The sequence below is a fragment of the Diplotaxodon limnothrissa genome, linkage group LG4 (assembly GCF_057381915.1).
Source record: "Diplotaxodon limnothrissa isolate DT_005_m linkage group LG4, D_limnothrissa_male_GT1.1, whole genome shotgun sequence".
Classification (NCBI taxonomy): Eukaryota; Metazoa; Chordata; class Actinopteri; order Cichliformes; family Cichlidae; genus Diplotaxodon; species Diplotaxodon limnothrissa.
In genome coordinates, this window is record NC_140599.1 from 21,716,189 (window position 1) to 21,833,911 (window position 117,723).

General features: G+C 39.2%; 5 protein-coding genes across 5 annotated transcripts; 1 reads left to right on the forward strand and 4 right to left on the reverse strand.

The window, feature by feature from the left end:
- Positions 1-43,747: 43,747 nt before the first annotated feature.
- LOC146633747 (E3 ubiquitin-protein ligase rnf213-alpha-like) lies at positions 43,748-75,511 on the reverse strand. The gene is made up of 67 exons (XM_085351640.1): positions 75,412-75,511; positions 73,472-73,590; positions 71,575-71,732; positions 69,978-70,664; positions 69,690-69,856; positions 69,431-69,598; positions 67,964-68,163; positions 67,550-67,839; positions 67,198-67,454; positions 66,857-67,069; positions 66,551-66,743; positions 66,326-66,381; positions 65,854-66,028; positions 65,609-65,770; positions 65,405-65,503; positions 65,197-65,319; positions 64,818-65,001; positions 64,408-64,581; positions 64,134-64,286; positions 63,440-64,056; positions 63,034-63,193; positions 62,195-62,412; positions 61,894-62,031; positions 61,618-61,782; positions 59,334-60,606; positions 59,064-59,245; positions 58,803-58,958; positions 55,099-58,707; positions 54,901-55,025; positions 54,472-54,576; positions 54,270-54,394; positions 54,063-54,185; positions 53,899-53,960; positions 53,628-53,781; positions 53,398-53,539; positions 53,106-53,297; positions 52,848-52,978; positions 52,590-52,747; positions 52,291-52,497; positions 51,957-52,144; positions 51,722-51,842; positions 51,492-51,592; positions 50,924-51,106; positions 50,549-50,715; positions 50,340-50,442; positions 50,118-50,232; positions 49,830-50,037; positions 49,523-49,719; positions 49,309-49,431; positions 49,106-49,216; positions 48,741-48,983; positions 48,582-48,657; positions 48,452-48,486; positions 48,253-48,353; positions 48,007-48,163; positions 47,677-47,851; positions 47,311-47,405; positions 46,956-47,207; positions 46,423-46,555; positions 45,994-46,077; positions 45,734-45,914; positions 45,281-45,482; positions 45,106-45,183; positions 44,792-44,989; positions 44,498-44,587; positions 44,203-44,381; positions 43,748-44,112 (listed from the first exon to the last, which is right to left on the reverse strand). Exons 2-67 carry the CDS (start codon positions 73,569-73,571, stop codon positions 43,956-43,958), a joined length of 15,654 nt encoding a protein of 5,217 aa, XP_085207766.1. The 5' UTR covers positions 73,572-73,590; positions 75,412-75,511; the 3' UTR covers positions 43,748-43,955.
- A 6,849-nt stretch (positions 75,512-82,360) lies between these two features.
- Positions 82,361-84,699, reverse strand: LOC146633748 (cell adhesion molecule CEACAM1-like). The gene is given in 7 exon segments (XM_085351885.1): positions 82,361-82,495; positions 82,614-82,668; positions 82,739-82,826; positions 82,942-83,107; positions 83,109-83,197; positions 84,031-84,288; positions 84,375-84,699. Coding segments are annotated over 7 exon segments (1,116 nt in total).
- A 2,962-nt stretch (positions 84,700-87,661) lies between these two features.
- Positions 87,662-88,565, forward strand: LOC146633749 (neuropeptide B-like). Its single transcript, XM_085352463.1, has 2 exons — positions 87,662-87,919; positions 88,437-88,565. Exons 1-2 carry the CDS (start codon positions 87,662-87,664, stop codon positions 88,563-88,565), a joined length of 387 nt encoding a protein of 128 aa, XP_085208589.1.
- Positions 88,566-89,192: 627 nt separating this feature from the next.
- On the reverse strand, positions 89,193-99,763 carry LOC146633750 (guanine nucleotide-binding protein G(o) subunit alpha-like). Its single transcript, XM_085351886.1, has 9 exons — positions 99,725-99,763; positions 98,401-98,536; positions 98,220-98,311; positions 98,037-98,129; positions 97,382-97,542; positions 92,546-92,699; positions 92,388-92,459; positions 91,596-91,683; positions 89,193-89,383 (listed from the first exon to the last, which is right to left on the reverse strand). Exons 1-9 carry the CDS (start codon positions 99,761-99,763, stop codon positions 89,193-89,195), a joined length of 1,026 nt encoding a protein of 341 aa, XP_085208012.1.
- A 1,924-nt stretch (positions 99,764-101,687) lies between these two features.
- LOC146633751 (ethanolamine-phosphate cytidylyltransferase-like) lies at positions 101,688-112,813 on the reverse strand. Its single transcript, XM_085352464.1, has 13 exons — positions 112,677-112,813; positions 106,885-106,973; positions 104,437-104,598; positions 104,262-104,328; positions 104,093-104,177; positions 103,975-104,016; positions 102,879-103,011; positions 102,669-102,751; positions 102,513-102,590; positions 102,342-102,407; positions 102,188-102,253; positions 102,005-102,093; positions 101,688-101,802 (listed from the first exon to the last, which is right to left on the reverse strand). The coding sequence occupies exons 1-13, from the start codon at positions 112,811-112,813 to the stop codon at positions 101,688-101,690; spliced, it is 1,212 nt and encodes a 403-aa protein (XP_085208590.1).
- Positions 112,814-117,723: the final 4,910 nt, after the last annotated feature.

Below are 117,723 nucleotides of genomic sequence, written 5' to 3' on the forward strand. Positions count from 1 at the left end.
TGAAATAGTTCATATGTGATGATGATGCACATAATCGCTGCTAATTATTGTTTCCCTTTTTGTGAGTACTTGAAAAGTACTTCACCTCCTCATCTTTGAACAACATACTCAATAGTTATTAACCGATGTGACCCCACAGGAGAGGTCTAAAGCAATGGTTTGCCTCACCTTTGTCTATAAGATTTGGTATATGACGCCCAGCATGATAGTGCTGCTCAATATACAGGCCTGCCACCCTCACCCTGCCTTTCAGCACCTTCTGGTCCACAGAAAGGAGCTCTTTGTTCAACCATGTGCTTGTGACGTCCACTCAACTCCATGCTTCCATTAGCTACAGCCTGCCAAATAACCAGGGATTGTGATGGAGCCTAATTCCCACTGCATATGTAGTATTTACTTAAGGTGGAATTAAAAAAAAATCCCTCTCACAGGACACAGAGACAAGACTCCTCTTATAACTTACCTTAGTCACACTTGTAGGCTTTACCTGACTGATTCAGCTGTTGTAGAGCTGTATTATTTTAATATGTGTCAACTATAATTGCCACGATTCTCCATTCATCTCTATTAATGTGATATGGCAATGCTTCTTTTCTTAAAAAGACAAACTTGTTGGAGATATTTAAAGACATTTTATTATATGACAGCATCACTTTGTCCCACAAATGATGAGCATTAGCAGGTTTTTTGTCCAATTTTACCATCTTTACATTTTCACATATGTTTTATTGCACATGAAAAGTTTAAAAATAATAAAAAGTACTTAACTGAAATTTTCCAAAGCCTGGAAAAGTACTGAATTAGTGTTTCTTTTTACCTGTGGTATTTTTCCACTTTGCAGGCCTCATATTCTATGCTCATGTTCACAAATAAAGTATGCCAGCCTTTCGCTTATTTTACTTGGATACTGTGACACAGATTCTCTTATCGTGGTTCTCTTTTTAATCACATTTCCCTGGTATAGATTCCTACAGTACACGAATTGAATCCAGGCTCCTGGATTTAAACATGTCTATGAGACAGGCTGACCTGCTGAGCTAAGTCTACAAGTATATGGAAATAAAGCAATATTCAAACATCACTTTTAAAATAAACATTTGCGCTTAGCCAAATGCTCTCTTACACTGTCTCTTTTTAAGAAAATCCATATGTCGCTTCATATTTTCATGGCTTATAGAGCTGGCTATGTGACATCCCATTATCATATGATAAGAAATGATGAACCATGAACTTACTGGTTTCTACTGAGAGTCAAAAACAATTTACCAAACTGGGGTTTTTTTTCTTTTTTTAACCAATATCTTCTTCTTTCTGGAGTCGTGTAGGTGCACATCTATTCAGCAAGCCGAGCATGCTTCTAATAAAGGTTGCAGACAACGTTTGGCTATTGAAGTTTTTTCTGGAAGCAATTGTGATTATTTTGAAAACAATTCTTGAAGGATAAAAAAGAGGGTTTAGCACAGACAAGAGGTTAAAAGTTAACATTCTGCCTCATGCTGAAAAGGAAAAGGCCAAGTATGAGCAGCATTTTCTATACATTTTAGCTGAAACCAGCTGAAAACATTTCATAGTTTGGAAAAAGTGTAAAACTGACAAAAGACTGCTCATCACCATGAATCAGGAGTGTGCTCAAGTTTTGTATCTTTCTATTTATGAAATTTTTCCTACCAGCAAAGCTGAGAAAATGTTTGCAAATATAATCTGATACTTACTTATTTTATCTACAGCGATACTAAACTGGTAACAGAGGAATCCACTTACTTGGACTTATCATATGAATATATTCCTTCTAATGAAAGAAGCACACATCTGGAGATATCACTGCCTCATTTATAACAGAGAGTATTTTTGTGCATTTTGAAGAACTTCACATAGTTAAAGTAAAGGAGCGTGTTTGTTCATTGGTGGTAACTGGTGGTTAACTAACCAACTGCCAGAAATTTAGACTTGCTTTACATGACTTTCAAAACTGTAACCACTGCGGTGTCTCCAACATACTTGGTTATAAATCTTGAAGGTAGAGCAATGCCATGCATGCATTAATTCTTCAGGCAAACCGCACACCTTTCCACAGGCCCTCACCAAAAAAAAAACATGCAGTGTGGTCAGTTTTTCCAGGTTGTCCCAATTAAAGGGGATGAATATGAAACCTTTCTCCTGCGCTGACGAAGGCCTAAACCAAATGCATCATCAAAATCAGCATGGATTTCAACAAGCAAAAACGATATAAAGAAAGGTTAATTTTGTGCACACAACAGACCTTTAGATGTTATTAACCAGAAATATTATTGAAAAATTACTTCTCATTAACGGAAATATTTAATCAGCAGTCAGCAGCTCAATTTAAATGTGCAGATATAGACAAGTTGATGGTCATGGTCTAAGTATTTCAGAAACTGCTGATCTCCTGAGATTTTCCCACATAAGCATGTGTAGAGTTTACAGACAATGGTCTAAAAATACAAGGCATTTAGTGAGTGTCAGTTCTCTGAGAAAATGCTTTTGTTTTATCACAACTGGATTACTGCAATGTACCATATACACGTCTCAGCAAAGAAGAAAAAAACCCTAAAACGGTTGCAAGTTCAAAATGCAGCTGCCAGGCTTCTGACAAAATGATTTTCACATGTGACTCCAATCTTGATGCAGCTACACTGGCTTATTTCAGTGCAATTTAAGAATATTTTACTGACTTAGAGAGCTCTTCATAGACAGGCACCAGGTTATATCAGAGGGCTTCTGCACCTACATGTCCCTGGTAGGTCCCTGAGGTTCTGTGACCAGGTCTTGCTGATGGTGGAACCTTTTGTCCAGTGGCCCCCAGGCTCTGGAACTCTCTTCTTTTGGACTTTAGATCAATGGACTCTGCGATCCCTTTTAAAAGCCGGTTCTAAACATATCTTTTTAAATCTGCTTTTTTTTTACTTCCTCTCGTTTTGTTATATTTTAAATCATTGTTAGCTCTTGTGAAGCACTTTGTGATTTTATATATTGAAAGGTTATATATAAATAAAGTTTAATAAAAAATAAGTTTAATCTCAAACTTGTTTCTTAGACATGAATTCACTGTACTCGAATGACCTCCACCTTCACCAGATCTCCGTCTAATAGAGGATGCGGTGTTACATCATGGATGTGCAACCAACAAATCTGCAGCAACTGTTTGATGCTATCACGTCAACGTGAACCTGAATTAAGGCAATTTTGAAGGCAGCAGGGGTTCAACACAGCACTATTATAAAAGCCCTTTAACAATATCTTTAATATGTTTTTGCACTTTGTCATTGATTTGTTTTTGAAATATTTTAACAGTTGTGAATGAGCTGTATGTGTATGGATACATACTAAACTGATAATATATAGTAACCATGTTATTTGAGGTATGGTGAAAACTGTTCTTTGTGGAAATGCCTTCCCTGGTCAGAATTTACCACACTAATCAGATGGAAGGAGAAAGGTTTTGCCTCGACACGAGCTGTTAGGAACAGAGGTGTTCAGTAGGAGTTTTGGTCCAGTCTGCCAGCAAACCCATCAGTACCTGGAAACTGGATGTCTTTCTCCCTCTAAAAAAGCTTCGGGGAATAAAATGTGGGATGGCAAGTTGGACCTTGGCAGCACTTTGCTCACCTCAGCTTAACTTTGTTAGCCTGTGTTACACTCCCTGCAGACAAGTCTCCACTTGTCTGTGTGTACATTTTTTAATGAGATTATATGTATTATATATGTATTATATATTTCATTCTTTTTTTTTTAAGAAGTAGATGTTCCTGAATCCTTGTTATGCAAAAGAAAAAACAGAAAACATGAATGCTCCTCTGATGAATGCATCATGTTGTGCTATTTTTGTGTTTCCTTTATAGAGCTTTGGAAAGAGGTCGATTTATACTTGAGCCATGCGGTGAAGTGAGCAGTATCCTATTTTCATGATGAATGAGGCTCCTAGCAGGATGGTGGCAGGGAGGACAGCTTCAATGTTATCTCACAGCACCCTGACACACTGCACTTCTGAAGGCCTCCTCAGCTGGGAGGGCCCACCACACTGGGGTCTTCATCAATCACATCTAGGCCAGTTTCCACAAGCTATATAGTTTGGGCAGGCCTGCCACAGCCTTAGACAGAGAATCGCTCTCAAAGTATAACAACCTTAAATCAAACGTATTCAGGCATGGATAATCCAAATGTAAAAGTAGTAAATTGCTATTGCATATAAAGTACACTACTAAAGAGAAAAGCAAGCATTTAACTGTATAATATTTGGCACTTTCTTTGTTAAGTGAAAATTACAAATAAGTAAAGTTCTTCATTTGCTGCAAAATCAATGGAACTTTACTTATTTCTTTGTACAATGAAGGAAAGTTACTGTTAACACAAAATAAAGACCTTCTCATTATCATGATATGGAGGTTAACAGCAATCGTTACTCAAACAGGATTTCTCATAACTCAAATTGGAGAAATGTGCTTTCTATACAAAGCACATTAAACCTTTACAAACCTACTTGTCTGTGCCATAATTAGTCTTTGGGGACTTGCAATGCTTTTTAATAGAGTCATATTATCCCTAGCATTGCTGCACGCTTTCAAAGCCTAAGCAATCAATGCAGAGTTAATGAACCCAGTCTTGGGGCTCCTGTAGCCCATTGGAGTGACACATTGAGAGGCCCCAATACCTGAGAGCTCTATTTAAGGGTGAGATATTCCAAGTGGAAAAGGCTATTGGTAGCCAGGCCACACTTTACTGGGGTCAGAACAATTGGGAGAAAGGCACACCTAATGTTTCAGGAGTTCTCGTGCGCAGTAACACTGTCAGCACACAAGGGAACGCGGGACCCTTGAGGGTCAATCATGGGCCAGAGCTGCTGCCAGAGCCTCTCACCTTCGCTCATAAATCCTTACAATCTGAACTCTCACTGAATGCTGTGAGAAGGTCAGGTGTATGGTGACCTCATCGTATAGGTCAGCAGTGGCCTGTGCACCTCCATTAATTGGGAAATACCAGTTCCCACTTTGACTGCATGCTACTGGTTACACGTGACACTTGATGTAGTTTCCTGAACATGCCCAGATAATGTGGCAATGGAAGATAAAATGCAATGAATGCATCATTTCTTTTCTCCAGTTTTTCTGCAGGTATAGGCTTTTGGATGTGAGGTACTGTTGGAGAACAGCACTACATGCTCTGTAGCATATTTTCACCCTTCTGTTACGACACCACTGAAATTTGAAGAACAAAGAGAAAAATGTGGCTTTGGTATATAAAATAATCAGTATTACAAGGACACACTCATACAGAGAGAGGTTCAGTTTTCATCTGGACTGCCCCTGGTGAAAAAAATGTACTGCAAAAAAAATAACATCTGTTATTCTTGCTTTTTGAATAAAACCTTCCACCAAATGGCTAAAGCCCTCTGATAAAGCGTCCAGAACACTGTGGTAAACTGTGGCACAAAGGCATACACTGTGAGCAAGGTGTACTGTGGTGCCTTGCCTCTGTTTTTGGAGCGTGCCTGTCTGCTGTCTACTGCTACCATGGTAAGAGGCAAGAGGCTATTTGGCTCAGCTTAGACGAGACTTGCACTGTACTACAGCTTGCTGAATATGTGGGTTTAGGTATTGGAAGCTGGCATGCTACATACATATTCATTATGGTGAGCACGCACACATCCACGGAGGCAAAACCACACACAGGCAGACACACACATACACACACACCACCTCTGGTGGATCCATTCCCAAAATGTTTTGGAGCAACCCCAGCTGCATGTACTGAGTGGACTCTTTGCAGGTTGGCCGTTTGGTTTGGCATTGCCATCAGACTGGAAACATGTCATGTGACTTCTGGGAAAAATGGTTCCCACCAGCTTTGTGTCGACATGCCAAACATGAGCGATAGCATGTGGTGCAGTCTGTGTCTATTACAAGCTCTTCCTACAAAACATCGGTAATTTTAGACCTTTGCAGAGAATAGACAGTAGACGGGTATGCTGTAATGTAGAAGAGTCAAAAATCTGACACTAAAACTTCTCTGCACTGACGTTAAACACAAACTCTTTAATCCAAAAAAAGTCAGCTTAAAAAGTAGTGAAAAGTTACCTTTGGCTTCACTGGCAGCATGTCAGCATCAAGCTGCTATGAACTCCATAAATTTATGCAAAACCTAATAATTCATTCTCGTTACTTTCAGTTAAACATTGTGTAACTATATAAATAGTTATCCTGCTGCACAGAACCATGAACTTCCTTCTTAACAACTATAGTCCAGCCATGATTTGACACCTCTGCTGATCCAGTTTAAGGTTGTGGAGGGGCTGGAGCATATCCACCATATTTGGTAATTGTTAGAAACAGTAGATTGTGAGACTACAAAGAAATACAGCACAAGCATAATTCTTTTATGACCCCGCAATGTGGAAGTTAGCCTGATCTGATACTGTAAGCTGACAGTTTTATTCAACCACGACATGAGCAGAACTGAAACCATAAAAATGCAAAAACTACACACAAAAAAGGAAATTAATGATCAGAACAAGTATGGCTAGTTTGTTTGTATGTGTTAGGATATATATATGTCACTGTGTTAGAGTTTGCACGGAGATGCACAAGTCCATATAAATGTAGCTGCTTAGATTAGAGAAAGCAGATTCTTTGCTTCTACGACTTGAAGTACATGCGGACATCTCTAATAATATGCATCCACACCTTTCTGATGGGAGCTGACTTTGAGCCAATGTGACTCCCATGCTACACTGTGCACAGAGGTAGAACCAGCTGCTACAAGAAGCCCAAGAATAAGCTACACAACCTAAAAAGCATGGAAATAAACACATTGTCAGAAAAAAAACTCTCTTATATCAGAGTTACCAGTACACTTGGACCAACACCTCCTGGGTGACATAGTGCTGTTTGTAGGCCAGGACTGCACCGTTAGCAAGCTACGGTACCACAGTCACAGAGGACAAAGACAGCCTTCATGTGGTGTTCACTCAGCCCTGGAGAGTACTTCTGGTTTTGTGTGTCTGGAAATGAGAATGGGAGGTGGCAGTGAGACGCCGTAGGTCAAAAGCTGAGCGCACGAGTTCTTTACACACTTGACATTTACTGGAGTCTTTCTTTCCCACCCCAGTATACAATACATGTGTACATTTCCTGTCTTTTTAGTTGGAGAGTGGATAATTGTAAAGAAACAAAAGCAGTGTGTGAGTTCTCCAATAAGCAAATAATGCCCCCCCCACCCGGGTGGGAAACGGTTTTAGTTTTCACTAAATCCTATCGTGCCAAAGACAAGGCCATCACCGAGGTAACTCTGAAATTCAAGAAGCAAGACTTTTAATTTGTGAGATACAAAACCTTTTTTCGTCTTGAACACCACTAAAGAGGAAATATTAGCTCCTTAATAAAACATAATTTTGTCTGCAGCCTGAACCTGGAGGCCCTGCGAAAACAGATGTTGTCTTGTCATGTAAGCAATACCAAGCACAAGGTTAGGATCCATTTCATTTTGTTTACTTAATGAGGGTGTTTCTCCCTCTCCGTCCATGGTGTCTCACTTAAGTTTACGTTGAAACTGAGCCGTATTTCACATACACTGTCTTCTTAATTTGCCAGTTTGATTTGAGGCCTGGTCTTGAAATGACAATATTCATTAAGGCCCAATTAAAGTTATGCAAACAAAAGCTCATATTCATATTTGCTCTGCAAAACTAACCCGATTAAACCAGATGAATGTGAAGGCAGGCATGAGCTGTAAGCTGTAAGTAATTAAATAATGTCACACCTCCAGTTTGTTAGGAAACCCTGGACAATATGAGACACATTCCACCACAGACGTTTGTGTGTCTTGAAATCAGCCCTCACTCTTTGTTAGAGCATGACGAAGCATCCGCAGTAGGAAAGGTATAATGCAAACATCAGAATACAAGTGACAAGATCGAATCTCTCAAAAGCTATACTTTTTGTCACGAATACAACACTGAGAGGACTCAAGAGCAAGATTCTGGGAGGTCACGTTAAGTGTGTTTATTTACAGTGAAAACACAAATGTGATATATACAGTAGCGGCAGGGGGGGAAACGGGACTCCAGGGATGCAGGGAAAAGGGGGTCCAAATATCCCAAAACACTCCACACTCGCTCGGCTTAGGCAGGCTCATCAAACACTCCAAGGTCTGGAATCCAGGGAAGGTATGTACAAAGGAAGAAACAGAATGAGACTTGCTGCAGGGAAAAGAAACAAGGTTAGCACTTGAGCCTTTACTAACTTCATAGTTCAACGTTGTAGTCAAGAGTGCCAGCCGCTACCTCAAGTAATGGCCACAGATGAGATCAATGCAGGCAGGTGTATTGATCACCACAGGTGTATAGCTTCAGAGGCAGACACCTTGAATGGTTCCCACCCATGGACACCAACAGCAACAAACAGGAAACAAACCCTGGTGAGGTCAACCAGGGAGACCTGGGGGGGCGTGGCAATTTTGACAGAGGACATTGGCAAGATCTTTTTCTCAGTTTTTATTGTTTAGCAGATTTCTAGTTCATTGATATGGATGAAATTATATCAATAATAACTGTGCCATTCATTGATTTACAAACATTGGTTGGATTATATAAGAAATATTCATTGAGGAAGAGAAAGAGGTAAAGAAATAGTGGGATAGTCAGGGAGATGAGTACTGGGAGGCTAGTTGTAATACAAAGATTGAGGTGGCAAAGGTCAATGAAAAGGTTTTCAGAGAGTTGCACATAGGCTGGACATTGAGGAAGGGGAAAACAATGGAATTAATTAAAAGACAGTAAATGTACACGTGTGTTGTATCGATTGCCATCATTATGATAATAGAAGATCAAGCTGGAAAGTATGTGCAGCAGCTCAGGGCGATTAAGGGTAGAGAACTGAACTAACAAGTTAATAGTGGAGCACTTTGAGGAGCTGATACGTAAGAAAATGAAAGCCAGGGAAGGACAAGTGGAGGAAAGTTAGTGAATAAGAAACTGTAGAGGTTTAGTAAGGAGGGCGTGAGGGCCTGCATGAAGAGAGAGAAGACATACCTGTGGAGGTATAAAGATTTCTAGAAGAGAGGGCTGTGGGCTCACATTGTTTAGCACAAACTTGGAGAGTGAGCTGACGCCAGAGGAACGGAGAAGAAATGTAGTGATAGACCAAGTGTGACTCGCAGAGCTATAGTAACTACAGAGGTAAGCATTTGTCAATAAAAAGGTGAAATGTCTGAAGATACTCTGTCATAAAAACACTTTCAAGAACACTCTGAAGTAGAAAACTGCCGATGCCTTTTGCAGTTATCTTTGTTGGTGCTCCTTTGAAGTGACTCCACTGGAGTAATTCAGTGACTACTTCTGACGAAGCTCTTCCGCTTCTTTTTTCCCCTTATTTTGATCTCTATCCAGCTGAGACATCTCTCTTTCTTTTTCTGGAAGTCACTGAGGAAGAAGTGGGTGGAGGTTGCCGGCCTGGAGCAGAGACAGAGTCACTGGCGTTGAAATGCAGTCTGAGGTAGTGCAGGGCTCAATTCTGGATAACACCAAATGTACTAAATAAAGATAAGTTGCAGGTTTCTGGTTGTCCACCCACACATGGTGGTACAGGCTGCACCAATGACAGTAATAAGCGATAAGACGCCTCTTGTCCCCCTGCCTTCCTCGGTAAGACTGTTAACGTATCTGAATAAACAGTTCCCGGGAGCACTTCAGATTGCTGCAGTCATTCATTTACAGTGACTTGAGGTCAGATGTTATTCAAATGTGCAGAATTCAGTGTATAAAGTAAAAAACATGAAAAGTAGAAGTACAGCAGCAAATCTCTGAACTCGCTAGTATTTATGGAGAATGTATAAAAGTGTGTTTCCTGCATATATAAAAAAAACAATAAAAAGAAAAATCCCCCAAAAATGCATGGACGCACCCCTTGCCCTCATCTGAGCATCATCCTCAGCATTTCAGGGCCAACACTTCCTGTTATGCTTAATTAGTACATGACTACAAAATCATAACACACACTATGTCAGGTTGTGGCTGCCCAAAATGTGTGTTTTGAAAACAAACCGTTGGTGGGAAAGTGAGGTTTCTGAACAGTAGTGAATGTCATGTGTGTGATAGTGGTGGTGGGTATGGTAGGTGGTGTTTGGCAGTGGTGCGGCCCTGTGGGCTTGGAGGTCCCCGATGTTTATGCTTTAGACAGACACTGTGTTGGCCTCCGGGGTAGGCCCCTGGAGGACACCCCCTGGCTGCTGCTGCTCTCACTTCTGTCTGCTTGCTGTGGCTGCTCCATAATAAATAAGCAACTGTAGGCCTGGACCTGTGCTCTGCATATTCTCACACAACTTACTGTAATCGAGAGGGGAAGCTGCTCCAACCTCAGCACGTCGCATACAAACAGCCGGACACACTTACTGTGTTACACAAAGCCAGGTAAAGTCTCTCTGTATATGTAAATCATATGCTACTAAGGGCTTTCTTCAAGGGGTTTCACATCCTTGTATGCATTTCTTCAGTTATTAAATATTACAAATTAATAGTCAGAAAGGCAAAAAGCAAAAGCTAAATGCTTAATACAGTCAGTTTTTCCTTTATTATTATTAGGTTGGTATTGCATTAGTATCAAAGCGCTGCAGTTTTGCAGAATTTTAAGCATAATTTCACCAAAATGTGTCAAAAACACTGCTCATATGAAAAAAAAATGAGTGTTAGACAACTTTAACTAAACTGTAAATAAAAACATATTAAAATAAACCAAAAATCAATTACATCATTTCTTATGTAGTTTACCTAAAGCCATAGTTCCAACAAACCAGGAACCAAAGCGTTATTGTAATGTAGTGATTATTAAGCTATATAAACCTTGAGATCAATAGACCCCTGATATTTAACAGGGGAAGCTGCTGGCAAGTTTCAGGGAAGTATCTAAATTTTAACATCAGCAAGGGAGCCTCGGTTACACTGCTGAGACTAACCATTTTTTGACAGACATAAACACACAGATATAACTCAGCTCCTTGCAGTCAGGAGTTCATTTTCAGGCAAGGCCCGTAGTTGGCCGAAACCACAAATCGGTCATATAATGCACAAAGAGCATAAAAGTCAGACAAATCAGTCCTAGAAGGCACCCTGGGTATGATTCCCTTTCAGCTGAAGCTTAAAAAACTCTTTCACTCTCTGGTAATCAGACTGGCTGCGGGTTTTATAAGAGGTCCTGATGACAGACCTTTAGCTACTCACGGTGAGTTTGTGTGACCGCACTCTTAAAAGCTGTGTAATCAACACTTCAACTCGATTGCTCTGTGATAAATGCCCGCAGTGCAACTGAAATTTCAGTTATATGTCCAAAGGCTCAGACTGAGCAAATGGCCACAAAGTTCACTAGGACTTACCCCAACACAGCAAGCCAAAATCACAGTAATGTCTTATACCTGAGAGGTATGTTACTGATTAAAAAATACTGCAACTGTTTCTCTTACACACAGAGAACAACTGTACCAGACTACTGCAGTGCTCTCCCATCTGGTATACTTTAAAAACAACTCAAGAATAAGATATATGAAATTTAGTTCAACATTCTAACAGTGATTGCCCATCAGTCTCATTATCACATCATTTTACTTAACGTCTTTTATCAGTCCAAATGTCAAGCATGTTTCCAGTATTTAAAACCTATGTCTGAGGATTGGTTTAATGTGGTTTTTGAAATATTTAAAATGGAAAAATTGACATTCTTCATAAAAATTTGAAAAGATAAATTCTACAAAATATGGAACAAATGGATTAGCTTTGTGTCCCCCCCTCCGCCCTGAATTTAGGTAACATCAGCCCTGAATTGGTGTATTTTCCATGTATTGTATAATGTCAGGTCGACCCTCTACTTCATATGTATTGAATGTACTTTATGTAAATAAGTTAAACACGCTGCATTATGTATACACTGCCAAGCCACCGAGTTCACTTTTTGTTATCTGAATGTAAAACAAAAGGACTTTTTTGACTAAATAATATCAATGCACTTTATTGTAACAAGTCCTTTTTCAATAAAAATATAATAAAAATAAATAAAACATGTGTAATTTTTATGCCTTTTTTAATGTATCTATTTTAACTAAATATCTGCCAGCAGCTAAAAGTTTTGATTTCAAATTCAAAACTAAACTTTATAGTCTGGGATGACTGGGATGTTGTTCTTCACTGTTTGACAATTTTATAATGATTAAATCTTTTTTTTTTTTTGTTATTCTCTTTTTATTAAACAACCTATATAAACACAAATAATCCAAAATAAACATATAATCAAGAACAGATGTAAATAATAAAAAAAATAAAAAATAAAAATAAGAAAAACAGACGGGTGTACCCTCTAGTGTGTATGTACTCACACACACATATTCACTCACACACCCATATTCTTAAGCATACATACACATACCTACTTACATATGTGTTCACTTGTAGTCTCATACATACTAACATATACATATAAACACATAACGATTCAGAAATGTGGCATATATAGTTACAGAGATTCAAACAAGATCGGGTCTCCTTAACCGGATGTAGTGTTTCCATTTACCCCAAATTTCACTAAATATATCAAACTGGAGTCTTTTAATGAAGGTAATTCTTTCCATTTTAAACATCCCATGTACAGTCTCATGCCAATCACCCAGTGATGGAATTTTCACACTAAGCCATTTCTTGGTAATAATTTTACGGGCAGCCAAACTCAGGATACCATACAACTGCTTAGACATTTTATCTACATTTACTGAGTATAAATATCCAAACAAAAGTTCGTCCCAATTAAAGGGAAGCTGCATACCAAAAATAATCTGCAACTCAGAGTGGATCAATACCCAAAAAATGTTGATCCTTGGGCAAGACCAGAACAGATGAAAATGTTTTACTCCTTGGGCCCCACAATTTCTCCAGCAATTAGAGTGATTAAAATAATGTTTACTTTGTGCAGGGGTAATAAAAAACCTACAGATACTCTTCCAACCGTAACATCTCCATGTATTAGAACTAGAAATTCTCCACTGAAAAGCGCACTGCTCATACCAAATGTTATCTGATATTGCTATATTTGTTTCATTTTCCCATTTTTTTTTGATGTAGGTAGTATTCCACTTCTTAACCTCTTGTATACCCTTGTACAATCTTGAAATCACCTTAAGGCCTGTGTCAGCCTGATAAGCCTTGACAAATATACTCAGAACAGGTAAAGAAAAAAGATCTGTTCTCTTAGGTATAAAATTATATAGATGATGCCTAATTTGTAAGAACCTAAAAAAGTCCGTTTTACTTAACTGGTATTGATCTTTTATTGATTGGAAGTCCCTAAGAATTCCCTTATCGTAAAACATACAATATGCCGTTAAACCTTGTCCAGACCATTTTTTATATCTTACGTCTAATTCATTAGGTAAAAAATCACTGTCAAAAGCGCACCATCTTAAAATCCTAACCTCTTCAATCCAATCATTCTTATTAAGAAATTGTAACCAGAGTTTTAAAGGTAGGTTAATCCATTGGTTTCCTTGATGAATTTGTTTTTTAGTAAGTGTCACATCCCCTAGAATTGCCTGAATTGGAGAATCTTTTAAGGTCACTGTTTCTAGTTCTTTCCATCTCGCTTGATAATCTACATTACACCAACACACTAATGTCCTCAATTGAGCAGAAATATAATAGTCTTTCAAACATGGGAACCCCAACCCTCCTTTGTCTTTAGCCAACTGAATAGTTTGGTACTTAATCCGTGGTTTTTTCCCCTGCCATATAAACCTAGAGATTATTTTGTCCCATTCCCGAAATTGTTTGTCAGTTATTTCTACAGGGAGTGTTTGGAATAGGTAGAGCATCCTGGGCAAGATATTCATTTTAACTGTATCTATACGTGATTCAAAATTTAAAAATGGTAATAAATTCCATCTTTTAATATCCTCATTTATTTTATAACTTAAAGGATTAAAGTTTGCATTGTATATCTTAGACAGATCTTTAGTAATATTTACTCCAAGATACTTCATCTGCTCCGTTTCCCATTTCAAATTGGCTTTAGCCTTAATTTCATAATTGGGCTCAATAATGATTAAATCTTAATGTGCTGGAATTAAACTCTGAATTCTTTTCTCGCTTCTACAGACAAAGACCTCCACAGACATTCAAATATTAGCTGTTATGTTGTGTAATTATGAAAACCCAAGCACTACTTATCACTAATCCATACAGTACATAATCTGTAGATTCTATCTGCTTGTTGGATTTGTTTTTAAATGGAATCTCATACTTTAAATGAACAGTGAATTTTATTGGAAACGTTTGTTTTTCACTGAGCTTATATATGTGTATTTGTCTCATTTACAAGCTAACCTGGCAGTCAAGATATTCTCTATCATGCCAGATGTCTTGGAGTTAGCCCACGCAGCCTCCACTGGGGCTCTGGGGAGAACCCAGACATGCCTGTGTAACAGCTGCTCCTCTTCCTTTCATCTATAGAATAGGAGGAAAAAGACAATATATATACTTCATATCAGCTGGTATATTTCAGAGCAACTAACTAATTGTTAGTAAATAACTAGTTGCACTAGTTGTTCTACTTGTTCTATTGTAAATCCGAGATTGTGTGTCCTACCATTTAAAACAATGCTTTTTTTTTCTTTTTTGGTTTGAAGGTTTTACCAATGTGTGTGTATTGGCGTGCACCTATTTGATATTTGCAGTCTGTGAATATTTACATGCATACACAGGAGGAAGCGAGGCCTCCAGGAAAGCGATACACATCCCACTCAGGAAGAGAGTCGAGTCACACACCAGATAACACCCCAGTAGAGTCAGGCCGTGGATGTTTGGTTAAGGCTGCATGCATTATGCATGCCCTCTCACTGTAAAAGTACACATGTGTCAAGAGGCTCCCATCATCATCACTCAACTCGACAGATCCGCTACCATGGTACCGAGATCTCTCAAGGAGACCCAAGCTCAGTATTGGAGGGGAAATCAGTCATGACACTAATGAGGCCGAAGAAAAATGCTGTGAGATCCAGTCAAGTTCTCCTAATTCATAATACTCAAAGGGGCTTTTATTTCAGATTGATTTCATCTGTCAAGTAATCTATTGAGAGAACAAGTTCTATTCAAAGCACAGTACTGTATATTATTAATTCAAAATAATCTGCCATATCTTTCCTGTCACATGCTGCGAAATCTCATAATGCTCAATGAATCAGTTCTCACGATCTCATCATTTGCCATCTTTCATCTGCACACTTCCTTATGGAGTCACCTGACAACCATTATTTTTTTGCCCAACTTATTTTAACAAGCTCACAAGATTGTATCCGTGTGGTTTTCTGATGCACAAAGTCTCTTCTTCCCTAACGCAGGTTTCAGTGAGAATCCAGAATAGCAGCAGTGGGAAACACCTCGGTAACAGGCTGTCACCTTTGACCTGCAAAAATGCAGGAAGAAGCTAAAGTTTGACCCTTAGGGGGCCATTCCCAGGCAGTGAATCTAGAGAGCTGGAGGAACATGTGTGGTTTTGATATCCGCTGTGCAGCTAAACAGGAAGCAGAGGTGAGTGGCACAGGGAGTCATCTGCTGATCATCTGGGATATCGTGCCAGAAAGGGCAACACCTGCACCCCACAGAAAATCGTTTTTTAGAAGTGTGGAAAAAAAACAAAACATTTTTGTGTGTGTTTTTTTTTTTTTTTTTTGTTGTTGTTGTTGTTGTTTACCACAGAAGATTTAAATATTCTCATCATCAGTGAAAATCATTGCAGTAATTTTTCAACTGTGAAAGCAGGTAAGCAGCTAAATGGTTCATTCTTGCAGCTGCAGAGAAGTCTCACCATCAAGGTCACAGACCTTTTAAATATAAATTATGTATAACATTAATGAGTTTGACTACCCAGGAAAGTCGATTCATCACACAACTCAAGAAGTCAGTTCAGGTATATTTCATTATGAAAAAAGATGGATTTGTTTTGAGTGCTTTGAACATTTAGATTTTTCTAAGCTAACTGTGAAGCCATGTCTTGGTGTGAGGTTGCCTCTATTTTAGTAACAGGCGGGGAGGCTCAGGGGCTGCAGCAGACACTGTGGCGCTGCAAGTCCAGAGCAATGTTAGCCTTGGTGTGCTGGCTGAGGGGTTTTACACCTGAATGTGAGAGGACCTGGGGATATAAGCCTTGCAAACCAGAAGACCCCCTACAGTGACTGTCCCAGTGCCTGCTTCTGCATCGCCTGTCAAAACAGGGATTTCTTTTGGTGAAGGGGCTTCAAGTCAGTTGCGACTCTGACAGTGATAAATGGCCTCGTCTATCGAATATGAATTTACACCCACAAAAATTACAATCCAAGACAGCTTTATTTGTACAACATAACTGATGACGAATAAAAATTCAAATGTGATAACTTATGAACTGACACTTAGGTGATCTGTGTAAAAAAAGGTATTCCTTTAGGGAAATAAAGAGCAACAGTGTACTTTCAGGTACTGCTTTTAGTTACTTTGCATGTGATTCGCCTTCACCGTGACAACAAAAGACTGCCTGTCACTCTCAGCAGAATCGTGCTACAGCTATGTCACACGATCTGTTGCACTCAGCGGCTGTGAACAGCAGCTTTATTGATTTTTGAAAAGTTGTTGATATTGTCACATTTAGAATACCGCACCATATCTGTTTTCAAGTCCAGCCATGCACGCCAGAGTAAACAAAATGACTCAGGGGAGCATGCTGGGTTTTTGCAGGGGGTGGGATCACGTTGGAGACTGTGACACATGCAGATCTTGTCAGAATCAGGAGAAACATTTGGGTTGATGACAAGGCAGAGGTGGTCAGGAAAACGGATCATATCCCTCTGGGTGGACCAGTGCACTCTGGCTTCCAGGTTGGGGACAAAGCCGGAGTGTACCTTAAGATGCTGTATCACCTCTTGCCATCCCACGAAGCCACATCACCTCCTACTCTACCCTGTCCATCCCCACCTCCACTCATGCTTTGATTCCTTGCCAAAGCCAACAGCAAACTACTGGCAGCCACGGTCCTCGTTCCCATGGCGACAGGCGCATGGCTCTGGCCTTGATGATTTGGATCCGCGGGGGAAGACAAAGAAGCCAATTCAAAGTCGGCCACAAGGTTTGGATGCAGGCAGAGCTTTCTGCAGGACACTAGGCTGGAATACCTCAGGGAAAAAAATCAGCAGCGCGCAAGATTTATCGCATCCAATCAACCAAGTGATATTAACACATCCTGTCACTCGAAGGAGACCTACTGAACAAAGAGGCTACTTGTCAGAGGTCCAAAGGTGTAATAGGGGTGTAATGTAGAAGGATACAACTTCAGCAAGTGTAATTAACTCCATGTACTGTTGAGAGAGTCATGCTGTGTTGGGCGTCATAGTTAAAAGGGTAAAAAATCAGTTTTGAGCCTATCAAATATTTTTTCACTTTAGCTTTTGTGTTGTTTTGTTTGTTTTTTATGACAGTGTTTTACAGTACTTTAGTGTATAGCAGTCATAAAAGCTGAGGAAAATGTTGTGATTGTGCATTCTGAGCTTGTCAAAATTCTTGAAATAATTTATTGGTGATTTTAGAAAAAGAGAGCAGTCAGCGAGGAAGTTTATAACAGCTAAACTGTCCACGTGACGTCAGACTTCTTTTGCAATTAAGCACAACTCAGAGCGCTTTCTATTAATGCCGGAGGGGAAAGGGCTGAGCTATGCGATCTGTACCTTGGACAATTTGTGCCAAATAAAACCTGAATAAATCAAAGCCATATTTCAGCATTGCCTCACAGAGATGTAAATCTGCTGCCTCGCCCTGGGACTGGATGTAGAGTGTTATTGTTGATTAAAATGGATTATGGCCGAGATTACAGTCTGTCTCCTCCCAAAGTCCGCTCTAAACTAGCCCAGCGCCAGCAGTTCAGGTCACTCTGAAGAGAAATAGAGTCACTGAGAGAGGCTCTTTCAAACGAGCTCCCCAGCCTGTCTGAGTGTGGTTTGAGCAACACAGTGGCTTTTTTCTTTTTTATTGTACCGCAGTACGGAGTTTGGTTGATTGAGAGAGGAGAAGAGGGAAAGGGAGGAGACACAGGGTAAATGCATATGAGGCAGAAAAGTAGAAAAAGGAAATGTGACATAAAAAAACAGCTATCAGAATGTGTACAAGCAAAACCAGCACCAGATCTCAATGAATATTTGACAGATCTGTCACTGGCAGATTTGAGTTAAATGCTGTTACCATATACCATATATCTATGCAGTCTGTTAGCACCACCATTAGCATTTTAATTACCATGCTGACTGTAGTGCTAACAGCCTGGCATTACATCGCCCCAACCATGGCCTCTCTCTCCTGCCAGTTTGAATTGATTTTAAGATTTTATAGATCACTTATAAAGCACGATTGGGTCTGACCAGTAATCAGTAACCTCATTTAAACACCTTACGATACATTTTTATTCCTTTTATTGCTAATAATTGCTTTTATTTCATGACATTAAATGTGATGTTGCCTTTTATGGTTTGGTTATTGTCTTTCATTTGTCTTGTTATCTTTCTTTTAATCTTTCATTCTGCTTGCATATTTTAGAAATGTTATTAGTTTAGTAGGAATTTGGAAACACCGGTTTCACAAAAGAATGCAAAGTTTTGACCTGATGGTGCTGTTGCACACCAGTAAAGGCAAAGGATGGCTACATCATACAGAGGTAGGAATGTAACCTACAGTACAATGGTGAGCTGTGAGGTGGTGCATGGCCCTGCCCTGGTTAACACGCCTGACTTTACTTGCCTTTAGCACAGCCCTTGCAACGTGATCGACTGGTACATCTTTGGGGTGTCTTTCATTTATCACGGCTCATTGGCTTTTGTCAAGTGTGGATTTGCTCAGCTATGCAGGTGAAAGGTAGTTTCCACTACTAATCCCACTCAAAGCTTGATGCAGCTTTTAGACACGGTCAGATCATTGTTTTGATGTGCAGGAATGTGCACAGAAAGCTCCACCCAAAGAGTCGGATTAAAGATCCTTTCTTTTTTTTCTTTTTGTTTTTACTTTTGCAACTCTGCACTCTGATTTCATAGTTTAAATATGAATTAACTGCAACCTTTTCGTTTACGTATTTTTGCTACAACTATAACTTTACAATAAATATGTCATTTAATATTGCTGTCAGATGTTAAACTGTATTTGTTTTCACTGTTACTGTGCACAGTGACAACTTAATTTAATACAAAGTCATGGATTTTATAGTTTCTGTTAACATAGCTATGCTAAGAGACTACATTAACAAATGGGACTGTACATATCATTTTAGACAAGACTTGAAAATATTACTGTAAATAATTTATTGACATCTGTTATCGCACATTGACACTTTTTATTAATCAAATATAGACTACAGTACACATTTATACCAAAATGCACAGTTACGATGTTTTCATTTATCTGCTTTTTCAGTTTTGAGGTGGAATTCAGATAACCCAATTTCTATATGTATATATAGAAAACAGACACTTTGCAATTGACTTGATTGCTTCTGGCTAAGCCAGAAAATTCTTGACTATATGGCTAAAGTGTGTGTAAAAACCCGAGTGGTTTTGTTGTGATAGGGCAGTATTTATTTCTGCTTTTAATTAAGGAAAATGACTCCCATCTGTTAAAAGGTTATTGTTTTGCTTCTTATAAAAGGTTTCAGCAGAACAGTTGATTAATTGAGCATGTCTTAGCGCCCCACTCGGGCCGAAGCTAACCAACCAATTATCATAATCCAGAACTGTTTATTTTTTCTCCACTGCCAGTCATGACATTATCGCCTGAGCCGGTGGTTTAACACCCGCAACACCCGGTGACAGTAGATGCTCAGTAGCCAGCGAGATGGACAAGGTCCGCTCAGTCTGTCAGTCATCTAAAATGCTGTAATGACTGGAAGTTAATCTGTCTGGGTTGGCTGAGCTTGCTGTAGAGGGATGAAGAAAACACTGACACATTCAGATCACATTAGTTCTGATTTACTGTATCAGCTATTATTAGTGTTTCTAAATTACAGCTTCATTTTGTGGCCCTTCACTATTTTGAGACCACACAGTTGGATAAATCGTCGCGGGTGCCACAAAGTATCGCCATTAAATACTTTTTGATTCACTGCATGAGTAGTGAAATGTTTTTATTGTGTTTCCAAATGAAAAGGAAAGCAGAGGTGCCGTTCTTGAAGAAATTGACTTTCAATCAGCCAAAAATGGATGAAATCTAACAGCAATACAACTTATTTTTCAAATGGGAATTTCCAGCTTGTCGACATATGCCTAAATCACAAGACCGGCCTTACACAATACTTTTTTTACCCAATTTTTTTCCATTTTTAACGTGTGTCTTCTGTTTAAATGTTTGTTTGGTAAGAGTAAATGTCGCTGTTAATAACAGGTTATCTGAAAGGAAAAAGTAATTAAACTCCCTCCCCTGAAAGTGAGTCCTTTTACCGAATACGCTGGCAGATATTTCTCCCTTTTCCTCTGTCTAGACATGTAGGGCTGGACCACAGCTCACATAGTGGACAAAAGAGTCATACAAGTCTCTGGAGAACTGCAAGGACAAATCCAACATTTTAAACTTCTCTGCTGTTCTCTGGTTTCGCCGCTGATGACCGAGTAAAGTGGTCGAAGGGTGTTTAAGTAAAGCAGCAGTTTACTTCAAAAAAAAAAAAACTTCAAAAAATATCACAATATGTGTTAGTGGAGGTCTGTCACACTAATATACTGTGGTAGCCTGGTAATAGTGTTCAGCTACCGTGTAAGTAGCTATCTGAGTTTAACAGCGGCTGAGGGGGAAATTAAACTTCCTTTCCAGCTTTACATTTTTTGATAATAGCCTTTTCCAGAAACCTGCTCCCTCCTGACCTTTGCTTCCACCTGTTATAGTCATGGTCTGCCTCGTGTCACTCACCTTATAACATTGACAACACCATTCCAGTGGGTGTTAATTGCTACATTTACTACACAGTGGCCTGGCTAATAATCCTCCAGGAACGTGAGTGACCCTGGTTTAAACTAGGAGTATAACACTTTGTGGAAGTTAACAACAAGAGATGTGTTTTTGTTTTTCCAGTGCAGCAACACCTATACTCTTAAAAAAGGAAAATGCAGCTATTTTAGCTAAACAGAATCAATTAGTAATGCTGTTTGTTTGTTTTTTTACCTCCCGAGGGAAAATACAATGGCTTGTTTGTTTTTAATGCATGAGAGCAAAAAAGCTAAACGCTAAATGCCGTAATTTGGAAATTATACCAGTACATGCCCATGCTACAGAATTGTTTGGTGACACTGGGAAAAGTAAAAAATATAGAGATTGTAAATAAGATTCTCTTTTGTTTTTTGATTTACTTTTCCTATTTTGCTTATCCAATATGAATGCTGTTGCATAAACTTCCCTTTTTCTAACCATTGTAGTATGACCCTCCTAGCATATGTAAGGCAAAATTTAAAGTTTTGCCTATTTTTTATGGTTCCTGCATTGCTCAGATCCTGTCCTACCACATAAATGTAATTTTAGTCAGATGTAAGATGGTTGGGAGGCAACATGATCGCATCATAATGTATTATATGCAGTGCTGAACAAATCTATTGTACTATTGTTATAGTAGCTAAATTTGCTACTATAGCTACTATAACAAAATAAGCAATTATGTTGTTGTTGTTGTTTCAAACTAAAACTTACACTGTGGACTATATATAAAGAAGGTAAATAACAGAGTTCAAGTTTTTCTACCAAAGATCACCGGACTTCCCTGAGGAGTCAGAAATTATTCAAGCATAATATTTAACCACTGAAAATATACAGTTTCTGTTCAGGAAGTAATTTAGCATCAAAAAATCAAAAGAAATGTTTTTTTTTTTGTTTGCTTTATTGTAAAACAATGCATTTGAAAATTCAGGATTAACAATAATAATTGAATTTTAGGAATAAAAATATTTTTTTAAACTGACCGTGCGAGTTAAAAACAAAGTTCATAAGTGTTTTCTTAGTACTTTGGGGGAGAATCACAGAAAAAAATACTACACTGGGAGTTTAATTTTTACAGTACATGATAAAAATCAGCAATTTCTGGGATATGATGTTACAAACTTAAATATCTGTTAAAGTGTCACTTTCAGCAGCTTATAAATTTCATAAACCAACCCCTCTCTGCCAAGAGACTCTCACTATTTTCCTTATCTTGAGTATAACTTGCTCTACTGGCCACATGCTGTCTATGGAGGAAATTAAAATGAAATATACCTCCCTCTCTGGCTCTTTCTCTTCACATGCTCATAAAACAATTTTAAGTGATTGTCATCTTTACGACCCACATGTATTGCTGTAAACAAAATATGTGACTGAATAAATCAGTGCTTAAATATTTAAAGTCCAAGCCTGAAAAGTTTTTTCCTTAAGTTTCTGAAAGTCTGTGCTGTTAGTCAGATATGACTTTTTTTATTAAAGCTTTAGTTTCTTAAGTGCGTGTGTGTGATGTTCATGTTGGTCAGGACTACCGTACACTAAATGGGCCTATTCATCCACAACCTCTTCATCCAGATGCTTAATTTGGAGAAAGCTACTGACAGCAAATTTGTTAGAAAAATATTTGGATGTTTATACATCCCTTCAAACACATCATGTTTTAAAAATTCAGCCAGTTCTGCACACGCATGTCAGAAAAAGGAGTAAGGCTTCTTTGCCCAGCCCTCAAATTTCACCCCATCATCCTTATAAGCTCTGTAAATATTCTATGATCCTCATGTTACAGAGATGCAACTCAGAGTCTGTAAACTATAGCCCTACTTTCACCCTAGTATAACTAATACAACAGATGCCTCCTCAGTCATTCAGACAAGCAAACCACTAAACACAAACCTTTAAAACAGAACAATCGCTTCTGAGGTATATTCCCACATTTTTTCCCCATGTGCTGAAAGGAGGACAATAAAAAGACTGAAGCCAGAGATACAAACATTTACATTTGCACAAGTCTTTTTTTACTGATGCAGTGGGACTCTATGCAGTAAGGCTGCCATGGTCCATAAATGTAAATCAACATGGTTTTTCTGAGAAAGAAATATATGGTCCGGTTGTAGCACGGGCCTCTGAGGATTAGCTTTACTGTAGAAGCACCCTGCAAGATGATGCAAGAGCGAAGTAGTCATGTGTTGCAGGCAGTCCACTAATCCACGAGAGACGAGGCCCTGATATAATTCGAGCGAAATCTGGTTTTAAATCATTTCAACTGGAACTTTTCAGCTTTTTCAGTCCCTACGGTAAACGACTTTTAAAGTGCTTTCTTACAGAAGCTCATTGGTTCCTAACTCTCATGTGAGACACCCATGAAGCACTGTACCGCAATCATCTTTAATGCTCAAAATACTCAGAGGAGAAACAAAACTGTTCACAGTGGACCTGTGACCGAATGAAATGAACCAGAAATCTTACACGTACTTGCATGTGTGTGTGCACATACGCTTCTGTGGACGTGTCTGTGCACTCAGGTATCCATTCATACACCGAGTAAATTAATATTCTTTCTTTATTGCCTCTTTTTAGTCTATAGAAATGCTATTATTCGTGCAGAACAATATTGTACATATGTTTGCATACATTGACTTGATTCCATTGTGGATTTAAAGTCCTAATGGCCTGAGTTGAAATCACTGAAGTATTTGGAATCTAAGATTTGATAGAAACAGTTCATGACACAATTGCTGGCGAGCTTTGAGCTCCAGTTACACAGAACAAAGTTTAACAGCTCCGAATCTCCAACCACTGTAACTCTGTGCAAATGGACTGCAAACATTCAAGATACACATCACAGAGGTACTGAACAAATTTGCAGATCAGTGGATGAAATAGCCAGTTCAGCTATTAACAAAACAGGCTACGTTTATGTGCTATTAAGGCCATTTATGTTCAGAGAGATGGAAACAACATGCTGATTAGGTTGACATCACACCGCCCCATTTCAATCTACAGTAAGAGGCAGTGTGTTGAGCCAAGCTGAGAGGAAAATATTCTTACTTTAGATTGGATAATAACATTGCAAATCTGATAAATTCAGTCTCACTCACTGCTTATTAGATCTGGTGAATTTAACACTGAATAATGGTCATTTATTTTGACCAGCTGTTTAGGGTGCATTCAAAGGCTGTACATAGTGTTTTAAAAGGAAAAAATCAAAGCATTTTTGCATTGCATACTCTGAGTATTTCACAGATTTTCCATTGTTTTAAAAAATATGCTGTCTGAATATATATGCCACAACAAATTCCTATGCACCTATATGCTATTTTAGAACCACTGATAGTACAGTCCCCATCAAAAGTTTAAGACCAATTGAAAAATGGCTAAAAAATCACATTTTGCATGCTTGGATCTTAACAAGGTTCCAAGTAGAGCTTCAACATGCAACAAGGAGGAAGGAATGGAGGTGAGACAAAAACATTTTTTGAGCATTCAGTTTATTGAAAACAATGCTTAAACTGAAACAGGCTGTTTTATAGCTGATCAAAAGTTTAAGATCACACCTCCCAAAAAACCTGTAACCCCTCCCAGAAATTAAAGTTCCAAACATGAACTCAGTACTGAGTAGCTTCACCATTACTGTTGATCACTTCAACAATTCGCTGCGGCGTGCTTGATGCAAGCTTTTCCGTGAGGTGAGGAGGAACATTTCTCCAAGCGGTGAAGACGTCTGCACGAAGGGCATCTCCTGTTTGGAACTGTTGTCCGTTTTTGTGAACTTCACTTGCCATCCACCCCCAAAGGTCCAAAAGAGGGATGTTACTCTCCTGGAAGAAGTCCCTTGTCCTGCAGGTATTGTGTCCTGTTGAAAGACCCAGTCGTTACCACACAGACGAGGGCCCTCGGTCATGAAGGATGCTCTCTGCAACATCTGGACATCTGGACGGCCAGCGGCCATTTGAGGCCTCTGCGCCTTCATTGTTCCACTGAAGGAGAAAGCACCCCAGACCATTATGGTGCCCCCTCCACTGTGGTGCATAGAAAACACCTCAGGTGGGATCTGCTTGTCATGCCAGGAACATTGGAAACCATCAGGGTTACATTTGTTCTCATCAGAGAATAAAACTTTCTTCCATCTTTCAGTGTCCCATGTTTGGTGCTCTCTTGCAAAGTCCGTCAGATGCCGTCTGATGGTTATTGGGGTGCAATCGGCATCACTACCGGCCTTAATTTGGGTCGAGGATCGTCCAGTGTCTTTACAGGCAGCCAATTTGATCCTCCGGCTCAGTGCTGGTGAAATTTTGGGGGGTTTCCACTTGACCTCTTTATTCTAAAACCCTCAGGATCATTTAAAAAGTTCCAAATGACTGTCTTACTGCATCCCGTCTCAGCAGCAATGGCGTGCTGCAAGACACCCCGCTTATGCAGTTCAACAACCCGACCACATTCAAAAAGGGAACGTTTTTTTGGCCTTTGCCATCAGAACATCATGACAGTGTGACGACCTGACAGAAAATGACAATGAATCCACATTTTTGCACAGATTTGGCCTTTTAAAAGCATGTGGCCCTAAACTTTTGATCAGCTGTAAAACAGCCTGTTTCTGTTTAAGCGTCGTTTTCAGTAAACTGCAGGCTCAAAAAAATGTGTTTGTCTCACCTCTATTCCTTCTTGTTGCATGTTGACGCTCTACTTGGAACCTTGTTAAGATCCAACCATGCAAAATATGATATTCTGCCATTTTTCAAGTGGTCTTAAACTTTAGTATATTACTGTTGCTTTATTGAAATCCTGTACAGGACTGACAAAACTGTGTATCCATACTGCATTTGCCTGTTCTTTGGTGACTGCGTGTGTATTCCCACGTGTTTGAGCATTCAAAGGAATTCCTGAGGGATGATCCCATAATTAGAGCAGATAGCACAGGAAGTTTATTCAGGTGGCCTTTTTAAACATGACTGTCTACCGTCTCTACTGTATGACAGACAGCCAAGCACAAAAGCCGCAAAGTGAGAGATGGTTTAGGTGTTTTCCACTGATACAAGACTACAAGATTATGCACAAGAATCCTTTTAGGAAATATTGGCTCTCCCAGAACTCTGAATAAACTCTACTAGCAAAAAAAAAAAGATTGCTTTGCAAGCTTTCATTAATTTTATGTGAGTATTACACATAAACATAGCACTCAAATAAAAAAAATTAAAAAGAAGAACAACAAACATCTGGTTTGAACTTAAACTGCAACAAAATCAAGGCAGCGCACTGGACACCCAAAACAAACTCTCTGGGTCAGAGACGGGAAGCAGATGGCCTTCCTTCACCCTCCATGTGGGATCATATATTCTCTATAAGCCCATTAACACCTACGGTACAGTAGCCATGGTTGCACAGTGTGCGTCAAACCACCGGTGAACATCTTTGATGCAGTCACCATTGTTGCCTTTCTTATTAAATACAAACAAAGTCACACTGAGGCTGGGCGAAGCCATTAGTTGTAAACTCAAGAACAGTGTTAAAACCCAGTTGAAACCATGCGGTTTTAAACTGCCTCCCCTCACCATGTTTTTGGAATCACTTCCAGCTGCTCCACAGCCACTAATGGCACCTTGGGCCCACATTGCTGTTTTAACACTGGCCAAGTCGCAGCCCCCTCCTGCCTGCTAGAAACTAAGGAGGTTTTCAACTACTTGAACAAATGATTTTAGTCCATATTATGAGCAATAAAAAGACACCCTGCTGAGTGTCCTGAACATTGTGTTCACGCACGTGAATAGATCTTATAATATGTTTACAGTAGCTGTTTTTGTTCCCTCTCTAGATTTAAGTAAGTCCACAAAGATGTTGAGTAATCCAAAGGAGGTCATTAATAAAAATTTGCGAATTGGTGTTAATGTGTTCCTTTGACAGGACAAATAACTTGTATTGAATTATATTAAATGATATCAGGCTACTTTGTTACTCATAAAATACCTGCCAGTCACACAGTCAATTCAACACATGACTGCAATGGCTGTAGGATTTTCTGGTGGTGTTTCACATTCAAAACTGTTAGGCAGTAATGCATTTGAAGTCTAGTTTTATTTACTACAGACAGCTGTATACAGCTGCACAAACAGTCTGTGTTGACTTAATAATGTGGAGAAATCCACTGACGGTCTGTGTGTTTCCAATTTTCTGGCACATTTATGACAGAATTACATGTCCTGAAATAGAGAGTTTAGGGATTGCACCCAAACTGAGATGGTATAGGTTATCTGAGAACAGACATTCAGTGGGCATCGTGCACAGTGAACATAACCCGAGAAGCTGCGGAGAACCAGCATGAGAAAAAATGAAATGTGTGAAATAGCAGAGATATTTGCATTCAGCTTGTGTTTATTTTTGAAGGGATTTCACTCTATTTCTTAGTCTATCAGTGACATCATCTTCGAGAGAGGGCACCTGCAGATAACCTTTACTCTCACACTGCTGTCAGCCACAAACTATGTCAGGGCTTAAAGTTGAAGTTGAAGTTGTGTGTGGTTGGGGGTGGCTGTGGGGCCAGAGGTGAGGAGACAGATGATAGTGATCTGAGAAAAACAAAATTATGAACATTTATTTCAGTATCTAGCAATGGAAATAAGAAACTTAGTTACTGTATTTTTTTTAAGGCTACAGTATACAGTTTCTTTATGTTGAATTGCATGTTACTGACATTTATTTTGGTTACATTTTATTAAAAATGTTTAATTTTTGTCTGTATTGTAATTATAATGGTATTCCCTGAGCAGGAATGAGGTATTGTGTGTTTATCTATGTTTAGCTATGTTTGCTCATTATTAAATGTTCCCAGCATTCCCTAGGAAAACCATTAAACTTAAAGTAAACTAGACTTGTTACTCATCACAATGTGCAAGAATTCAGTACCAAAAATTATCATAAATCATATATTTGCAATTGTCTCCATGTCATTTCGGTGGCTCAGTTAAGTATGCACGAGTAAAACCAGCAAGCTTGACATAAAAATATATGCTCACACGTGCGTATTAATGCATTCACACGTTTATTATTATTTGCCCTGTCTGTAGAATAGAGGCAGAGCTCATCAGTGCATCTCAGTAACTTTTTGTAACAATCATTTTCATGGTCTGAACATACTGGGGCAGAAGCTCATTTAAAAAAAACGTGTCAAGTAACTCGAGTCCATCTATCTGAATGGAGCCAGATTGCCACCACTAGATCAGCAATGGTACTGCAACTTTTTTTCCCCTTTACCTCTTGTACCATCAGTAAAGCACTTTTTGTGTTACAAAGAAACTTTGAAATTAAGAAAGAGACGAGTGTTTGACTTCTTCTGTTTTCCTTTCTCCGTTTCATATATTCCTCTAACAAGAACAATACAAAATAATATCAACTACCAGATGGGGAAAAAAAGTTGTGCTAGAGTGGTACTTTCACAATACATATTTTTTCTAGCTGTGCGCTGTTTGCTTGTCAAGATCATTATGTCAACCTTAGTAAAGTGGAATAACAATGGCTAAATTTGCAGCCAATACTTTTACAAGGTAAATCTTAACAGATGTGTGAGCAAAGGAATGGAAGACTTTCTGAAAGTCTGGAATTTCAAGGACCATAGCAAATTAAGATCAAAACATGAGATAGGGCTTTCCTGTGTGACTACCTGCGTCTTGTTCAATAGACAGAAAACAACGGGTAATGCTGTGGGGAAAGGATTGGATCTTGTCTTTAGGGAGCTTAGAGCGTAAATCTATCCACCATGCAATTTAGTGATCAAGCTTTTGGCAAGTCAATATGTTATGAAACAAGACAAATGTCTTCTTCTGTCAAACATACTTATTTTGAGCAAATAAAAGTATATAGCTTTTGTTGCTTAAACTTGGCTGTGAATGTGTGTAATGCTTCAATTTGAACAAACCTGGCAAAAAACAAATGAGCAATCTCCATAAAGAGAAAACCGAAATTTGTCGACAAAGCGGTAGAGCTTGGCTTACACTATTGGTTACAGAACTTTTTTTAAAAAGGCACAAGGTCATTCTGTGACACTGCCTACAACTAGTTCTTGCCAAACCATAAAGGACAGAGCGCAGGGAGGCTCCCAAAGTACAGATTAGCTCATGTTGTCACATACAGGGTCAGTAGGCATGCCATCATCTCATAGTCGGTTTTTTTTAAATATAAAGGTTATATAAAGGTTGACGTCTCCAGGATCAGACAGGCATCCAAAATCACACCGGAGACCAATGGGTGAATTTAAAAAAAGTGGAAACTTCCATCCCAAAAAGGGCCGAACTGCTATAACAGGAAAGTAAGTTTTACTGTGTTGTCCACACTAGATCCAGTGATACAATAATGTGCAATGTGGAAAATCCTGTATGGCTGCTCAAACTAGGCTTAATTTTGAGGTAACACCTTTATTTCTTGTGTATATTAGTCTTTGTTAATTCTGAACTACAGTAAGACATCGTATAAATAACGTTTACTTATTGGTTGACCTTTAAATTCAGAGTTTTAGTCACTGAACATGGTCATGCATACCGCTTTCCTTTGATACAACAGTGGACACAATGTGCTACCTAGTAAGGCTCAAGTTAATGTCTATGAGTTTTGCCAGGACATATTAAAGCTGCCCACTCCAAAACCACAAGCTTCAGCCATAATACAACAGTCTGCTGTAAACCAAGATGTTATGGCAGGCGTGTAGGAAGTGGAGTTGGCTTGCCTAACAGCAGCAACACAAATCGACTTTTAGAGGTAGATTTTTCACATACAGAGTTGTATTTTTTTATTTTTTTTATATCTTTGTTTTGTTTTTGGCTTGGTTTTTGTTTTTTGCATATTTTTCACACTTACATGTTTAAATCATCAAAAAAATTGGATGTTAGAATTTGAGTATTAGACAAAGATAATCCCAGTAAATTAAAAAAATTATTTAATGTATTAACTGAAAAAAAAAAACCCTACCTGACCCTGGGAAAAAAACCAGCTGCTTTTCATAAAGGAGGATCTATCAGTCTGAAGCTCAAGCAAACCACTTTGTGCCTGCATAAATAAGCATTTCACAAACAGAACTGCTTTGCTGCTCAAGAATATCAAGTGCACTTGGGTTTTGTAGCAGGACAGTGTGACAGTTACTTTATTAACTTAATTAAATCATGGTTTAAAAATGGCATTTTGTGTTTTCTTGTTTTATCTTACACAAATAATAAAATTTAAGTATAAAAAAATATGCAAAACGTAGGGTACAAATACTTTCTCAACATATTGTGATGTGCAAACACAAACCATTTCCTCTCCTAAATCTCTGATTGCATATTTTCACCTTCAGGGGTAAAATTTATCAGACCTGGTTCAATCTATGGGTGCACTGAAACCCTCAAGGGTCACAGCTTTGAAAGCGAGGGAGTATTGAATACAAGGCTTCCTCCCTTTGCGATTAATCCCCTATCCAAGCATCGGTATAAACACAAACACACATCGTCTCCATGCAGCTGTTTAAGTTGTGCATTTCCACGATGCAGTAAAAGACGTGGAATCACACCTGTTGGCACCGGCAGCAACGGCCAACTCTGACTGACAACTTCCTTTTGGCCATCATCGCCTCTCAATCGCAGGAGCGCTGTTCAAGCAAACAGTCTATCAGCAGCAGCTTGGAGGGCCCTGCCGTACACCATTAGTATCAACAACCTTTCCACATCTCCGGTGATTACTCGGCAAAAAGCTCTGATTGTTACTAGAAGCTTGTTTATTAGACTGTGAGCCATCAGTTTGGGATAACACTGTGTTTACAATGCTGGGCACAAAGCAGTGCTGTACATGATGCTTGAGCGCAAGTTACACTGTAGAGGAGCCAGCGTATTATTATTGCTCGATATGCGGGCTTGAACATTTAAATGAGGCATACCTTTGGCTCTACTACATCAGCTCAGTCATTTACTGTAGGTGTAAATAATATTAGAAAATATTGTTCCTATTTAGAACATGTGTCCTAATTGTTTAAGGCTAGAAATGAGCCTTGAAAGAAGATATTAATTACACAGCCACATCATTTTTTTCTTGATCGCATCAGGATCCCACAACCATCCATCTATTTGAGAGCCAGGGTGCACTCTGGCCAGATCGCTACTCCATCAAACAGATATATAAGAACCACTTGTTTGTTTTCATATTAGTTGGTTTATGTAATCTGCTGGGAGGAATGGGTCATGTCAGCGATGAGAAATCTAGAGATAAATTGTTATCATAGATTAAGGGGGTATAAGTAAGAAGAAGCATAAATCTCTAAGAGCTCCTCTGAACCAAGAAGACAAATGACATATTTATTTGAAATAGGTCAACAGAATATCAGCAAAGAATGTTATGGCTGACATACGAACACATGAAGACGCTGCCTCCATCTCTGCCCTTCTCTCGCTATTATAGATTAATATACAGTACTGCCTTGCTCTTCAGCAAAGCAGCCAGTATGCTAAACACCACTCTGGCGTGAACTCTGATACCTCATTGCCTGCTTATCTGCACTAAAAACTTAGAGATGGATGATTCTAAAGGGGGATCAAGGCTGTGTGGTAAAGTCATCACACAGTGATGTAAAGCAGGGCCACGCTGAGGCTTCTCCACAAGTTCAAAAGGAAATGAAATACTTATTTGAGTTTTGTTTCACTTTTAACCCCCCCCAAGCCTCCTCCTTCCCTTCCATCCTGCCCATTACCAGATTTATTAATGTTATTCTAGACATCATCTGCATAATGTATGTCAGAGATTTATATGGTTGGCCAGACTTTGCTCTGGTGTCAAGGTCTGACAAAGTAAGCCTGACGTAGAGACCTACTAAGCCCTCAGTTTGACCCGAAATATTTGAAAAAAACTTTACCGATGTGTCTAAATGTTCTTAAAATGAGAAACTGTTCAGCTTTTGACTGTGAATCCCACTTGTTTTAACAAAATGGCTAAACAGGGGCAGCTATAGATCAGGAGGAAGAGCAGGTAACGCCTGGTTAAGGCTAAATGACTACTTGAGATTCGCTGGAAAAGCAAGCCAGCTTTCTTTGACCTGAAGGTTAGGGTGTGACTTTAAAGTGGAAACAAATATGTTTACAGTGAGTGCTTTTACGACGCATCGGTTTAAATTGTTTTAGGTTCTGAAGCTAATTTATGACAAAGGGAGTTGTAACCATGCTGAGTGAAGATACTGAACTGTAGGGGAGAGCGGGGTAAGTTGTCACACTCTTCACACTGACTAACTTTTACTGAGCACCATACATCACAACGTAATAAATGTTTCACCAAACGAAAGACGGAAGTCTCGGGCACATATGATGTATTCATTACATTTTCATATCTTATCTCATTACGGAGTTGTAGACTGTTGAAAGGAGAATGTGCACTTGTGACAATTTGCCCCATCGGCAGGTAAGTTGTCACACTAGATTATCTTAAAATATGAACACAAATACTTAATTATGATTATTGATTTTAATTGTTAAATTCAAACCAAAACTGGAAATTTGAACAATTATGCCAAGAGAATTTGGAAAAAAACAATTATTTCAATCCAATACACATTTTAATCAAAACATTAAGTAGAAAGAAAACTTTAGTTTGAACTTTAAACTCAAATGTTCTCTGGCTTGCACATAAATCCATCATCCATGAATGGAATGCTGCAAATAACTTGCTTTACTTAACATGTTTATCCTCTGAACAAAACAGATGCCTTATTTCTGATTAATCAGACTCAACTTCATAGTCACAATTCTGGCACACATAAATTGCCTGGCCTGAGGTGCAAGCATCATGGGCCCATTTGTTGCATTTTACGCATTTTACCCAGGTCTCTTTTGGACGACTGTTTGAAAATGGCTCCACACAGACAAGGCAGAAGCACTCTTCATCATCTGATGATGACTCTTGAATTATTTTTCTTCTTTTAGCTGCGTTGTTCTTCATAGGTCCAGATGTTTTCCCCCCTCGCGTCCCTCTCTTTTGAAACAGCTTTTTGCTAGATTCAGCCTTATTCTTTTCTTTTTCTAGTTGCTGCTTCACTGGCGTGTTGGTTAGAATTGCTGATTTGCGTCGTTTTCTTCCTTTGCTGGATGGTTTTCGGCGGCCAGCTTTTGGATATGGCTGGATGTCCTCTGGAGTTGGTAGTCCGCTGTCAGTAATTGCAGTGCGGTAATTTATGTCAAAATCCTTTGCTGTACTTGTGATTGATTTGTTCTGCATCTTTACCTGCCTGACTGCCTTTAACATAATGCCAGGTGGTGTTCTGCCACGCTCTGTCTTTCGTTGATAATTTCGAACCATCTTACTTTCTTCCTTCCTTCCTTAATTCCTGCCTCTCCTTCCTTTCTTCAAAAACCTTATTACAAATACAAATGAATTACAATATCACAATTTTTTGGAGCATTTATTTGTACTGGGGCAAGTTGTCACATGTGACGACTTGCCCCAAAGTTAATGAGACAACTTGCCCCAAACTGACATTTATGCTAATTTTGGCTAAATGTCAGGGTTAGCTCAACATAGCACATCAGCTGAAGTATCAAAAGACACGTTAATGTCTCCTCTATTTTGTGTAAAATAATAATCTGTAACATCTATACCTAACAAAGTTGTACTGAAGAAAATTTAAAGTGATTTATTTTTCCTTTTAGGTCAAAAAAATAAAAAAGATGTGCTCACCTCAGATTAGAGCAGTCTTGACCACATGTGAACAGGAGGTTGACTATAGAAGAAGAAGTCACACAAAGTGGCTATTTCATTTTTGAGATAGAGCCTCTAGTGTTGGAGTTATGAACAGTGTGACAACTTACCCGTGTGACAACTTACCCCGCTCTCCGAATATGTTTGTTATGGCCGTTCCTTTGGAGACATTTTAACCGTATGATCTCCAAATATATTAAGTTTGGGTCTTTAAAGAGTTCAAAATCAAAGCATGACATTGCATTCATCTTCTATATACAAGCTATAGTTTTTAAAATGTTTGTCCCCATTTAATGCTTATTTGAAGTTACTCATTTTGCTTCAACAAACACTTGAACAATTTGTCTGGACTGACCTTGGTTATCTTGCAGTTAGGAAACTGCTATGTGATATCTGCGGGGGCTGGAGGGCATCCCAGGTTATCACCTGCTTCTCCTCCTGCGCTCATCCTCTGCCTACAGACATTTAACTGTTTACACTTAAACTTCCAACTGATAAAGTGATTTTTGGTTTGTCTGAACTGGAACACCACTGTACGAGACTGAATGTGTCCAAAGTTAGTGTATGATATCTGCTGTTTTTATGAGCCCACTCTTGTTATCCCCATGCAGAACAGCTGCCAGACTTAGCTAAGAAGGAGTCTCCACAAAAAAGATGCTAAGGTCAATAGGCTAGCATGAGCCTTCCTCCCCTCTCTAAGTGAATCCTGACACCTCGGTGCTGTTCTGCTGTTGCACAGTCCTTCCGTTTGCTCTGCAACACATATAGTCATACACGGTCCAAACACATATACTCTTATGTAATCCTGTCTGTTTGATGGGCCCAGCTGCTTGTGGCCATTAATTCAGCCATTAGTCCTCGGTTGGCGCACGGCCCACAGCAGCTGTGTTATCAACAAATCCAACAGTCGGATGGATGCAGAATACTGATGCTCAGCTGTGAGGACGAACCTCTCGACTCCTAAAAACGTCAAGGCTCTCATTTTGTGACAGTTCATTTCATTTTCCGTATACAGTACGTGTGTTGTTTAGCTTACAAACCTGCCCTCAGGTTCCGTGTTTGATCTGCATTTTATTACTTTGTTGTGTTCTGGACAATTAAAAGTTTAATAAATGACTCTGGTATAAAAAAGCTGAAAGCCAGAGACATTAAAATGTATAAATTGCCACTGAGTGCTCTAAAAATGTTTATTTTCTCAAGAAAATAAAACTATTTAAAGTGAAATATCAAATTAACCAAACTGTTGCTGTGTGTCACACACCCAGAAGCGAGCATCAGATGGCTGGATGTAATCCAAGCAGACAGTGGCCTCATCAGGCCAATGAATCACATCCAGAAAAGAAGACGGAGCTGATTTGCTTTAGATACTAAAAGTTCAAGCTACATTCATTTTAGTCAGTATGCTCATTAATAACATTTAATTACATGTGACCTTCCTGTTATCACCAGCTAAATATCGTGTAATTCAAGATACCATGTAATTACTCAAGACTGGCTGTACAAGCTCTATGTATACAGTTTGGAAATCCATCCCACAGGGCATAAAAAGGTAGAGTAAACAGGCTATTTTTCAAAGCCAAGAGCACTTCGGTGGAATATTTATAAACGGTCTGATTCAAGCATTTTATACATTTCATTATAAACTGAAACTTTTCTAAGACCCCAAAACGTCTTGAACCGCAGCCTTGATTCGCCTGGAAATATAACTGCCGTCGACAAAAGAAAAATATACACGTTTCAATTTGGAAATCAGAAACTGAACACAAACTGGCTGCCAGTGAGCAGCAGTAATGAACGAAATGACTGCTCCTGGCAGGAAATGACATGCATGTCGTTCCTGGGCATCACAGGGTGGTGCTGACTTGCCTAAAATGGGTTCTGCCAATAACAACAACATTACACACAGATTTCTCTATGTGTGAGCGAGTTAAAAAAAGCAGTGGCTGGCAGTTGTTCCTTCCCCTCATTATTTCCATTTACTTCCCCTGCTACAAAATCTTCAATACTCTGTTGCCATCTCTAATAGCCAAAACAACCAATAAATCACAGGCCGATCCTCAATAAGGGCTCCAGCTTATGCTGGATGCTAGCTGACCAGAAATGAGATGAATGATCTGCAGACGTAACAGGTTCCCACAGCTCGAGGCAATGAGGTCTATACAGAAGTTGTGGGATGTGTTTACTGCCTGGCTAGCCAACCTAAACATTGCTCTCCATGTACAGATATTAGCCTTTCACTTAAATTAAACACCAACTTATGAGTATCCTGTATAATCATCTGACATTATGTAGTAAAGAGCTTGTGATCAGCTAAGAAAATTAAGCGGATTCAGCAGAATTTTTTTTTCACAATATGTTGTTTTTCTTGTTAGCAATGTAACATTAGTGCTAGCAAGTGACTCTGAAAGTAGCTTTCTAGCAACTTTCAGTTCACCATTTGTATTTATTTTCTTACTATTTGGGGGGAAATTGATGATAAAGCGGTGCTGTTTTCTGGGGCCCAACAGCTTCTTCAAGCATTAGTTGATACCACAGAGAGAAAGCAGATATTGGACATACTCATGTCTATAAACAACCCTTTTGCCTACATGTTTTTTCTGAGTATGTAAATGTCATTCGGTGGATGTGTTTGATCCGCTTATGATGCATGCATCTTTCACATCGCCTATTCTGGGGGTTCCTACAGACAAGGCCGTAGCTAACAAGAAGCCCGACTGATTTATTTAAACTATGACCACTCCTCACATGCGACACCAGTGTGTGTTCCAGGTGGTTTCACGTTTCACTAGAGCAATGCATGCACTCATCGCAAGGACAAATATACAGCTGAGTGATTCTTCATTGCGCTGGAGCTCTTAATGGCTACATTGCTTATTTTGCCCCACTACCAGAGAGAGCATGGATTGTCTGGAGTACATGGAGCCCACATTAGCAAAACCTAGCTGTGGGGCTCAAGGCCACTCTGCTTTGTCTGCTGCCACTGTACTCCACTCGAGAATCCATATCTGTGGAATTATAATTGAGGATAAATATTATCAAGTGCAATCGGAGAGGGTGTTGTGTATTTGTGCTGGGGCCAGGAAGAGAGGTGCTGTGAAACTGAACACCGGCTTGGGCCGTGACCACAGGAGAGCTTAATGGAGGCAGAGGAGCCACCCTGCTCTTTGGGCCACCAGAGGTATCAGGGGCTACCGAGGTGAAAGGTCAAGGTAGAAATTCATTTCCACATCTGAGACGGCCTATTACGGCCTACAGCTAATACAGCTCATAAGAATGAATAAGCCAGGGGCAGCTGGGGAGCTGGGGATTACTTTACTCAGGACAGCTCTTTTCCTCGGGGTTTGTAACCTTCACTCTTTTCTTTTAGTCTCTCATCGCCAGGTGTAGAAAAACAAGCCATAATCCAACTTCTCTAATCTTGTACAGAATAACTGTCAGCACCTCTTTACACCGTGAAATGCTTCCTGGGCTTGTTACAACACTGGCACCAGTACTAATCACTCTAATCCTGTTGTACCCATGCTAAACAAAAACCTCTTGCACAGTCATTATCTATACACAGCCAAAGGCAGTCAGATGACAAAGCACATCAACATCAGGGAATAGAGAATGAATGAAAGAAGATGGAAGAAACCTAAAAAAACCCAAAAAAACAAGAAAGAGTGTGAAAGACAGCGAACGGGAAAAATGCAAGGGAACAAAGAAGAGAAAGAGAGACTGGGAATCATATTTAATTGTGTTATATAACACTCTGTTATGTAGCAGCAGCAGCAACTGCTTTCTCTCTTTCAAGGGAGAACTTTCTGGTGTAAAATGCTGTGGTGTGCTGGGGGAGCAGCACAGCAAAGAGGGACTCATCCAGGCTGGAGAAACTGATCAGGAGGGCTAGCTCTGTGGTCGGCATGAAGCTGGATACTCTGGTGACAGTGGCAGAGAAAAGGACATTAAAGAAACTGATGGACATTATGGACAATGCTGGGCATCCTCTGCACACGGCCATAAACAACCAGAAGAGTCTGTTCAGTGACAGGTTGCTTCTCCCCAAGACAAGAACTAACAGACTTAAAAACTCCTTTGTCCCACACGCCATCAGACTGTTTAACTCCTCTCTGGAGGGGAGAGGGAGGGGAAACAGGAGGACAAAGGAGGGGGGAACAACTAAGCTGTAGTGCCTCTGCACCTCACTGTACAATACCTTGTGCAATACTTTTTGTAAATAGTCAACAGTGCAATAGACTCAATACTTGAAATGTGCAATTCACTTGTATTTTTATTTTTTATTCCTATTTATTCTATTTATCCCCTTTGTATATTTTATTTATATTTGTCTCTGTATTTATATATATATATATATATATATATATATATATATAAAACAGTTCTGTAACTGTAACTTCGGTCGTTGCTGTGCTTTTTTTGGAAGTCGAATTTCCCAGAGGAACCCACCCGAGGGATTAATAAAGTTCTATCTTATCTTATCTTATCTTATCTTAAAAGCTTGTTTGATTTATGACCCCTGCAAGAATGAAAAGTCTACACTGTTAAATTTCTGGAAATCTTACATAATAACAGCCCCGTGACATTTTACACTTTATTCTTTTTAAAGAATAGTTATCCATTACTGAGAAGCAAACACAGTCAAAGCTTTCAGAGACAATCGCATACACAATCTGAATGGAAAGCCAAAAAGAGAACCTAGGTGGGAATCTAAAAGTTCTGCTAAATCCTTCACTCAGATTTGCACAGAAAAGATTGCCAAAGGCCAGAAAGGTAGGTGGCTCTAAACACCGCCTATAATCTATTTTATTACCGGTACTCAGCGTGTCAAGGAGAAGTGAAGTGATCATTCTTCAAACGAGCTCGAGTATGCCGGGAATGACTGGAGATCTTCTGGAGAGATTCAGAATGAGCAGCGGCCGCCTGTGTGGCAGCGTCACAGATCAGAATAGCTACAGATGAACTTTTGTGTACATTTATTAAGAGCGATCCATTTCCTTTGATTAATTCATCTTTCATGTCGGAGACTTTTTCCAGTAAATGCCTTAAAATATCATCATGTCGATGAGTATTAATCGAATTACTATCCTGTCTCAACTTGTAATTCAAATTCAGTTCTGAACCCACTGCAAGCTGCTGTGTTTTGAGGATAGCTGGGTGGAAGGTTGGAATCCCCTTAGCCAACCTCTCCAGGGGCATATTTTACTTCCTTGTGTGATATGGAATTAAGCCCGGGTGAGTGAGTTCGTATTTCTGGAAACATTACTCTTAGGAAGAATAATCATTAAGGAGCAGCTGCAATGCTGGATAATGTCATCTTCTTATGGAGCACATAGCAAGATGATCTCTATGTCTTCCAAGAAGTCAAAGTAGAAAGAAAAGATTCCATATTCCCATATTTCCAATTTGTCTCCCACAGATGAGTAATTCTAGCGTCTTTGCCTGTACACAGGATCTTTCCTAAAACAAAAGTTAATGAAAACTGCTCACACTGTAAATGTACCTCGATACCCAACTCATGACCATGCATTTGTTTATTATTTGGGAAAAGGTGCATATATCTCTGAGCTTCCCAAAATTCTTCTCCTCTTACCACAACAATCTGATTCAATATGTATTATTGTTATGGAATGTAAAGCCTTCCCTGTGTGCCCGTAGCGGCTAGCTAAGTATTGAAATTCAAGCTTTAACAGTGAAGCACGTAAAAGTTAAGATTTGTCAGCTTAGGGAGACTGTTGCACAGAATTTAATTATACAACAAAACAAAGAAAAACCCACACACATTTTCAATTTAGGGAAAATCCTTAATTTTGTATTTGACAGCCATATTCATGCTTTAAACTCATGACACACTGTGTCTGGGAAAGTTGTCCATGCATGCAAAAAATAAAACTCTAAAAAGGTAAAAATTCAGTGCCTCACATAATCCCAAGTGGTATGTTCCCACTTAACTAGTAATTGTATTTTCTCTTCACGTATTTAATAGAACAACATGGCAGCCGCGCTCCTAATTTCTTCCGTGTGCTTGGAGGACAACCCAAGTGTTGAGTGCAAAGAGAAGTGCACACAATTAGCTAATATAATTCACAGATGTGCTCAGCGAGTTGTATTTTTTCCCGCTTTCTCTGTTCTTCATCTTGCCTTTGCACAGTACAACCTGAGAATTTGGACACTGCCCCTGCACTCACCCCATTGTGACCTTCTGGCGCATACATTTCGTATGACGTAGTAATTAAAATACACTAATTTGATAATAATGCAATAACAGCAGCACCCTGAAGGGTAAATTTAAAGAAAACATTTCCCCAGACCGCCAGTAAAGCATAATGCCCCATAGAAAATACAGTAGCCTGTTGGTGTGCTGTCTGAGGTCTCAGGGGTATTTCAGGGTACTGATTTCATACCACAGCCATTAAAATCTTAGCTCTCTCTCCAAGCGCCTGCCTGGCGTCAGAGCTTATGAATGATATTGGATCCCCAAGGTGAAAACTTGATGAATATCTGAGGCTGTTTTGCAAAGGGTTAAGTGGCTCCTCCGCGGATTGAGACGCAGGCATATTCCACAATATTTAAACTAGATGATGAAGTTTAGAAGGCATCTCTAAAGGTGTGATGACTGCCCGAGATTAATTCATAACAAATAACACAGAATAAATTGACAATGATGATCTAGTTTTACGTTTTTCAGCTTTTATTTTGGGAATCTATTTGTGCAAAATAGCCAATTTTATTGTTCTAACTATACTCACTTATAGTCTATTTTTTAACGGTATTCTGCTTTAAAATTGGACAACTATGACATAAGCAACAAACTCATTAATGATCCAGCATAACTACTCACTGATTTACAAAAGGTCTCCATCGGCCTGGCAGTTTAGGGAGAGGATATGCTGCAATTTATGTTTGGCTCGGACGAAGCCATTCTTCTTAGAAAGCTTGCCGTACACTTCTGTATTATATTAACACTAAAAGGTCTGTAAATGCGCTGCCCTACAAAACTGCTCTCGAGCTCTCCAACATTCTGCATTTGCAAATCAAAACAGGTAATTTCTGCACATAATTATGCAGCTTTGTTGATCACAATATCCTCCACATATAAAAATGCTCATGTCCCGATCCCAAATGTCCATCAACCATGAATGTCATTAGATGTGAACCATTATGCGCAGTAATTTTGCCCCTAATTCCTCCTCATCAAGAAACAAGGACAAAAAAAAAACCCAAACAGAGAACAGGGGAAATAATTTGGCCGCTTTGTGTCCCTCCCTTTGTATCACTGGCATGGTGGACTTGAAGCCTACAGAAGTGGAAGTGGAACAGATTGAACTTGTTCAGTGAAGCTTGTTCTACAGTGCGTTTGCACAAATCCTGCCTGTGACCCATTTGTGAGTGCATTTATTGACCCCGTGTACACTGCTTCCACATTATGAGTTTGCTAATGAGCAGCACTGAATGTGCCTAGATAGCGCTGAAAAGCTCTGGCTGTCAACATGAAATGAAATGCATGGCTGCGATTATAGCCTCATCTGTTTTATTAAGTCTATTTGTTGATTAGATTTTGTAGCTCAATAGATGCATCATTGTGGAACTAAGTGGGAAAAAATATGCTTTTAGAGCTAAAGTGGTAAAAACTCTGGTAACGAGTACGGCAGATATCATTTACTGACTGACGACTTCCAGAGGGTGGTCGCTGACATGGTTTACTTTAACAGGCAAATGCTTCCATTTGTCATTGTTATGCTAAACACTACTTTGACATAGGGGAAATTGAATCAAGGAGCTTGTCAGCGGCATTCTTACGGCTGTCTTGTCCTTATCATTTCCATCAGGCTGATCAGAAACACATTGAGCTCCCCACCAACAGAGGGTCAAAAAGTCATAAAACCCTTGGTAGGCAGACATTTCCTGAACACTACATCATGTACTCCCTACGTTGGGTTTAAGCAGTGACGTAAAGTGTAAATAGGGAGTAATTAACATGTGAACTTCACTGGCAGTACTGTTGAAAATCTATTATTTACACTCAGTAATAATGGGAATTACAAGGTATAAGGAACCACAATACAAACTGGCATAGTTAATCAGAACTGCCTACAAGCAGAGGACACTACGTCCACACTATGTACGCTCCACACATTGTTTTCTCTCTGTTTTGGCCTCCCGTCCACACTAAGGGAAAACGCTCTCGAAAGCGCATACATTTCAAAACGGAGCTGCCCCGTCGCAGTGTGGACGCTCGAAAACGCAGACTTTCTAAAACCATGATGCATTTTAGTCATGTGACCAATTAAACAAAGATAGCGGAGGGCAATATACAGCAGTTGTTTTGATTGCTCTCAATTTCGACAGCCCTAAAAAAAGATTATTATCAGTTTGTACATGCTCCAGATAGCTTTTCTTCAAATTCTTTAATTCTCACTCGCTTTTGCGCATGCGCAGGAGTAAGCGTTTTCGGCCGTTTCAATGTGGACGCACAACTCTGTGAAAACGACTGAAAACTAGCGTGGACGCGGAGCGTTTTGAGACGAAAACGTCGTTTTTAAATCTGTCCAGGCGACAACAAAAGTTTTTCTTTGGAGATCAGTTGCCCCCCCCCCCTTCACTTTTAGCTCAGTTCTTGTATCTGAACATTTTTAGAGGGACTTTGTGTTTATTTATTTTTTTAAGTCATTTATCGCTGACTTGTTAATTATTCAAGCATAAAAAGGGCCCATAACTCAAGGGATGAAGCAGTGTTTATCCCCAAATAGCCACAGTGAAAAGGTGGCTTGTCAAGAAGCCATTCCTAAGATGGGGAAAAAGCTGAGGTTTGCTAAATTACACAAGAACTGGACTGAAATTCAGTGGCAACAAGTTTTATGGAAGGTCTGGAGAGAGGTGCAGCAGTAAGTGCCTACAGTTATCTATAAAAAACGGTGGATCTTGTCAAAGAACCATCAGATTTTGAGCCAACATGTAATACCATTTAGAAAGCATCTGATTGGCTGATTGATTGGCTTTGTTTTTCAGCATGACAAAGATCCCAAACTGCAGTAAAAGCATTGAAAAGCACACAGTGGAACACAATCAGTCATGGATTGGCCTCTCCAGAACCAGATCCTCGACATTATTGAAGCAGCAAGTGATAGAGAACAAAAGGCGAACAACATCCAAAAATGAGCTTTAAATATACTTCAAAAAGCCTGAAAAACTATTCCTGAAGACTAATTAAAGAAATTACAAGAAAGCTTACCTACGAGAGTTCAGGCTGTGCTGAAGAATAAAACTGGTCATACCAAATATTGACATTCAAGCTTGTACAAAATCTGATTTTTTTCCCCTTATATGCTGTATTTCCATGTATTTTTGCACATATTTCATTAAATTGTAGCCATTTCTCATTTCCAAGCAAAACAGAAAGAGTTGAAGGGTGGCTCAAAACTTCTGCACAGTACTGTGTAACAAATAACAAAACGAGTTAGGAAGCTAGAGTCAGTAAGAACTGAGACAGTGTGTTGAAAAGGAGGTTGTATTTGACACGTGTATGTTTTTGGCCTACAACCTCTGTGTAAACAAAAGAAACAAAAATCAAATGTAGGCATCATTAAAGGTTTGCTGGAAGCTGTTTATATTACAGATCCCACATACAAAAATTACTAAGAGGAGAATGGAAACAATAGAAAAAGTGAATTGAACTCAGTAAATGTACTAATTAGTAATAACAACTCAAAGAAAATGAATGGAAAAAGTGGACAGCACGATGACAAGCTTAAAGTGAAAGAAGGGCAAGTAGATGTTTTGTATATGAAGCAAAGGTTACAAAAGAAACCCAGAAAATTAAATGACAAAATGTGACTGATGACTTCAGTAAAAAAGTCAGCTTGTTCCTGAAAAAGTGATTTAGATAAGTCTGATTTTACCTTTCTCAATTTAATCCACCTTTTTTCACCTGAGTAAATTAACTTATTTTTTTTAAATTCACATTAAATGTAAAGTGCAAGTAAGCAGACTTAAACTGCAGCTGCAGAGATAACATCAAAGAAAATAGAAAGTGATACAATCCAAGAAGAGATCATTAAGGGAAAAAAAGCTCACATTATCATATAGACAAGCTGTAAAATGTGTCTTATTCTATGAAGCTAGTGCTCTGTCAAAGGCACGTCTTCTCTGTATACGTGTAATTACATGACAAATGAATACTGTCATTTCAAGATGTAAACATAATCTGAGGGATTTTCGTGACATCGCATACAGAATGAAAAAAAGGAATAAAGCTTAAATCTTGTTCTCATTGTCTCTGTCCGCGCTCCTGCTTGAAGGCTACGATAAACTTCCATGCTTCGACGTAATGGGCCAGGAGGATCTCTTCTGGGAAGAGCTCTTCCACATCGGCGGGAATGTCCATGTCTTTGCGCTCCATGTAAGACACCAGCGTGTCTTTCAAGCTTTAAAAGATGAAACAAGCAATTTGAATCAAATCTGCCACTGCTAGAGTAATGCATATGACAACACAATGAATAAACATGAATCTTTACCCCCAGTCAGGCCTGAAGGTATCAGTTGCATTTGGCTTTTTGAGGGACAGCACCAGGAACTCGTGCATCTCCAGGAGGAAAGTGTCAGCGCTGTTTTTAGAGAAGAAACCAATGAGCAGCCTGTGCTCGTCCTCACCCAGGGCCTGTTTGTACTTCTCTGAAACTCCTACAAACGGATCCTGATGAACACAAAAAAACACATGTATAGGAATATTGATAATAATAACTATTGACACCTTTGTACTAGATCACATCTATGCATAGAATAATACACCTCTGTGTCGGTGATGCTTACCCTCTTGAGGCGCAGCATGTTTTCTGATTTAAGTGAGGCCAGCAGCTGCCACAGTGCCACACAGTGTTTAAGGCAACACATGCCAAAGGCCTGTGGGCAAAACAATGTGAATGTGAGGCATAGAGAACATAAAGTAATTAAGATCTTGCCAGATCTTAAACTCAATGCTCCTAACTAGCAACAAAATTAAGTTTCTTTAAGCACGCTTGGCACATTTCTGTTCTGTATAAACAGTATCCACATAGCCGTCAGAAAGAAAAAGCAACAGTATAAAATAGTCTCAGATAGGCCAACCTTGAGGATGTGCTGAGCCATCTGGTTTCCCATCTGCAGCACCTCCTCCAGGTAGGAGGACAGCTGCATATGAGGCTCTCCCCCAGTCATTGCAAGGAAACCAAGGGCCACTTCCAGCATTGACAAAGCGTCACACACCTCACTGTAGGAGTGGAGCTCTCCAGCCACAGCAAAGAGAGTGAGAGTCTGAAGAGGCTCCTGTTGGCATACATCATAATGGCTGTTATCATCAGAAGCATGTACAGTATACACAATTTGTAATCTCTGATAAATAAATGCTAAGTCCCAGCATGTTACTACCTGTCACAACTTACTTGTTTGACTTTTTCTTTTATGACCTTGAGGATAATCTCGTAGTTGCGATCGTGTCTATTCACTAGTGTAGGAAGGCCCTGTGGATGAAGAACAAAGAGGGGTAAACTGTGCCTTAACAAACTGTGCGTTGAATTGTCAGCAAAGCTGCTTTGCTCCTGATTCTCATTGGCTCACATTGAGAGTGATGAGAGGCTTGCCCAGCAGGAAGCGTGAGATGATCTGCTGCTCGATCTTAGGCAAGTCATACTCGTGAAGGGTCTCCTGGCCCCGCTCGATGCTGTACTGGGTGTTGGACAGAACCAGCGGCATCACATCCCTCTCCAGCTCGTAACGAATCACATGCAGGTCAGTCAGATCTGCAGGGCTTACTTTGTAGCTGAGAGAGGAATAAATAGAAAGTTTACCCAGGAGACAGTGTCTCTATATTTTAGGATTCTACTACTCTGACACCCTTTTTAGTCTTCAGCTCTTTCCAGATATAATTGAGATATCATAATGTTATTTTAATCCATATATATATATAATTTTTTGCAAACATGCCGTATGAAGTGTAGAACAACTTCAGACACAGTCTTCTGAAAGCCAAAGCATACGCAAGTGAGAAAAATGTGGCATGAGCGCCCCCACCTGGTCTCCTCTCCAGTGTGCTTGTCCACACAGTATATAATGTCATTGTGCAGCGCAATTAGGTAGCTGACGAGAGCTGTAGAGCACAGGCCTGGGCCGTGTCGCCGTGGCAACAGCACCCTGAAGTCACTGTTGAGGTCCAGGTCATTCTGGCAGAACTCAGCCGGGATCTTAATCTCACCTGAAAACATTTTAAAATGACGTTAGAACGAGACGTTGGACAGGTCAGCGCTGGTGTAACAGTACTGCTGGCTGCTTACCATTGGTTGCCAGCGATACTCTGAGCTGATTCCAGGTTGCCAAGAAGATTCTGATGTGTTTTTCGTACCAGGTTTTGAGTGAAACTGCATACAAGAAGAAATCAAATAATTAATCCCTAGTGTAAAGATGTCAGCCGCACAGGAGACCCGCAGTTCACACGGTACAGAAAATTAGAACATCAACATCAGCGGCGTTCACGTGTGGAAGAGATTTTCCTCTTTATGAATAATCAATCATTGTCTCCGTCCAGGTTAAAACAACTCACTCCTTGGCAGGCAGGTTCTTAAATTGCATTCTGCCAGCTATTTAACCATGACATTTCCGAGAACAGAGGTAATTAGGAGTTGCATGGAACTTTGTATCTCTTGTGCATGAGTCACGTAGTTGAAAAGGCTGAGAAGCACTGATGTAGACAGTTAAGTCAATACCTGCTTTCTGATTGCCGAGAAATTCAGCGATGCTGCCTTCCGTTAGCTCAGCGATGTTCAGAAACTTCTTCACTAGATCCCTCTGGAGCGCCAGGATTTCAGGAAGGTGCTTCACCAGTCGGATTTCTGCTTCCTAAAAATAAATAATCAGTAATATTAATAATAATAATAATGATAGTAGTAGTGTTTTCAGATAAATTCCTGTTACGTACTCTTTGGGAAACTGTGGTTGAACTTTGTCTTGTAAGAGCTGCTTATTTGTATATGTTATATATGTTTTTTTCAATATAGCCTGTTTTTGGCAAAAAAAAAGAAAAAAAAAGGAAAAGAAAAGAAATACAGGATCCATGGAAACAAAAAAAAAATAACGCACTTACAAAAAGTACAGAAACTATACTGATGGATATGGATTAAAAGCTCTGAAACAGATTAAACCCAATGCAGTCGATGACACAATGTAGGAGGATCACCGACAGATTTTTTTTTTCCTTTCTTCAACATTACAAATGCATTTTATGTTATCATTTTCTCACCCTATGGAGGAATCTCCAGAGGACCGGCAAGGTGTCTTTGCCATCATTTTGCTCCACGATGTGAGTGAGGCTCAACAGAGACACTTTCTCCCGGCAGCTCCACACGGCAGAAACATGGATCAGAGATTTTGGAGGAAGTGAAGCCAAGAAGAGCTGAGGATCTCCAAAAATGAGCTTCATGATTGGACTGGCAGAGATACGAGAGTCAGCCCGGATAAATGTGTTCACTTCCTTTAGCTGTCTATCCAAGTGCTGTGGAAGAGCAGGTGACATGTTATGTTATGCATAGATCTTGTATAAACATATGAGGCAAGTTGTACTGTTCTGGGGAAAAAAGGAGTAAAACTTTGAGTACCTTCAGATGTGGTGTGATAATGGCAGCGCTCATTTCAATTTCCCAGCCATTTCGTGCTTCTTTGGTTGAGAGAAGATTGTCATACTGAACAGGCCCTGAAAGGAGAGTCAAGACTATTAAAAAATCTTTTACTATGACTATTCTCAGTCTTTACAAATCTATAGATATTGATTTAAAAGCTCAAATTTGTGGCCTCTAGAGGGCACACTTTCTCTCTTCTATGCTGGACTATACTGGACAGCTATTCAAAGTCCAATCGGATTTTTTGAGCTTTGTTATCAAAATACTTCCGTAATTATTGACACAGGACTTCACTGGTATCTTATATTTGTAGAGAGCTGCAGTATTAGTGTAGCTTTTACTTACATCTTTGCTGCTGGTGTGTCTCCAGGAGGCTGTTGATGACCAGGTGAACAGTGCTGATTGTGTCATCTGTCCCCTTACCCAGACTTCTGATGAGGTGTTTCATGTCCTTTCTCAGATGAGTGAGTAGAAACTCTCCTGCATCTTGGACTTGAGGTTTGATAATGGCAGAAATAGACTAGAAGGAAAACAAAAGCAGATGACTCTCCACCTTTCTTACTACAAACAGTGGATTATAAACAGGCTTTTAACATTACCTTGATGGAGATTACTTGGATAATTTGTGGTTGCTGAAAAACAGCACTTTCAAAAACTCCGTTCTGTTTGTGTTACCTGTGGTTGGCTGCAGGAACCAAGCAGCATGGCCATGTGAGTGAGCATGCGAATGATGGTGAAGGGAACGGGAGAAATGCTCTTGGTGTCCAGCATGTCTGGATTGTCTCTACGTCCGGGGTCGCCGAGGACGTGGCCTGTTTGAGTGCGGTCACCCCTGTCAGAAGACAATAAACAAATAAATACTGATGAATATGTTTATTTTGCTACTTTCCTCTTTCCACTTGAATTCTGTAGGACACTTACTGGACTTGCACAATACGAAATCCTGGCACAGGTGCGTGGTTAGTCCCTCCAATCTCTACACCACAATCTACACAATGACTTCTTTGCATGGGCTGGCCACACTAGAGGAATAGAAAGAGTGTCAAATAAATATGAAAGGGATACCAGCAAAAATAGACTTTTTAAAAATGGATTATGAATCTAACTGAAGCTAACATACCTCACCAATGGTGCAGGGGTGACCATTTGGACAGTCTGTGTTAAAAGTATAAAACAATACGACAAAGGTGTTTAGCACATCACCTCATATCATCACATTAGAGGTTTTTTGTCTTTTTAATAATACTTACGATACCACTGCAAGTGACCCATAGCTTGTTGAGCCACTGCTAACATGTCCTCCGGCATGGTGGGCAAGAAAGCCGCCTGTACCAACAGATGCATTCCATATATTTATTTTTTAAAAACATACCCAGGTTTTGATCACTTACAACAGCGATTATACATACCTGCATGTTTGCAGGTGTCATAGCTAGCTGCTTCAGTGGAGCCAAGATTCCTTGGTTTCCACAGAGCAAGACAGCAGCTAAGTGAACAGCCAAGTCCACCGACACACACTGGGCACCAGAGACCCCGCAGCGAAGAGCCAAGGGCCCGATCTGGTTGGTTACCAGAGACAGGGCAAAGGCCTTCACCTGCGGGCTGGGAAGGAATTTTGATTTCTGGATGTAGCTCATCAGGGCCTCGACTTGCTATTGGTAAAAAATATACACACAAATACTTAAATACTGAATGAAGACAAACTGAAAACTATAACCTAAAATAAGATAAGATGATGTTATTTTATTTAGTGTAACTAAATTAGAAAACCTACTTCAGGCTTAGGATGGAAGCTCGCATTGGTTTCTCTGTAGAGAGTGGTGACTTCTCGATACAGTGCCAAGAGAAGATAAACTGTTTTCCACTGTGGTGGGCATTTGCACCGCTATAAAGACAAAGCAAAAGACCCACACCATTATGCACACAAATTTAGATTCCTGATTCTGAATTTCCACCAAGAAAACGATGAAACATTACCTCGCAAGCCTCATCCAGTCCATCCAGTTTGGCTTCCATAACTACTTTTGCAACAGCATTTCTGATGGTCTTGTAATCTTCCCCACACACGAGATACTGATCTATTGGTGTGACTTCTTCATCCTGGGTAGAGTGAAATGAAAATGAATTTTTTGAATAAAACTTTGAGTTTATCTTCTTTATAAGCTGAAAATCAAACGGTTGCTAAGCGAACCTTTTGCTGAATTTCCTTAGGAAAGATCCAACTCATTTGATCCGATTTGAGGAGCTTCTTGACAAACTCTACTCCAAACTGACTGCACATCTTACGGATCAAATAGACCCGATACCAGTCATTTCCACTCCGCCTACACAAGTCTATGACGCTGGTCAGGAAAGCTGTGCTTCCATTCTGGCCAACTTCTCGGGATCCTGGTATCAAATAAAATCAAAGTAATGTGTTTGTAAAAAGGAGAACATTCCTGACACATTGTAGGAGTATGACACACAATAAGAGTGTGTAACTCATTAAAAATACGCACCTGGAGCTCTCAGTTTTTCCACAAACATGCTCACTGCCATATCCAGGTCCATACGCACTCTGGCCACCTGCTGCAGGTACTCTACAGTGGCCGTTTCAGAAAGCTGATCACGAGACTGCAAGAAATCAGTCAAGAAGGCACTTTCATCCTGCAGACATGCCTGCTGGTCTGCAGTGGACCTGAACTGCATCCTTTCAAACATGGAATCCTAGAAAAATAAACATTTAAAAAGGCATTTTAATCAAATCCACAATCAAATCCACATGCAGCTTGTGTGTTAGCGCATACCTCCAAGCAGTTAATGTACAAGGTGTAGAGCTCAGTTTTATCCATCTCCTCCAAGATGTTGCTCCGCTCAACTGCTGTCAGATGCTGCTGCAGGTACTTTTTTACATCATCAAAGCTTCAAAAACAGTCAAGGTTAAACACAAATTAGAAACTGCACTGCACAGACATAATAAGACCTCATGCAATAACCAAAAAAAAGGGAGGAAAGAAAAGGGACCTCACCTGTACTTCAGAAGAAGTTTGAGCACTACTGACCGCACCACCGGATTTTTATCCACAGAGTCGTCAAACGGAGAAAGCGCCTTTGTCAAAATCTGCTTATTGCCTAAAAATACATAAATCTATTTAGAACTAACAAAACATATACTGTAGTTGTGCAGTCGCACATGGATGTGTTTCACATACATGGTGGAAAGAAAGTAATAGAGTACCTCTCAGAATTGGGACAGCGCCGGGCTCCACCATGAGAAATGACAGCAAATGAAGAATGACAGCTGAGCAGGGTGGAGAATTATCCTTGAAACACACAGTCGACACCAGGTCTATGAAGAAAGCATTGCACTTGTTCCTGAACTGGGTGTGTTGTTTGATGGGAATCCTACATGAAAGAAGATTTACAAAAGTCACACAGATGTCTTAAAGCACATCACAAAACACATCTAATCAAAAACAAGGTACTTAAACACAACATAACTAAACAGCAGCAAAAGGCAGATCAAAATTTTTTGTATTGTGTGGGAAGAATTGAATGATATCTTTGTTCATTACACGTGGGAGGTTGGCCTTATTCACATATAGTTACCAACCTTATATCATCTGAGGGAACCAAGGGGAAGTCATCGTTAACTGGCTGCATGCAGAGAGGACAGTACATCTGTCCAGGCACCAACCACATTTTGATACAGGCTACACAGTAGATGTGTTCACATGGCAGGCAGAGCGGGTCCTGGGGGTCTCCCATACACACTGGGCACAGTGTAAGACCAAACCTGGGGGAAAAAAACCCCAAAAAACAATTATAACATTTACAAACAATTATAAATTCTGATGTTCGGTAGTGAAATATTACTATTTAAAGCTATGATATGAAACTGAAATTAGACAGCCCTCCTCCTGCAGTGCTTCCTTCTATATTCTAAGCCCCTAGATGTTAAAATAGGTCAATATAACAATAAATTGTTAAAAATAGTACCTTAGCTTCCAGCAAGAAAGAAAATGCTCATTTTTGGCCATTAAAACTTTGATTTCAGTTCATTCGTACCTTCTACAACCTTCTTAAAGCAACCAAATACAATGCTAAATGTGCCCAGAAGCGCTAAAGTACAGGATGAGAGATTCTGTTAACACACAACATGTATAAAAGTCGATGTTTACCTGAAGATGCGTTCGATGGCTCCATCTTTGCAGATTTTGAGCAAACGAATTACTGCCTCGAACGTCTCCTGAGTTTTGAGGTCTGAGTTTTTTTCCAGTATCTTGAAGGGAGAGCAGAGGCAATACATGTTTATTATGGGTGAAGAAAAGACTGTGGTTATCGTGAAGAATGCTTTATGGTAATTATCTGTACTGTTAAAAAAAATTTAATACAAAGAACCCAGACGCACCTGGCCAAGCCGCCCAGTGTTCTCCAAAACTAAAGGAGACAGTTTCTTCTCCAGCTCCTCTATTCCCAGTAACATGTGCTCCACAAACAGAGACAGAGAAAATATCCGATTCCATCCAGCTCTAAAAGACATAAAACAAATAACCTTTCAATGCAGCTCAAGTGGTTACCTAAAGACAAACTAAAAACCTCAGACTTGTGATGATTTGGACATTTTTTCCTTAAGCTTTACTTACTGGACTCTCTTGGCGATTATCTTGCTTCTCTCTCCATAACGTCTCACGCTGTCCTCTGAGCAGATTAACTCAATAGCAACCTGGATTTTTTTCACCTGCCTGAGCCAGGCTTGTCTTCGGGCATCTGTGTTCAAGTCTATGGGCTCCAGGTACTCCACACACGCAAACCCAGCATACACATCGAGTACCTTGGAGACAGGAGAACAAAACCAAAAAGAAATAATTACAAAACCCAAAACAAAAAAAAAAAAAAAAAAAATAGAAGATTGTTGATGAGAAATTAAAAATCCTTCAAAGAAACAGAAAATAAAAACACTATGTAAATAAGGATTACCAGTTCAAACTCGTCTCTGGCATTAGGATTCATCAGGAGGTTTTGGGTCAACTGAGGTACAATGCACATCACTCTGCAGAGGTTCTGGAGCCGGTTTTTGAATTCATGATATGCAGCATGGACCCACGGAAGAGACGTCACCGCTTCAGTGTCACTGAGCTGCAACCGCAGTTCGTTAACACAAGAATTCAAAGCACCACACAGGAGCTAGAAAAATAAATAACATGCATTAGTATATACTGTCACACACAATCTCGCCAACATCAAATGAAAAACAAAATAAAAACAAAACAAAAAACCTGAAGATCTTCCGGAGAAGTGACATTCATTGTCATGGAGATGAAATCCTGAAGGTAGCGCTGGAAAAACTCAACCTGCATCTCTGGGTCTGCTTTCGCTATGTAGCGGCCGAGCGGTGTCTTCCAAAAGAACTTAACAAACTCTTCCTGAGTTTGCCCTGGAAGAAATATGCATTTAATGTAAAAACAAAACAAACTAACAAACCAAAAACACAACATCACTATATAAATTATATAGTGGCTTAAACAAACCACTACCTTCATGTTGAAGTGCATGAACCCAGAGCTCTTCCAGGTAGTCCTTAATCCTCCAGCTGAATGGCATGCTGCAGCTCATGTTCTTATCTTGGGCAATGTAGTGCTGTACAAGGATGGTTCTCGTCTCAGAACTGTAAGCAGTTTAAAAAAAGCAAAGTGAACATCAGACATCTTTAGGTACAAGAATGTACTTTTTTAAACAAAACAATTATTACACATTATTACATGCACAATAATTACATTATTAACAACACTTACGTGTGGTCTAGTGTTAGATGTGAGATTTCCAGCAGCTTTTCATTGCCAAAGATATCTAACCACAGCTTCTTAACAGATTCACCACAGCGGGTATCAAGCAGGAGGTCCATGTTTTGGTCACGGTCTATGAGCGAAACTAGATGTGCCAAGAGGGGGACGACCACAGCCTGAACACGCTTCCATAAGGTGTGTCTGTCATGAATGGAGAAAAAAAAGTTTACAGTGGTTTTCAAATAAATATAGGATAATACTGTATATTAAACTGCATATTACACAAGACCGAACCACTCACCTAAAGGTGCCTCCTTCTTGCAAGGCATCGATGTTTGAGGCCTCCTTGAAGACCCAGTTGCTCTTGATGGATGAGAAAGTGTTGCCGTCGTGAGTCACCAACAATGAGTGAAGATGCCGCTTCACCACTTGTAGGAATTCACCTGACAAATTCAGATAGAATAATTAGCATTAACAAAAGCAAATAACAAAAAAAGCAACAACAAGTACTGAAAAAAGTTTTGTTAGTACCTGTTATTTCGTCATTGTCACTCAGAAGTGCCAGAAGGATCTCTACTCTCCGAGTACTGCGGAGGCCACTTTCCACCTGGTCCCTCAGCATGGCTACTGCACTCTGCACACAGCTCCTCAGCAATGCTGTAGTGTCCACAACACTTTCCCAGGTCTGCAGAAGAAGAACACACTAGTTAAAATCTAGTGTTAAGATTAATCCCCAATAAAAAAAACATGTCATTCATGTAAGAAAACAATGTGATGACCATGCCGGGATTTATAGACTTACATTTTCCTCCTGCACAGTTTCCTCCTGTTCACTCTCAGAGTACATGTCATCAGTCTCCATGGCTTTAACAAAAATGTTGTAATTTAATACACAATGCTGTAAAGTGAACAATATATATGGAGACAACAACATAATTTTATATAAATGATTTATCATTAACTAACCTTCAGCCTGAGGTGCCTTTGTTTCAAACATTTGACTGATTGTCATGTTTTGCAAAGTTTTGATGTCGGAAACAATGTCTTTAGAGCGTCTGAGGTCATCAATATGAACTGATCTCCAGGGGCCTGTGAATATTAACATGGCTCAGCTTATTGTCCACTCTTTACACTACATAATAAAAAATATAGTCCATGTTGCATAAGCCTTACCGCCATGAAAGCCAATGTAAGAAGTCCCTCCTTCCATTCTTGGCAGTCTGGTGATGAAGTACACAAATACCTTTCTACTTGTGTTCTCCTGGGTTATCTTATTGATCTCATTAATCGATGAATACCTGGAAATGAACGGCAAAAGTTAATATGGCCAAACCACATGGTAGCTAAAAGCCCACAAAAAAAGTGTTGGACCTACTTTGCAGATGCAATGAGGTTGGCGCTGAGACTGGCTTCATCAAAATCACTCTGGACGATGAGGACCCTGTTGCTGCTGCTTTTATTCTCAGCTGTGAGGAAGTTCCTACAAGACGAGAAGGACTTGGTTTGTACACTGTAACACATCTCAAGATCATAGTCAGTTATTCTCATGCAATATTTGCTTCTAAACATATTCTAAAAATGTAAATGTCAAAATGTGCCAATAGGTTAAAACAATCACAATAATCTTTAAATTCAGTAACAAAGGGATATGTCTCATTAGTTAGTAATATGTTTACATTACTAGATATTACAACTAGTCTATCACTGTTCTTACTAGGACATGTGTTTCACAGCTTCTATTGTACTTTATTGTGTGAATGTAAAAAAAAAAAAAAAGAGTAAAATTATGGATCGATAAACAAACCTTATCTTCTTCAAGAAGGAGTGCTCTGTGTCAAACTGCTGGAGTGAGAGAAGCTCAACACTGTGCAACATCCTCTCCAATGGTTCGAGGTCAAAAGCAGTCAAAAGTCTGGAGAATGTTGTCACCTGAAGTGTAAAATTACAATTAGACCGTATGTTTTTGTGTTTTTGTGTATATAAAATTGTCAAATTTAGTTACCTCTGTGAAGAAGGAGCAAGAATGGGCCTCCTGTCTTATGTGAGCAAGTATGTAGTCAGCCAAACAGCTGTTACTCTGCTCTTCAAAGTACATCCTGGCCAGATATTCACTTTCCACTTTTGGAAGGGCTGTACTGTCCAACCTTACCACAGAGTCTGGTGTAGCACATTTCAGCAGTATGAGTTTAGCCTCGTCGAGCATTCTCCTCTCAGAATCTGAGATTTCTAAACTGTCCTTCTGGTTCTCTATTACTTGGAGAACTACAGAAGCACATGTGTCTGAGTGGTACCCAATGAATACGTCTGGGGGTTTGTATTTGTATGTCTGAGCTGCCGCTGCATGTTGGCTGCTGAGAGTTACAAAAAGCTGGACCCACTTCTCCAGTTCCTCCACCATCCTCTTCTGCTCGGTTTTCAGAACAGTCTGGATGTCCAGGTAGTGCTTCTCCAGCCTGTTAATGAGAGGTATTGGGAACTGTTTGTAGACCACTTCTCTTTCCTCAATGACGATTAGCCGGAAGTCTTTGTGAACCCTGCATTTTACACGATGGGTTCCCAGTCCAAGGTCCACATATTTCTGCCCTCCCAAGCAAACATAGTATTGGTTGAGGGCATCGTAGAGACTTTCATAGAGGTTCTGCAAGTTTAAGAGCACAACCGTTTGTCCTGTTTCCATGCATATCTTTACTCTGTTGATGTTGCGACAGATCTGGGTATACTCTTGGTCTTTTGGAAAGCTGGAACCAAAGATAATTTCTGGTTGACCACTTTCTGAAAAGAAGGACTGCTGCAGGATCTGCAGGGCTGCATAGTTTTTAGTTAGCACCAGGAGGTATCGACATTCTTCTTCCTGTCCAACTGCTTCAATGTTTTCTCTCACAAACTCAATGGTACTGATGTTCTCTAGGTTTGGTGCAATCCCCAGTCTCATAGTGAAGACAGTAACTGGATCTACATTATCCTTGCCACTGAAATTTCTCAGCACTGCTTTGACGGTTTCCTCTGGTGTGGGCTTTTGCTTAGAAGCCTTGGCGACCGCAAAGATCATCTTTATCAAGCTGTAGTAGTCACGTAAGCCAAAAAATCCTTTGCCTTGTTTGCGGCAGATGTTCAAGTAGGCTCTTGCAAAAGGTTGGAAGAAATCCCTGACCTTCTCCAGAACCACTACATCAGAGGAGCAGATTCCTTTAGCACTTTCAATAAGTTCCCTCTCGTCAGGGTCCCCACGGGATACAAAAATGCCTCGGTTCATCTTTGCAGGGTCCAGCGCCCAGTTGGAGATTCCAATAAATCCAACCTTTTTGTGTGGTAGTGGCTCATCATCAATGCATCCCTCCTCCAGCAATGGATGAAGAGTTTTCAGCGGCATCTTTGGAGAGTCCTCTGCAAGCCCGATCTCATCGAGAACCACAACTGAGATATACTCATCCAGGTTTTTACCTTCCTGAAAACGTCCACATTGCTTAAATGTATTAATGATGCCTTCTGGTGTTGAGTGAGGGCTACACTGGAAGGACACCAAGTGGATCTGTTTGAGCTTTTTGTACAGGTCAGAATGAGCAGCTTGACCCTGCATTGCATCTGCCACCAAAGTTTTAGACAGAGATTTTGAACTTCCAGGTTTGCCCACGAGGAAGAGAGGGATTCTCAGTTCAATGCAGAGAACCATCATGAAGACGTTCTCTTTCAGGGCACTATTTCTTGCAATTGTATCCCCCATTGGCACACCACTCAAAAGTAAATCCTGCATGAGTAAGATTTCCTGCATCACCTTTGATGGACTGTATAATGCTGGAAGACTTTTGCTGATTTTCTGCCTGTATTTATCCTTATTTTCTAAACAGGCATGGTAACACACTCCAATGGCCATGACTAGAGACCAGAGAACAGGGTCTCGGCTCTCGGGCCATTTTGGACGCATTTCATCCTTCTCAACATTTCTATCATTCTCAAACTTTTTAAGTTCCGCAAAAAACATTTCATGGTTGTCATAGAACCAAACAAAAGCTTGCATGCAACGTTCAACATCTCTCAGGCTGACGAAGCTGCATTCATCATTTCTCGCACGCATGTACTTCTGTGAAGATGAAAGTACATCAGTGATCCACTTGATATGACATTCATCAATGGCTTTTTTTTCAGCAACTCTTTGTACAATCTGCTGGATGTATATTTTCTCTGTGTGATCATTTAACTGCCCGAAGTCCCATACCAGGGGAATCATGCTTGGTGGCAGTGCTTGAACTCTATACACCAACTGGCGGAGAGGAATAGATCCAAGTTTTTCGTCCGTCTCTTCTGCTCGAACTCGGTACCCAAGGCCTGCAGATTCCAACCTTTGAATCATCTCATCTGTGTGTTTTCGGTAAGGATTGCATGCAGCAATAATCTGTAACCCAGTGTTGGCTGTCAAACTTTCCCCCTTTACAGTCTTATCACAGAGGACCTCCTTAATACTGCTGATGGCCTCTGTAGTGTTGGCCTCATCAAAAAACAGAACGGAGTCGAACCCATAGTCGAGTTTGTTGATCGAAGCAATGTCTTCTGCTTCTCTCACTTTGGTGTAGATCATCTCTGAAGTTGTCCCTCCATGCACCTTGACAAGTTTCATGTTCTCAGTGGCCACTCCACTCCTCCGGAGTTCACAAAGGAATTTGATGAGCCTTGTTTTACCACACCCTGTTTCTCCCATGATAATGACAGGGATGCCGCATCTGAACCGCATGTGGATTGCGAGCATCTTCAATATGTTGTCAGTTGTAAGCTCATAAGTTTCATCTGGATCAAGAGGCCACTGGATACCAAGAACACTACAGATTCGCTCTATTTTCTCTGCTCTTGGAAGGCGATCAAAGTCAATGTTGAAGGGGACTCTTTGCAGCTTTAGACCTTCATACAATGCCCTTGTCATGACATTTCTTTTAATCACCCTGTTAGAGGTTGGGTCAATGGCATCAACAAAGTTCTGCTCATTGAGCTGAAGATGGAAACCAATAAAGGTCATGGACACATGGTCATCATTAAAGAATATGTATGGATGTGGTTCTGTTTCCCATCTTTTCCTGATAAGAAAAGGAGCCAGGTCTTCATCTCTGACACCAGCCAGATCGATTTTCTGCCTGCCAGGACTCTGGTCAGAAATGCTGAGTGATGGAGAGGCAAAATCCTTTGCCATCAGAATCATGAAATCTACCACAAAGGTTTTGAATCCAGTTAGTGTGTCCCCAGTGAAAGTGACATCACAAAAAACAGACGTCTCACAGTCTTTCAGCTGAAGGTTGAGAAACCATGCAAAATTTCTTAGTTCAGCCCAGGATGGATCCATTATGCCGCAAAACATGAGAAGCATCTGAAGACATTCCACATGTGTCCCCTCAACATTGTTATAAGTGAATACATCTAGATTAATGTGGTTATGAAACCGCGTGAGATACTGGTATGGTCTCTGAAAAGCCTCGGTCCTGAATTCTTCATCATCCATCAGTGGGTCATCATTGCTCACAATGGTGGGATCTTCTTGCTTCCTCATCTCTAGCATTAATACCTCTTTGGGTGGCCGGCAGAAAATATTTGGGAACACATCAATGAATGAGCTTTTGATTTTTTGAGTCTATACGAGAAGAAAAGAAAAACACAACTCAAGGTAAAGAACAGTTCTAAATCAGATAACAAATCATGAATGTTTGTGTTCATAAAAACTATAACCTGAAGTGAAACATTTCTGCCCGACTTCACAGTGGACTCCAAAATCTCTACAAGATACAGTTGCTTGTTATTGCACTTCCACATCTTTCCCTCTGAGTCCAGCAAGTATCGCAAAATCAACAGTTTGAAGAGGAACTCATGCAGGCCTTTCTGGACCTTTTCCAAAACAAACACAGTCATTTCACATTTTATGTAAGCTGCAAAGAGAAGTCATATTGAAAAGGTTACACTACGTTAAACAATCCAGTGATTGACGATTACCGATGATGTGACGTCAAAATGGAACACAGTGAGTTCTTTCCTTCTAGGGGCGTCCAACAGTGATTGAAGGATGACATTCTCATCAACATTTGGCTCAATCAGGCGAATGCATTTCATCACTGATGATTTTTTGGTTGATCTCTTCAGTTTTTCATACAGCCTTCTGATGTAAAGCGATTTTCCTGCAATTTCAAAAGATCATATGGCACGTTTGAATTTTCATAAACAACTTTTTAACCATTAGTAACAGTAAATAACACCTATACATACCAACACCAGCTCTTGTGGCTGAAATGACACCAACGCAGAGTCTGTCCTTAAACGCAGCTGCGGCGCTGCACTCATCTGCTGGGACGGCATAGTGTTTTTGCAGGTAACTCTGGATTCTTGCCAAAGGTTCCTGTGGAACCATGTGCAATCTGTACTGGCTGAAGGCTGATGGAAGGTAGGTATGTTCTCTTTCTGAGCTGCAAATGATAACAAGTCTATAATCCTTTCTACTCTGCATTTTCATTCGCTGAAAAAAGTTCTCAGCTTTAGAGCTCACATCATAAGGGAGGAGATCGCCATACAGTAAACAGTATATCTTCTGTCCTCTGTAGCCTGTGCTGAGACAGCGTCTGAGAAATAGCTCCACCTGTTCGTATGGTGTCGTGGAGTTGCATAAAAGGACTTCATCATACGTGGGAAGTGTCTCATTTTCACTGCTCATGTAAATGGAAATGCAAGATGACAACACCTCATCATGTGGGCAAACAATGAGGTTTGGGTTTCCAACAGCCAGACCTCTGGGAACATGTCTATTTATGAAATTCCCTATGTCATCGTCAGAAATGTCTTCTTCGTGACTCTCGTTGTGTTTGTTGGCCAGGATATCCAAAAGTCTTCCAAGATTTTTTATATCAAGAATGTGGGGGAGAAAATTTCTCATGTCTTTCATATAAGTATTCCATATGTGATCAAATTTTGGTAAACCCTCTGCCTGTTCTATGAGACTTGCCAGAGGACCCATTTGGCTGGTGAAGTCTGGGTCTTCCCCCTCACTGCTTTGCACCACAACAAAGGTCTGAAACTCAATGTCCTCATTTTGCTCTTCTGGTTTTTTGAGGATTTCATACTGAAGTTCATGCCAAACTTCCCTCAAATCTGAGTATGTGCAGTTTGGCTTGATGAAAGAGAGCATCATGAGAACCTGGTCTTCTACATTGGTAACATTTTGCAAAGTCAGCTTGTTGCATAGGTAGACAATCTGTTCAGCTGTGTAGTAGTTAAGATAGTAATACTGGGATCTCTGTTTGTCTACAAAATCCATCCAGAAGTCAAGACATTTCTCCATTTTCTTGCAAAGTTCAGGAAGCTTCTCTTCTATGCTGCCCTCCACAATGACACTGATAACACTGTCCAAGTTGAAATCCATCATAATGCTGGGTGCCTGACTTTTGGAACAACAGTTGATTTGCACTTCCCAGTGCCTAAACAGTGGATTCCCAGCAGTGTAAAGAGCAATGAATGCCTCAGTTAGTCTTTGAACGCTGGCAAAAACCTGAAAAACAGAAACAAGTCAGCTGTAAATAAATAAGTTCAAAAAGCATACAAAGTTACACCAATTTCATTGTGGAATCAGTTTCTCTGTCAAGCATGAGTCTATGATCATATAGCTGCACATTTATGTAGTAAATAGCTCTTCTCATTCTTTTTATAAATTTTGAATGCAATGCACTAAAGGTTTGAAATGGTAGTATATCCCAAAATTGACCTATACATCACCACATTTTTATCAAGTAAATCTGAAGAGAGTTATCTGGATTTTTTGGACATGTCTTCACATGTACTGTAAATTGTAGGACCTAATTTTAATAGGTCTAGATCATCTAGATATTAGCTTTTGACATTATGGATTATTGAGCATTATTGATTATATAGATAATTTTATCAATTTAAAATAATATTTACAAAATATATTATTTGAATTATCCGAGTTCTTGTGTTACATCCTGTGAGGCTGTGGGAGTGTGTGGGCGTGGTGTTGTCCTCTCCCTCTCCTCCTCCTTCTTTATTGCCCCTCCCCTGTTTTCTTTCTGCCCCTGCCTTCTCCTTTAGGACATGATTTCCGCTGTGCTGGTCAGTGTGTGAGTCTGGTCTAGGTGTGGAAAAGGCCTGCTGTGTGTGTGACCAGCCCCACCGTGCGTGGTTTTGCTTAAGTGACGGCGGCCTCCATTTCTTGGTTTGGCCTGCCTGGTTATTGCTAATAGCAGCATTGCTGTCTTTTTCTGTTGAGTCCTTGTTGTTATCTTAGTTTAAGTGACCACCATCTCTTTGCGTTGGCCTGTCTAAGTCATCATTAAAGCAGCGTTGCTGTCTCTTTCTGTTGTTACTGATTATTGGGTTAATTAATTATAATAAAGATTTATTTTGTGTTAAACCCCTATCCCTGGTGTCCTTTTCATTTCAACCCGGATCCAACTGTTACTGTCCCCCACCCTCTTCGCCTAGCTTTCATGTGGGTAACATCTTGGAACCTCAAGATACCAAAAAGGAAAATATTGCAACGTACCTCTGCAAAATAATCAACTTCACATTGCCCTTGATCCCCTTTCCCAGACATGAGCATGAGTTTATTCTGCAGCTCCCTCAAGTCCTCAAGGGAATAGCAGCGCATCTGCTGACCGTCATCATGCTCCTCTGGAATCTGCAGCTTCAGGGCAGTGTCAAGACTCAACTAGATCAGGGGGGAAAAAAGAAATTCTCATGCATATTTTTGGAGACTCTTTGTCTAACATGTGTGTTGTACTGATCTAGGGATGCAATCAACTTTCATTGCATTATTTACCTTTTTTACATTTTGTGCATTGATCAAGTAGATACCCTTGTTATTGATGGTTGATGCTAAAGAGAGGGATGACAGTTCCACTGATCCATGACTGTCCTTCACAGTCTTCAACCAGTCCAAATGACGTGCACTGTCCCGCTGTAAGAAAAGATACTCTTCATAATTGTGCTGTGTTTCAGTTTCCCTTTAATAAGGTTAGCCTTTACCTCAATAACCCTGCTGTAAGACACTAACATTCATATGAAAGCCTTCATGGCCATCCTGATCATATTTTTGCTTTAAGTGTTTGGAGGGATCTTACCAATTTTTTGGGTAGGTTGCTGTCATTCTCCAAAGCCCTCCAGAGCTTCTTGAGCACTTCTCTGAAGGCTTTAAAACCAGAGTCTGGTTTGAGCTCATAAAGCAATGAAGAGTAGCCAAGAACTGCATCATGGAAGCACGCAACACGATCCACGTCCATATCATTCTCTCCCGCAGAGATAGAAGCCAGGTCAACAAACACTTTTAACTCATTGATATCTGCAAAATACATTTAAATAAGCAGAAATAGGGTGGTGGTTAGTGGTTGGTGACATTGATTTATATCAGGACTGTTCTGAATTTGAAGCTGCTGGTAGGCTGGGGCCTTTCTATGTTGAGTTTGCATGTTCTCCCAGCGATTGTGTGAATATTCTCTGGGTCTTCCAGCCTCCTGCCACACGCCATGAACATGCATGGTAGGTTAACTGGTGATCTTAAACTGGTATGGATGTAAATGTGAGCATATAGGGTTGTCTAACCTGCATACCTGCTTCCTGCAACACAATCCTGGTAACCCTGGTGTTGTGCAGCCAATTTTTTCTTTGGTGACTTTAGAGAACCAGTCTAATTTCGAGAGGTTTCTAACTGTACGTAGCATTATACCATATTACAAAGTGTAAGATGGAGTCATTGCCATAAGAAAATGAAGCATATGTGCAGTCCATCAATTTATTTCTTGCAGTAGACACTCCCGTAGTTGCTGATGTCAGTAGTTACAAAGGAAATTTAAAAAAAAATGTTCAGCACACTACTACAGCCATGCTGCAATATCCATTGGAGCATGGCTGTAGTAGTGTGCAATGGATAGACATTAACAAGAAAATGCATAACTACACTTACCTTCAAGGGCATCCTTCACCCATTTCACAAAGTGTCCCCTTAGTTCCAGTTCGTGCAGACACAGCCTGCGGGGCTCGGTTATGTCCACTAGAACAGTCTTTGCCTGCATCAACTCATTGTCAATCCGGCTGAGTGGCTCTTTCTGAAAGTCTATATTGTTCTGAGCGGTGGGGAGACAGGAAAACTAGAGTTACATTCTAACCATGGAAATATGATCAGAGACACTCTTCACAGGGAGCCTTAAATTAAAACGTGCTAAACTGTTTAAAATGAAGTAAAGCAAAGAACTGTGCTGTTATGTTCCATCTATTATGTATATCCATCATTAAATACAATAACTCAAAGCTTGCGTGGAGTGCAAAATAGCTTTTTAGATTGATAATTTTTTATACACAAAGCTACTTACAACTTCTGTGAGTGTCTCCAGAACTCTGAAGTCACCTTGAAGACCAAGTGTCTCTTTGACTTTCATGATTACTTGAGCTGAAGTCACAGCGAGATGAAGTTCGTGGTACTGCTCGATCTGTTGAACCCTGATGTTGATCCATTGTTTGTCCCTTGATTTATTCATTCTGCACATGATGTCTAAGTCTTTTGCAAGATCTTCATACTTGCCCTTGAAAGCTTTAAAAAACTGGTTAACCTCTTCAAGCCTTATAGTGCCATCCTTCAGGCGAGTGTAGATATCTTTATAATGGTTGTAGCAATCTATGTAAATGCCATCATGTATCATTTGTAGTGTTGCCCTAATGTCCGCTACCTGATGCTCATCAGGATTGTCTTCCATTTCTTCATTGGCCAGGAACTTGGCTTGTTTGTCCCAACACATTTTGAAGACAATACTGTCCCTGAATGTGTATAAATTTTTTGCCATGTTTCTGATTTCTTCGTCCAGATTGAAGATGGTGACAATGCCAGTTATTTCGGAGGGCATCTGGCCAAATTGATGAACCTCCATGAAATGGTCCAAAGGTGTGGTCATAATGTTGACTTGTTGGTTTCCTTCCAGTTCATCAACATCAACTATTATGGAAATTAATATGGATGTTAATAATTAAGACTGATAGTTAAGACTGATGGCACAAACTCAGTCAACATACCTGTCATGTGTTCCTCAAGTTGATGGCTCTTAGTTAAGAGAACATCTACAAGCTCCTTTTCATAATATACAGCTTTTACTTCATCTTCTCTGCACTTCAACAGCCTCTTCATTTTGTCATGATCCTTGTATTGCCCATTCTCAGCGAGGCAGTCTGTTAGTATCAAGTCAAAAACACAAACAACTCAATTTTATAATTACTATTAGGTCAGAGTACACTATTAAAATCTAAATACAAATCAAGACATCTTTGCTGAAAAATGTACAATTCTTACCGATCTTCAGCAGTTCTAAGAAGGCATCTCGCCTTTCCAAAATGATCTTCAGCAGGCTGATCTTAATGTTTCCCTCAACTAGTTGATTTTTCATGGCTGTAAATGAGGATATCCCTACTGCAATTCTGTCCTTTGCATCGTGAGAGAGCTCCTCAATCAGCTTTTCATCTGCTCCTGCAGTGACAAAACATTCACCTGATAATTCTATCTTAAACCACAGCAGCGATTTTAACTTTTGGCACCAACTCGTAAACAGATGCCTGGTTACCTACTGTGGGGTGCTTTCTGTTTTTTAATATCATTCTGATTATAATTATTATTATTATTATTATTATTACAAAAGTGGCATTTATCTGTTTCTGTTTGGTCTGTGCAATGTTTAACGCTTCAGTGTTATTCTTAGACAATACCGTGGAGCTGAAAAATGTCTTTGGCAGCAGTCCAGGAGAGTAGGTGCCGAAGGACAACTTCTTCATCTTGGTGGTATCTTCCTTGACTATCCCTTGGCCAGGATTTTTGGATAATGGCAGAGATGAGTTTCCCAAATTTTGAGTTGAACTTAAACCTCCCAAACAGTTTGCCCTCATTCTTGGTCTGCATATAACACAGAATCAAAAATTGAATTCTGTCTTGATTCAGATTTGAATCAATTTTTATTGTGACATAAAGAAATTGTGTTTTTTGTCATCTCATATTTAACTCATGGGATTGATATTGTGTTTAAATATAGTCAATAGTGAAAATCACCAATACATCTAAGTTTTAAAAGAATATTAGAAGACTTCATACCTGGCACAAATATGTAACAGCCTCAAGAGCACACCTTTCAATACTAGCTGCAGCATGTGGATGGGAATCACTTAGGTTCTCTATGTTGATGCAGTAGTATTCAACTTGATCCAGGGCAGATTCCTAAAAGCACATTTTCACCTAAATCTGTTGAATCTTAAAGAAACAAATGCCTAACTGCCCAATCTCCAAAATGTATCTCACCTACCTGTTTATATTTGCCCTCAAAATCCATGGTGAGTGTTTGCCTCCACTCTTTTGTGCATTCTTCATCTTTGAAGTGGATGCAGATTACATTATTCCACATCTGTAAAACACAACCATATTTTATGCATTCTCTACAATGATGAGGTTAGAGTATGTTTCTTTATATTTTGGGGGTTCTTTTTAGACATTAAACGAAACTGCTCACTTCAATCTCCTCTGTTGCCTTAACTTGGCGTAAGGATAACACGCCCCTGGTGAGCAAAGCCTGTTTAAAGGACCGACTGATCCATCCTCTCATTATGGTCATCGCCTGTGTGGTTGCCATGCCTTTCACATACTGTTGCTTTTCATCTCCTTCTTGGGTCTCCTGAATGTGAATCATTAGATTATGAAGGTTTACTGTCTGCCAAACTAAAACCATGATTTATAAGATGTGTGCACGTTGAATACCTGTTGCTTGTTACATTGAACAAAGTTTGTCACTGACGCAACCAGATTCATGCATGCCACAGGAATATCAGGATAGTTCTGGGTAACTAAAGCTGGTTTGACTCCTCTGCAGATCTTCTCTAACAGTTTCACTGCTGTTGCCAGGCACTCTCTCCTGTAAGACTCTGTAAAGTAACTATGATAAACAAAAACACGAAGATCAGAACACCAGTACTTCCATAGATTTCCCTCTACATGGACACACTTAGTTACAGAACACACAACACCTGATATAAACAGCATTCAGAGGAACATTCACATTGTCAATGTCATAACTTCAAAACCAGACACCCCTCTTAAGCCTACACTAAATTACAAGCTTTTCAATACAGAAAAACATGTAAATTCATTTAAGAGGCAGACATTTTTTACACTTCCAGCAAGTGTCTACAGACATCATGTCCATGCTTTTTAATTATAAACTGTAAATTACCTGTATTTTTCCTCAACGAGAAGCCCCAGGATATGTGAGATTGTGTCCGATACTCCCTAAAAACAGAAAACCATCCATGCTAATCATTTTATTAACCTGGGTGCTAAAAAATGCTCAATTGTCATGGACAGTTGTCACCTGGGCACATTCCACTGAAAGAAAAAGCTGTGAGGTCCAAAATCTACAGTGATTATCCTACATCCCTGTTTCTTTAACTCCACTTACCTGCATGGTGCTGAAGGTGATTTCCTGAGGAGCCTTATTGAAGAAGACATGAAGTACGTCCAGAAGCTCAGCCTTAAGTTCAGTACTACACTCTATCAGTTCATCAAGTGACATCAGGTACAAGCAGGATCGAATTAAGAGCGCGTCCACCTCCATTAAGTGGCTGTAATTTTTCATCAGTTTTACTAGCGCCCTGAAACATAAGCAAACAAAGATTACCCAGTAAGAGAACCATTAGTTCCAGATAAATGTAAATCTTCTGGAAGATGTGCAACAGTATGTCGGCAAAGGAACAGGGAATCACACCTCTTTTCTTGACTGTTCATGTATGCCGAGGTGTTTAAATCAAGGCCTCCCAAACCTGCCCAAGCTGGGCCATACTTCAAGTTTCCAGATGTTGGTGCTTCAAAAGGCTTTGAAGTGCCTTTAAGGAGGTGGAGAAGTGGCAGTACCATAATCCATCGAGTCATCCCAAATCTTTTTATAGTGTTTATCAGAAGAACCAATGTTTCTGGCAAACTATGAGAAGATTATTTGAACACATGAACAGAAAATTAAAGTAAATGGGGGCAGTAAAGTTAATACTTTTAAATTAGCAGATTATGAAGGTATGATACCAAGATTATTAAAAAAGATTAGGTAAGTACCTGAGAATAGACACATCTTGAGAAAATTCTGCCCAGTACTGAAGGAAGTTATCCTTCTCTAGTTTGGGTAAACACAGTGCAGTACAAAGCTGATTGAGCTCAGAATTCTCGAGTCTGATTCGATACTGTCTCCATACATAAACCATGACCGCCGCAGCTCTTAAGGGATCCTGAATGTAACGGCTCTTACGATCTCCATCCTTCAGCAGTTGAGGAATTACATCTGCCAGCATAAATTCTTTAAGCAACCTCTTCACCTAAGAATGTATAACAGCCAAAAGAAGGGTAAGTTTCAGTGACCATACCATACATGTGTATTTTTAGACCTTGTACACAGAGATTTTGAACTTACATCATCTTCCCCATATTGTAGAGAGTACCACTTCTTTTCTTTTTCTTCATACACAAAAGGTTCCCCATAAACCTGCATGAACTGATTGAGCTGGATCATAAAACTTCGTAAATTGGTCTCAGTCCAGCTCCTCAGGAGGTCAAATATGGTTTCCAACATTATGTTTCCTGCAATTTCTCTGCCTTGAATCAGGTTCTTTCTTTGATCAGGCCATAATACTTCCTTAATACGTTTGAGCATGCTTTTCGAAGGCTCGGCGCAAATGATGTCATCATATTGATGCCAGTCCCCTTAAGAAAAAACAAAACAAAAAAAAGATAAAAACACACATTTAACTGTAAGGCAAATACAACAAAATACAGTGAAGCCATTAGCCAATAAAAACAAAGCTGGCTACATGAAAGTTATATTTACCATCATCATTGATAAGGTTGGGTTTCACAAACAAACATCTGTTGGTAGTGTGTGTAGAATCCATTTTGTATATGTATTCATACTCATATGTCTCTTTTTTATTCCTGTAGACAACATATTTGTATGGTATTGACACAGACACAGCTTTTTTGCTAGCTGGCAGGCTGCCTTCGACCAGAAACCCATGCTCTCCAAGATCACTACATGAAAAAGAAATGTGTGGTACATTTTGTCAAGTCAGTCATAAAGGATATAATAAGCGTTTAGGATAATAGATGCTTCACATTTAGAATTTCAAAATAAAATAAATGGTATAAATGGTAAATATACTCTTATGAGCCACAACAATAGAACCACTGATAGGTGACGTGAATATTATTTCTTCCCAAACATACATATTACTGGGTGACATGTATTAGACAGGAAGTCAACAATTCCTGAGGCTGATGTTTTGAAAACAGAGGAAAAAACAGACTAACAAGAAATGATTGGTTCACAGCAAAACATTCAGCGTAGAGTGCTGCTGGTATGCAGTGGCTACTGCCTAACAGAACGGCCAAGGAAATGAAAGTGGTGAACCAACAACAGGGTAATGAGTATCCAAGGCTCATTCTTGATATACATAGGCTGAAGCATGTGGTCCAGTTCCAGCAAAAAATTACTAGAAATAAAAATTGTTAAAAAAAAAACCTTCATGTTTGCTATGACAGCAAAGCATGAAAACATAGAGCATCATGGTTCACTGTGATTCACTAGGGCATTGTTTCTGAAGGTTCCTGGTACCTTTACATGTTTACGGAGTTTGTAAAACAATCTTTTAAGAACTAGTTATGTATGTTTTTATTGTTTTTTCTTAAGTGGACCAGTCACAGTCCATGATGCCCACCCTTGCTTTGGCAAAAGCACTTACAGTGGGCACTTGAACAAGAAAAATGGACACGGCAGTAACAGTAGTCCACTGAAATCTGATTAATCAGATTTTGTTTTGCATCACATGGTTGGCACAGTGTGTGTTTATAAATTATATGAGAAGGAGAGGAGGGCATGCTATGGGACAAGGACAGGGGTCTTCTGGGAATCCTTGGCTTCTGGTGACCATTACCTTGGCATCTAACTAAACTTTTTTTAGAAAATGTACACTCCCAGTTACAGTTCAATGCTTCCAGACAAACTACACACACTTTTCAGCAACGATCTGGGGAATAAACAGTTAAAGGCATAATTCTTCAGATCAAAATTTAATCAAGCATCTGTGGGAAAAACAAGTCAAATCTATAAACGTCTCACTTCTTAATACTGCTGAGGACTGATCTGTACAGACTATCTTCCAAGGTTGTGTGGAGTCTGTGCCTTACCAGTTGGTTTTAATGTTGTGGCTTACTACTTGCATAGGCACCAATTCAGAGATTACTGATGTCAAATAACCTATTCATACTACAGCCTAGTGTTTCCAGCTTGTTAAAGTACCTGGCCACAAACAGTTCAGCTGCATTGTCTTCCCATTTTCCAATGCATGACCCAGCCCTGATGAATATTCGATCTTCTCCAGGATCAAATTTGAAATCTTTCGAGAGAACAGCATGGAAGTAAATTGTGAGTCTGTCATGTGCTGCAATATTCGTGTTCCTTGTCAATCTGAAAAGCAAAAGTAAATTTGTTGGATAAAAAAAATTTGCAAAGATGAGTTAAAGGCAAAGTATACAGTTTACTGAGAGGATTTTATCACCTTTTGGGGGGCGGAGCTGTTTGAGCTTTTGAGCTTTTGCTGTTATCACCACCGTCTTTAGATCCTTTGTTATCATTTGAAGGCTGAGCTGGAGTCGAGTCCTGCCCGCTCCCTGACTGCTGAATCTCCATGTTCTCCACTGGGTCCACACTGGAGCCGCTGTCAGCCTGTAGCATTAAATATGTTGGATAAATACATCTCAAGGTTATGGGACTCAGGTCTCCCTCATAAATGTTATTGTTGGTCAATAACAATTATTTTCACATATTCTGACTTAGCCAGTAATACCTTTTCAGTATGAGGTCCAAAAACCTTTTGTTGGCCAGTTGCAACAGGCTGCTTCTGATTCTGTTCCTGCTGATTTTTTCCCTTCTGCGTGTTTTCCTTTGACTGCTTTGCATTTGCAGCCACATTAGCATTCTGGTCCTGTTTAGGTTTTTTAGCATTGTCTGCTTCTTTCTGGTTCTTCAAGGTTTTTTCCTTTGGATCTTTAGCCGTAGTGGCCTTGGTCCCTTTACTTGAAGCTGACTGAGGGGTTGTACTCTTGTTGTCCTCTGAGGCAGGACGTTGAGCTGGAGTGTCGGCTGGTCCTGTCTTCTGTGGCTGATTGTCAGGAGATGTGTGTGCATTGCTCTCCATCTCGTTCATGCTATTTGTTGCCGCCTCAGATTGCTCCACTGTTTTTGCCTGTACTGGGGCATCAGACTTTTCACTCTGATTGGTTTGTGCATCTTCAGCAATGGCAACAACATCATTAGCTGGCAAGAAACTAGGCTGGCTTTCTAACGAGGAAAACCTATCTTGGAGTGAATCTGGTGTTGTGTCCATTTCATTGTCTGAGCTTTCATTGTCAGAAGAGTCTCTTTCTCCCTGTGTCTCCTTCCCCTGCTTATCTCCCGGAGAAATGTGTGACAGATCTTGATCTGATGACAAGGTGCCATCTTTTTTCTTTTTGTTCTTCCTTTTCTTTTTTTTCTATGTAGACAAAACAAACAAAACAAAAAAAACCCAGATCTGTTTTGAAAATATCACAAATATGATTTCCTATATTAGATAACAAGAACATATTTTAGATTCATAAATACTCAAACCCACTTGACATTTTAAAGACTGAAAATTTTACTTTTTTTAAGGAAGCATATAAATGTAAAAGAAATATATATTAATTTGCATATATGCTTTGTACAATTTATTGCCTAAAATGTATTTAGGAATTTTTGTATTTAGTTTATAAATTTGGGGGGGATCAGACTGATGATGTAGAAGTCTCAAAAACCAAACTTCACCAAAACTTGACTCAAATATGACAGACTAAACATTAAAGGGTTAAACTATACTATTAACTAGTTCCAGGTCACAGAAGTCTGCCTTTACACTTGTGAAAATATTCTTGCAATGTAAAAAATTAAATTTAAACACTCACCTAGAGTGCTTAACAAATTTAATAAAAACAAAATAACAAATGTGTCAAAAACATGTTTAAAACTAAAAATAAGATTGTTATTGATTAGGTAAATAAAACTGAACTCGCATTTTTGTAACAAAATTCGAGCCAGCACACTGGACTTCTCTGAGAAGCCACAAATGAACCAATCGAAACATTCAACCAGTAAAACTAATGTTTCTGTTTAGGAATGCAAATAAATAAATGCAAATAAAACAGTAAATTTGAAAATGAACAAATCACAGAAATTATTATAGTTTAGTGATAAAAAAATATATATAATTTTCATTATATACAGGTGGATTAATTATTATAGAAAAAATGAATTTGGAATAAACCTTACACTGGGTTGTGGCATAAACTCACTGTACACCTACTGTACAAAATATGTCGTTCCCACAGACTAAACCAACAGGCCTGGCAAGATTATGACACGCTCACCTTTTTCTTTGGGTTGTTGTTGATGACCTCGTCATTTGGCCGTTTGGGGGATTTACTGGATTCTTTGTTGTCCACCGGTGGGGTGTTTTTCTGTGAATCTGGCTTCTCAATTGGACCTTCCCCATCTGCTACCAAAGACTTTGGCTGATCGCCTGCATCTATGTTAACAATGAGGGGTTAATAAAAATACATAAATAACTTAATTAAATAAAAATAACAAATTATAAATTATAAGTTAGAAAAAATAAAATAAAATGAGCTAATTTCTAAAGACATGTGAAAACCACTGTGATAAGTCAGAGTATATAGTCCTGCTTTTCATTCTGGCACATCACTTTGCCAGTCAAAGATTTAGAGAAGCATGAACTCTGACAGAGTCAACATGCATGTTCAATAAATAGTTAAAATGACATTTTGATTTCTGTCCATAAATTAATAGGGACATATATTAAACCACAAAAGGTGGCATTTGTATGTTTTCACTTTGACCCACGTAGGCAAATTTTCTTTTAACTATAAAGAAAACACCTGAGCTTGTTCAGTAAGTCACAAGGCACAAATTTGCATTTTCTGACCCTTAAAAAGTAGGCCAACACGCTGTCACGATAGGTAATCTTACACCTATGTGGACATGCGGTTAAATCAGAGCCTATTTGCCCTATAAAACAAAAATAAACTAAACAAAAAACTATAAAATATAACTGAAAATTCAAGTGTTGTTAACAGGAATACAAAAATCAAGGTAAAGCACAGAATAAAATAAACACGTAGTTTGAAAACAGTTGATATATGTACAATCTTAATGGAAAGTCTGGTTAAACAAAAAAAAAATCTTTGAACTGTTTTCTAAAAGAGTCCACAGAGTCAGCTAAATGCAGTCGTAGTGGGACACGAAAGACACCTGAAAGCCTCTGCTCCCCTTTAGTCTTCAATCTTGTATGAAGAGCAACTAGCAAATTCTGAGCCTGTGATTGAAGACTGCAAGCAGCAGTATGTTTGGTAAGAAGCTGGGATTAATAGTCTGGAGCCTTTCTGTTAAGTGCTCTGTAGGTCAGTACAAGAACTTTAAAATGAATCAAAGTCTACTGAGAGCCAGTGTAAAGAGCAAGAATAATATGAGCTCACTTGTTAGAATCCATTACTAGTCTGGCCGCTGCATTTTTGTTTACCTCAGAGACAAAACAGGTTTATCCCTGCCAGGAAACAGGGCATTACAGTAACACGTAATGACACAAGAGCACGGATCATTTTCTCCAGTTCAGCCAAGAAGGCCTTATGTCACAATTTAGAAGTGTGGGGTTTTTTTGAGTTAAAAAAATTAAGAAACAGGAATGAGAAATGAAAGAATACATGCAAGGAATCTAAACTTTCCAAATACTGGATGCTGGATTGATTTTTAGGATATAATAATGGCCTTTAGTCTTAGTTTTCCTTGACTAAAGGCTTAGTATGAACTGATAACACAGATGTATCTACAATCTCTTTTTTTTCCCCCACATTATGCAAGCCGTACCTAATTTTGCTTTGACATGTGCAACATGACTAATGTAAATCCTCATGTCAGGAAAAAATGTGCAATATAAGTTATGCGCAGATGAACAGCCCTTATCATCACATAATTTTACATGATTAAATTCCTTGTATACAGGTTTTTAATCTATATTTATAGAAAAGTGTAATTTCATTATGTCTGCAGAGCTGCATGTTCAAACTATAATTTTATTTGTTGACAGGCCGTGAAAAAAGCATCCACACTGTTAATCAAATACAGAGCCGTTTAAATAATACAGTACATTATGCCAAATTAACAGGAACAACAAAGTTGTCACTTGGACTTCTTCAAATATTATAAACAACTATATAAAATGAAACCACATTTCTGACCTCATCTACTTACCTTGTGCATTTGTAGGTTTAACAGACAGCCCTAGGCCACAGTTACTGCAGAATTTGGCTGTTTTCTCTATAATGTTATGGCCACAGCGTGAGCACTTCATCTTCAGGCTTCAGTGATCACTGCAAAGAAAGAAACTATTTTCACTTCAAGACCATCTCAAAATTTTCTTTCACTTTCTATTTTGGCAGCCGATGTCACATGAAACTGTGTTCAGCTACACAACAACACACCAGTCGCATTGTCTTTATCTCCTCTGAACTTTGATCAGTCATACCCAAGAAGCTGGCCTGTGAGAGACTGAATTGGAAGTCATTTTACAAGAGAGTCAGTGAGTCAACTGAACGCCCACATTCATGGCCCGCGAACAAGTATCCAATAAAAAACTGACATTAACCAAAGAGAGGGAAAAAAACCTGAGAACCCTCACAGCACACTTTAATAACACGTCCTTAAAAGAAAAATTCAGTTAACACTGACCAAAAGTAGTTCTAATGAGGAAATAAGTAATTCTTTATATGCCATAAATTGTTCAAAAATGATATAGGACATTTCACAAAGAGTAGAAGCGGAGAAGGTGGTTTTCCTCCTTCCTTTTCCTCATACTTTCAATAAATACTTCACATGACTTATTAGCTGGCAATGTAAAGGCGATATTACGTGAATGACTGAATAACTCAAAATAACATAAATTCGTGAACCACCCAAGTTAATATTATGCCATTATTCTTTGATTTCGATTGATTTTTAATGTCATGAATAAAGAGTCAAAATTGGGTAATCCTTATATCTGCTGGGATCAAGTCATTCAATCCAGCGATGGATACTTCGCTTTCATTTCTGCATAATTCATCTGGCAATCGCTCTCCCTCTTTGTCAAACGCATGGTCTTCATTGGACTTCTGGTTACACTTTAATGCAACAATTGCTTTGGGCGTTTTCAATCCACTGAGAAAGGCTATTAAGGTTTAAGACATCTGACCCAAATACAAATAAATACACTGTGAAATATAACTGGTTCAACCCAGTTTGATTTTAGAGCCCAACCAATAATGCCTTTTTGTGAGACTGATGTCAATAATTAGTAAGTTTGCAGGAATATAATCAATTTAGTATAAGCAAGGAAAGAAAATGAACAATCAGCATCAAGGTCGGTTAGGTCTTTTGCGATTTGATTTAGACTTCAAACGATTTCTTTATTTCTTAATAAAATGTAACAAATACAGTAAACACCATCGCGTGTGTTTAAACCGTATCTCTATATTGCTGAAAATACTGCAAATAACAAGTGACTATTCCATTCTAGGAGATGAGCTTTCATACTTTCACAGATAAAGGCGGGACGACCTTTTTCAAGAACTTAAGGAGTGACTCTTCTTGAAGCGAAAAGATCTTTGGCTTAGAAGTTCGGCCATTCACATGTTCCCTGCGTAAAGAAACGCACACGTTTTACGTCACTTCTTGCGTGCCAGTGCGTTTGACAACAACAAAACAGAGAGAAAGCGAACTAAATGGCCACGAAGTCACTGACAAAATAAAACCTGCAGAATCACGACAAGCTTAGCAGCAGCAGGGAAGGCTCTTAGTCACACTACAGAGAGCACTATTGCTAAAATTAAGTAGCGACTCTGCTAACTAGCTTCCCCGAAGCAGCCAGCCTAATGAGCTGCGCAGCTAACATTAGCTTGGGCAGTTAGCTCTGATTCACTCTCAATAATAAACGGAGATACTATTAGAAAGAACGAACGTCAACCAAACTTCATTACCCCGTAACCCAGCTGGAGCCAGACAGACCTGGCCCAAGGCAGCGCAGTCTGATAGCTAATTCTGTTATTAGGATGAGTTTATTCCTACTGTGTCACAACGGAAATTCTGACATTGTGACAGTCACCCAATGCTCATAACAATAAATAAATAACAGCCGACCTGAGCCGCCTTCCTACCTTCTCTTCTGTGCTGCAAAAAGGAGAAAGCCTGCAAATCATCTCTGCTGGTCCCACTACGCAGCCGTCAAAGACACGTCCAAGACCTGCTGTCCCCTCGTTTCCGTATCTACTAAAGTTTCGTTTTGTCAGAAATGGGCGTGAGCTAAGTTTACTTCTATAATCACTAATAAAATCGGGGTTTCTTTTGCCTCTGACTAAGCTGGTTTTCATTCATAGGTAATGAAAGCACAAGTTGAACTAGAGACAAACGACCTCTTCTAGGGGTACTTGAGTGCATGGATGCATGTGCTGTAAAGTGATTTAAACTCACCTTATTTTTTTCTTAGCATAAATGAAGTTTATGAAAAAGTATCTTATGGCACAACCTGTGGATGCAACATATTAAACATCTTAATTAAAAATATTTTTTTTTTTTTTTTCACAGATTGTGATTAAAAAATAAAGTTCATTTGTTTGCTACAGTTTATATTTCAGCATCTGAAATGTACAAAAACCGATTATATTACACAATAATTGTACAGGAAAAACAGCTAAAATGGGGTTGGTCACATGCGGTCAGTTGCCATGTGATGGTGTTTGTTTGTCATTACATTGTACTTTCCTATTGCCTTTAGGCAAGGACAAACTGCTCAATAGACATGCTCTGTGTGACCAGCAGGAGGAAATAAGCATGCTGCAGTTACAAACTCCTGGAAATGTGCCCATAATGTGTAAAAGTTTGAGACTGTTAAGAAAAGGAGAGGGGGGGGGAAAAGGCTGGCTTTAAATCTTTTAGGAAACTTCATAAAAAACATTCCAAACTGAATGGAATTCTGCAATCTGTCACATTTGACAGATTTATTTATTTGTTTAACAGCAAAACACTCATGAAAGTAGCACTGGAGCAGCAGATCCTTTCATGCATCAGAATAAGTGGCCCTCAACACAGCAGGTTTGTTCCGCTGACATTTGAAGTCTACATGCAGGCTCCTGCAGGCACTGGGTGATGACTGAAAACAAATATTTAAAGTCATAAAAAACAGCTGTTTAGTTTGTAACATTTATAAGCTGATAAGAAAGGAATATGCAGTGAAAAATGAAACCGATCCACACCATCATGTTACAGTAAATTCTCAGTAAAGGCCAACATGCTCAAACTGCATATGTTTATTGTTACACTGAGTGTCCTGTGTTGCCTGTGGAATGACCTTTAGTCCTGTTATGAGCTGTGCCTCTCCATAGCTCTCACAGGACACCCACTCACCTACTGAAGAGAGATTTATTTTGAATGTCTTTGAGTCATATTAGTCAAAAATCTGAACCCAAGCTCATGCTATGCTCTTACATTTTCAACAGAGGGCAGAATAACCCAATTATGTGTAGTAGTATTTCACACTGTACTGTGGCTGCTCATCAGGGTTAAAAAAAAAAAAAAAAGTATCTCGAGTTGTTAGGTGTTAGTTGTTAGCTCTAAGTTTTTCCACAACTCCCCTATAGTGGGTCTTAAATGATGTAAAATGAGTGCTGAACACTCCTTTGTGGACCAATGTGCAAGCAAAATGTTAGGTTAAAGTCACTCAGATCAAACCAGCTCACTGGATCTTTGCCATCACCACCTTTAGATGTTGTAGGTGTTCCTCCCACGAGTCACTGTAAATCACCACATCAGGTAGGCTTAACGATTATATCCATTAACCTTTAAAAAGTTAAGGGTGCCCCATGGAGACCAAAGGGTAAAACACTGCAATGAAATAAACCTATTCCTGGAATCGGAAAGGCTGTGTATTCTAAATGCACTTGCCAGTAATATTTACACAAATCTAAGGTTGTGATGTATCTGGCCTTTCCTAGTCTTTCCAGCAGCTCATCAATGAAAGGCAAGGGATAAGGATCGAAACAGGAAATGCTGTTTAGCTTTCTCGAGTCTGGACAAAATTGAAGTTGAGTTCAAGTATCTGACTTAAACACCCAAAATTGGTGTTTCAGCCAAATAGCTGCACTTTGGTACATCGCTTTCATTTTGGGCAGGTCCATTACCGCGATAAGTAGAAACCACTAAACAGACAGCAGTACAAAAGCTTGTGTTCAGGGTGGGGGTTTCCACTGACTCAGACACAGCATACCAGAAGGATGGCAGCAGAGTCATTTTTGCCATTGTTCACTTTGTTTGTTTGTTTGATTGATTGATTGATTGATGTTGTCCAATTTGTGCCCTACACTATTGTCTGGAGCTGAACTGTGATTTATGAAATTTGTTCTTGTTGAACTTTACCTGTACAGTGTGCTGTAAATGGTACAATCATCATCATTAGTTGAGTCCATCTTTTGCTCCCTGCTGATGACATAGTGGATCAGTGAAAAATGCAGCACAAGTTGAATAATATGTTGAAGCTGCAGGGATAGCTCACACGCATGCTTTTGTTTTGCTTTTAAAAACGATCGTTGAGTGCATGACTTCTTCCTCTTGTGACTGGCTCATGTCAACCACGGGATAGTTGCAGTAGTCCGTATTCTAGATACAATAATTAATAAGACATCAAAGAACACATATATAAGTTTCCTGCTTGGTGAATTGTACTCAGTCAGACAACACAAAATAACTTGCGAATAACTTGGGTAAACTATAAATGGGTTTCTTCAATAAACTAACTTATTAGGCAACCTCATAATGAGCTAACCTCTGCATTAAGAAAAAAAACAACACAACCAGTAAGCTTAATTGTAGCGCCATCTGCATGTTTACCTCATTTTCATTTTCTTGTGACTCTGTCCTTTTTGTGCACTGTCTGAAAGAAGAGATTTCCATCACTTTATTGTTGCATGTGTGAGCTGTAACAAATATAAATACACTTTACCCTCTGATGGCAACAACAGTGACCACAATGAGGAGTGCAGCAATAGAAGTACAGATAGCAATCTGATCTCTGGTGCCTGTCCACCAGTACACTGAGGAAACATGGATGTTGCACGTTAAAGTAAAAAAGACTGAACAAGTACGGTTTGTTTGGAAGGGTTTCCAAGGGCAGACTCTTCTTTGCAAAGCTGCGTCTGCACAAGCCACAGTGTTTGGAACATAAATCTATTTACCTTTGCCCCTTAACAGCACTGTAGAGGAGTTGTGACTCCCGTATTTGTTTGTAGCCATGCAGAAATAGTTGTGATCATCCTGAAAATCCTTCTTCAAATGTAGTTCACGTTGGTGTCCTGCTGCTGAAATGTGATCATTATATATTTTAAACCAGGTATAGTTCTCCACTGCTGGATTTGCATGGCTGTGGCAGATCAGGGTCTCTGTTGATGGTGTGACAGAAACTGATGTGTTCCTGGGGCCATCTAAAATAAAGTCATTAGTGAAATCATCTTACATAAATCAGATTCATTATTTTGGTATCTAAATTGTGAGGAAATATTTAATGTGTTGCAGTAAAGAACAATGTTTCCATGCTTAACTCTTACATACTGCTCATATGTCTTCAGAGTATTTGAATGCACAAACAGCCACTTGGCATTAGTAAATGAATCATTCATTCTTAATTTAAGTTTTAGAGAGTAAGGACTGTGTATCTGTTAGATTTTGCAACATTTAGTCAATGATTTAAAATGCTTTTAACTACAATTCATGCTTTAACCTTACATTTATAAAGCATTTTATTCTGTAAATTTCAAAGATTTTATCTGCCGCACATCTATGACCCTCTGAATTATCTTATTATGCACATCCTATTTGATCACTCCTATGCTGTTTTGCTATTTCACTGTTTAACGAGTCCATTACAATTCAAAAGCCAGCAGGCACCTATCTCTGGGAACCTGGGCAAATGTGATGTGAACAGTAACAGTTCTCATAACACTGTCATGGCTGAACTGTAGAAAAACTTTCAACTTTGTAATAGTTTGGGTCATTTTTGCAAAAGTCATCCAATTTCAAGCTGAAAGAATCACATCTCTGGTATTGTTGCTCAGGTCAAATGTCAAAATGGGTCAAATTTGGCCTAAGCAGTATGTAAGGTTTAAAACATCGCTATACAATACTCACATTCAACATCAACATGTAGGACTCCTGAAGTTGTTCCTGTGCCTGTTTTTAGAGAACAAGTGTAGTTTCCAGAGTTTGTGAAGGAAACATTTCTTAATTGCAGCACTCGTCCATCCTGCAGGTGTTCTCCATTCTTAAACCAGATGAAGACAGATGAGAAGTTGCCAACATCACATCTGTCTGTGCAAGTAAGATTCACAGAGTCGCCTTCCTGGATTGATTCGTGTCTTTTGAGTTTCGTCATGGAAATGTTAAAATCTATGAGAGAAATGAATAACTTATGTTTCGACCTTGTCAGATTAAACAGCAAAGGGGAGTCGAAATTCTTTAAAAAGAAAACCAAAATTAAATCTTACCAATGATTTTTAGTGTTGACCCACTTTTTCCAGTCCATTGGCCATTTGTGGAGTTGGTTATAAATCTAAAGGCATATTTTCCTTCATCACTGTGCTCCACTTGGTGTATTTGCAGTGAACAGTTATTCCGTTTGTTACCAACATACTGAAATCGCGAAGAGCTATTATTTGAGCCACTGTGATAAATGAACGGACCTGCAAAAATATTTTTGTGTCCCCACATGACTTCCTGTACTATGTGTTTGTCAGGATAGGAAAATGAACAAAGAATGACAACAGATGATCCTTTCACTACACACATATGAGGCTGTTGATAGTCTACCTTCCACTTACTGCAGAGAACACCTGGAACAGAAGCATTAATCTTAATTTTCTATTGCTTAAACATTTCGAAATTCCTTTAAAATAAGAAATAAATGTCGCACTTACCTCCAAAGAACAGTGTTAGTGTCAATTTTAGGGTGATGTGTTCAGTGCACATGTTGGAGCTTTTTTAAGTTACACAAGCATAAAGTTTAGAATCACTTAAAGTTATCACGAACGGACAGAGAAAAAGTGACTTTGTCCTTTATCTTCTTTGTCTGCTATGCGCTACTTTCTACATGGTAGGTGCCATCTGGTCATGCAAACCACAGATGCAGTCAACATCTAAGGTTTAGAAGAGAGCATATGAAACCATGTAGCAGCATCAGAGGCGCTGTGGTATGTTTGGTTTTTTTTTCTCTGCTCTTCTTTTCTAACCAAATGTTGCTGGAACATAACGATTCATTCTCTTGAATCTCATGCATGTCACCAGACGTTTTACTGCCCACCACTGATTAACAGCTAACACTCATATCACACAACAATGAACAGATTTCACAGCAAATTTATAATATGAACCCCTCTGTGGGAAAAATGGGAAACGACTCACGTGCACAGCCATTATTGCTAGGTTTGATGTTGATGCATGCAATGTGCCATTACAGTGTTTTATTCACATTATCTTATAATGCATGACTTGTAAAGACAAGCAGTGGCATGGTGCACAGATCCGTGTTTTAAATCCGCACTGAGGCTTTTCTGTGTGGAGTTTCTATGTTCTCTCTGTGTCTGTGTAGGTCTTTCTGACTTCCTACCACAATCCATAGGCCACATGGGTCACATTAGGTTACTTATTTCTGACCCTGCCTCCTACCCTGGGTAAGGAGGTCAGTCCACTGATAGATGAACGCACTGACTGATCATGTCCACAGTGACAAACCGATCTGAACTGCAGAGAATTTCTATAATTGATAGCGAGGTGAGTGGCTGAGTTCTTGAAGTTTAAGAACTTCTGAGAATTTGTCACTGTTGTCTCTTTAAGTCGAATCATAGACAAGAACAATTTGTAGTTCTTTTAAAAAAGCATTCACACACTGCTCTTTACTTTTCTTTCCTACTTCATTTGTCTGTTTTCTTTTTCTTTGCATTATACATCACATACTAATGGAATATTGACAGTATAGTACTGCCTCTGATTACTATTATCCACTGGAGTTCATTACAGTAATGTGAAAACACCTCCTTCTTCTTCTTTCTAAATTCCCCCTGTGACCTGCTACCTCAGATCTAAAATTGTGTTGTTTGAGTAATTGAAGACCCAATCGCAGGAGACATAATGTTCAACAAAAAGTGAGCTTTAATGGAGGAAATAAATCCAATACAAAATGGTTTAAAAAGGAACTCCAAATAGCAAAATCCAAAAGGCACAAAGGAGACTAGAACAGTACAGCGTACCATCAGGAACGTAACTGAACAAGACCGACACAACACAGCAAAGGAATATACATACACACCAAGGGCTGATTAGGGATTACACAACAGGAAATCAGGTGAGGACAGATAGGAAGCAGTAAAACCAGTAAAACAGAAAAGAGAACAAACAAGACAAACACCGAAGTTAATGCTAACACAAGAGAATGCCGAGCATTAACAATAGTGAAAAATGGGGGGAATGCATAAATAAAATACAGTACTCACAACATACTAAAATAATAAATAATATAGAATGACAAAGAATTCAACCTGGAGCTGGAATCAAGCAGAAGATCTCGAACCCCAACATCAAATCTTGGGACATGAATGGGCAGTATGGGAGAGTGGGCAGGTCACTGTTCCTCTCCTCACAAGTTCACCCAGTGTGAAGTCACTAGAACTTTGACCCCTTTAACAAACAGGCTCCCTCTTCAGTATATGGAGGCTGCTTTCTTTTAGGCGAGGCATATATTGGGCCAGCTGCCTCCTGTCGGTTCTGTGGGTGGTTCAAAGCTGCACAAACTGGTCTAAGTAATGATACAGAAATGACAGCATGTAACAGAATGAAGTGTCCATAGCTCCTGACAGATACACAATTTCCCATATTATCGTTATTATTACTATCATTATTATTAGTAGTAGTAGTGGTATACTGTCTGAGTCTTACCTGCAAACTGTGCTGTAAATGACATCTTCACTTTGGGTGTTCTTCTGCTGCTCCCTGCACGTAATACATTCTATCAGCATGTTCCTCCAGTACAATAAATAATATATTTTTATCTTATATTGTTGAAATATCTCACGCGTTTGGCTTTCTTTTGTTGTGGAAGTAAACAGCCACGTAGACGATTTCAGTGGTTTCTCCTTCACTCTGATCCTGATGTTGTGGTTGGTTATCATCACACATTGAGAGCCTGCTGACACGACCTGTGTTCTAGATAAAGTCACAAAGAAGCAACGCACAATTAACAACAATCTTCATTTTTTTCTACTGAACTCTAAATTTGAACTTCTGTTATTAATTAATGATTGTCCAGCAGTAATAGTAGCACCTGCGATTCTTTCTCACCACTTTCCACCGGTGACCTCATTTGCTTTTTGTTAAGTCTGAAAGATAAACAGAATTTAGGCGATGTGTTACAAAATTAGTGACATTTCAAAATTAGGTAACACTCACCTTCTAACAGCAATAAAAGTGGTCACAATCAGAACTACAGCAACTGTTACAATGACAAGTACGTATCCCCAAAACATTGGCCAGTTTTCTGTGAAACAAATTCATTGTTTTAATTCAGTAATGCCAGAGCCAAGCAAACTTTTAATGGTTATTGATACGAGTCAGAAAGCATCCAATAGCACCAGCCACTCAAACCTACTTACTTTTAATGTTTAAAGTGACAACAGAAGAGTTTTGACTTCCGTGTTTGTTGGTGACACTGCATAAATACTGGTCACTGTCCCTAGGGTGGAACACTGGCTGATGTCCAACATTTACAGAATCACCTGCAGCTATTCTGAACCACGTATAATTCTCCACGGGGGGGGTTTGCATGACTGCTGCAAATCAGGGTAAAGTCGCTGCCAGGGTCTGCCCCCAAAGGTGGTTGGACAAGCACTGTGGTGTTCCTAGGGCCATCTGAAAATTAATTTTATTATTTGGGCGTTATCGTTGTCAGTTATCATTGTGAAAATTTAGAAATATGCAAAGGACCACATAAGAAGCAACCTTCCCAATTTTTCAAGCACTAGGAGTACACTAACCTCCAGATCCTTAATTTAAAGCTGAATATCTGGACTTTGATCACATCTTGCCTGTTTAATTTAAAACCCACTGTGCTGGTGTGCAGTGACAAAGTCACAAAAACTGTGTAATTATCCAGAAATTATCCTTGGACGTAATTGCACATTACTCAACTCCCTATGAGTCAGCAGTAGGTGACTAGAACTGATGGCAGCATATAAAGCCCACGGCTCTCACGCTAGAGACCGGGGTTCACATCCAGCTTAGATCTGTTATGTGTAGGTAACAATAGCAGTTTAGCTTATAATAAGAAAAGACTGAAGTTTTAATTAAGACTAAATAAATATTGCATGAGAATATTTGCATCAGAATTAATGTATTTTAGTGTGCACATTAAAGCTAGTTTGCGTATGTGTTATTCTTAAAATAAGTCCCAGAAGCTTGAGCAGAAATATCATACCAATTAGACAGTCATTAAAAGCCCCCGTGCATTTCTGTGACGTAATACCTCAATGACTATATAACAGTATAAATAGTGTAATTCACTGATCTACTTCTCACTAATAATTCTTAGACATTTCCCATTATCAGGTTACTCAATGCTATAAACAGTTCAGAGATTTAAGATGCTAAAAGGCAGAATGTAGGAGATCATTACTCATTACTATTTCAGCATCATTAATTATTTCTTTTTACCTTAAAGTACTGATCTTGTGTCTTGTACTCACATTCAACATCTATACCCAGGACGCTTGAAGTTGATCCTAAGTGTGTTTTTAGAGAACAAGTGTAGTTTCCAGAGCTTGTGGGGGACACGTTTGTTAAATAAAGAGCTGCTCCTTCGTGTAATGGCTCTCCATTCTTAAACCAGGTGTACGCAGATGAAATCTTACCACCATCACAACTGTTCATGCAGGTGAGATTTACAGAGTCGCCTTCCCTTATTGCTTCCTTTACAGAAGGTTTTGACATAAAAATAGTCAAATCTGAAAAAGCAAAGCGACACTTTAATCTTAACTGTTAAAAGCTTTTATTTATTTAAAGAACAACAACAGCAGCAACAAAAACTTACCAACAACCTTCAGTACTGGGGCATTTTCTTCATGAGGTCTATTAGACATGGTGTTAAATCTGACAAAGTATCTCCCTACATCACTACACTCCACCTGGTGTATTTTCAAAGAACAATTGTGATATGTGTTTCCGATGTACTGGAATCTTGTGAAAAGAGTTCGTAAACTGCTAGAAATTAAGCGAGCCTTTAAAGTAGCAGGCTGTAGGTGACCCCACAGGACCCTCACTGTTTGGTTGTCAGGATTTTGAAATGAACAAAGAAAAATGACTGAGGAGCCTTTGACTGCACAAATAAGACGCTGCTGATGCTTCACTTTCCACATATTGCAGAGAACACCTAAAAAAGACAGATTCACTCGATAGCTGTAATCGTTTAGCATTCTTGTAAAACATTAAAGAAGATACAAGTGCTGCATTTACCTGTCAGAAACAGCAACATTAACATCCATGTCAGGTGTCTGTGTTCTTCATACATACTTGAAACTCCTTTCTGATGTTAAAATGCTCACAAGAAGAGACATTTGCAAGTTTGCATTTGATCTTTTGTTCTCAAAATGAACATCTCCTCTTTTTTTTTCTTCTTTACTGATTTTGTACTCTAGATACTGTACACACTGCTTCCTGTAAAGAAAAAAAAAGACTTAAAATCAGGTCATCTAAGCCGCAGTTTCAAGAAACACGATATCTCTTGCCGTTTAACTGAGAGCAGTACCGAGAAACCCCATCCCCTGTGCATGTGCGTGACAGTCTGATGCTGCTTTGTTGTGGTGAAAGCAGAGTTAGAGCAGAGGTAGCAATCGGGAGCTGCGTTTTTTAATCATTTTTTGTTTAACAATGTGCACATTGTGTCGTTGTCCATAAGACACTGTTTTGGTTTATGTGTTTCATTTATTTGCCTTTTTGGATTGAGTGATTATGAAAAATAAAGTGTGGAGGTGAAGGGGTGGTGTAAGACTAAAATCTTACAGTTGCATTAGCTGTGAACTGAGAGGCTGACATGATTAGATAACCAGCTTTTTCTGCATTTCAGGATCATAGGAACTTCATAAGAGCTTTACTAGAATTACTCAGGCTGTCTACTGTGTTTCCTCTCTTCAGATGCTCTGCCAGGCCTTTGCTGCAGTTGCATTCACTTGTTGCTCCTTTGTGAGTCTTTCTGCCTTCTGTTCTGTCTTCAGTAAATGAATAACATGCTTGTGATCAGGTTATTGACTCAGCCACTTAAGAGCAATCTATTTGTCTTCAGATATTTTTGGGTTGTTTTGCAGCTGCGTTGTGGATCTTTACCATCTGTAGCCTAGCATAAAGCCACTTTTGCATTTATCTTCTTTCAAATGATCATTACACACATTTTTAATGTTTTATCTTTAATATTGCAGTAATAAAAACACGTTGTTTCAGACATTAGCACAGGGGGATAATGGGGAAGGTGAGTATATGTAACACATAACGCTTGACAAGAACTAATACGTATGTCACTTTTGTTAGTAACCAGCTTGAGAAAAACAGAGAGAAAATGGAATGAGAAATATGTTCAAATGATTTATTAACAACAATAATAACCATTATTTAATCATTATCCATCCATCTATTCTCTTCTTATCCAGTTCAGGGTCACGGGGGAACTGGCGCCTATCCCAGCTACTATAAGGCAAGAGGCAGGGAACACCCTGTAAATGTTATAATTGGCATCCTATTCTCATGGTAAATGGTAAATGGCCTGTATTTGTATAGCACTTTTCTAGTCCCTAAGGACTTTACACAACCAGTCATCCACCCATTCACCAACACATTCACACACTGGTGATGGCAAGCTACATTGTAGCCACAGCCGGATACTGGCGCCACCGGGCCCTCTGACCACCACCAGTAGGCAACGGGTGAAGTGTCTTGCCCAAGGACACAACAACCAAGACTGTCCAAGCCGGGGCTCGAACCGGCAATCTTCCGATTACATGACTTCCAGCTCTTGAGCCACGATCGCCCCTATCATTCTCATGATAATCATCTTCCTTATTGTCAAATACATGGATAGTTATATATTTAAAGGTCATATAAAGTATATGAATTCTACCCACATAATGCACAGCTTATATAAAAAAAAAAATATATATATATATATATATATATGTAAATTGTAATGATAATTAGCAGAATACTGATCGATCAGTTCAAACTGTGTCATCAAGTCACATCCACCATGTTTAACAGATGATGTGATATGTTTTGAATGATAAGCCCGTCCTTTCCTTAAGATGATCTTGGTTTCATCCACTCAAAGAATGATGTTTCAAACCTGAGCAGACTTTTCTTTTTCTAGATGTTTTCCAGAAAAGACTGATTTGTCACCTGTTGTTCACTGTAGGTGAATCATCTGTATTTAGATTTCAGCAGGCCTGTCTTGAGTGGAGATTTTAGGCATTCCTCATGTCTAAGAAAATCCAAATTGATCATCTTTCTTTTTATCTGATGTCTTTTTAATAAGTCTGTTGTTTATTTTGAGTTTCTATGATGACATATAATTCAACTTCAGCCTTTATCATAGGTGAGTTGTTATACAGGGGCTTCAGTTAAGAAACAACAGTAGTCAGTCTGGATCTGGTATAACGATTAAATATTTGCAAAAACTGAAATGTGACCATTTGAGAAAATGCAACCAAAGGTCTTTAAGATCACACTAGCCATGAAGAGTTGGTGAGGAGTTCTCAGACTGGCCCCATGAATTGTTTATACGCAAAGATACACAACAGGCAGCACATTTAACTCTGTATTTATAACAGACCAAAGGCTTTGTATTTTGTTCTGCACAGCAGCAGTTTCTATGACTACTTTCCATCGCAATAACACAATGAGAGGGATTTCCATACTGACATATAAACACCTACGGAATTAACTAATGTTGAAATAAAAGGCCATACATTTGGACATTAACATGGTCAACTGCCCAGTTATTTTGCAGCCTGTGTAAGTGGAGGGACAATGTTTTTAAAAAATTCCTGTAATTTACCATATTTTGTTAAATCCCTTTGATTAAAACCTACAGAAATAAACCGAGAATTTGCGTCACCCTGGAAATACACGCATCAAACACACCCCATCTAAAAGCGCAATCTAGCCTATAGTATATCAATGATCGCGCAGCTTTCCGTGACGAAAACTAGCTGCATAATCACGGGTCGCTATAAGTAGACTCGGAAAACGAGGATACAAGCAGTGAGCGGTCACTTCCAATAGGACTTGTTGCTCTAGAGTAGAGGTGCGAACATTCAAGCGTCAGTGCTCGTCATGAAGAGGTCTCCTAAACTCGCGCTCCCCATTGTAGTCATCTCAGTGCTGGTCGCTTGCAGTCCAACGGAGGCATGGTACAAGCAGGTGGCCGGCCCAACCTACTACTCCGTAGGCAGGGCGTCCGGTTTGCTGTCCGGTATTCGGAGATCAGCTTACGTGAGGAGAGAGGAGCCGCACCATGCAGACACTGACGAGTCCGCAACAAACAACGTGTTCTCCGAGATCCCGGCGTCCAGTTCCTTCTTGAAGACGATGGTGAGTGGTCGCTTTTTAAAAAGAATTTTAAAAATCTAATTTTCTTTTCGACTAAGGATAGCACGCTTACAGACAAACATAAATAAAATCTAGTGGAAAAAAATGAAAAGTATTGTTTTTATGATAATCTGTTACCGTCACTTCAGTAAGGAAGGAGCTGTCCATTCAGCACCGTTAGACTCTTATTTGTACTTTTTTTTTTAAGCACAAATAATAAAGTTAAGTTTTAAAAAAATATCTCATTTTATAGCAAAATATAAAAATTTAAAGCTTAACTGTGCCAGTCTGTAATCTACAATTTTCCAAATGTTTATTTTTAGAGCAACAACTTTTAAGCACTTTTTTCCACTTTAAATTTTGTGTAAATGTTACGTGCAAAATACCTCAATGGTACTTCCTTAAAAATTAAAAATAAAAATCTTATGTCAACTTACTCAGGTTTCCAGAATATATAAGGTTATTGATTTCGGATGCTCTCTCATGCAGTACCATTTGTCTTTTTCCTCTCTCCAAACAGCCTGTTTGTATAAAAGACATTACACCAAACCTGCAGAGCTGTGAACGCATCCAGGACATCAAGGCTTCATTTCGGTGCAAAGCCGATGTCTTCCTCTCTCTGGACTCGTCAGATTGTGAAGCAGACTAAGCAGCAAAGCCAACAGCTGGGATAGATGACCAAGCATACTTCTTGCAGGACTGACATTTTAAAACTGGACATTTTAATAGGTGTTGCACTAGAGACGCTACTCTTATGAACCATTTGACTAGAATAAACCTGCTCTAAATTTTTAAGCTTGAAAAGAAATGTATTAATGTTTATGAGTTTTCTTGAATAAAGTATTTCATCCTTGTTCAGTCTGCTGAGGTATTACAGTGTGATTTTTTGCTTGCACCCAAAATTGCAAGCTGAAATGCCTTAGCTCAAGCACTGCAATGACAAGTTAGTGGTACTAAATGTCAACATTTAAAATGAAACATTTCCAAAGTTGCAGTTAACCTTCTGTTGTCAACGAAATGTTGCTGCATGTATATTTTTGGGTTTTTAACAGTAAAAGACAGGGTAAGAAGAAAAGAGCCAAATTATAAAATGATCAGACATGCTTAAAAAGCATATGTTTATTTAAAATGTTATAAAGTCAGAAAGGAAAAAGAACAATTAAATAGTGTTACTTCATCAGATTTTGAAGTTCTAAAAGACAAAAGCACACATGAGAATTTACAGAGAAATTACAGCAATGAATGACTTAAAACAATTTAAAGAGTCTCAGAAGACTTAAACAAGCTGAACAGCTTCTAGGTTCCCCCTCATAATCTGATCAACGACCACATGAAATGCCACCCGTACGCTTGTGGCGTCTATGGCAGTGGTGAAGTGGTGGTACACAGGCCTGTCAGGGTTGCTGTTACATGCTGAGAACATTGCAGTGATATGGTGGGCTGCAGCATCCACATCACCATCAGCACCTATGATAGCAGGAGAAAAAGAATTAACTGCGCAAAGGTTAATCAGTACATTTCAAACCAGGCATTTTTTTGTTTTTCTTCATAATCCCCAAACGGACTAAGAGCTTCCTTTAAATGACCTGAAATGTGGCCAAGACAGCATCACATAGTTGCTGCAAATTTGTCAGCTACACATCCAGGATGTTAGTCTCCTGTTTCACCTCATCCCAAAGGTGTTCTATTGGATTGAGACCTGGGCCCGTATCCCTAAAGATTCTGAGAATCCTCTCAGAGAGCTCCTAACTTAACCTAAAAATTCCTTGCCAGGAGTTTTAGCTTAGAAGTGATTCCAGAACATTTTCAGTGAACTCTGAGCAAGGAATGGATGGAAAATCCTATCTTAGTGAGGAGGTGTGGTTGACCCCGTTGCTAGGTATGAGTCATCATTTCAAAAGCCGTGATTGGTTGATCCTACAAGTTTGATGGAAATGAGCTTTTGGTGATAATGAGCAAAGGATGTACCCTCAAATCAATAAACATTATATACTCTAATCTTATGCTGACTGTAATTGTAAATAATATTTCACATTCAAGAAAATATCTGGAAAATGAATAGTAAGCTGTAGGGGTTATAGCCATTAGAATCTAAAATATGTGAAAACTTAAACTCATTACACCCTGTTCAAATAATGATTCATGTCTTATTTGCTCATATAAATATCCTAGCTGGCATATTTTGTACTTTCACTCCCATATGGACCCCGTTGAAAACAAGATGGCCTATCTCAAGAGGCTGTCCTTAATGAAGTAGAAATCACAACGTTACAAGTCCAGTGTGGTCTTAACGAGGGTAACACGGCTCAGCTTTTAGCAATGTCTGTGATTGCAGACCCAAGTCATCACTGCTGCATTGTTGCATTTTCCCGGTTGCCAAATACCTCAGGGTTGTGATTACTTTCGTCTCCGGTGTAATAGCGTTGTGGCGTCGAGTTGGTGAAGTAATTGCATCTCTAAGGAGATCCACCACAAACATGATTCCTGCACGATCCAATCTGTAGCGTCTCAATAATTCCCTGTCATCCAGTGTTTGCAGGACATCTCTCCTGCCTCTTCTGTTGGCCATTTTGTGCAGCTGCTTAGGGGAACTCCTAAGCCACTAAAAGTCCTCTTCCCTGCTCTTAGCAGATCTCGCCTTAGGAGCCCTTTTAAGCGCTAGGAATCTTGAGGAATAGCTTTTATATTAACTGGGATTGTCGTGTCACTTTTAGGGGAAATTCTAAGAAAACGTCATGACTCTGAGAATTTTCTTAGAATTTGGCCGCTAGGAGCCACTTTTTGCACAAAGATTCTTTAGGGATACGGGCCCTGGTCTTTTGAATACAGTAAACTCAGTGTAATGTTCAAGAAACCAGTTTGACATATTATCCTACTGGAAGCTGCCATCAGAGGATTGATACACCGTGGACATTTAGTGACAATACCCAGGTAGGCTGTTGCACTTAAACAGTACATAATTATTACCAAGGGGCCAAAGTGTGCCAAGAAAATATTCCCCACACCATTATACCAGCCTGAACATTAAAAGGCTTTCATGTTTTTTAATGCCAAATGCTGACCCTACCATCTCAATTTTGCAGCAGAAATCGAGACGCAGATCAGGCATCGTTTCCAACCTTCAATTGTCCAATTTTAATGACCCCATGTGCAAGCATGTTGTGCATTCAGAGATGCTCCTCTGCACGTCTTTGCTAAATAACAGTTATTTGAAGTTCTTTTCCTTCCTAGCAGTTTGAAGCAGTTTGCTCAATCTCCTCTGACATTACCCAGAGAACCGATGCTTACTGGATAATTTGTCTTTTCAGATCATTTTGTGTGAAGCTTAAAAATTGTGTGTGAAAATCTCAGAAGATCAGCAGTTTCTGAAATACTCTGTCACTTCAAATCAACTTTCTTCTTGATTCTGATGCTCAATTTGAACTTCAGCATGAAATCTTAACCATGTACACATACTAAATGCAATAAAATGCTATCATGTGATTGGATGGTTAGATATTGGCATTAGCAAGCAGCTGAATATTAGCGGTTGAGAGTGTGGGTGTGTTGTGTTGCAAATTAATTCTCTTGGAATTGTAGTTCACAAAAAAAAAAAAAATCTCATAAAGGTTTAATTCCTTCATATGTCTTAAAAAGACATTTAGAAAAGAAAAGTGGGTGGAGGGTTTCTATAATGTACCTTTATAGCTAGAATGGTAAAGTCTCAAGTGTCTTCCAGATTTTAGGATCTTTTCCCGGAAAAGGTCCGTTTTGTTCATGAACAGAATCTGTAGGAGAGAAATAAGGAGTGTTAATAATACAATTATTCCTGCTGAAACCTCTTCACTGGGATTTTCAACAACATGACTCTCAGTCTCAAATATCTACAAAAGCAACTGTTCGTACACTCGAGGTCCATTTTAAAGAAAGAAAAATATCTGAACATTCAGCAGCATTAAAATCACTGGTATGCAAAAACCGGTATGCCAAGACATGCAAGTTCAGATCCATCCAAATCAGCTACAGTCAGTATGAAGTCATAATTCTAACCATCTAAATAGATTTTCTTCACATTTCTCGTGTAACACTATAATTGGTTGTTCAGTTTTAACACACAATCATGCAGAAATGATTCAAATTGAAAGAAAATTAAATCCTTCAATTGTATTAAGTTCAGGTGCTGATGGCTGATTTTTGCTCATAAAAACAATTTGACATTCTCAGTATGAAAGAAAAGTAAACGCAGCGTCTCTGAAACAGTCCTCGCAGCTTCTTTAACTAAATGAAATATCCTGCATCTCAGACTTTGTATGCCTAATATGTATACTAGAAATGAACAAAACAGTCCTTCAGTCATTCCCACAAAGTTTAAGACACGGCACAACTCTAATATCCAACTTTCAAATATAACATTTGAACCCTTTAATCAATTAATGGTAGGAAGAACATGATCCAATAAAGGGTTAAAGAAACTCAAACTGCAAAAACTTACCATGGTGGTTTGCTGGAAAACCGTGTGGATGCAGATTGATGAAAAAAGTTCAAGACTTTCTTGCAGCCGATTCTAATCAGGAAAGCGGCAATTTTAACTCCAACTGAGCAAAATCCACTGGCTGTAGAGATTTCTAATCACAGTTTGTGACAACATACCACAGAAGGATCCTCCAGTAGTGCCATATCATAGCTGTTGAGGGCCACAACAAACACCACAGCTTGAATACCTTCAAAGCAGCTTAGCCACTTCCTCCTCGCACTTTGCTGGCCTCTGACATCATACAGCCTGTCAACAAGAAAAAACTTTAAGCTTTATTTAGAAAAAAAAAAAAAAAACAAGTTGGGAAATAGAGTAATCACTACCTTTTACATATTTTATAGCTCAAAATTAAATTGCTAAGGCCTTGGTGCTCTGAAATAAAGTCGCCTGAGAACATTTCATATTTAGAAATGATACAATTTATTTAGAAGGAATGCCATTATGCAAATAAGTTAATTAGGAGAAGCAGAGGCAACAATCTGTATAAGTAGTTTTACTTCATTTTTTTAAGTTAGGAAGTGTCTCACTACAAATCAAACCAGCAGCTGACTTGCCTCATTGTGCAGCTCTGGATAAGCACCCAATTCATACGGCAGCGTGCTCGACACTCAGAAATAACATTTCACCCGTTTAAATTATTGGAGCAATTTATCTCAACAAGACTCTGCACCAAGTGAAGGGTCTTGGTGACACAGGTAATGAGTTCCCATTTTGGGGTGCTATGATTGCCGTCTTCATGTCAGAGACAATGAAGCATTTACCCCATTGGTCAAGAGTAAGCGTTAACAAGCTGGGTGACAATAAGTTTTAACAGTGGCATTTGACAGCAGTATTTATGTAGTGAGGACAGAAAAGCCATCATTTATAATGGAAAGAGGGCTCTTTATGGCTTTTCCCCATTAAGTACAAGAACAGGATCAGAACTAGATATAGACAACTTAAACACTGAGTTCAGCAAAAGAGATGGGACTGACTCAGTCTGCTTTAGCCATATTTGCAGGGCAACAAAATATTCATTATAAAACAAAAAAGCATTTAAGATCAATTTAAAGACAGAACACAAGACAAGAAAACTTAAATGAATTTAATGAAATAAATTTAAATGAAACCACTGAACAACAGTGATATCATATCACCTGCTACAAAAAGCAGTATGCTTCCTTAATTTGGTGAGATTTTTTCCTGCGTCCATTGCAACTGCATTTTGAGTAAAAAGCTAGAAGCAGCTAGTAGAACCAATGTCACCTCGTAGACTGGTTGAAAACACAAAAGCACTGTGCGATAAACAAGTTCAGAGAATTGAATCTAAACAATATTTCAGTTTTCATTGTGTGCATTCAGATATCAAATTTAAAGTTTACAAACTATAATTTAGTAACGTCATATTATTCATATTTTATCAAGAAAAACAGGAAAAAATCTGAAGGGTGACACTGCGGTCCTCGAAGCAGCTACAGTATATAAAATATTCATATTCAAGTCTTGGTATGATTCTGTTTGTGACCCACAGACCGAATAGAATCACAGTGAAGGGAAAGTAGGCAGGAGGCATCATGAATGCCTGGTTATTCTGAAAAACAAGAGTTATGGGAAAGAAAGTTGGGATTTCAATGAGTCATAGCTAACTTTCTCTATATTTCTGCTAATACTTTTGGAATATTGAGTGGAATATAGAGTAAAGTCCTCCATATTTCAAGACTGATTCATTGCCAGGAAGCCACCTGCCTTCACTCAGAATTGCTCATGAGGTTGGACAGAGTGCATCTCGATAACCTCAAACTGATATGCAGGAAATATTGATTCATTTCTTAACTTTTCAACAAATAACTTGAGAAACAGTCACAAGTAGATAATCTATCACTATTTAGCACAGTGTGCTAAAGTTACATTGGTTTTGTGTTAAAAATCTCTGAAACTATCAGCCTTCAGGCAGTTTCATAAAAACTATGACCCAGTAATTTCCACCACTTTAATTCTGGATGCGTTTGTTGCAGTTTACGGCGCTCTCGATGCCCATTTCCTTGACTCAGTCATTACTCGGCTGTCCAATAATGCATTTGTGCACAAGCGCACAATCTACAACAACAAATCACAGCTTTCTTTAAAGCTTTCTCGTAAAGCACCACTGGTATATTTTATTCCTTTTTATGTGCAACTACAACATTCCTGACATAAGTCATCAGATTGGTCTTTAGTGGTTATGCATCAATATCTAGAGTCCTTTTATAACTACATAAAATGTTATCTTCTAAAGATGAAAGACCTCTAATCTATGTAACATAAAATATTTGTAGTGCATTGACTAATGCACACGGGCTGCTATTTAAATAACAGCCCGTGTTATTTAAATAGTCCATGAGTGTTGTTTCAGCTGCATGTGCGGTTTTGGTCTATATTTGTACACAGCAGCATATTGCAGTGTGTGAGAGCAGGGATTTGATTCATCAGGCTTAAGTATAATGGCCGATTTTTAATCCAGATTTCCTCATTTTGTTTGTGTTGGAAGAGTGTTAAGGGAATAAAAGAGTTCATTCAGTGATAACAAAGGTTTATGCAAACATGCAAAGAGTTCAACCGTCTCTTGAAAGTATAGTGAGGTAAAATAGTTTTAATATTCACTGAGCACAGGGGAGATTGAGTGGCAAACAGTAAATCTTAAATGTGATTCAGATTTTTTTCTCATATTTTTTCAGGCAATCAGTGGTCCACTCTAAAGCACTGTTTCAAAAAATAAAATATTAATTAAAAAAAATAAATAATAAAAAAAGGAAAAGTATTACAGGTACAGTTATTTAATCTTTGCACTGTCGTATTTGGACTTTCACAGAGGTCCAAGTTATGCTCGCTCACCATACATGCTAGTTGTTAAACCAATCACAAAGTCCCCACTTATTCACATTTAAAAGGGTTATATATCATTTAAATAGCAGTTTTACAGACTTGCAAATCATTGCATTCTTTACATTTTCTAGGCAACATTTTTTTTAAGACAAAACTGTAGTTTAGTGGCAAGATGATCAAATAATATTGCTTAAAAGTGATCTACTTGCTTTAAAGTAATTAAAGGGGAACACCATGAATGATATAATATTACAGAAAAGTCAATCACACAAGCTTAAAAAATGTTTTGCTCTGAATATGCATTATTTATAATTCTGTGCATACAAAAAAGCAAAATTTTACCTCCTTAACAGCAACAAATTCAAGCTGATATAAAGTAGTGCTGATTAGAATCTGTTTCTAAAAAGCAGTTACATCAATAGTTACTTTGTAGTAACAGCAAATTTCAATTTAGCAACATGAACAGTTCAGCCGACGCCAAAGCTGATATCAGAAGTCATTTTACACATTTAGGTCCGGGGGGGGGGGGGGGGGGGGGGGGGGGGGGGGGAGTCAAGTGTATCACAATAGTCCAATCCAACATTTCCGGAGGGAGAAATCAATGCAGGGTCCAGCAGTGTGAAAACATAGACAAAGAGGCAGTCGGGTTTCACGTTATCCTCCAGCTCTCAAGTCCGAGTTCTGATAATGAAGCCGTCACAAATCTCTGAGACTGGCCACATGAAAGAAACTTTATCTCAACAGATCTACTTGCCTTTCCCTTTGAGATAACAGCTTCTATTCAGTCCATTTGTTCTACATTCAAAGATAAAAATTACTAAAGAAATTTCCATTTAAAAGACCATGCAACCAACACTGACCACAGTACACAGTCTTATGGTCTTTAAATAAGAGTAACCTGCAATTTAAGCCAATAAGTCACAAAATTCAAGAGACATCCTAATGAATGACCAACTTACACTCCACTATTAATTCAGGCTGAAGGAGAGGTCATTAAAGGCATCTTGATCTATGCTCAACTATCAAGGTAAGGAAATCTCAGAAAGTTAAATCAATTTATCTGAACGTAGCGGTTTTTATAAGAGAAATAAACGAACTGAAGTAGTCACAGTACATGTCTAGATTAACTTTGAGCCATAATTGAAAGAGACATGTTTTAATACTAGTAGTCAATAATAATGCAAAAACGTATGTCATGAACCTTCAAATCAAACATGAATTACAATTTGATTTGTTTATTGGGTCACAGTGATGCATTAAGAACGATTTCAACAATGACTGCAAAACAAACTGCCTTTACATAATAATCAGAATTTAGCAAGCTGCCCGGGGAATATCAGATATTTACTAAATAAAATATCACACATGTGAGAGGGGGTCTCATAACTGCACTTACAGGGAAAAACAATAAGGCCATTTATTAAAACATATTCCACACTCACATTAACAATTCCCACTTCACCTGATGACACAACACACAAATCATCTATGCTGAGTAGTCATGTAGGATTCATGACATTTTACAGGCTGCAGTGTAGCTGCCACAGCTCGCTTTTTGTTTTTAACTGAGCATCTACATTTGCACAACCTGAGGACAACAATAGGGAAAAGACACGCTCTGACCACTTCAATAATAATAATAATAATAATAATAATAATAATATAAATAAATAAATAAATTGTTTTGAAAACATACTAGCTGTAATCTAATATCTAAAAACACACACAGTTTATCAAATCCAGAAAAGTTATGTCACCACTGAATCATACGCCAAGATAGTGAAACTGCAACTTCATACACATCTTTGGATTCTCAAACAAGAAAACTCAGACATTAATTGTGTTTGTTTTATCTGCGCCACTCTAATTTTCATCTCCCTGGATCTCTGCAAACAGTTTTTTTAATGTGGTCCAATTAAGCCTATTACACAAATGTCACAGAAATCATTTCCTGAGCACAAGTTATTCTCAGCGCTCTCTTTACCGTAGCTCTGTATTGGCAAGATGTGACGCTATGCTTCTTACTGGGCAATTTCCCATGACATTTGCCACCATCAATCATAATTGGTCGTGTTGTGCAACATAAAGTCACTTAATGTCAATCTACTTACTAGAGAGCAGAGTCGTTCAGCTCAAACTCGTATCCTCGGGCTGCAGCTGCTCGGACTCCTTGGTCGGACCAAAGTGCACAGAAAGCATGAGCCATAAAAGGAAGGAGCTCCTGATCGTCCCCTAAACACTGGCTGCAGGACAGGATGGAGCGAGCATGATCCTGATAGGGACAATATTGTTAAAAGGAAAAAAAGAAAAAAAAGAAAAAAAAAAGAAGACACTAGATTTATTTTGGCATTAGAGTAAATACGATCTTTCGCCTCCAATCTGTAACGCCTGGACTCCAGAGTCTTCTACCTTGTTCTTGTTCGATTTAATACTAAATAGGCTTATCTGGCATTTATACGTGAACAGTGGCAGGATATTTTATATGACGATATCTTGGAACACCTATGTATACATGGCCTTAAAATCCATTCTTGCCATCTTGATTGTGCTCACAGGCTCATCTAATTGCATCATGAACTCAGACTGTTTTATGTGCTTTGATACTATACATTAAGTAATTTGCATCATTTCATTCTTTGTTAAAGATTGGGTTATAATGATGAGTCCTCTGTACTGATGCTGTGTTGTGTATGGATAGAGACTGTCATCTAGTGCAGGGAAGAGGAGTTGCAATTAAAATGGACTACAAAGACCTCTTAATCTCACCTTATTCTGCTTGTTAGCAAGGTTTATCCTCAGTGTCCCCATGCCTTGCAGAACAGTCTTCATAGAGGTCAGAAGATTGTCCAGTACTGCAGGCTGAGTGAAACATGTCAAAGACATTTTGTCATTTATCTGCCACCTACAAAGTTGTTTTGGCCTTTAGGCAGGACAGATAACTCGTTTTACCTTGAAACTTATAAGCTCTTGTTTGGAGAATCCATGATTATGGATTATCTTTATCTGTTTGACAATTGTACTCTTTCCAGTCTCTGGAGCACCTGACACATACAAATCGAAGGATTAATTTAATTTTAATTTGCCAAAACGTAACTAAAAATATATAACTGATACATATATGAATAAATACCGAGCATAAGGATTTTGACCACATTATTCTCCATGCTGGCATGTTTGTGAAGGTCCCGTTCTATTTTAGAGCTTTGGACTTTTGCCTTTTTATGCTCCTCTGCAACATCCTTGTGAAGGCACATTCCCAGGCACAGCTAATGAGAGAGAGAAAACAATATGCAAATTATAATGTATAAGATACACCTTTCACTTTAACACTTACATACCGTTCATACTTCATGTTTTCATTTATTCAATTTTAGATAAGAAAACATACTGCCCAACTTTTCAACAGTCACTTTTCTTTTTATTTCTTTCATTTTCTTTCCTCAAATACACTATTCAAACCTTTGTGAAATAAGAAAACGGGTATTATTTTATTTCACATTATGCAAACTAATATAGTGAATAATAAACTAAAAAAAATCAATAATAATAATAATAATAAATTAATCACATATTTATTTCAGAATACTTTATCAATCCCTCAGGAAATTATGTTGGTTACAGTTGCTCCAAGACAGTAACAGACTAAACTAATTAAGTAACAAGTTAAAGAATTTACAAATTTAAGAAATAGCACTAATATATACAAATTGCTCAATTATAAATATCAAGAATATTAGCAAAGAATATTACAGAGGTGGAATATATATGATTATATATATTTATTCTAAATAAATGTGATAAATACTTTGGACCACAGAAATATTGTTTAATAATATTTTATGTTTCATAAAGATAATTTTGTAATGTTTGTTTTATATTTATGTCAACAGGGTTGTCACAGACAGATGGGCAGGCTTTGTTTGGTGACACGTTTTTAACAGTTTTAAGAAACATTTCAAATATTCAAAACAAAAGTTTCTATACCTTAATCGTTATATTTTACATGCATTTTAGTTATCAAGTTAGAACAATTTTTTTTGGAGGGGGGGGGGCGTTCTCAAAAATTAGCTCGTATTTTTAAATGAAAAACAAATTAAAATTTTGAGAACTTTTTCAACAACCACGTTTACATGTCTGAGGACGTGTGTCATTTATACAACAAACATAGGTTTTAGTGTTTAGTGCATGGGTTATTGTAAATCCAAAAATAGGAGAGGAAATACCCTGCAATTAAAGAATGACTCGTTTTTCCCCTCTCATTTTGTGTGTGTGTGTGTGTGTGTGTGTGTGTGTGGGGGGGGGTCACTTTAGGATAAGTAATCGCAGTTCAGCTAACAGAAGAGGAGCAGAAGAAAGTACTTTCACTGCCGCCAAATGTCTAAATGGGTCAAGCCAATGACTGTATATTCTAATTTTAAGAGATCCTGAGTTGTTTAAATGAAACGATGACTCACCTGCAGTGAGGCTGGCAGCACATTTAGACATGAAAACATCTCTGCGTTGTTGCTGGTCACTCTGGGATGGTGATAAACCGAAGTTATTTTTCGTTGGGGTGATAAAAACAAACGGAATGGCTAATTGGCTTTAATTAGGGCCACGTGCGTGCCTCTGTCTTTCAGAATGCGCGCCGCGTTCATGCTAGCTTTTTCTTAGAGGGTCACGAGCTACACCCAACTAAATAAGCTATAGGTACTGACCTGTATGCGTTGTATTCCTTTAAGGCTGAGGTGAGCTGTTCATTTCCCCAAGAGGCCACTTGAGAAATCAGTGTTTGGCTTATAAGATTATACAAAGATGAAATTAAGCACATTTGACTTATTGTCGTGAACCTCCGCAGCAGTCCCAGTTTCTCATGTGGACCTTTGAAAAAATGAATTGTCCACTCCTGCTTTAAAACATCGTAATTAGTAATGATCGAAATTAGAACATGTTCTTATTTCAGCTTCATGCCTCCAGTTTAAATGTGTTTTTATCAAACTTTCTTCCACAACATGTTTTTTGAAAGCTTACAGCACATTGCTGTGCGCTAATCAGCTGCTATTAATAATCTCAAATTAACAGTTTGACATTTAGCGAACTCTGTGTGACTCAGATGTGGCAAAATTAAGATCAGATTATCTCCTTCTGTCTCTCTAATCAAAGGTCACTTCTGTGTCCAAAACATAACTCTACCCTTTTTATAATGTGACTAATGTGCGGCTTCATCATCCGCCTCTTAAACTAAGGAATCAAATTAGAGGTGAAGACAAATCACACCGTGTGCATGAAAGACAAAAAAGACAGCAAACAGCTTTTCAGAATAAATTCTTATTATCAGCAATAATATACTGCAGCCTAATCGGTTTCTGCAGCATATGTAACATAAAGATTATAGCCTATACTTAATACATTCCAAACACACATACAGACATATCATTATGTTTCTGAAACGATGCAAAAACATCTATACAGTAATTAATGGAGAGGAGGCGAGTAAAATATACATCTACAAAAAATATATAATTTAATCCTGTTTGATATAGAGACAGACGTTAAATTGAGACTGCACGATCAACTCAACAACTCTGAGCATCTGCCATAGTCTTCTAGTTATACTGTGAAAGCTAAAGGTTTAAACAGTATATTAGAATAAATGTGTAGCGTGTTGGTTAAAAAAAAAGAGCTACTGCACACAAAAGTCCAGGTGTTCAGTTCAGATCTCAATTATGTGCATTTTTTAAGTTTCGAAAAAGAAACGGAACAAAAAACTAAATTGAAAATGTTTCTATAAATTCCGGAGTAGTCAGTGTTGTCTGAAACAGAATCTGGTATGTACAGAAAAGAGAAGCAATGAGATTTATCTCCTGATTCTCTAGTGTTTTTCAGCGTCCTCCATGAGCCTGCGGTCACTTTATAATACACACAGACACACACAGTGTAATCGATTAGTTGTGAGGCTAGCCCACTGCTGGGCTAAACAGCAGCATCTGTCCCGCTGAAATGACAAATCAAATCACATCGCAAGACAGTGCAAGATCTCACACTGCATATGCCCAAGAAATAAGATAAAATGCCTTTTTTTAAATAGGAAAAAAGTATTTTGAGAATTAAAAATGACATAAAATAGACATTTGAATATATAGTGACATCTTCCTCCAAACTTTGAATATATCTTATCATTTGCATGTGCGATTGTTGACTGACACAAACATATAATTGCATATGCAGAACATGTTAACAAACCCTCGTAACACACTATATTAATACCTGATGATCCCACAGCAGGTTACGCCACCCTCGTCAAAGAAGGGGCTGCTGTTAAGACTACTGATATTAGCCAGGATCACGTGTGGAGGGTGTCATAGCACTTACAAAAGGGTTGATTATAATGTACATGAGTTTATATTAGTTGAATATGTCACTGTTAGCTGGAGGTGCCTACAGCACAGCCTGTGCTCTTTCTTTAGTCTTTTCCTCCTCTAGTCTCTTCATGGCTTCGATCACTGCAATCTCTTTGGCCTCTTTCTTCTGGTTCCTCGCCTCAAACAGCAACCTGAGTCAAGGGAAAGTGTAAGTAATATATAGTAAGCCTAGTTTCAAACAAATATACACTCATTGGCCACTTTATTAGGTATACCTGTTCGACTGCTCGTTAATCGAACTAATGTAACTGTAAATGTTAACTAACTCCAGGTTAAAAGGTACCATGATTGCATCAAGATGTACGATAAATTTACTACATCTGATTGTTTTACCTGTTTTTGATTATCCTTTGCACGATGGCGTCCGTAGTGAGGCTGTTCCCGCTGTCAACAGTGCGCAGGATCCCTTTTCTTCTGGGCTCCTGAGTATTAAGGAAAAACTGTAAGTAAACACTTATATATGTGTTTTCATAAAAATAAAAAATAAAAATCGCAGCATATTTGTGGGAGTCTTACAGCATAAGGGTCAGATCCATCTTTGTCGGGATATATTTCTGTCTTTCCGTGGCAAACGAGATCCACCTGTGGAAATTAAGTCACGTGTTTCACTGTATTATTTCTTCCTGTTACCTATGCAGTGATAAAAGTTAATTATAGCATGTGCACGTACCTTAAAATGATCCAGCAAATCTTTTGTGACAGCAAACGGTGCACCGATCACCACTTCTGACACATACTGTAGAAACAAAAAAAAAAAGAAAAAAAGAATATAATTCATAGATTTATAATCAATGAACTTTCATTGTTCTGTGCTGATTGATAAAGTTTAAACAGAACTTACTCGACAAGCCAGGACGCTGAGAGTCCTCTCGTGGACATTCATGATGGGGTAGTTTTTCCCTTTGTAGCGATTCACCTCCTGAATGATATGAACGCAAGCATTGAGAAATCTCAAAAGGAGGCAGTAAATGTCTCACAAAGATATAGAAATACTGACCTGATCAAAGTGTAGCCCCACTATAATGTAAGGCTTTTCTGCAAGCTTATGCACGGCTTCCAGAAAGTCCACATGGCCAATGTCTGGTAGGAGACTAGTCAGGAATGCATTCCAAATACTATTGCGTAGCAACTGTTTTATGATTTAAAGGGAAAAAAAGGTTGGTGTATAATAAATTCTAGCAATTATTGTGAGGTTAACAAAGGATACGGAAGAGATCAAAGGCTCCTGCCACATAGATTATAGTTTCTCCAGGTTGAGGCTCCTGGCCTGAGGCAAACTGGATGATTTTCTGAGATGTCTGAAGGAATTGAGACACCCCTGTCCAGGGACTATGGCCCTTCTGGTCAATCAAGAAAGAAGAAAAAGAAGTGTAATGTGACAAGTAGGAATACAACAGATTTACTTCAGTATAGCTGGTAGTATTAACAGGGACTAGAAAGTATTTCTCTGATGCTACCTTTTCTTCAGTGGTTCCATTACAACTCCAGAATTGAAATTTTCAGACAGACACTGCGTCTACTTTTACAATTAGGCTTAAAACTTGTTCTTTTAATAACGTTTACAGGTAGATGTTGCTATAGGCTGAGCCTGCTGTGACGCCCTGAGCATTTCCTCAGAACAGATCACATTCTGTTAAAAGGGGCTTCTTCATTCTCGCCATTACCTTGCTGACAGGACAAGTCAGATTTGTGGAATTTTTTTTCCTATAAGACACTAGGGTCCTTTACCTTACAGCATAAAGTATCTTGAGGCAACTGCTATATAAATAAAATTGAATTGAACTAAACTGAGTATTGCCCCTACATATGAGACCAGAATTAAACTTGTGCTGCATCACTGCCACCCAGTGGTGTAAGTGGTCAATGTCACCTTTGGTCAATAGCAGGCCTACAAATCCAGAATGCATTTATTCATTCCTCGCCAAATTCACAGCATTACTCTTCCACTCTTAAATGTGGAGAGACCCTCTATTTCTTTGAAGCTGTTTAGAGCCACAGCATGCTGGCTCTGAGTTACTTTCCCCATCCAAAGAACAGAAGTGGCATTCAGTATTGACTGGAAAGGCCTTCCACTTGATTACAAAGTGGGTCCTAAATCAAAGACCTTTATTTAATTATCTCTGACATCTGGTCCAAACACCAAAGTTTGCTACTTAAATAACAAAACAGTTAAGTAAGAGGAAGTCAAAGAGCCAGCAATCTTTGGTCAAACACACCCAGCTGAAAGGCTTGACTTTGAGCTGAAGTTTTGATATGAACTGGCTCATAAGGAAACCATCAAATGAAGTAGAAAATTTACTTACTTTTCCAAAGTTATCTGTGTGCTCCTGATAGTCTGAAGTGTCCTAAAACAGCAGATAGGAGAAGTTTAGCTTTGTATTCTGATCTGAGCTCATACAGAGAGAATCTGGTGATACTCACAATGTTGCTGTGGTGGGCTTTGGTCATCAGCAGCATCCTGCCAACTAAGTCTGTTGTTGAAACTCCCTGGGTTCGCTTGCACTCCCTGTAACATCACGGCACAGTATGTAACTTTAAAAAAAAAGAAACATCCCACCCTGGCTATGCTTATTTGGAAAGGAAAACTCACCTGTACCGTCCTGACTTCTTCACCTCTTCATATGTATCTTTTCCATCCACAGTTAATGTTATATCGTCTGAAAGAACAGCATACATGAGTTCTTCTCTAAACTTTAGAGAAATACAGCTGCCTACGACTCCAGCTACGTGTCTAAATAAGGACGTAGGGTGATGATATTCCATACCTCCGTGCACACAGAAGTCACAGTTGTACTTGTCGAGGGTCTCGAGGGTGGTGACATAAGGAGCTCCTTCCACGACCTCGTCCACCCATTTTATGGCCCGCACCATCTTATATCTTTCTTCCTGAGTGAAGACTGGGGGACCCTTGTGCTTTGAAATCTCACCTTGCAAACAAAAAATAAGTAGAGTTAGTGATGGCCCGCTTGAAGCTGACGCTCCGGAGCGTGTGTCGAAAAAAACAACACACTGGTTCAGAAGCACTGTGTCGAGGCTTGCTTCGTTTGGCAAAAGTCACGTGACCAGTGACGTCCGAAGCTTCATTACGCACGTAACTGCTTCGGTACCTGATTCAAACAGATATAAGGAAGTGAATCATCCACGGGATTCGTGGAGTGTGTTGATGGTGACAGATAGCGACGAGGTGATCATTCCACTGACAGATATGGAGCCAGCGAGGAAGAGAGGACGTTCTGGCGTGTGGGAATATTTTGAGTTGATTTTGCTCAATTCATTTTATCTGCCGAAGTGAAAAACTTGAAATGTCCAAAATCATGTTTTCATAATGTAAATATCATTACAGCATATGACTTTAGGAACACTTCCATGTGAATTAAAGCTAATGAAGACTACAACAATGTATTTGACACTATACGTACATTACATTGCTACAGTTTAGAAAATCATTTTGTTTATTGTTTTTAGGTGATAGTCTGCAGGACCCAGGAATACCTGCATATCTACCAGCTTGCAGTGTAGTTCCTGCACTCCACAGCCTCTTCTGTTCCATGCAAGTGGATTTTCTCCAGGGCAGGAGAAACTATTTCTAAGAAAAGAAACAGACTCAGCCAGCGCACAGTAACACTAATCCTCTTTTTAAATGTAAATAACAAAAGGGCTACCTTACATTGATCATGTTTTTACTTTGCAAGTTCTTGATTAGGGATGGGTTTTGATTATCGCTTTTCTGATTACAATCCATGCTAAATTGAATAAAGTGATATTGATTCATTAAAATCCCGTGTCGATTTGTAAATTAACGTTATTATGCCTGAAACGCCAGCATCTCAGGTTAAACCTCACAACATGTCGTCAAACACCATGCAGCTAAAACAGTAACTGGGAGCAGGTTTACGGATTCTGCATACAAACGTGAACACAGAGCGCGGACCCGACGCGTCAGAGTCAGATTTTGGTGCGTCGTCGGGTCCGCGCTGTGTTTGCCTCTTTTTTTTCCCGCTGGCTTCTGCAGCTGCAGGTTTCATAACTCTCTGTTTACATCTCTAATTAAGTCTCACATGTGTCAGCTTTCTTTTAATAGATACGAAATTATGGATATATACTGTTAAATGATCAGACTTGTAATATTTCTGACTGAGGCAAAACTTTCCAGATTCCAATCAAATTGAATCGGATCCTGTATCGAATCAAAATGATTCTACAAATCAGTGACGATGCAGCCGTACTCAGCTTCCTAAGCATTTTCCCTTTCCAGTTCACAATCAATCCCACCCCTAGGTCAAAAATATGTATAGGACAATTGGCCTAATCTAATATTTTGTATGAACCTGTCCAGCTGTCCAGTGATTAAACGACAAGTAGATGGAGGCAGGACTTCACAGCAGGGGCATACTCCATAATGTGCTGTGCATTCTCATATGTATATTATATATATTGCTCACTTATTGTATTTACCAACATCAAGGAGTTATGAGCAAAGAAAGGCCACCATAGTGCATGTTTAAATAGGGAAAGTTTATTGATCAAAATGTATTACGCAGATACGCATTACATTTTTTTCAGCCCCCCAATCGAGAAAACAAAACCAATTACATGTTCAAAGCAACGGAACGATGGCCCAATATCAGAGAGAACTCCACTCTTGAGTGAGCACTGATAATTGAGCAGTCCGTTTTATTTTGCAGATTCAAGCTGCTCTTCAAAATTTTCACCACCAGATGTCACCGGAGAGGACTGTGTTGAAAAGCTTCGAGTAATGAACCGTTTTTCAATACAAGCTTCAGTGCTTCGGAAAGCTTCATTTGGCCATCACTAAGTAGAGTGATTGAGACACTCGTAACAGATGCATTTCTTCTTAAGTTGAAAGAAAGGTTGCTGCTATCTGTGCCGGCCCTGACCGTCAAGGCATTCTGTGTTATCACAATGTCAGAGTGCCCCAGTGCACTCTGTGCACCACAGGAGGGTGGGGCACAGCTAAGGCGCCCTGCTACTGTCACAACAACTCTTTCCAAGTGCAGTGGATGCAGCTGGTGCCTGACTGGTAATGACAGGACTGAGGAAGATATACAAGCCCTGCAGGTGCTATGGTAAGGAGAAATAGCAGAATGCATAGTATAAGCTAGACTATGCATAACAAATGCAGACAGAGGATTTCTGTTACACATGTACATGTGTAAGGGACACATATATGTGTACATTATTTTGAGCCTTACTGTCTGTGTGTACTCCAACAATGAGGTAATCTCCCATGGCCTTGGCCTGCCGCAGCTGGTTGGAGTGGCCGTAATGTACCATGTCATAGCTGTAAAGGAAAAACACATGAAGGAAGAGTATGATTACTCACAAAAGCTCCCTTGTAGTCAGGTACAGTGTATAGAGCAGGGGTGGGCAACTCCAGGCCTCGAGGGCCGGTGTCCCTGCAGGTTTTAGATGTGTCCTTGAACCAACACAGCTGATTTAAATGGCTAAATTAGCTCATCAACATGTCCTGAAGTTCTCCAGAGACCTGGTAACGAACTAATCATGTGATTCAGGTGTGTTGACCCAAGGTGAGATCTAAAACCCGCAGGACACCGGCCCTCGAGGCCTGGAATTGCCCACCCCTGGTCTAGAGGGATGAAGTAAAGCATCAAGCTTGAATTAGAGCAAGAAGATCTGGCAGCTGTTCGTTGCATAACTCCTCTTCAAAATACCATATTTCTTTTATTATTCCTCGTCATAACAAGTAAGCCAAGAACTTTTTGGTGAACCAGATAAAAGCTGGGTGATATGTTTTAATTTTGAAAAACAACAATGTTGACAATCTTTTGAATCTTTTTTTGGCTCTTTTGAAAACTTGGATGTCAGATCGTCTTTATGCCCTCCGGATTAAAGTGAAATTAAGCGCATTAATAAAAGGAGTTTTAATTCATGGATTATAACATTTGAAAAAATACTAGTATGTATTTATACATTTACAAGGTTCTTTTAATATAAATCAGTTGGTATCAACCACAAACATATTTAATCAAAGTCTCAAAAATTACAAACAAAATGTCAGTGGGTGTGTGGTTTCGCTTCCTCTTCTCTCCTCCCCTTGCAGGATGCCATCTGTACATAATTAGATTAACACATATTGGACACTAAGATTGTAACACAGTAATCTAGCATAGTGATCGAGAACAGATGGGCATTAGGCCTCCATTGCTATCACTACTGCCAACAGTTGACATCCTGTTTTTCTTTCTGATCTACTCTGAATGCGATATGTTGGCGCTGATATAAACAACGGAGTAAGCATGTACTCTGATGAAGGAAACTGCAGGTAACACAGAAAATGAACTGAGGTGGATTAAGATTAAAGTACGTTAAATGAGCCGCTCCTCATTTTTTTTATGTTTAGCTTCTACTGAGCCAAAGGGGTCTTAAGCAATAGTTAGCAATAATTAGTTTGGCAACTTTTAAATGTTTCTGCATGACGGTAATCCCCCCCAAAAAACTCCACAATAAAAGACTATCAGTTATAGATTGACATTCCCATTACCAGATTGCAACATTATTGAAGCAGTGTGGGATCATCTTGATGGACAAAAGAAAATAACATTATTGTATTTTATATAAACTTTTTACACTATTGTATTACACATTTGCATTCTCATGAGGAAATCCCAGAACAGCACTATGAATAGCATCCTAAAAAAATCAATAAGAAAACAGCTCCACCAGGGCAGAAACAGATCCCGTGTTGTTCTGTGATGTCAGTCTACATAGCTAGGCTACGAATAGCGTGCACTGCACTGAGCATTGACAAGAAATTTTAAAAAGTAACCAGAATTTTGATCGTGATCACTGCTCACTAAAACCAAACAAACTAAAAAAAACTCATCAGGAATTAATTTTGTGTTTGTGTCATGTGCTACCAATCTGCGGAAACAGGATCAACGTGTGCAGGCGCTGAAGGAACAGAACTGGCCGTGAGAAAGTGACACGGGAGCATTTGGAGGTGAATGATATGAGATGAAAACTGAGACCCGGACAGTGACAGGAATAATGCTTTTACAGGTGCTAAACTATCTTATAACATGCGACCATATTCCTCTTGTATTTTTTAGGAGTGGATCATCAAGCGTATCACTGGAGGATGATGAAATATTAATTAGTGTACTCTGTTAGGAGACACCCAAACTGCACCTAAGCTTCTCAGTATGAATAACAAACATCTCTGTACAAAAGTGTAGAAAATAGTGGATCTGTAAAGATCATCATCTTCCTTTGGTTTAAATGGACTCTAATGCCACAGTGTATGAGAGGAGATATGTTACATACACTCACTCGTATGGACACGAATGTTAATTTTGAGCTGTTAATAATTTCTTTGAACAGTTCTTTTTTCCAGGGTAGAAAAATACAGCATAGATTTTTGATGACTTCAGAGTTGTGTCAACACAGGGTCAAAAGTATAAATACAGTCAAATAACTTATTAGTGGTACTGAAGGTTCTATAATGTCTTTTAACTTGACAAGTCAAGACCTATTAACTTCTCGTTAGTGAACATGTTTCACTAGAACAGGCAGTTTCTTTTGAAAAAATTCAAATTCAACTAAATTTGCAGCTGCTCATATAGGCACGTTTCTATGTGAGCAGCTGCAGTGATGATGACTAATCTACTTCTCCAAATGTCTTCTGGAGAAACGGTTAATTATCAGACAAGACATTGAACTATTTGGCCACAATGACAGGGTAAGTTTGGACGAGTAAAGATGAGTACCACCGTACCAAATTTCATGCATGGAGGTGGTAGCATCGTGCTCAGGGGGTGTTTTGCAGCCAGTGGTACTGGTACATTGCACAAATTGAATAAAATAATGAAAAAAACTCCCTCCAAATTCTTTAACTTTATCTCAACTCAGCAGCTAGATGGTTGAAACTTGGACAAATTAGTGTTCCAGCGGGATAATGATTCTAAACACATCAAAACTTGTTTTAGAATAAAGTAGGCTATCACTGAGCTTCTGAAATGGCCTTACCAATGCCCAGACTTCAACTCTATTGAACATTTGTGGACTAGACTTAAAAGGCAGATCTGTGCCAAGAAACCAATCAATTTAAATGAACTCTACAAATTCTGTCAAGGAAAGTACTCAAATGTCCAACCACAATTATAGAAGAAACTTGTTGATGGCTACCAGAAGCATGTGGTTAACGTGTGACTTGCTGAGGGACATTTAGCCAAATATTAGTGGGGCTTTATGTATATATTTGACCTGCATGTGTGCATACATGCATAGAAAGTATGAAATAAATGTCATCTGGCGCCCAAAATATAAATAATTAAAGATGTATAGTGTACAATCATTACATGCTGGAAAAAGAAAAGTTCAAAGAAATCATTAAATCCACAAAATTAACAAAATTGGCATCCATGCCCATGATGAGTGTATGTAAACGTCTGATTACAATTTATGAGGCTGACTGATTAAAAATTCAGTGGTTATCTCTCAGGACCAACAGTCTCAGATAATCCTGGGATGAATGAACACACCAGTACTTTACAAAGGCTTTGAATAACCACTTTACAGTCTTGCTTGTACCTCAGCAGATAGTGGAAATAGACTTTACACTCTTCCTTGATGATGCCTGTTTGACAATTGATCTTTAGCCCCGGTCACCTTCTTTCACAGTGACAAATAAGAACAGAGAAACAAAAGGAAGAAGAAGACGGTGCAGGGTCAGAAATATCTCAGCAGTTGAACTGAATGTGCACTTTCCTTGGACTTTTTCCTCACAAGTTGCTGACACAGCAGGATATCAGTAGGAACATGGCGATGTACTGTACAGTTAGCCTTCGGGGAACAATGTGCTCAGTGAGAGGCACGGCCGCACAAGCTGTGGACGGCCTGAGCAGGTGTGGGCTGGAGGGGTTAAGGGGGTTAATGACAAGAGCTCTGTTGGCATTGGCTCTCTGTGCATGCTCACCCCACCGGTTAATATTCCGGCATCCCAAATATTCTGCAACATACCATCAAACAGCTACACAAAAATGGCAGGATTTCTACAAGAGAAAGCCACCATAATCCTTGCCTTCATACACAGAAACTCAAACCATCTATTTTGCCGCCGCAGCATGACACCATCAAAGTTCGGTCTTTCTACCAGTGGAGACATTTGACAGCAAGCTCAGTTAATTGTGCTATTTGTGTATTGAAAAATGCCCATTACAACTACAAACAAACACCTTCATCATATGGCTTTTTTTTTCATTATATTTTCACACATTTGCGGAGGTGACAACAGCTAACATGAGAAATTTCTTGTGAAATATTTTCACTTCATCAGCTAATGTTTGCAGCTCTTTTTAAACATTTTATCACATTTTCTAAGAAATCGGACTTCAATGCTCCCTGTTTATTCTTAAGCTACGGACCTTGGTGCGAACAGCCACGTTTTTTTCACACGGAGGTCAATGGAATGGAAAAGGCTGGGCTGTTGTCGAGTTTTTCAAATTCCACGAGAACCACAAACAAAATTCCATCTGCATCCATTGTTTCTGGGATGGACATGGATAAGTCTATAACCCCTCTAATACACCCATAGTTATATAGGAGTATGGATTAATGCCAAATGTGTCTTTTACTAAAGAAACCTTCAGCAATCAATATGCAACTTTTATGTTCTGTTGAGCTGGCGATGGCAAACAGATATTCCCAGCACATGCTCTGAAGGGGAGTTAGCTTCACTGTGAGCTCACCGAAAAGTGCCAAGGTGACATGTCTGAAATACTAAAAGGCTGACCAACAACCATGAGTGCTTCTAAAATAACATTTTCATACTTCAGATTCACACTGAACACCTCTGTGCTTGTTGCATGACTGGTTACGACAATTAACTGTGACTATCAGAACTCAGCTGCTCTTACTGGAGGGCTAAGTGATTTACTTGGATATTTTAACACCACCAGCTTAATTAAATTATTTAAAACCAGAGTTACTGTTTTACTTCTCAGTCTGACTGTTGTTTGTGTACTGTATACTGTATATATATCATATTTAAAAGTGTGACATTAGAGCTAAAGAAGCAGAGCAAGCAAAAATCGAACTTTGTCCTGTCATGTACATGTTTGCTGTTCTGCAAGACAAGAGCTACAATTCATATCTGTGATCATATGAATCGATTACCTGTATTACATCAAAGAATGCACAAATAATGATATCACAAATCAGATATGATTTTTTGTTATTCCATTACTTCACACAGAAGCAGACACCCCGTTTTACAGATGTCATTAAGGAGGCGTTACAGTTATTCCGAGTCAAGATAAGGATAAGTGTCCTGGGATGTTTCTCTTTTAATTGCCTCTTACCCAAACTAAGGCACATGTGATTGTAATAAGCGTAATTCTTCAGGTTTCTCAGAGAAACTCTTCACTTGCCTCTTTTTGCCATTTAATACTTTACACACACAATTCCTTTTTCTACTCCATAGAAAAAAAAATCTTTAAAATGAAAGTAAGATCAATACCAACTGGTCGCTGCTACGAGACCAGTAAATACACCTAGTAATGATAGGAAGTCGCAGTAAACTGTAAGTAGATAAAATAGTAATCAATTAACTACTTTGGTTTGTCCTCTTGGCTTCTCACATGACCTCTTCAAAATCCACCATAAAGTGAACTACTCTACAGACTCTGGTCACGGTTAAATGGTTATGAGCAAAGGCAGCTGCAAAGATCACATCTGTGCTGATGTTCTAATAATGTCCTTACTGAGAAGAGCACTAAAACTGGGCATGATGACGTGATTGACCGATAGCAGGATATACACTTTAAGCAGCATCCCCACTCAAGAAGTTGTGTGCATGCTGATACCAGTGAAGAATGAAGCAGCAGCGCTGTGAGCGTCCTGTAACCTGCAGCAGGCCTGTCCAGCAGCAGGTATAATGCTGCCACATCCAATGAAACGTGCTCGATGCAAACAGTGAGCATAACCATAATGCCGTGGTATCTTCATCACGCATTTAAGAACTCACCAGCCATCGCACCACACCCGGATTCTTCGCCTTCTCTTCTCCGGACTGCAAGCTGTAGCGCCCGGGGTCGTGCCTGCGTCTTTCCCGGCTGCTGTGTTCACTTGGTGATGGTTGTGGTGATGCCCGTTCTTGATCATTGTGGATGTGCTGACTGTGCTGAATTTGCAGCCCGGAGCGGGAGACGGACTCTCGTCAAATGAGGCGGTTACCGGACCGTGTCGGTTCGTGCGTGTCCCGTTTCAGCAGGACAGCCGGTGTCTGTATCAGCAGCGGCGAGGCAGCAGCAGTAGTGCGTTGCGCCAATGCCTCCTCTACCGGCGACGCAGAGACGCACGACGACCTTTGCGTCAAGCTGATCAAAAACGCGGATGAACCAGAGAGGAAAGGAACACCATTAATAAAACCCGGTGTGTCACATCGCTGCGCGTTGGTTTTATTTTGAAAAGTCTGGCTCACAGCTCCACGTTTATTGAGGCTCACTTGACAGAGGTCTCATCGTACGATGGTGCCGCGTCCGACACATTGTTACATAATAGCGGCGTTTTCCACCGTCAGGTGACGAGATCTGGATTCCAATATAAAATAGCAGCCTCTGCGTCTTTGATGAGCGGAGAGGTCATGATAAGCTTTGCTCTATATCTCCAGTACACTTTGTTTTGCTCACAATTATCTCTGCATAAATAACAATAATAATAATAAAGGTAAGGATTAAAAGATTTTGTAGACACTGTAATATTTTATTTTTTCCCCATTAAAATAAAAAAAACATTTTTAAATAAGCTATAGCAGCCAATTTTATTAAAAATTACGACCATCTGATTTCATAAATCTATAGTTTACTCAAATTTCAACTAATTCTTTTTCCTTATTATCCTTATGCATCCAAGCTCGCTAAATATTGCACTTTACAGCTGTTATATTTGTCATGGTGTCATCTGTTCATTCCACTTTGATGATTTTAGCTGTGGGTTGTACTGTGTCTAATGACTTGTCCAAGCTCATTTAGCAGGGGCAGTATATCAATAAAGGTCTCAGCACTGTCAGCAGATTTTCACAACAGTACCTACAGATGTATGCCTGGGTGGATGGCTAAAGATTTACTACAGAAGCGATGCATTAGATTGTAAGTGCTCCTAATATACATAGTTGGGTTATAACAGAAACTAACCACCTACCCCGCACCACAGTAGTAACGAGGCTACAAGACAAAGTGCTCAAAGTCTATAGCATACTCCCATTTTCTCAGTTAAATTTGTTTTGTAAAACATTGCATAATTAAATGACTTCACTTTATATGCCTGGTAAACACTGGGAAATCCTCCTGTTTAGAAGTGCTGTCATCTTATGGGGGAAACCCAGTTAAATCATATAAAGGCTTTAACACTGATATGCCAGCAGAGGGAAACCCAAGCCCACACATTTCTGAACAGGTGCATGCTCCTGAAAGACAGTTTTACTCATTATATTCAATACCCTGGCTTCCATCTTTAGCTGATTTGAATGTTTCAATCAGGGTAGGAAAGGGTGTTAAGTATTTGTCTTATAGCTGGGATTGCAACTCTGATAAGTCTTAATGGTTGTGGAGATTTTTGCAGTTAACTCACATGCACCACCATAACAATCTTCACTGATTAGAACGAGGGGGGGGGGGGGGGGGGGGGGAGGACATATACATGTATTGTGTCATGGTGGTCTTTGTAGAGAAGAGCCCCTTGCTCAGCTTTGGCAGTGCATATGTGTTACATCAATGGCCTCACTGACGGCATTGGCAACATTAATTGTACAGCAGGTTGCGGTCTAAGAACTGGGGCAGGCACCTGCTGCAGAAGTGGGTAAAGATGAAGAATGCTGTCCTAGATTGCCCACCAGCTCACCTTAGCCCATCCTGCCAAATTAATCAACTCTTCAGAGGCCGTATGCTTGTCTGGGGCAGGCATCCAAGGAGGGGAGAGGAGCCTGTTTTAATGCACAGGTCACGCAGACCTGTAGAAGCCTCCTCCATTTAAAAGAACTAAAGAACAATACAGGCACTGGGGTTTACACATGCCCTGCAGGATGGTGTGGCAAGATGTAGTTTGTCTTCAGCCATCTGTCTCTTTGTCTTTGAATGTTCTCTCATGAGATGCATTTTGACTGCGCGGGGGTTGAAGCGCTGCTGAGGAGGCTGATGTTTGATGAGGTGCACTGAGACGAGGGGTAGGGGTGGGGGGGGGATTTAGAAGCTCCATAGGGAGCTGAGATGACTAACTCACTACTCCTCCTAATCTAGGACAAGCACACCTAGACATCCTTCATGACTCTAATGTTTTACTCGTGTCGGGCCAAAAATATGTCCACCGAGGTTAGCCAAAGTGGGTCGCCCAACGGCTTTTTTTGGATCACAGAAAAAGAAATTGTGCCATCTAAATGATCGCTGTCTTCTAAAACCCACCCTGGATGGCAAAAAGCCTTCCCCGCCAGTTTATTTTTAAAAGTATCAAACTGGGTCAATGACGCCACAGAATATGACAAAACCTAATTTCGACACTTTTTAAACGCCTTAAATGACAGAGTAGTAGTGCTGAAAACCCTTTTCCAAAACATTTTATTGGTCTTATAGAAAATAAAGTAAGCTGTATCAACAAACATACAATATATACATCAATAACTTAGACACCTCAGAGAATCACATTTAAATCCACAGTTGTTACTGTATATATGAATACATAGTACTTATCTACAGATTGCAAAAGTACAATAATTTAATTTATAAATAGTTACAATTAACTATTGTCTGTTTTCATACAAAGTACTGCAATATTTTATTACAACCCATACAGAAAAATAACAAAACAGATTATTAACTTTGTATTACTCGCTTTAGTCAGATTTGTATACCTTTGAAACACAGACCCACTCCATAGAGAAGAGGGGAAAAAAACCTGCACAGTCAACCATTTACAAAGCATAACTTCATGAAAAAAGCCAATGTCTTGAGAGCTATTAAAAATCAACTGCCACACAAGTGCTGCTATTTATCCTCTAACATGTTGCTCAAACAAATACAAAAAACAAACAAACAAAAAAAACAAAACAAGAAAAAGTCAAAAACTAATTAAAAAGGAAATCTGCAGAACAAATTACAGTGTTAAGATCAATTTCAAATTCACACGCACGACACATAATGAGAACAGAAACGTTGTGGATGATGCTACAGCAAAACAATGAGCATTAACGACTGGTGTAGCAGCAGAGGAACTTCAACCGTACACAAACGCGCACACACACGCACACACACACACGGAGGGAAAAAAAAAAAATATTGCAAGTGGCCCTTGTGGCAGAATCCATCGTAGCATCAACATTATTTAGTGCATAAATATCTAAATAATAGCAGTTCATTTCAGTTAAGATCCAAGTTTAATTAATGGATTTGTATTCAGGTGATTGAAGACCAGAGTAACTGAGTAAGGCTTGAGTGCAGCTGTCACGATTCCTTTAAAAACATTGACAGCTTTGTTAGCGGCTTTAACCAAGGGCCAGTTGCTCTCCCACAGAGGGATGCGAAAAAACATAAATAAATAAAAATCTACAAAACATCAAGAATGATTAAAGAACAGACCTAAACTCTGACAATATTGATTACTCTTACATCTACTCTTTCACACCTTTCCACTGAGTTGCATATTAAGGGTCACTTTTTCACAATGGTCATTAATACCTACTGTAGCTACATACTATACAGCTGTATGTGAGAGAAAGAGAATCATCCCCAGAGGAGATCGAGAGATTGGTCAACAGTGCCACTCGAACACCTTAAAGACACTTGACACGAAAAAAGATTCACTCCACAAGACTGCCACAGCAATAAGGACGCCAACATTGATACTGGGCTATGTCGAGAGTCAGGTAATATATATTTTATCCCACAGTTAACCAGTCAATGCAGATAGCTAAGCATGTTGACAAAGTGAGGCTAGGATACAGACAGTATTACCAGCACTCAGATCTCGGGCAGTTTCACTGAGGCGTATCGTCTGCGAGCGGCTGCAGATTAACACCTCAGCCGACACTTTAAGACGTTCTGACCAGCAGGAGAGGGAGATCTGGATGAAGTGCATTCTGTTAATGTCATTAAACACCTACTTTCACCTTGAGGTGTAGACCTGCTTCAGTGTTAAATTCCTTTTAGAGGACCAGCAGAGTGATGCAACACTTGGCACAGAAGGAGCTCTCGCTGGCAGCTGTTGATTGTAATTCTACATAGTCGCACTGTGCCTCTTTCTGAGTGTGGATTGAAGCCCTTTATGACATGCTTATTAGAAAAAAAGGAGGAAAAAAAAAAAAACAGAAAAAGAACAGAGCTGCCATCCCCGCCTTCTTGCCTCTCATCTAGAATTGTTTGTTCATTTTAAGTGACCTGTTTTGTCCTGAGCAAAACAAGCAGGAGCTTAGTGCATACAAACCTTCAGCCAAACCCTTCTGCTTTTAATCAGACAATCTGAAGACCAGTGGGTAGATTTAGAAGAGTGATGCTATACCTCTTTGAGGTTAACCTTGCAGCATCTTATTTATACTAGCGTGACAAGGTGCAAGGTTTGTCAACAACATTTGCAGGATAACCGCACGCCCACAGGTAAATTCTAAAAGATAGCTTTTAAGGGCACTCTATCCCTGCAATGTAATTTACACCAATGATGTTGCTGGAATAATAATAATAATAAAATCCTTTACTTCCTGGTTACAGAGGATGTTTTTAGAGGGCATCCAGCACTAGATGCAACCATTATTCAGTTATTACTTTATGCTTCAAAAAGTCTTTTGACTTCATGTTCACTAATGCCGTTTCATCAAATTCTGTCATTCGTGGCTCAATGTGGTAAACTCGTAATGACAATATGATTTGTAACTAACACCAAGGAAGCGGAGGATATCACAGATGCCAATACGCACAAAGACAATTGACCTTGTTTACACCATCTAGTTTAGCTCTACAGATTTGTTTTAAATAGCACAGCATTGACATCTATACAGTGAACGACACTGCCAACTTGTCACTTACACATCA

What these genes read in the sequence shown, in the direction of transcription:
- LOC146633750 (XM_085351886.1), bottom strand. Translation starts at nt 99,763, where the DNA reads ATGTTTTCATGTCTAAATGTGCTGCCAGCCTCACTGCAG. An exon ending in TGCTGCCAGCCTCACTGCAG is followed by an intron (nt 98,537 to 99,724) that starts GTGAGTCATCGT and finishes CTCTCTCATTAG; the next exon opens with CTGTGCCTGGGAATGTGCCT. An exon ending in TACTGGAGGATCCTTCTGTG is followed by an intron (nt 92,460 to 92,545) that starts GTATGTTGTCAC and finishes TTTCCTGATTAG; the next exon opens with AATCGGCTGCAAGAAAGTCT.
- LOC146633747 (XM_085351640.1), bottom strand. Translation starts at nt 73,571, where the DNA reads ATGAAGTGCTCACGCTGTGGCCATAACATTATAGAGAAAACAGCCAAA. An exon ending in CTCGTTGAGGAAAAATACAG is followed by an intron (nt 66,029 to 66,325) that starts GTAATTTACAGT and finishes TGTTTATCATAG; the next exon opens with TTACTTTACAGAGTCTTACA. An exon ending in TGGCTCAGCACATCCTCAAG is followed by an intron (nt 44,588 to 44,791) that starts GTTGGCCTATCT and finishes TTTTGCCCACAG; the next exon opens with GCCTTTGGCATGTGTTGCCT.
- LOC146633751 (XM_085352464.1), bottom strand. Translation starts at nt 112,813, where the DNA reads ATGATCAAGAACGGGCATCACCACAACCATCACCAAGTGAACACAGCA. An exon ending in AAGCCCACCACAGCAACATT is followed by an intron (nt 104,017 to 104,092) that starts GTGAGTATCACC and finishes CTGCTGTTTTAG; the next exon opens with GACACTTCAGACTATCAGGA. An exon ending in ATGGATCTGACCCTTATGCT is followed by an intron (nt 102,094 to 102,187) that starts GTAAGACTCCCA and finishes CTTAATACTCAG; the next exon opens with GAGCCCAGAAGAAAAGGGAT.
- LOC146633749 (XM_085352463.1), top strand. Translation starts at nt 87,662, where the DNA reads ATGAAGAGGTCTCCTAAACTCGCGCTCCCCATTGTAGTCATCTCAGTG. An exon ending in GTTCCTTCTTGAAGACGATG is followed by an intron (nt 87,920 to 88,436) that starts GTGAGTGGTCGC and finishes CTCTCCAAACAG; the next exon opens with CCTGTTTGTATAAAAGACAT.